Source organism: Micromys minutus, assembly GCF_963924665.1.
Source record: "Micromys minutus genome assembly, chromosome: 13".
Classification (NCBI taxonomy): Eukaryota; Metazoa; Chordata; class Mammalia; order Rodentia; family Muridae; genus Micromys; species Micromys minutus.
Genome location: NC_137982.1, coordinates 40,907,668 through 41,051,846, shown reverse-complemented (window position 1 = coordinate 41,051,846; position 144,179 = coordinate 40,907,668). Strand labels below are relative to the sequence as shown.

General features: G+C 38.4%; 1 protein-coding gene across 2 annotated transcripts; it reads right to left on the bottom strand.

Moving 5' to 3' along the window:
- Nucleotides 1–46,470: 46,470 nt before the first annotated feature.
- Nucleotides 46,471–128,265, bottom strand: XIRP2 (xin actin binding repeat containing 2). Of its 2 annotated transcripts, none has more exons than XM_080927732.1 (9): nucleotides 128,122–128,255; nucleotides 98,762–98,910; nucleotides 91,518–91,655; nucleotides 67,713–67,799; nucleotides 67,261–67,333; nucleotides 65,680–65,813; nucleotides 55,604–64,940; nucleotides 53,580–53,697; nucleotides 46,471–48,343 (listed from the first exon to the last, which is right to left on the bottom strand). In XM_080927732.1, exons 2-9 carry the CDS (start codon nucleotides 98,816–98,818, stop codon nucleotides 46,825–46,827), a joined length of 11,463 nt encoding a protein of 3,820 aa, XP_080783858.1. In that variant the 5' UTR covers nucleotides 98,819–98,910; nucleotides 128,122–128,255; the 3' UTR covers nucleotides 46,471–46,824. The 2 variants fall into 2 exon arrangements, with proteins under 2 accessions (XP_080783858.1, XP_080783857.1); XM_080927731.1 differs by having other exon boundaries at nucleotides 48,205–48,343; nucleotides 53,580–53,713; nucleotides 128,122–128,265.
- Between the last annotated feature and the right edge of the window lie 15,914 nt (nucleotides 128,266–144,179).

The window sequence follows — 144,179 nt, the reverse complement described above, 5'->3', positions numbered from 1 at the left end:
CATTAAAGTGTGTGTGGTGGGGGAGATGCTAAGAGAGTGATCCTTTCATATTTCTGGCTCTAGAGAATGAAATATTAATGGTGATATTAGAAGGTTTTCCATATCTTGTAAACCTAGGCTAGGTCACTACAATTCAGAATGCTTTCTTGGATGAAAAAAACATTGAGAAATAACTGTTAGCACTACACATCTCATACTAATTTCCCATCATGCTAGGGCTGTGGAGCAGTTTTATGCAGCACAGCTCCTTGAGAGCATTAGCTTCGCTGTGCTCTAATATGAATAGATTATTTACAAGCTAGTTTCCTCATATTCAGCAGGGTCCACTGCTCATATGAGGCAAGTGATAATGATCCTTTTAGATATAAGCTAAACATTCAAAAATAATGGGATAGAAGGAAGCACAGAAAGCAAAATTTGAATAATAATTACATAAGCACACACATGCACACATGTGCACACACATGCACACATAGAAAGTTAGGGCTTGTGATTGGTGTTTACAAAGGCTATGGATTTGACATGACCAACATAGAAGAATTTTTTTCATTAAAATTATGCCTTTGAATTAATCCTCAGCCACTCAATTCTCTTGGATGACGTTGTATATGTAAGTTTATTTTGGATAGTTATAAATGCCTTCTAAAAGCTACTGATCTAAATTAATTACACTAACAGTCAAATGTTTCACACAATGATTCCTCTGAAACATAATCTGGGATGATTCACAATTTTATTTATTTGTTTGTTTGTTTGTTTGTTTGTTTTTGAGCTAAGGATTCACAATTCCCCTGCCTCAGCTTCCCGAAGAAAGGCTAGGATTACAAGTGTGTGTCCTCAATGAATTAAACATTTCAAAAGAAAGATATCTTGTTTTTGCATTAATTAATAGTCTTGGTGGCTCCATTCTTTACACTTGTGTTTATTTCCTGTTCTTGTGGGCCTCATACTGAGCTGCAAGACCAGCAAGCCTGAGATTATGTTTATGACTGATTGACAACTCCAACACTAATCCAAGTCCTTGAGAAGGATACATGAGTCCGTGTGTATTTGTGTAACAGGTAGCTAAATGGAAAAACCTGAGTAAGGGTATAGAAAATACATTTTGGTAGGAGATCAATATACCAGTTATTTTTATTGTTTCTCATTATGATCTATTTATCTGAATAGCGTAGAATGGCAGTTGTCTCTGTCTTTATTCTGTGATAATGTGCTAATACCTGCAACAGCATTCATCCACCCAAAAGGAACAAAGTACAATTTGCCAAAATTTCCTTGACTAGCCAGCATCACAATCAATAACAGATTACTACAAGGGTTGGCAATATGGCCACATGAATAATATTTATCATGCAGAATGTACTTCTAAATTTGTTTCAAATGCATAGCAATCATATTTCTGCTAGCGCTCTCTCTCTCTCTTTCTCTCTCTCTCTCTCTCTCTCTCTCTCTCTCTCTCTCTCTCTCTCTGTGTGTGTGTGTGTGTGTGTAGCATACACAAGCATACACACATGGAGAAAAGGATAGACAGACAATGATACCATAAAAAATACTTTCTGATATACTACTGGGTGAAAGCAACTCTCCTAAATTCTTAGTTTTAGGAAAAAATTACTTCATTGAGAAAAAGGAATTCTCTACAAGATAAATCATTTTATCACATTTTATAAATATGTTCTTATTTTGATTATTTGACACACATGTTCTGTTTCATAAGGTACCTGGACCTATATCATTGTTTGTCTGTCATACAAAGCACAATCTTTTTTAGAAGGATTAATCAGTAAACACTAAAATTAAAATTTGGTAGAGGCTAAAGAGAATTTAGTGGCTTGGAGATTGGATAACTTGACCTTAAGTTGAGTTAATAAAATCTGCCTAGAATAAAAGACAGTCTAAGCTCATAGGGTACCTTGAAACAAGGCATGCCACCCCACAGCTGAAGTAAATGTGAAGGCTTGGAAGAACTTGAATTGCTTATAGGAACCAGAAGCACCTCCATCCATCGCTGCCAAGAAATCTTTCCCCTCCTCACTACCCTTATAGCCAGTGTCGCTGTGCTTACACATAAACATACTTCTACTTTTATTCCTAATTTATGGGCATGCACACAACCCTCTAAGCCTTAATATATCTCCCCACATTGTTCATAAAATTTAACTCTCCAAAAGGAACTATTTTTCAAAGTAGAAACTCCCCCATTTAAAAAAATCCACCGTAAAATGAGTACATTATTCTATCCTAAGACTTGTAACTTACCCTAATATATAATGCACTCTACTTAGAAGTTACATGAAAAGCACTTTATTAGTCAAATGCTAAATTTCTCCCCAAAAGTTCTGTTTTTAATATTGGATGCTATTAGTTAATTCCTTTGGATTTAAGTGTCTTTAGCATTATCTATAAATAATGTGCAACACATTTTAAATTTAGTACCTTCATACTAAGCCATAGTAAACACAGACATATTTCTCTCAGACCACAGATTTGAGCAAATACATCCCACACACTAAAATCAACCCTTTAGCACGTTAGTGACATCCATAAAGTCCTGAATGCTGAAATAACTTAAAGGGTGTTATATATTTTTTTAAATCACCTGGAGGCAGGTGAATCTCGATTACAATTCTAACAGCATATACCTTAAATATGTCAGAATCTGGAGCCACACGTCATAAATATTATAAACAAATATTTAGTAGCAATTTTTAATAAAGCAACCAACCTCAGACACAAAACTAACATCTCTGCTACTTTATTGTAGGTTGCTCATCTCCTTTTAAAATAACGTAGTTACAAAACTGAGGGGAAATAGAGTCTGGGCTTTGCAAACTACAGAGACACTGGGGTTTTAAACAGCTCCCTCCTTTCTGCCCACACTATCCCTATGGGTGTCCACTGAAGCAAACCAGCCCAAACAAAGCTGTCTCTGAGCCTGGCATTTTTTGTTGTGTTCTATGAAATTTGTCCAGTGGTTGGACAACAAATTCCTCCATTTTAAAGCATAGCCCAGGTTCAAACAGGGAAAGTGGTGTAGGCAGTTGAAGATCTAGCTCCCTGTGTTGAACCAGTTTTGGTTTTGCCAACTCTGCCAGCCAGGGGAGCTGCCCTCTCCACCTCTACAGCTTCCTGCAATCCCATCTCCTGTCACAGTCTGAGCCAGGGAGGGGAAGGTCCTTGGTGCTGAAATATTTCGCGAAATTTCAAAAGGAGAGATTCCCACGGAAACGATAGATTGCAGAGAAAAGTCTCAAACAGTAAGTTTGTACGTCCTAAACAGGGATGAGGAACCACTGCCCCCTGAGAGCACTACCCAGAAATAGCAGAGCATAAAATTCTCTTCTGCGGAAAGGGTTGCAGTGTACTTAGAACTCGCAATGGTTTTACAATATGAAACATGTAAGGGGAAAAAAAATCAGCACACGCCCTGGAAGAAGCTTGATATAAAAACCTGGTTACTTTTAAGTTAATGTGTTCCAAGTCTGGTGGCCTCAAACCTCCCCCCCCCCCCCCCAGCAGGCTTGAAGTTTCTGACTACGCAGCCTCTCTCCCAGTATCTGTCCCAGGACACATCAATCCCAAACATAATGACACACCTGTCAAGGCTGCGAGGGAGAACGTGCCTCCTCCGGGACATTCCTCCAATGTCCACACTAGCTTCACTCCATCTCTGCCCAGATGTCCCGTTACGACCACCTGAGCCCAAAGACTCCAATCCTTTAGAGCGAAATTCTCTTCGAAAAGTAAACTGAGCCTCCCACGCGGGGTTTCTGCCACCTAAAAGTGGTCAGTCCCCAAGCCTATCCTCTGGCTCTCTCCCCTTATCAACTTCTCTTTGCTTCAGCAAGGCAGATCAACCATTACTTTCTGCTGCAAAGTCCCTGGTGTAAAGTGAGACTTTGGGGAGCCTCGGTGAATGCGCTTCTCCCCTAGCGCGGTAGACCCAAGGGCTCCTTTCATTAAGGCAATAAAGTTCAATTTGCCCGTCTCCTTCTGTGCCAGAGGAGACTTTCCAATGCACCGAGTTCTCCCTCCAGGCGCGCTCAAAACATCCTGTTCATTCCATCCCAGCTGAGATCCTTGAAGGGCATCAGTCCACATAAAGGGGACCTACTCCTCTCCTTTCAAAGTGCCCCAAACCTCGTGCGTGTGCGCGCGCACACACACATACCCACACTCTCACACACAATGCCATCCAAGCGCTGTCAAAGTCTGTCACTGCCTAAGCGAAAGGCAGGGGCTGAAGCCGCACCAGCGCGAGCATCAGCCGGGCCAGGCAGCAGAACTCGCTGTCTAGGTCCCAAACATCCTTGTCCCGATGCTCCGGCCACTAGGCTGTTGTAAGCATCCCAAGATCACAAAGCGGTCTGGAGAGCCGCACCTTACCCGCGGGACGCGCCGTCTCTGGCCGTTCGGCTGGCCCGCGGGCCACGGGGACGCTGCAGCCGGGGTCCCGAAGATGCTTATTCTCCGCTGCCGCTGCCCGGATCCCCGGCGCCAGCATCACTTCTCCCCCGCCTCCGCGTGCTCCGCTGGCGCGCCCGCCCCTCCCGGCGGCCTCCTGCAAGCCCCGCGGTGCTGGCAGCGCGCGGTGGACGGCGGCGGAGGCGGCGGTGGCACCCGCGCGGGCTCGCTCAGCTGCACCAGTGGAGCAGCCGCGGCGGCAGCCGGAGCACCGGAGCCGGGTTGCGCTTCCCCGGCGACGGCTCTGGCCTCGGCGACTGACAACGCCCGGCAGCCAATCGCCGCCTCGCCCCGCGCGGCGGGGGGAGACCAATCAGAGCGGAAGGCCCAAGGTTTGCCTCCGCCTTTGCTCAGCAGGCTTGTTTCCGGGAGAGGATGCTGCTGGGGTGTGGGATGGAGTGGGAGGCAGGGCTGGGGCGAAGGGTGGGGGACTCGGGCCCCGGAGCCCAAGATGCAAGGAAGGAGCCCGGCCCACAAATCTGGGCCCGGGGTGCTTTCTGGCTACCCGCCGAGAGAATCTTGGCGTGACCCGGTACTCCCGGGTGACTGTCCCCAGAGCCTGGGCACGGAGGTTCAGTGTCCTGGCATCACTATGCAGAGGTCTTGGGACCCGAGTGGAAGCGGCGCTACTGGAGAGCGAATCCCTGGAGGTGGTACCCGCCTTGAAGGAAGCAAGCAAAGTCACCAGACAGCGCCCCCGTCCTTCTAGGTTGGGCAGCTGAAAAGTGGTACCTCTACTAGTGGTCAGTCAGCCTGGAGGTGCCCAAGCTAGGAAGGAGATACATTGAGAAACATTTTCAAAGTTCCTTGCAAAGTGTACCTTCCTTGTCTGTTATTAAACCCCGCAAAATAACCACTACGGAGGAGAAAAAAAAAAATAAGCAAACAAAAACAACGGAAACCATGCAGTGACAGTTTAATTACCTAGCCCTTGCATGTTGGCTTTATTTACTTGTTGGGGAAGCATCAAGTCTAACTGATTCAAAAGGTTTTAAAAGTGTGCTAATGTGACTAAACCTTAAGTGACACTGTTTGGCAGGAAATGAAAACAGAAACCTGCCCTCTTGTTTTCCTCAACTGCTAATAATCCTTCCTTGTAGAGAATTATAATTTTTCAGTGCAGATATGCCAAAGCGGCCATGAAAACAGCTCAGAGGACTACTTAAAAGCTTCCACACTTAATTTCCAGAAACAAACAATTTAAAACATTTACACAAAGGCTTGTAGAAGAAAGGGACCAAATGACCCTCGTTCATCAATAGAGTTAAAAAAAGCCACCTCACAAGGATTGGTTTTTGCGAGTGTTAAAAAAAAAAAAATCGTACCTACATCATTTTCTGATAAATGACTTGGAACTCAGTATAGTCCTTACTTTTTCTCTCTAAGCTGCTGTTTCTTTTGCTAATCATTAATTAATTATTAATCATTGTTTTTGAAATCAACACTCATTTCTTCATTTGCCTTTCTAGAATGAAGGGAGAGAGAGAGAGAGAGAGAGAGAGAGAGAGAGAGAGAGAGAGAGAGAGACAGAGAGAGAGACAGAGAGAGAGACAGAGAGAGAGACAGAGAGACAGAGACAGAGAGAGAGAGAGAGAGAGAGAGAGAGAGCATGCACAAACTTCTTGGAATCTATAAGAAGATGCTCACTGTACAACACCACAGCCAAGATCCAAGATGTACTGTGTCCACACCTCAGCCAAGGTCCATGACATGTTCACCACCTCTTTCCTATATAGAGTTTTTAGACCTTCTCTCTTTTCTGTGCCTTTCTACCCTTAAGCCAGTTGACCCATCTAGCTAAGCCATCCCTTTACAAACTGGCTGTGCTGGCAGTAAGCCCGTTTCTTTACAGTTAAGAACTGAGATGTGGACCCTATTCCTTTGATTTCTTTTAAACATGAAGGTCTTGACATTGCTTGTTATTTTTAAAAATTATACATATGTAGGGATAAATGAGTACAAATATGCATTGTCATTTCGTAATGAGAAAAAGCAGTAGCTTCATGGACTGTTCAAGGAAAATACATGTAAGAATGAAGTTCAAGAAAGAAAACCTTACCATTTATCAAAAAAAAAAAAAAAAAAAAAAATCGGGGGGGGGGGGAGTAGTTGGCATCTGTCAAATGTACAGACCTTGAAATTATAAAGTGCAAAAACAGTAAGAAGTCAGTGAAATGGATCAGAAGGGGGAAAACACTCACCTCTGAGCCTGACCATCCAACTTCAACCCAGAGATCTACAGGTTAGAAGGAGAACTGATCCTCGGAAAGATTATGAGTTTTCCATAGCATAGTCTTATTGAATAAGACAAGCAATTAGGAAATTATTAGGGCTTAAAGAAAATCAACTCGACACTGGCATCACACTGTGTTAGTATTTCCTGCATTTAGCTTGGGATAAAACAGATATTCAGAATTAAACACCTGAAGGGAAGAATTGTGAATATTTAAGATCGATGATAATTTTTTTCAAGGATAAAGAAAGAAAGGAAAGGAAAAGGAGAAAAGAGAGAAAACATTCACAAAGTAGCTAAAAATAGTGTACATTAGTGCTAGGTTCCTGTTCATTTCTATGAATATCAGCATAGGTGAAAAAGGAAGGTCCATGCTATTTGATGTTTAATGAACTGTTTATATTTAAATGAAAACTGCATTTGAGGAATTTTGTTTGTTTTTAATTCCTGATTACATGTGTCTGATATTTTCCCTCCCTGTCATTAAAGAAAGATGTTTCTTTTTATTTAAAGGGATAAGGATCCAACTAATCAAAAAGTATGTCAAGAAATTATATATTAATTAATGCAGACAATCTATTGGGCTCAGTTAGAATGAAGGCTAGAAAGTAAACAAGGAGAGAAATCTGTCTAGTTCTATCGCTGACTCGGTCAGTATGAATGATCTCTGGTCAGTCATTACACTCCCCCCCCCCCCCCCCAGTCTCCGTATCTTCAAAAGAGATTAGAAACAAAATCACACCTGTGGCTGCCTTCCTAAGACTTGAAGCTTAATTTGTAATTAGGGCTGCGAGGTCTGAGGGATTTCTGTTGCAAGGCCATTGTGAAAAGGTAGAGAACATGAATTTGATAATGACGTTACCCTCTCCCAAATGTGAAGTAATTTACTTCTCACTGTAGCTGCTCTTCATGGGTGGGAAATATCTATTTCTGCACATTATTGTGTTGAGTTCTGAAGAGGCTCTCTTGGCAAAGCTGTGATGGGTTGGTTATCAAGTACCCTATGCTGTCTGTGCTGATGTTACCTGCAAATCTTGTCCTGCACTTCCTTCCTGCGACATATTCAGTGCAATTAGAATATGAGACTTTATGGAGCATTATACAAGATAACTCTTGTTTTAATCTCTTTTGAAAATTACACTTTTTATGAACTTATTTTCCCCTAGTAATATAATTAATTATGTAATGCCAAGCATAAAGAGCCTCATATTTGAAACTAAATTATTTAGAGCAATTGACATTACCTCAGATTATGAAAAGATTACTGAACACGTGTTGTAAATACATGTGCTGAAACAGTGGGAAGTGGATCAAATTGAATTTGGTTAATAAATACTGACATAAAAACAGACCAGTGGGCTAGAGGAATATAGTAGGGTTGTTGGAATAAAAGCCATATTATCCTCAAAGAATGAAGAAAAACTAAGACAAGCAAGATGTGTCTTGTACTGAAGGGAACAGTTTCGTTATTTTAGATTCAATGCTCTGAAATACAGGTAGAGTTATGACTTGGGAAGAGGACTGTACCCTGTAAAATTGATTTAATTAATATAAGATCTCTTAAAGTCTTCAATTATTGATGGTCTTTAACGGCACTTCTATTAATCATATTAGACATTTAATGAGTATCTGTTGATAAATTTATGGAAATAAAACTAACACTAGAATTACAACCAAGATTTTCCTTTACATTATTAGATTATGCCTTTCAATATTTTTGTGATTTAAAAAGCAGCTATTTGAGACTGACCAAAAGGCTCAGCAGGTAAAGACACCTGCCACCATGTCTGACAACCTGGCACCAATCTTGTGTATCTCTATGGTAGAAGGGGAGACATGGCTTCTAAAAGTTGTCCTCTGACCTCAACTCCTGTGCCAAGTCACACACACACAAGCACACAGACACATGCACACAGACACACACAGGGGGGAGAGAGAGAGAGAGAGAGAGAGAGAGAGAGAGAGAGAGAGAGAGAGAGAGAGAGAGAGAGAGAGAGAGACCTGTTAAATAAAATGTAGTTAAAATGTTACTTGAATGGCTAAGGAATTCAATCTCTTCAAACACATTTTTATTTAATTAGTTCATTATTCTTAATTTGCTTTCATCACTGAGCAGAAGATGCACTATTGGTCCAAACTGAAATGCAAATATGGAAAGAAGATATGTGTGTGTGTGTGTGTGTGTGTGTGTGTGTGTGTGTGTGTGTGAAGAGGGAGATGTGGCTGGTAGGAAGTAAGAAAGGGACAAGTAATGACAAGTTTTCAAGGTATTTATGCACCTGTCCTTTGTGATCTCATTAATCAGCATTGTCGTTAGGGACTAGTTATAGCACAGGACACTGAAATGGTAATTTTTTAAAAGCTAATTACTTCTCCCTTATCATCATGGAAGGTTCTTTAAGTGCCTAGCACAGTGCTGGGAACCTGGTACTTGTTTTCTCAAGAGTAAGTGAATGTATAAACATTGCATGAGGTTGCAGGGAAGAGGGAGATCAATGTTCTTACAAACATAGCCCACTATAACGTTGAGTGTGCATTCTTACCATTTTGCCCATTGGGGGTTTATATGAAATAAATTTCCACGTGCGTTCTTGTTTCCTGGGGTTACCCAGGTGGCTGGCTGGAGATGCTCTCAGTTGTGTTCTCTCTCAGTTGTGTTCTCTCACAGTTGTGTTCTCTTCTTAGACTGAATCCTTACTTTTCTGCAGCCTTCAAGACCATCACCCTTTCTGTTCTTTAATGAACTCTCTGGGTATTTTAGAGTGATTAGAGAAAGTGTCTGGAGGGTAATCGTGCCTGCCTCGGGAGAAAAGTGCTAATAAAAGGTCAAAGCTGAGTCCCTAGGGACTTGGGCTCCTGAAGCTAATAGCATGAATCATCATTAGCTTTTCCTGGTGCCAAGTCATGCAAGTCTGTGAAGTTCATACAGAGAGAGAAATTTAGATCAATAGGACTTTATGCTACCATGCAGTTTGATAATTACTTTACAGAAATCAAGTTGAAAAAGCTTTTCTTCTTAAGAATTTTTTTTCTTTGCTCTGAAAGCCTCCTCCACTCAGAGAGACTTGGTACCTCTAAGGGAAGGAAAACTTATAGAGTTCTTCTTCAGCCATTTCCTTTCCTGTTGCTTGCCTTATTAAGGTGGAGCTTGCCCACATTCGAATTTTACCCTCCAGAAACAGTATATTTTTCAGAAGCCTTACATTTTATATTATGGTTGAGTTTTCAATTTGAAGTGTGTTTTAGATGATTTTTCTGGCACACATTAATTGTACAGAATGTTGGGATCCATTATCACATTTCCATTTGTCTACAGGATGTATTGCAATCATTTTAGTCTACAATTTTCATGTTTTGTCCCCTCCCACTAAGCCCCTTCCTCTTTCAACCCACTTTCCTGAATGACTATAATGCCAGGTTGGAAAGAATGCTTCATTGCCCTTGGTAAAGCTTTGTTAGCACAGTGGCTGTTGATCTTGTGATCAGTTGGAGGTAGGTGGGCTGTTTAGTTGCTAAGTCAAGCACGCAAGGCCATGGCTGCTTCTGTGTGATGTATGCTCTGTCCAATGGCGGGGAGCAGGGATTGGAGACTTGTTCATCAGCCCACTGAAATCCTAAAGTAAAAACACACACCAAAATCCTCTATGCCTTTGCTAGACCAAGAACTTTTGAGTCTTTAAAAAGAAACCAAGAAGCTGAAAGCATGTTTAGCAACTCAATGACATGTAAGGTACGAGTTACATTCTAGAGGGCACAGCCATGCCTTTTAGCTGGTAGCAGAGAAATAACTTTCAGTTGTGATCATAAAGGAAAATGAGGACACAATATTTTTCTAAGTGGTAGAAATACTGTTACCATTCTTATAACCACAAAGGGGAGAGTCTGTATTCACATTTCAAAATTTCCTTAGGTCTTGCATAGGAGAACTAAAATAATCTAATTTGATTTTCCAGATCTTCTTATTTTAGGCTTATAATGCTTCCTGAAATTACTTATATTATTTCTATACTGATAATTGCTTGTATCGAGAGATATGAGATCTGATAAATTTGATGCAGGATTTCAAAAACCAGAACTCATTACTTCACACAACGTTTAGAAATTATAACAGTACCGAATGTTATGAAATGCCTCAGTGGTCAAAAGCTCCTGTTGTCAAATCTGATGATTTGAATGGAATCTCCATGTTCCTCATTATGGAAGAAGAGAACTTATTCCAGGAGAATCTCCATGACCTCCATGAGGCATCATGGCATGCACACACACACACACACACACACACACACACACACACACACACACATGTATGTGCACATACCCAGAGTACCTTTTTAATTGTAATAATAATGGCTTCTACTTTTGTATTTTTCAGTGGTTTGGCTATTTTTTGTAATCTGTATGCATTGAGTTTTTTTTTCTTTCATAATTATATTCTCTAGTTAACCTACATACTACTTGACTTTACTCAAGTGCTCCATTCTTGGAAAGGCAATTCAGATTGTCTTCAAGTACTTTTCAACTCAGGCATTAATTACAAATATTTACAAGAAGGAAGTTGCAATCAATAGATGCATATGTGTAGATATGTCAGCTTCTCAACTTGATACATTTTAAGATTTCTATTAAGGTCCAAATACTTTGTAAACATATCATTTTAGAAATAATATTGTGTTATAAAAGGAAGATAGTTGTGAATATATGTTCATTGTGTTTGGCTATCTTGCCTGGTCTATGCACAGAGACTGCTTGCTTAGATCTCTAACATCCAGTCCTTTTGTTCTTTAAGTCCTCAGTGTAAATCTCTCTGAATAAATCTACTGTTAAGTCACATACCATGTTAGACCTCTTTAAGGACACCAGAGTTACACCCTCTGGCCAAGTACACCAGAAATGGTGTAGCAAGACTATCTATTAGATGATATAGAAGTTCTCATGTGCTTGTAGCAACTTGCAAGTCTCTTAATAGTACACTAAATCAGGTTATTCAAGGTAACTAATTAGTGTCTTTCAGCCATGTGGGGTAATGTTATTTCTGGGAATTGAAGAGGAACCCCGGAAATCTGACAGCAGCAGATAAAATTTGAGCTGGAAGATAATTTCTAACAGCTGGTATTGGCACAGGAGCACAGATACTCTTTGATAGGTTCCAGCTTCTGGAGACAAGAGCATCATAAATTTCTAGAGAGTAACAGAACAATTACATGAAGCACAAATTCAGATGGGTCAAAAGAGAAAATAGCCTACCCTGGGGTAAGACGACATTTGTGTTTGACTTCGTAAGAATCATCTATTTGGCTATATCCATATTTATGGTTGTGGAGGGGCCGTTGACCACAGGTAACCTGATGGGGTCTCTAGATATGAATGGACTAAAAATGACAGCCAACTGACTCCTTCCCATGACCAACTGAGAATAAAATAAATAAAACAAAGAGAAAAACTTGGGTTTACAATCTCAGCCTTGGAACGTCCACCAGTGTATGCATACCTTCATTTATATCGAATAGGTTAAATCAGAAGATTTTTGCAGTTTAATTTGTTCTTTGAAAGTTGCATGCATGTATGAGGGTGTGTAAATGCACACCCCCACTCCCTTCTGCTCAGCCCGGGATCTTGTCTGCATCTCCAACCCAAGGTCAGAGTTTCCTTCTCCATTCACCTATTTATTTATTGACTCATTTCACCAATATACTGAGTGTCAGAATATTTTCAATTTTTTTTCTTTCTAAAAATAATATTTAGTAGTACTACATAAGATCTAAAAATAATGTAGGTTCTGGGAAAAGGCCAATATCAATTTTAACAATATCAATTTCAACTCTAAGTCTACCTTACAGGGAATCTGAGACCTAGCAAGTTATTTACTTCCGTGTTCAAGTTTCTTTGCTACCGAAATGTGCCTAATAATAACTAAACATATCTATTACTGGTCAGCTCTCTAACACCCAGTCCTTTTGGTCTTTAAGTCTTCAGTGAAAAAATCTCTACTGTTAAGCCACATTCCGTTTTAGGCCTTCCTAAGGACACCAGAGTTTCATTCTGTGATGTATTTTGAATAGTTTCTGGAAAATAATTACTTAACATGTATTTTGGCTGCACAAGCCCAGTTTGCTTGAGAAAAGAGGAGCTACATTGAGAAAATGCCCTGCATGCTTGTCTGGTAGAGAAGCCTCTGAGATAATTTATTGCTGTGATTGATGTAGTAGGGTCCAGCCCACTCTTTCTCCTTATTTAAGGAAACTAACCAAGTTGCCAAGAGCAAGCCAATAGAAGTAGTGATCCTCCTTGATCTCTGCATCAGCTATTGCTTCTGGTTCCTGCCTTGATGGTTTACCCTTATTTTCCTACATGGTGGACTTCAAACTGTAAAGTGAAATAAACCCTTTCCTCTCCAAGTTGCTTTTGGTCATGATGTTTTATCAAAACAGTAGAAAAGTAGTTAACACACTAGGCAACAATTTTGCTGTCTGAACCACATCCCCAGCCCAGAAACTGAGTATACTAGAGACATTTGAACAGACTCCCAAATTGTGTAGTGCAAGAAAAATACCTGGGGAGGTGGTGAAACCTGCCGATGACTTCAAGGAACGCTCCATATTTCAAAACACCACTCCCTCAATTTGTCACAGCTGTGAATGACAGTTCCTAAGGGTCTCTATTGAATTGCAGCCAGGATGCTAGTCCTGCAGTTTGTCTGAGCCAGCACTTTCCTGCAGCTGCAGGGCTGGGGCAGAAGAGAGAAGCAGGTCTAGTTTCAGTGATGTCATGGTAGGGCAGAAATTCTCCAAGAGCTGCCTGGAGCTGCCATCATCATCATCAACACCACCACCAGCACCGTTGTCTACAGAAATGTGTGTTCACCTATAATTCCAGCACTCAGGAGGTAGAGGCAGCAACAACGAAAGTTGTAGGTCATCCTTAGCTAAATATAAATTTCTAGGCCACCCTAAGCTATTTGAAACCTTGTATCAATAGCACAAACAAAACTGGTGACTGGGAAGATAAAGTCCTTGTTATGCAAGCATCAGGATCCAAGTTCAAATCTCTAATCATGCAAAAATTCTGAAGTGTACTTGCCTATAATCCTGATTGGGAGCACCCTGCCTGTAACACAGACTGGGCTATATGAAACTGTAAAAAACCCTCTCCTCCCCAAGGAAATAGAGTGAGAATTCTGTATGAAGACAAGCAGACACTGAGAGCTCAGGAGCTGGCCAGCCAGTCTAAGTGAAATGGCAAGCCTCCAGTTCAGACAGATACCTTGTATCAAGGCAATAAAGTGAAGGGAGATAGAAGATGCCTTATGTCCTCTTCCAACCTCTCTGTGTCTATGTGTGTGCATGTATGTCCCACACATTTCCATACATATACCATAAATGCTTACACCACACTTACCCACAGTAAATTATACACCGTGATGATGTACATATATATGCACCATATTTAATTTCCAGTTATTAGATGGCATGACATTTATGCTTCCTTGTATCCAACTAATTTATTAAAAAGTAGGGGCATCACAAAATGTTTATCCTCATGCACACTAATAATTGTTTTTATCACAAAAACATCACATAAACTAATATGCTTTTCATTAAGTAAGTATATAAACAAACTACCTTAATGTAAACAAGGATATTATATAAAGCAGAAATATAAAAGAAACAAAGATATGGATAAAGTCCAACTATGCAGCCCTTGAAAAGGCTTCTCTGTCAAGGTTGAATGCCACGTTCTTCTGGATTTACAACATCCTAACCAAAGCAAAACTACAGAGATCGTGAGCAAACAGTGGTTGCCAAGGATTGACCTTGAGATTGCTAAATGGGGGGGTCACTGTGGATTTCTTCAGTAGTGAGCTCTTCCACATGAAGTAAGGGTGGCTACATGAAAAGTCACATTTCTCAGGATTCAGTGAAATTTATAACAGAAATAGTGAAGCTAAATATGTACCTAAGTAGAAGGAAATCTTTTATGAGTTTAGCAGAATGAATGTGTGTTTATAAAAATGTATGAAAGTTTTATAATTCTAGAAATAAAATTAAATATTATACTTCTCAATTAAAACATATGTTCTCTGTAATTTGTATAATGTATACAAGATATCAATATGCCCGTGTATTATATAGCCATGCGCTGGATAGTTTATGTCAACTTAAAAAGAATTAAAGTCATTTGAGAAGAAGAAACTTCAATTAAGAAAATGTCTCCATAAGATCAGGCTGTGAGACACTTTTTTAGTGATTGATAAGGGATGACTATTTGAGTAGGGACTTCCCTAGGCAGGTAGTCCAGGATTCTAAAGTAAGGAGCAAGCCATTGGAGAGCAACCTAATAAGCAGCATCCCTTCATGGCCTGTGTATCAGCTCCTGCCTCCAGATTCCTTCCCCTTTTCAGTTTTCGGCCTCTCTTCCATCAATGTTGAACAGAAATATGCACATATAAGCCAAATAAACCTGTTCTCCCCAGGTTGCTTCGATCATGAGCCTTTGTCACAGCAATAAAAACCCTAAGACAATCCACTATGTATTCTGTAGGGGGCAGTTATTAACCCTTCGTTTTCTGAGATTACATGATTCTCTTTATCAAAGTTAATATGATCACAAAATGAGTAGATGAAAGTATTCAGATCAAAATCCCAAATCTGGATTTAAACCTTTCTTGGATGGCACAATCCCTTCTTCTCAAAGTTTCCAGAGATTTCTAATACCATGGCATTCAAGGATACACTCTTCCCAGCCACTTGTTATGGAGACCAACACATTCACAGTGAGTTCCCATCCTTAGAGGAATGCTTGCCTTCATCTTTTCTGTCCATATCCTCAGATTTTACACCATGAGAAGGAAATGTTTGTACTATTGTACGTTACCAACTCCCTCTGCCTGACGTACTTACATTTCTATACTACAGATAGATTCCTATTAGAGACCCATTATCCCGTGACGGCACTAAGAGAGGCAGCTGTTGCCAAGGCCAACCAAGTTTGCTATGACAGCAGAGCTGCTGCTGCCACGTTACTATGATTTGCCTGCTCAGTAGCTTTTGGCACAGAAGAACCTCACTTAATCCTCAGTGTCCTCTTAGCTTGGCTTACAGTCACATGATTCTTAGTATTGCTTCTATCTAACTATTGGTGTTTTAAAATAATACCGCTTTGTTTGTGTTAGAATATTAGAACACGCCCACAGTGTACAGAAGAATTTCTGCTTTTGCTTCTATTTGTTGGTATGTTTTGGAATAACTGTTAATTGCTACCATGAATGATTTTTTTCAAATAAAATTAGAAGATGATATTAAAGTGGATGACATTGCTTTTTTAATATGAAAATGATAACAGTGTACATAATATTGTGTTCTATGCCTTTCCAAGGGTACCTCTCTAGAAATTCAATGTTCTTATGCTGGCAGTCACAAACAGGCTACTTCTGATCTTCACATCAGTTATTTCCAGCCATTGAAAGTCTTAGGTTTACATTCTAACTCTCTTTATTCAGGAGAGTGAGCTAAAATTGTAAATTTCTGGCTTATCCTTTTGTAAGTGTATGTTCTCTAAAAACACTGGCAGTATCAGTAAACTAGAAAGCAACCACAGTCTAGTAACAATATCCTCTCCTTCCAAGGATGGAAACCATAGGCTCTGCCACTCCCAACTTCCCACTCTTGTTGTGGTAGCTTGACATTAGCTACTTTTCATACACAAGGTTACACTCTTCTATCTACCAGCTTTGGGTGGGCTACCAAGTAACCACCAAATCCGGAGAAGTCTACAGCAGTTTCTAAGTCTTCTGCTTCTTTATTCATCTTAAATTTAAAACTAGAAATGCTTGTATCTCATTTTGCTTCAAAATGAAGAATACAATTAGTAAAGGTATCATATTAGATTAGCATTAGTAGGCCTCATTTCTGCTGTTGTAGAATGGAAGGATAATCAAGTTGCAAACATGAATAAATTAATGATTATCAATGAGAGTGAGTTGGGAGTCAGTGGTTGGGCAGGAAAAAAAAACACTTAATAAAAGAGAAAACTCTAAGTCTTTGTAACATAGAACTACCAAATCTCCAAAAAAAAAAAAAAAAAAAAAAAAAAAAGAGCTAATGCTAATTGGATAAATTCTTTCCCACATAGGGAAATGATTAATTACTTTTCTAGTGTTGTCCCATAAGCTTGTGTGTGTGTGTGCTGTGGCTTCATTTTCATTAAATTCTAAAACAATCCTTTTTTCTTTATTTCTTCCTTGACCAAGTCATCACTGAGTAGAGAATTGTACAGCTTCCATGTTTATATGGGATTTGTGTTGTTTTTTATCATAATTAAAGACCAGCCTTAGTCAACGGTACTCTGATAGGATGCATGGGGACATTTCATTCTTCTTGTTGCTGTTGAGCCCTGTTTTGTAACCAATTGTATGGTCAATTTCTGAGAAGGTACCATTAGTTGATGAGAAGAAGATATATTATTTTGTTTTAGGATGAAACGTTCTATAGATGTCTGTTAAATTCATCTGTTAGTTTCACTTTGTCTCTGTTTAGTTTCTGTTTCCACTATCTGTCCATTGATGAGATTGGAGTGTCGGAGACTTCCACTATTTTTGTGTGAAGTACAGTGTGGTTTGAGCTTTAATAAAGTTTCTTTTACAAATGTGGATGCCCTTGCATTTGGAGCATAGATGTTCAGAATTGAGAGTCCATCTTGGTAGATATTTTCTTTGATGGGTATGAAGTGTCTTTCCTTATCTTTTTTGATAACTTTTGGTTGAAAGTTAATTTCATTCAATATTAGAATGCTGACTCCAGCTTGTTTCTTTGGATCATTTTCTCAGAATTTTTTTCCCAGCATTTGACTCTGAGGTAGTGTCTGCATTTTTCACTGAGGTGCATTTCCTGTATGCAGCAAAATTTTGAGTCCTGTTTACATATCCAGTCAAATAGTCTATGTTTTTTTACTGGGGAATTAAGTCCATTGGTGTTAAGTGATATTAAGGAAAAGTGATTGTTGCTTCCTGTTATTTTTGTTGTTAGAGGTGGTGTTATGTTTGTGTGGCTATGTTCTTTTGGGCTTGTTAAAACAAGATTAATTTCATGCTTTTTCTATGGTGTAGTTTCCATCCTTGGGTCGGAGTTTTTCATCTATTATCCTTCCTACGGCTAGATTTGTGTAAATATATTTTGTAAATTTGATTTTGACATGGAATATCTCGATTTCTCCATCTATGGTAATTGCGAGTTTTGCCAGATATAGTTGTCTAGGCTGGCATTTGTGTTCTCATAGGGTCTGTATGACATCTGTCCAGGATCATCTAGCTTTCATAATCTCTCTTGAGAAATCTGGTGTAATTCTGATAAGTCTGTCTTTGTATGTTACTTGACATTTTTCTCTTACTGCTTTTAATATTCCTTTTGTTTTGTGTATTTAGCGTTTTGATAATTATTTGACAGGAGGAATTTCTTTTGTGGTCTAATCTATTTGGAATTCTGTAGACTTCTTGTATGTTCCCAGGCTTGATTTTTTTTTTTTTTTTAACGTGAGAGAAGTTTTCTTCTATAATTTTGTTAAGGTATTTATTGGCCCTTTAAATTAGAATCTTCACTCTCTTCGACATCTATTATCCTTAAGTTGGGTCTTTTCATTGTGACCTGGATTTTCTGGATGTTTTGGGTTAGGAGCTTAGTGCAGTTTGCATTTTCTTTGACTATTGTGTCAATATTTTATATGGTATATTCTGCCATATATGAATAATATATATGTATGATATATATATATATATATATATATATATATATATAAAACCTGACTTAAATAGGTTATATATACATATATATCATTCAAAATATAGTTATGCAAACTGAAACATGAAATATTCTCACATCAATAGGTATAAGCTTTAATGATTTTATGCATCAAATTATAAAGAAGAAAAATGTAATTTAAAAGCATAGCTTTGCTTTTTAAGTATGTTGCATACTATCCTTGACCCTACGAGTGATTCATGATCTCCCAGGAACATATGTGCATCTAACAGTATGGATGTCCTCTCTTACCTGTATGATTTAAAGATTGGATCAAAGTTTGGGTGTGGTTATGAGAGCACAAATGTCTTACAAAGCTTAAGGGTCCATATAAAACTGATTTATCTAATAGAAAGGAGACTCCAGTGTTAGTGAATTAACCTCAAAACTTACTTAATATTTACTATTCTCTTGATATTCTCTCTGACAGGGAGGTTAATCTCTCCAAAATATACATAGCTACTCTCAACTCTAGGTCCTATGATATATTACTTACTAGGTTAAAGTCATATGCATGCAATTGTGTGAAAATTATGAATTAGACTCATGTTCTTAAAGTACTGTTTTATTAGTGCATGTGTCAAGTGTTCTGGGGGGTTTCTAGAATCTGAAAGCAAGAGACTAATGCTTTTTTACAGTTACTGAGGAAGACAGTCTTTGCTTTGTTTTGTCTTCACTTAGGAGGTGATGATTTCCACAACTGTAACATTACACATTTGTGCTGATTTGGCCACTAAGTATTTCATAATTTGTATAGCAACAGAAGAGGAAAAATAAAAGATAAAACACCACCCCTATAACATCCCAAATATAAATATTAGACAAGAGAGGGAAGTAGTACCACAAACTATCTTCTTTCTTTTTTTAATCTGGAAATCAGATTCATGTTTTCTTAGTCTCAGCTTCAAGATACTTCTTGGTATCTATATTTAATAAATTTATGTTTATCTGATTATTCTACCCTAAATTTTTATAGTAGCTATTTTAAAAAATCTAAATTCCCACTTCTTATTTTTGGTGGAATGAATGCAAAGTATTGTTTTAAATCCTTGAGACCATCCTTATTCTTTATGAATTTGGGTACTTAATAAGCTTTTATTTTGATGATTTTTGTTTGTGGTTATTGTTTAGTTTCCTGTTGGAAGCTCTGGACAATAGTGTCCTTTCCCACTTTCTGTCCGTTCATGAGTTCTGCCCTAGAACTTCTACATTAGCACACAGTTCTTATGTTGAAGCCTCTATATAAGCCTTGGGCTTTCTGTTCTTGATAACCTTTATCCTTGTAAGGGAGGATACAAACATGCTAAAAACACAAGAAATGTTGGTAGCCATTTTTGCTGCACCGAAAGATGGTGCCAGCTTCCCGCTGGTGTTTCAGCAAACAGACCTGTTGTCCAGCCCGAGGGACATAGTGCGCATGTACCACGCATGTCACAGCCTGCTCTTGGGGCATGCTAATGAGGTACTGGAGGGTGCACCAATCAAGTAGCGACAGGAGTCTCCTGGGCATATTTAAGCAGTGCACTTTTCTTCCACGTGGTCCCCTGCTCAAGAGTACTGTACAATAAAGGTTGTTCGCAGAAGAATCCTTTTACCACTCCTCACTGGCGAGACGTAGGGCAAGCGACAAAGAAACAGAAGAGAGAGACAGAGAAGAGGAGAGAGAACAGGAAATATAGGTTGAATGTGACTTCAGGTTCAGTAACAAAGTTGCCATGTTCCTGGGTGACTACAGCTTACTGTTGGAGGAACAATGAATATAAAGGCAACAAAAATTTTTTCAACCAAGAAACAATGTTTCCAGGCAGCTTAACTTTGAAAGAGAGGAACTGTGCAGTAGGTGAAAATAAAATTCCTGGTCTAGAGAGCATCTTATTCCTTTCTTTTTCTTTGTGTTTAGTCTGGTCAAAATCTAAACGTTTTCGAAGGATCTTATTATTGATTTTAAAAAGATGAGACAGGAAAGGTGTAAGTGGATTGGAAAGCAAGCTGAAAGAAAGACATCCCTGAGGAGGCACCACAGATGAAGAGCACAGCTCAGTTTCTGGAGATTCTGAAGTAGTGAAACAGAAACTTCCATTTCCTCCATCTGTCCACAATAAAAATGCAACAGAGTAAAATCTAAATGAAGGCTATGAGAATGGTTTTTTTCAAACCACTTTGACAAGTCATGCAACATGCATATAGTTTTAAATACAGTGTAACAAAGCTCTCAAAATAGAAAGCCACTTTTATGGCAGGTCAAGGATGTTTTTAAAACATCAGCACTGTAGAAGTCAGTTCCATCACAGGATAAATGTATCAACTTAGTTCCTGCTTCGTCTCTTCTAAATTATTTCATAAGGAAAAATAAACTTCCACCTTCTCTTCCACAAGCTTTTCCTTTTTCCCTATAAACTCTTCCAGCTTACTTGTGTAACAGGTGCTACTAATTTTTTTATCTAATATGAGCTGGATTAACTTGTTAGTTAAATGTTGAAGTGTAATTTAACAATTAGAATTCTGAGAGGCTTTCAAAAACATCTGTGCCTTATTAGGCATTAAAGCCAGGCATCTCTATTAATACTACTACATTTTAATTCTTGGATGAGAAAACTAGACATGCATATAATAACAATATATTTCACTCTGTGTACACAGGATAAAAAGATTATTTTTCTGTTCTTAAATTTTTTTAGTTAATCTTTTTTTTACACTCCAAATTTTATCCCCTTCTTGGTCTACCCTCTGTTTCATGTCCCATATGCCCCCCTTTCTCCACGAGGATGTCCTCACCCCCAAACCCCACTCTACAGAGCTCCCCACCCCTTGGGGCCTCCAGACTCTTGAGAGTTAGGTGCATCTTCTCTGACTAAACCCAAACCCAGCAGTCCTCTGCTGTGTTTGGTGGGGACCTCATATGAGCTGGTGCATGCTACCTGGTTGGTGGTCCAGTGTCCTAGAGATCTCAGGGGTCCAGTTAAATGAGATGCTAGTCCTTCTATAGGGTTGCTCACCTCCTCAGCTTCTTCAAGCTTTTCCCCAATTCAACCACAGGGTTAGCAGCTTCTGTCAATTAGTTGGGTGCAAATAATCATCTGCATCTGACTCTTTCAGTTGCTTGATGGGTCTTTTGGAGGCCAGTCATGATAGGTCCTTTTTTGTGAGCATTTCTTAGCCTAAGTAGTAGTGTCAGGCCTTGGGTCCTCCCCTTGGGCTGAATCCCAATTTGGGCCTGTCACCTCCTTTTTCTCAGGTTCTTTTTCATCTTTGTTCCTGCAGTTTTTTTCAAACAGGAACAATTATGGATCAGAGTTTTGACTGCGGGATGGCAACCCCATCCCTTATTTGATGCCTGTTTTTCTGCTAGAGGAGGGCTCTACAAGTTCCATCTCCCCACTGTAGGACATTTCGTCTAAGATCCCTCTCTTTGAGTCCTGAGAGTCTCTCACCTCTCAGGTCTCTGGTACATTCAGGAGGGTCCCCTCACCTCCTTTCTCCTGAGATTGCCTGTTTCCATTCTTTCTGTTGGCCTTCAAGGGTTGGGTCTTTTTTCTCCACCTAATACCTGGTTATGTTCGTGGTGGTCTTATTTGTGATAGCCAGAAGCTTGAAACAACACAGATGCCCCTCAACCGAAGAATGGATACAGAAAATGTGGTTCATTTACACAATGGAACACTACTCCGCTATTAAGAACTAGGATATCCTGAGTTTTTCAGGCAAATGGTTGGAAATGGAAAATATCATCCTGAGTGAGGTAACTCAGACCCAAAAAGATGGTATGTTCTCACTAATTAGCCAAAAGAGCACAGAATTCCCAGGATACAGTCCACAGAACTCAAAAAGGTTAACAAGCTGAAGGGCCCATGTGAGGACTCCTCGATCAGACTTAGGAGGGGGAAGAAAGCAATCACAGGAGGGGGCGGGGAGGAAAGGTCCTGGGTAGGAAAGAGGACTGGGAAGGAAAGAGGGAGCATGATCACATTTTCTCTTCCTTTTAATAAGAATAAAGTATGTATCTTTTGCCACATGTGAAGCAGAAATTGAGGGTTGCAGGACACTACAGTGTTAGCCTGGCCTAGCTTGCCTTGAGAGGTGTGTGTCATAGGTTTTACAGGTTAGTGTCCGTGGCTCCTGAGTTTCAGAGTGCCTTCTGGTTCCTGAGAGATGGATGTGCCCCGACAGTGACGTTTCCGGCACCTGTGTGTTTCTCTGTACATTCCATTGTAAGTCAAGGAAGCAAAGAAGCTTGACAAGACGGTTGGTCTTAGACATTAATCTTGTGTACGCTGTATAACTTGCAAACGTTATTGTATCCTGGCAATGACAGCCCTATCGATCCTGGCGATTGCCATTATTGTCTGTTTTTAATAAAAGTATAAAATAACTGATTACTTTCCATAAAATTGTCACAGTCTCAGTTGTGCAATGGTCCCTTCCAACCTGGACTGATTTCATTCCTCAAAGTCATATTAGATGACCTTGGCCAGGATAAGTAAGCAAAGGCACTTACAGAAGATAAAGTTCACACTTCAAAAAGTACCCCCCCCCCAGATTTTTATATTTATGAAGCATCACTGGGGTCACACTTCAAATAACCGCAAGGCAAATTTCAAGGGAACGCTCAAAATATGGACAGGAATCGTAAGGCTAAATTGAAATGTGTTAGGCGACAGAACACCAGATGTGCTTCTGCAAAGGGCAGAAGGACGGAGCACCAGCAGGGCCCTGGCTGCGCAGCAGCACCAGCAGTATTAGGTGACACGTGGATTTGTCATGTGCTTCTTGCCTGGCTCCGAAAATGTGCAATCCCCTATCATCTGCTCCAGCAAAGGGAGCGAGGTCACGGATAATGCAAAGCAGGAGACAGTGCCGACGCTAAAGCAGTCCGTGTTTGGATTTAGAATGACTGCCCCACAGTATGTCATCTAGGTACCTGTGATCCCTTCAGAATATGAGACTGAAGCTGTAAGTGCTCACCCCTTCTTAAGGTCTGTCCGTACCATGTACCCAGCTTTCCAGACACCGGCAGGTTTAGTAAGAAGGCCCATGTCTGACAGGGGATTCTGAGAGACTCCTTGGTGTCAGTCTTGGGAGCATTAACAAGTTTGTTTATCCTGAGCACTCACACCAGGGGCCTTGGTTGCTTTGTGTACTTGCTGAGCCATTGAAGCTTGTTTCTTGCCTTTTCCTGCCAGCCAGCCTCCTAAGCCTTCTACAGCTACATTCAACTCCCAGTTCCCCTAGGGACTCGGTTTTGATTCCCTCCTCTCCCTCTGACCTGCTGTTCTGCTTGCCAGGCTCCTCTCTCTGCTGTAATCCCTGAAGTGTGCTCCTCTGGATCCTTGTTGCTCGACCTAGCGAGTGCATCTATCTGTAGAGCCTTGTTAAAGGGAGACTGTGAATCCTGAAGTCACTACCTTTAAACAACGCCTGTCTATCTGACACATTCTAGATGAAGGCACTCACAAGTAAAATCATTACCCAGGTAATTTAAGGGACCTGCTCAGACACCATTCCACTCATGGGCATATACTCATAGAACTCAATATCTAATACAAGCGTAATTTCAAATTCATGTTTATTACTGCTCTATTTACAAACAACAATAATATTAATTTAAAGGTAGTAAAAGAAGAGCTGGTGTGGGTGTACACATATTTAGTCCTATCATGTGATTTCCCTAGAGCATTCCAGGCCAGCCAGTGAAATCATGTCAATAAATAAAAATTTTCAAACTGTTCATTACTACTGTTGTTGAAGTGAAAACAAAAATATACATACATACATATATACATACATACATACACACATACATACACAAACATATATATACATAAAAATACAAATATGCATACACACATATATGCATACAGACAGATATAGATACACACATAGCACACACAAGAACATAAATACATACATGTGAACAACGTGCACATATGCACACACATACATAAATACATACACAAACATGGCACGCACATACTCATAGAAAAATATGCATAAATACAAATATTTACATACATATAAACATACACACATGAACACATACACACATATGTTTTACTAGATAGCTCTTTTGTTATCTGTGTATTTTACTTTTTGATACCCCAGATTAGTTGTAAGTACTCTAATTTTGGCAGTGTCCCCATCATAACCAATCTTCCTATTTCTGAAAGGATGACCTGGGTTTGGTGTATTTTCTCAGAATGTAAGCAAACCACAAGATATATTGCTAACATGTGCCCCAAGCATTGAATGTATATTATTAAAGTGTTACGCATAGTCTGAACTTGCACAAAATGTAAGTATGCATCAAATTTATTTTCCTTCACTTCAGGCGTTAGCCCCTGACCCTTTACTTGGGGACAGACAAGTGTTGCTGCTTGCTTCATTTAAGAACCTGACATATACTTCCCTCCCTTCCTCTTTGTACCCTCCAAGTTCTTTGTCTTTCCCTCCCCATCAAACATCCATTGAGCATTCACTGTATTTGAGAGTCAAAGTAGACATGGGGCAGAAGCTAGGGAGACTGGTGTGGGAGGTGAGCCCAGGTTAAGGAAAAACCTCAGCGAGACACAAGACAAGACTGCCTTTGCAAAAGGCAGCCGGCAACGGCAGCCACAGACATCCAGGTGAGCTAGCATGCTCACAACTCCCTCTGTGTTGGAATGAAAATATCAGTGGAAATTATTCTATAAATGTGGCCATTATGTTTTACTTCTGCTGATATTGAAGTTTGTGCCTATCCCCTGAGGACCGTAGCGCCAGCAGAAGGGATGCTCTTGTCTGGTCTGGATGGAAATGCTGGCCTGGAGTTTTAACATTTTCTGTAGGCGATCTCTGTGTGAGTAATTGAAAGTGGGCTCTTTAAAAAGCCATTGGTTTAATAATTTCCTTATGAATTAAAAAAATAGGCATACGCTCTTCCTTTCTTCGTTCTAAAGCAGCCATTTAAACATCATCCAGTCTGGGAATATTTCTGGCTTAAATATTTCATAACTCTTAAAATTAAAAGGCTTAGTATTTAGGGCAAATAGTTCCTGATCTATTTCACATAACTAGGGCTGAATGTTTAAAGTTCTGGCATTTCCTGGCACAGGGACAGACCAGTGCTGTGTTTTACAGCCACACAGACAGTGAGGTAATCGCTAGCAACAGAGGCACTGATGTCTTTCTCCCCATTATTCCTAGCCTTCAGGTCCCACATGTGCAGGTTCCTACCCGTCATCTCCTCTCTGCCAAATTCAATTGCTTTTGTTAATTTCATCGATTTGAAAAGAGCAGTTCTGCTTTGTGCTTGCCTTTAAGGGAGCCAGGGGAATTGATGTATTTCCTTCTCATTCTTTCCCAGTGGTTGATGACATTTTCAATAAAGAACTTTTTTTTCTTTCGGCTGTTCCTATGTTGCATTACACACGGGCTTTGCGATGCTCTGGCGCAGGCACTGGACAGTATCCATGGTGTAGTGTGTGAGAGTGAAGAAAAAGGCATACACGTGGAGACATTTTCATGTGGGCGAGCAATGTAAAATATCCAGTGTGTGCAGACTTGGGCTTCTCATATTTGTAATGACAACACTGGGGGATATTTATGTGTGTGTGTATGTGTGAATTTTGCATGTTTTGTGGATCTAATTAACCCTTAAGCCATTTTTTAATAAAGAAATCATATTTGGTGGACATTTTGTCCAAGAGAACTATTATTAATCTGTCAAGCAATGGAACTTCATCAGGTAAATTAACATCACACATACTCTCTACTAGTAATAGTAAATCCTTATTTCATATCCAAGAGATGTTCCTGAAGGAAAAAAAGTCAAGGATCATGATGGTTGTCCTTGCTATGAGTTTGGTACACAGCAAAGGAAAAACATATGTTAATGTGTATGTGTGTGTGTGTGTGTGTGTGTTTGTGTGTGTGTGTGTAGTTATATATGTATATATGCTAGGGATCAAATTCAGGGCATTGAATATTTTAGGTTAGCACTTTACTATAAGTTATACTTTCATCTCAATTTATATTATTTTATATAGATTTTATATATTTATATAAACTTATATGAATATTTTATATATTTATATAATTTATATTACATTTATATAATTTATATATGTAATTTATCTATAGTTGATTTCAAGTATGTCTGAAATTTATAGCTAAATAATGGTCAATCTCGAATAATTTTCATTCATTTTTAGAAATCTCCTCAAAAACTTTTGAGCTCAGAGGTGTAAAGCATTTTCTTAATCAATCATAAATATGTCATATGCTTCTATAACCAATGAAAATAATAGACTAAGTATTATCTAAATCATTATACCTTAAATATGTGAATGATAGATTCATTTAAAATTTTGTGTAGAACACCAGTTTGGTTAAAGGTATATTTTCAAAATTTTTGAGTCAAAAACTTAACATCATCCCAGGATTTGGTTTTATTTAAGTAATGTATAACAGTTAATGAACACAGAATATAACCTTCTGAGAACAGCAAGATGGCTCAGCAGAAAGACACTTGTCAAATAATCCTGACCATCTTAATTTGATCGCTGCGACCTGTGGGAAAGTGGAAGAGAAAACTGACTTCACACAGTGTCTTCTCACATACATAGATGCCCTACCACACCTGTACCTGCATGTACACACACCAAGCACGTCAGCAATAATAATAAATCTGAAATAAAACACAGAAACATCTAATATGTGGGGTCAAACAAATACTTTAAAATCTCTTGTAGTGAGCATCATTAGAGGTTGTGTGTTTATGTGTTTATATTTTTGATATTAAATAAATTTTTGCTATCTAACAGCGACACGTGTATGTCCTGCAAAGTTTGCCTAGCACAAATTGCAGTAACAACTAATCAACACTGCTCATTGATTAGTCCCGGGAAGCCTTTGCTTGTTTCTATTTGCCATCCTTGTCAAGAACTGCAGCTCCTTTGGAACTATTGATGAGCTGTTTTATCAGCACATCCGTGGTTAATATCTCACAAAATATTCCCGGCCTATTCTTCTAATGCCCTGGGTTGCTCTAAGAGTTTTAACAAAGACTCAAGTTGTAGAATTATATGGCATCAAAAGTCTGTGCTAAAAGTTTTTAGGAGCAGTTAGGAAAACCTGAATTTTAAACTCAGATCCCAGTCTTTATCAAAGTTTTTATCCTGTATGGAAGCAGGTGGCGTCTCCCACACATAAAGTCATTTACAAAACCACAAAAACCACACCAAGGAGATAGGCCCTGGACAAAAAGTTGAAAGCAAGAAATGTCTGTGAATAAAAATCACATGTGCACAGATGGATTTCAGTGAGAAGGACATGAAAGACCTAAGGACATAAAGGATGGCTCCTGGGTGTTTCTAGCAAATGGCAGATACTGATGACGTCTGAATGCACTGGAAGAGAAAACGATTCGAGGTTGGGTGTGGGAGGTGCTTTCATTCACACACAACGTATTTAAAGTTTCATGGAAATATTCAAGGGAGAATATCAAGCACTTACATTATTCCAGAGTTGAGAAGGAGGAAGGAAAGTAGTGGGTAGAGGACTCTTTGCTATACTTGACGTCTTGGGCAGACCTATTAGAGATTAGTTGGGCATGCTGAGCAAGTTCAGTATGCTTACATCACGTTGACCTGCATGCGTCTGTGTAGATAAGAACTGTTGCTATGGATTCAGAGGGATAAAGTATGGAGGCTGAATACTGCCATTGAAAAGATGAAACTGCATCTACTTGATGGACACACAGAGAATTAACGCCTTTGTATTCATTTATAAGACATGGTTATTCAGAGTTGGTGGCTTGAAGACATTTACAGCAAATATGTTGGTTCCCTGGAAACAGGAGGAGCAGCGTTACAAATTGCTGATATTGCTGTTTTCCTAATTTTGACGTGAACTATTAAATACATCCTCACACTCACATTCATATATCTAAACATACACACAACAGGGAACTCGGAAATTAAGCTTTCGAAAGTCAGTTAATGAGCTGGGGCAGGACATTTAATAATTTCACCATTATTTGTTCTTAGAGATCGCCAGTGTTAATTACGTTTTATGTATCATCTCAATTACAAAGCCATTGAAGCTTTTATTGAACAGTAAATATTCTTGGTTAGGTAGAGTTATAGAAACAATTATTTTAAAATTTACTTTTTAACTATTTTTTTGCTGGAGGAGGGGAGATAATACAACTGAACGTGCATGTAAGCAAACAAGGGCAAGGAGAAAGGTGTTTTCATTGGCTACAATGTTTGAGTAGCCTGCCTTGCTGTCAAGGAGAAACAACTTAATACAGACAACATGCAAGTTTATCATTTGTCATCACAAAACGTGCAGCGAATGGAAAGACAGAAGCAATAATGCTGATTACTATTTTAACCCCCTTAAGTCTTCATTAAGAAGTTAAGTAAAAACCGTAGTTTGAGGGAAGAGTCAGTATAGCTGCATGGTTCTTCTGTATTGTTAAGACAATCTGTGGTGGTTTCAGGGTATGCAGGCAGATCAGAGTACATTGCTTCAAAAGGGCAAGGTAAAACTTTCTTGGAACCACTTAGCTCTGTGATTGTGAGTATGTATGTGTATGGGGTGGTGGTGGTGTGTTTGTGTGTGTGTGTGTGTGTGTGTGTGTGTGTGTGTGTGTGTGTGTGTGGTGTGTGTGCGGTGTGCATTTGTGGGTGTGTGTGTGTATTTGTGTATGTGTGTGGTGTATGTTTGTGTGAGTATTAAGTGTATGTGTGTGGTGTGTGGTGGTGTGTATTTGCCAGTGTGTGCGTGTTTGTGTGTGGGGGGTGGTGGTGGTGGTAGTGAGTGTGTGGTGTGTGTATATGTTTGTGTGTGTGAGTGTGTGTGTGTGTGTGTGTATTTGTGGGTGTGTATGTATTTGTGTATGTGTGTGATGTATGTTTTTGTGAGAATTAAGTGTATGTGTGTGGTGTGTGGTGGTGTGTGTTTGTGTATGTGTGTGGTGTATGTGTGTGGTGTGTGTGTTTGTGTGTGTGTGTGATGTGTGTTTGTGTGTGTGGTGTGTGGTGTGTGTGTGTATGTGGTGTGTGGTGTGAGTATATAAGTATGCATGTCCTTCAGCCAGCGTCCCCTGTCTGCTCCCATCAGTGTTTTAAATTTCAGCTGCTGGTGTTCAAATGTTGGTATGAAATACTTCAGCAAGAAGTTAAGTAATTGGGAGGAGGCCTGTAGCTTCATCCGTTTTTCTGTGAGAAAGGATCCACAAAGCATCGTAGGCACATAAATTGCAAGTCTATGATCCTGTATTGCTTTAGTTACAACTTCCATTGCTTTGATGAAACACCATAACCAAAAGCAAGTTATGGAGGAAAGGTTTATTTGGCTTACACACTCAAGTCATAGTCATAATGGAAAGAAGTCAGGATAAACACTCAGATAGGGCAGGATTCTCCAGGCAGAGCTGATCCGCAGGCCAGGAAGGGGAGTTGCTTACTCGATTGCTCTCAAGGCCTTCTTCAGCCTGCTTTCTTATAGAACCCAGAACCACCATGTCAGATGACACCCCACACCATGAGCTGAGGCCTTCCCCCATCAGTCGCTAAATAAGATACCGCACTACAGCCGGATCTTATGCAGGCATTTTCTCAAATGAGATTCCCTTCTTTCAAATGACTCTAGCTTTCGTCAAGTTGAAATGAAACTAGCCAAGACATACATAATTTTTCTTCTTCAGTAAATGATGAGAGTTTCTTTTGGACTTGCATCCTCTGGTCATCTGCATTCCAGAAGAGCTTGGCCCAATACATATGTAAATGACAATGCTATATCACTCTGACAAAAAATGCTGCTAAAAGTTATTAACTGTTGTGCTCTTTTAACACTTAGCTAGTGATTTTGCTGTTTGGATGACCTGGAGTCATGTGATAACCTCTTCCTTATGCTCTGAGACCTTCCTTGGCCGTGATGCTGTTATATATTAGTTTGTGCTAAGGCCTGACAATGCAACCAAACAGAAGAAGAGTCACCTGTATATGAGGAAGAGGGCACCCTCTAGGGATTTTTTTCTGAAACAGCTTGAGCTTATAAGGTAAGACAAAGTAATATGAAGACCTGGTATCTCTTCATTTTCAGTCTGTACTAGAGGGAGAGAAAATGTATCCTACTTTAACTTCTTCCCCTGAGCCTTTGGAGGGAAATTTTGTTAATACAAGGACCATAAGGATTCTGATTTCAGTACTTTAGGGTAGTCAGCCATTTATACCTATTCATATTGTATATCGCTTTAAACCAATAAATAGCACTCCCTAGTGCTAGCAAAGGTATTTATTGGACACTGGGCTCCAATACTCTCACAGTCCAATTATAAGCTTTCAATGTTTAGTTCTTGGATGATCACAAGGTGTTTTTCCTTTATTTCTTCAGTAAGGTTCAACAATGGCCATTAACCCAGCCCTAATTTTTTTTTTTAATTTTCGATACTGATACATTCCTTTTTATTCTCTCTTGAATATTCTCTGCATTTATGTTTCAGATGTTATACCCTTCCTCCAATAGCATCCTTCCTCCCCATCCCATTGCCTCCATGAAGGTGCTCCCTCTCCCAACCACCCTCTCCAACCTCAGCACATTGGCATTTCCCTATATTAAGAAAAGTAGCCTCCACTGGACCAAGGCCTCTCCTCACATTGATGCCAGAGAATGCTATCATCTTCTACATATGCACCTGAGGCCATAGGTCTCTTCATGCGAACCTATTGCTTGGTATTTTAGTCCCTAGGAGCTGTGGTGGGTTTGATTAGTTTATAATTTTGTTCTTCCCACTGGGTTGCAGACCCTTTTGATTCCTTCAGTCCTTTCTCTAGCTCCTTCATTGGGGTGCTCATTTTGAGTCTGATGGTTGCCTGTAAGCATCCTCCTCTATATCAGTATAGTTCTGCCGGAGCCTCTGAGGAAGCATCCATATCATGTTCCTGCCAGTGAGAACTACTTGGCATCAGCAATAGTGTTTGGGTTTAGTGGCTGCATATGGGGTGGATCCCCAGGTGAGGCAGTCTGTGGATGATCTTTTCTCCAATCCCTATTCATCCCTTTGTTTCCTCCCTTGAGTACTTGTTTCTCCCTTCTAAGAAAGACTGAGGCATTCACCTTTTGGCATTCCTTCTCTTTGAGCTTCATAAGTTGTATGAATTCTTTCTTGGGTATTCTGAGGCTTTTGGGCTAATAAGTGAGTACATAGCATGAATGCTCTTTTGTTACTGGGTTACCTCACTCAGGATGAGAGCCTCAAGTTTCATCCATTTGCCTAGGAGTTTATGAAGTCATCATTTCTAATTGCTGAGTAGTACTCCATTGTGTAAATGTACCAAAATTTCTGTATCCATTTCTCTGTTGAAGGACATCTGGATTCTTTCCTGCTTCTGGCTATTACAAATAAGGCTACTATGAGCATGGTGGAGCATGTGTCCTTGTTAGATGTTGAAGCATCTTTTGGGTATATGCCTAAAAGTGATATAGCTGGGTCCTCAGGTAGTACTATGGACAATTTTCTGAAGAACTGCCAGACTGATTTCCAGCGTGATTGGACCAGTTTACAATCCTACCGACAGTGGAGGAGTGTTCCTCTTTCTCCATATCCTCACCAGCATCTGCTGTCACCTGAGTTTTTGAATGTAGCCATTCTGACTGGAGTGAGGTAGAATCTCAGGCTCCTGTTAATTTGCATTTTGCTGATGACTACAGATGTTGAACATTTCTTTAGGTGCTTCTCTGTCATTCAATATTTCTCTGTTGAGAAGTCTCTGTGTAGCTCTGTACCTCATTTTTTAATAGGATTCTTTGATTCTCTAAGGTATAGCTTCTTCAGTTCCTTGTATATATTGGATACTTGCCCTGTATCAGATATAGAATTGTTAAAAATCTTTTCCCAATCTCTTGGTTGCCCTTTTGTATTTTTGACAGTGTCCTTTGCCTTACAGAAGCTTTGCAATTTCACGAAGTTCCAGTTTTTGATTCTTGATATTAGAGCATGAGCCATTGGTGTCCTGTTCAGGAAATTTCCCCCAATGCCTATGTGTTCTAAGTTCTTCCCCACTTTCTGTTCTATTAGTTTCACTGCACCTGGTGGTCTTTATGTGGAGGTCTTAGATCCACTTACACTTGAGCTTTGTTCAAGGAGATAAGAAAGGATCATTTCCATTCTTCTGCATGCTGACTGCCAGTTGAACCACCACCATTTGTTGAAGAGGCTGTCCTTTTTCCATTGAATGTTTTTAGCTCCTTGAAAATGATAAAGTAACCATAGGTGTGTGGGTTCATTTCTGGGTCTTTGATTCTATTCCATTAATTTGCCTGCCTGTCTCTGTACCGTTACCTTACATTTTTTTTTTTTAAATCACAATTGATCTGTAATACAGCTTGAGGTCAAGAAAGGTAATCATCTGGATTTTTTTTTTAATTTTTGAGAATAGTTTTTGCTGTCTTGAGTTTCTTTATTATTCCAAATTTTCAAATTGCTCTTTCTAACTCTATGAAGAATTGAGTTGGAATTTTGATGGGTATTGCATTGAATCTGCAGATTGTTTTAGGCAAGATGGTCATTTTTACTATGTTGATCCTTCCAATTCATGAGCATAGAGATATTTCTACCTTCTGAGGTCTTCTTGAATTTTCTTTTCAGAGATTGAAGTTCTTGTCATAGAGATCTTTCACTTGCTTGGTTAGGGCCACCCCAATGTATTTTATATTTTTTGTGACTATTGTGATAAGTGTCAATTCTCTAATTTCTTTCTCAGCCTGATTATCTATTCTTTGAGTAGAGGAAGGCTACTAATTTGTTTGAGACAATTTTATATCCAGCCACTTTGCTGAAGTTGTTTATGAGCTGTAAAGGTTCTCTAGTGCAATTTTGGGGTCACTTACGTATACTATCCTATATCTGAAAATAGTGATCTTTTGACTTCTTCCTTTCCAATTTATATCTTTTTGACTTTTTCTTGCGGTCTGATTGCTCTGGCTAGTACTTCAAGTATTATATCGAATAGGTAAGGGGAGAATGTGCAGCCTTGTCTAGTCCCTGATTTTATTAGAATTGCTTCAAATTTTGAAAGAAATGAAAAATTCTCTACCCCCACTTGTGTAGAAACAATGGCCCAGTGGCCCACCTTGCCTTAGCCTAAGGGACTTTCTCAAGTAAACAATTCTCAGGAGAATAGTAAAATGTGATGACTGATAGATATCTGACCCACTAGAGGAGTCCCAGTTAGGGTCTTGACACATATGCTCACTAACCAAAAGGTTTAAAGATCAGTATGCTTAGCTAAAGAATTTAAATTATAACCTTGCTGATGTAACCTGTACCCCTAAAAATTATAAAGCCTCCTTGTACCTCTGACCTGGATGTAGGCCACCCTAGTGCATTGGACAAATAAAAGTTTGGTTTTGCATTGATCCCTGATTTCTCATCTCATTCATGGGAACCTCAAATAGATAAGACACAATTTGGGTCTTACAGTTTTTCATTGTTTAGTTTGATAATGGCTACTGATTTGCTATATATTGCTTTTACTATGTGTAAGTATGAGCTTTGAATACCTGATCCTCCTAGGACTTTTAGTAATGAAGGGGTGTTGAATTTTTTCAAATGCTTTCTCAGCATCTATTGAGATGATCATGCGGTTTTTCTCTTTGAGTTTGTTTATATAGTGGATGACATTGATGGATTTCTGTATATTGAAGCATCTTTTCACCCCTTGAGTTGAAGTCTACTTGATCATGGTGAATGATCATTTTGATATGTTCCTGGATTCAGTTTGCAAGAATTTTATTGAGCATTTTTGCATCAAAGTTTATGAGGAAAACTGATCTAAAGTTCTCTTTCTTTGTAGGGTCATTGTGTGACTTAGGAATGAGCATAATTGTGGCTTCCAAAAATAACTTGGGCAGTATTTCCTCTGTTTCTAGTTTGTGGAATCGATTGGAGAGTATTGGCATTAGGTTTTCTATGAAGGTCTGATAGAATTTTCCACTAAACCCATCAGGTCCTGGGCTTTTTTTAGTTGAGAGCTTTTTAATGACTGCTTCTATTTCTTTAGGGGTTATGGGGCTGTTTAGGTGGTTTGTCTGATCTAATTTTGGTACCTGGTATCTCTCTAGAAAAATTTCCATTTCCTCTAGATTTTCCAGTTTTGTTGAATATAGGCTTTTGGAGTAGGATCTGATGATTTCTTGAATTTTCTCAGTTTCTGTTGCTATGTCTCTCCTTTCATTTCTAATTTTGTTAATTTGAATACTGTTTCTTTGCCCTCTAGTTAGTTAGACTAGTCTCCTACTTTTATTGTGTGTGGTGCAGTATTCGCTTTGAGCTTTAGCAGAAGTTTGTTTATGAATGTGGGTGCCCTTGTATTTGAAGAATAGATGTTCAGGATTGAAACTTCCTCTTGATAGATTTTTCCTTTGATGGGTAAAAAGTGTCCTTCCTTATCTTTTTGATGATTTTTGGTCAAAAATCACCTCTTTTATTCAATATTAAGGTGACTACTCCAGCCTGTGTCATGGGTCCATTTGTTTGGAAAGTTTTTTTCCCAACCTTTTACTCTGAGGTAGTGCCTGTCTTTGTTGCTGAGATGAATTTCCTATATGAAGCAAAATGCTGGACACTGTTTATGTTTCCAGTCTAATAGTCTATGTCTTTTGGGGGGGAATTGGTGTTAAGAGATATTAAGGAATAGTGATTGTTGTTTTCTGCTAATTTCATTATTAGAGGTAGAATTGTGTTTTTGTTCTTTTCTTCTTTGAGGTTTGTCGCAAGAAGATTAGTTTCTTGCTTTAACTAGGGTGAAGTTTCCCTCTTTGTGGTGTAGTTTTTCATCTGTTCTCCTTTTTAGAGCTGGATTTGTGGACAGATAATTGTGCAAAATTGCTTTTGTCCTGGAATATCTTGGTCTCTCCATCTATGGTAAGTGAGAGTTTTGCTGGATATAGTAACCAGGGCTGGCATTTTTGTTCTCTTAGGGTATGTATGACATCAGTGCAGGATCTTCTAGCTTTCATAGTCTCTGTTGAAAAGTCTGGTGTAATTCTGATTGGTCTGTCTTTATATGTCACCTCTCCTTTTTCCCTTACTGCTTTTAGTATTCTTTGTTTTGAACATTTGCCATTTTGACTATTATGTGTCAGGAAGAATTTGAATTCTGGTCCAGGCTATGTGGGGCTCTGTAGGCTTCTTGTATGTTTGTGGTCATCTCTTTCCTTGTGTTAAGGAAGTCTTCTTCTATAATTTTGTTGAAGACCTTTACTGGGCCTTTCATTTGGGAGTCTTTGATGTCTTCTATACCTTCTATCCTTAGGTTTGATCTCCTCTTTGTGTCCTGGATTTCCTGGATGTCTTGGGTTAGAAGGTTTTTGATTTTTGTATTTTCTCTCACTGTTGTGTCAATGTTTCCTATGGTGCCTTCTGCCCTTGAGATTCTCTCTTTCATCTCTTGTGTTCTGTTGGTGATGCTTGTGTCTCTCACTCCCATTGTCTTTCCTAGGTTTTCCAACTCCAGGTTTCTCTCTTTTTGTGATTTCTTCATTGTTTCTATTTCTGGTTTAAATCCCTTCACCTGTTTGCTTTTTATTTTCTCTAGCTCTTTAAGTAATTTTTGTGGTTTGTGTGTGTGTGTGTGTGTGTGTGTGTGTGTGTGTGTTTTCTCTTTAAGAGCTTCAACTTATTTGAGTGTGTTCTCCTGGCTTTCTTGTACTTCTTTAAGTGTGTTATTTATGTGTTTCTCAAAGATCTCCATCACCATCATGAAGTATGATTTTAATCTAAATATTGTTTTTCTGGTGAGTTGGGATATCCTCTATTTGCTGTGATGGGATAACTGGGTACTGATGTTGCCAGGTTGTCTTGGTTCCCTTTTTTAGATACTTGTGTTTGCCTCTTGCCATCTTGTTATTGGTGCTGCTAGATGATCTTGTTGTCTCTGACTGAAGCTTGTCTCTCCTGTGGGTCTGTGAGCCCCCGTGGTCTCTGGAGGAAGATTTCTCCTGTGTGTTCAGGTCTCTGGGTAGGCTGTGAGTTCTGATGGTGGTGCTGGGTCCTGATGCACCTGGGCTTGCTCTATCTCTGGGTCAGAAGCATCTGTTCCCAGGCAGCACGGCCACCTAGGCCCTGAGAGTTCCAGGCAGCCTCTCTGGAATAGAGTGTGGACTAGCCCTTGGGCTCAGGAGTGAGAGCCCTCCTCAGGCTCTTCTGGGAACCCAGCAGCTTGTGGGATACTGGGCTGGGCCTGGCCTTGGGCAGGAAGTCTGATACTTTCTTAGTTATCTTAAATATTTGATACATGTCACCAAGTGACATGTATTTAACCATCCTAACCACAGAGTGTACTTAGCTAAGAGTTTTAACACTGCCCCCTAGTGTCCATTGCCAGTCAGGCCGAAAATGATTTCTTTCTAAAATAACCAACCACAGAAGAAAGTCCATACTTGGTTTTTCAAGGACTGGAATTTAAGCCAGAGATGAATGTAAAGGAAGCTTATTGGACTTTGTGGTCTTGCTATTATGAGAAAAGAAGAGATTGAAGTTTAGTAGAGTAGCATCTCAAAGGAAGCCTCAGCTGGCCTTACAGGGCATCTGAGTTGAATTCTGTTGAATTGTCTTTGCAATGATGATTGTCCTCGTGAAGGCCACACTGGATAGACTGCTCTTATCAGGAGAAGCAATCTTGCTAAGAGGCCTAAGAGGTCTAAGGTTTGAACCACAATCTTAGGCTTTTCGAAGAAAGCCTTTAGTTTTGAAGAGGAATCATCACTGGGCACCATAAATGGTACACTCAAAACTTATGATTAAGTAATGATACCCAACCTTCCAGGCATGAGGCCTTATGCTTTTGATTCCAGCACTTAGGAGGCAGAGGTCTGCAGACTAGCCTGGTCAACAGTGACTTCCTGGGCAGCCAGAGCTAGAGCAAGACCTGGCTCTCTTCCATTCTTAAGGCTTTAAAGAAAGTGTGTGCGGTGAAGCCTGGAGAGTCAGGAGGTGGAGAAGGATCGAGAAGGATTGGGGAGGAGAATGATCAAAGTAAGTTGTTTGGAACTCTCAAAGACTAAATAAAAATACTGTTTCAAGAAAGACAAAAGATTGAGGTTGTTTTACAAACCTCAAATAATTTGCACAACCATTTTCTTTTAAGAAATAAGTAAACAGCAAAACAAACAAACAAACACACAAAGTTTTCTGAGATTCTCAGATCTATATGCAACACTGTAATTTCTTTCATTATATGAATGCCTTTCTTGTGGGACAGATTATGATTTAACAATTTTCTTTTCTTATTCGCTCTCCCTACACATATCAATGGCTAGATAAATGTTGGTGGAATGGCTGGATGATGCCACAGTGAAAACTCTCATAGCTTTCTATCCATGTCCTATTGTTTTTACTGTCTGAGAAAGTGATATACTAAATGATAATATCAACCTATAGATATTTCAACAGTTTTCCCCCTACCATTTCATTTATATACAAATGTTTGTGAGTTTCAAATTTTCTCAAAATAATTTAGGCTTAAATTAGCCACAGGACTTAATTGGTTCTGATGAGGCAGGCAAGTGAAGTATGCAGGAGATTAGCCCATGAAAGAAACCAGTTGGCCAGGAAAGATGGGAGTCTAGCCCCTAAGACCTACTTGATTCAACCAGGGTCTGGAGAGGTGCAGCTCAGGGCAAACGATCAAGAAACTTCACACTATATGGTCCCTCCTGGATCATCAGGATGTCCATGAACTTCTAACCTTCATCCTAGCTAGGCTCCACTTCATCTTTTTGGACATCCATTATCTGAACTATACGTCCTGCTACCGTTCATAAGCCCCAGTCCAACACCTTTGGAAATCTCCACAATACTCAACAGACTGCAGTATCCACAATGAGGCTAATATCCAGAAATATCTTCTAACTTCCTGGAGACTGGGGCTCTGCATTCCTTAGCAATTCCCCATGTTTTCCTGGATTCACTAATTTGAATCTGAGTATCGGTAGGTAGTTTGTGGCTTTAACATCAATCAATATTTTGAGAACAGATGTTCTACTAATCTTATTAGTTAAAGATTTTTAAATGACTCTTAAGTTTAGAAATCATCCTTAGTTATGAGAGAAATGGGGAGGGGAGAGTGAGATCTTTCGGGTTAAAAAACTGTGATTACTTTTTGAAGGTTCTACTTTGGTGATAGAAAATCTTCCCTGTTCTACAACTGGCCAGAACCAGCCAGTCAGCAGGTAACAACCAACCAGCTGAGACATATTCTTTTTCTTCAAGTTTTCTGAAAAATTAATATGCCCTTACACATTACTCTAGAGGTGCATTAGGAAATTGTCTGGAGGAACGTTCCCAGATGCACACATTGGCTACACCTTTGACAATGGGTGGTACGTATGTGTTTTTGAGCATCACTGCATTGTGAAAAAGCCATTGTCCCATTATTTCAGTGCTAATCATTATAAGTTTCAAAACTAGCAGTGATGGGGAACAGTTGTGCCACTCTAAGATTCATATTTAAGATTATTTTTTGTAACTTACTTATTTTTTAAATTGATATGTTCATAAATTTGAGTTTCTTTTTTTTCAATTTTATTGGATATTTTCTGTATTTACATTTCAAATGTTATGTTCCCCCACTTCCTCCTTTCCTCCCCCTCAACTTCCTTCCATGAAGGTGCTCTTTCTCTCAATCACCCTCTTCACCTCAATGAAAGAGCTAGAGAAAGGACTGAAAGAGATTTGCAACTTCATGGGAAGAGCAACAACGTCAACCAGCCAAGGCACTGAAGTGCAACCTACTTTTTAAAAGAATCTCACACCTAAGTCTTGTATGTATATGATTTCCACATCTCTCTCTTCCCCTCCCACTTCTCCCTTGACCTTCCCCTATTTCACATCAACACTAGTTCAAATTATGAAGGAATTTAAATAAAAGCCCCTGTCTAAATGAAGAGTTTTAGAGGATCAGATCAAGGCTCCTAACAGAATGAGAACCAATTTTCTCCAGGCATGAACCCCTGATCCCTTCTTCTGTCTTGCAGTGAGCACTAGACATGTGGCTACAAGCAACAGAGATGGGCTTGCGAGTGTCCACTCCACCTTTCTCTCCAGACACAAGAATATATGGATATATAAATTTTACCATGTCAATATATAAATTTAAATATATAAATAATGATTAAGTTTTTACCCATAGGTTTAGGTGGTTAGACAGGTATTGACAGCCTTAAAAGCCCTTATAGTTGGTTTTTGACCCTACCTCCCATTTTCCTGAGAGCATTAGAAAGGCCAACATCATTTTAGCCACTCTTTAGGCTTTCTTCTGAAAAGAATGTCTCTGAGTTAGAGTCATGGCGTTCTGACCTCCAAAGAGTAGATCATTCCTTCCATACTCTTGCCTGCTTCCTTAAGAGTTAATCCAACTCTGCCTCCCATACACCATCAAGATACGAGCCCAGGCTACAGCTCAGGACCCTTGAGTATTCCCATTCATGTCATTCTCCACAGCTATCTCTCTTCCACCTGGATCTTTGCTCTGATTCAAATAAGATTGCCTCTCTACACTGGTAAGTAGCCATAAGCCCTGATTTTCAGTTCTCAGGATCAGAGGCAAGAGCCGGGAAATACTTGACTCAACCCTGACCATGACAATGAAGTTAGACATAGCACCATGCAAAGTAAGACCAAGATGAGAGGGATGTGACCTCAGAAGAGGCCACTCTTGAAGACAGATTGATCTCGCAAACCTCTAGCCTCCAGAATTTAACACATTTGTATTGTTTCCCTCACTCAGTCTGCGGTACTTTGTTTTGACAACCAAAGCAAAATAATGCTCTCCATGTAACAATAAGAAGTCACTGAATTTTTTTCTTGTTTAGTTACTAAGTTTGATATTTAGCTGAAAGAATTGTGTCATGATACAAACGATCTCATTAGTAACTTGTTAAAGCATATTTGAATTTTTGTAAATTCCGGCATATCAGCCAGAAAGGGCAACTTAGCAAACAGTAATGATAGAATGCCATTTGCAACTTAGGAGTATTTTTCAAAAAAAGAATTTGGTATTGTTAATCCCACTGGAAAACATTAATACAATTACTTTTTTTTTTTTAAGTCTAATTTAAAGCAGGGTTTATTAAGCACTGGGCAGGTCCATACCCAGGATTCCAAGGTGCCAAATTGCATTACCTAGGGACTTATAAAGGCAAAGACTACAAGGCTCTCTACTTCCTACCTCTTCCAATCAGAGGCAAGAATATATCCTGAATCTCATATCCATATACTAAGGGCTGGTTCATCTGCAACCCCCACTTCTAGGGCTAGCTCAGCTGCTCTGCCTCTTTTCTGCTGTGAAGCAACACCATTGAGGAATAGATCCTCTCCCCTTCCTTTTTACCATCATCATTGATGGTGGGTGGGAGATTTGACCTCAAATGGGTCCTGAGAGCAGTAGACCTATCCCTGCTCCTTACCTACTATAGCACTGGGGAGAGCCGGCCCTCCATCTGACCTGGGCAGCATGAATAGAGCTGTTCCTGAAGTTAGGTGTGTGGGTAAGATGGCCCCAAAAGGTGTGAGCATGGGAGAGCTGGCCCTGCAACTTGTCTGCCATTCCATAGCATGGTCGTCAATAGAGATTCCCTCACCAACCCTTGCTTTTTGCCACCTACGGCTGAAGGGCTGGGAGGCTGTGGGGCTGGAAGGCTGTGGGGCTGGAGGGCTGGAGGGAGAGCTGAATGTAGGATCATGAAAGCAAGAAAGATGACGCTGTCCCTTACCTGCTGTAGTACTGGGAAAGTACTCGCTACACCCTACCTGGGTAGCACAGTAAGGCTGGTGTGGATATGGGTGTAAGCACATGTTTATGGATATAAGCACAGGAGAACTGACCCTGTAAAGTGGAATGGATAGATAAGGCAGAGATTCCCTCCTCCCTAGTCCCTTTCCATCTATGACAAACAGGAGAGCTGTCGCTGGGGTCAGGAGAGTGGAAGAACTGGCCATGTCCTTTACTGGCTACAACACTTGGGGGAGTGGGCCCTGCCCCTTGCCTGGACAACAGAATAGAGCTGGCCCTGATGGTGGGGGTAGCTAGGGACCATGTTGAGTGTGAGAGCAGACTTTCCAACTTCTCAGGCCCATATCCAGGGCTCTAAATTGTACCACTCCAACATCTACCCATCAATGATCTTCTGGAACACATGAAGGGCTCAATCGTACAGATCCAAAACTACAGGATCTCCATGACACAGGGCAACAATAGGCTATCCAAGAGGAGTGTTGGTGAGATTTCAGTACTGACAGTGTAGCAGAAGCCAGAGGCTTCGAACCAGACCAACAAGTCATTGCAATGAGCATTCGCAGGCAAAGAAGTGTGGGCAAAAGGGTGTACTGTGAGATACACCTTGACACACTGTAGCTTCCACAGTGAGAATTTTTTTTCTTTGTTGGTGAGGGGATTACATGGGTGAGTATTAAGGGAGGAGAAGATGAGTAAGATTGGGGTACATGATGTGAAATTACAAAGTAAAAAAGTAAAAGAAAAAAGAATACATCCTGATATACCCCCTACCTACCCGAGTACTTCCCACCTCAGCGTGATCAAACACACAGCCTGTGAAATTGGTGCCGTCCTGATTGTGAAAACCTAAGCTTGTTTCGTTACATGAACAGGCCCCAGTGGTCAAGGAAATTATGTGTCTTTGAGCCAGTGGGGCTTACAAAGTTAGAGGCATTTTTCTTTTATTGATCCTCTAAGCACACTATTTTAAACTTCAAATGAAATGTGAGCCATCACCATACTTACATGAATTATGAACAGAGGCATTAATCCTTTCAGTGATGCAGATATTAGCCTATTCTAATGTTACACTTTATATGTAAGTGCACAAAAATCTCTCTGCTACAAAGATTAAGTGGGCAAAGTCCCACACAGGGACTTTAGTGAAATTTTGAGAATGATCACTTGTTTTAAGTAACTGTACATCAAGATATCATGTCATGAGTTTTCATGAATTAATTTTCCCTCTATAGAAACTTTTGGGTTGTCTTAGCATAAGTGATTATGGAAATAGTGCTGTGTCATCAAGAACTCATGATGAACAGTGAAGAGTGTAATAATTCAATTCAAAAGAAATTTGCTGTGATAGCCCCATAGTTTACCATTTTCTTGGCAGAATTTCACAGTATTTTATTAAATTAGGCAGAAATGTGTGTTATGAATTGAATTATGGCCTCATAAAATGTATTTGTTGATGCTCTAATACCTACAGTTACTTTATTTGGAAATAAGACTGTATAGACTTAAGAAAGGTTACAGGAAGTCAGATGGGTGGTCCATAACCCAAGGAGCCTTCCATGCTTCATAGAAGAACCAGTGTCCTCTGGTGTGTGAATACATTGGGTGGGAAGAAATCATGAGAGACACAGTGATCAGTCAGCTACAAGCCAAGGAGAAAGGCCTACAGGGCCTCCATCTCTGCTTGCTTCTACCTGGACCTGCAACTTGCACTTACGAAGTCATGAGAAATTGAAATTTTGTTATTTAAAATCCCAGGTCATGGAAACTTTTAAGAGGCCCACGCCCATGTCCTGGAGTCTGTCTTACTCCCTCTCTGAGAGGCTTTTTTAATATTCATTCCTAAGCTTAATATTTAAAATAAACTCTAACCCTGCTTTAAAATAATATGCCCCCCAGTCTATGGAACTGTGCTGAAGAAACATGACTGAGCTCATACTGTGGAGGCCTCGGGCATTATCTGAGAATTTCCTTGCAAGGGGGAATTTGCTACACTTTCAAAAAAGACATTATTTCCAAGACTGCCTTTTGGTTTTATATTTATAGAAAATCAACGGTCTGTGTTTATGTAGGAGAATATGGGGTAAGGTCTGTTTCATGCATGTACATTCCAAATGTATGTGAAACCACTCATCCATATTCATATGCTATTTTTTTTTCTCAGAATCATCAGATGTATTTAAGGAAAGACAAAATCAGCAGATAATTTAGAAGCCAAATTTTCAAAAGAATGTTTGTATAACAGGGGGAACATCTCATCAAATATGAATTTTAAAAGCCTGACAAACTGTAGTTATACAATCTTTATATTATACATTATATATTATCTGTAATATATTATACATTATATATTATAATATATAATTATATGTTATAATATAATATATTATCAATTAAATATGTAGTAATATAATATATTATTAATTATAATATGTAATTACATATAATAATTATATTATTATATATTATATATTATATGTTATAATGGATTCCTTAGAGTAAGAAAAAAATTAATGTGTAGAATTAAAGGGATTTCTTAAAATTTTTCAGTTGAATTGATTCTGCATATACAACCTACCCTATTTAGAAGGAGAACTGAAAATTTTCATTGAATGCTTAAAAGCATAATCTATGATAGTTTAATGAAGGTAACTACTAAAACATCCTCAATAACAATGCTTTTAAACTATAGATTATTAAAAAAACATTTCCTCTTAGTATAGGTTTGATTTATGTTTTAAACATCATTCTGTGATGTAGGAAAATAGAAGATAAGATGTCTGCCCCTCCATGGATGTGGAGAAAGAGGAACACTCCTCCACTGCTGGTAGGACTGAAAACTGGTACTGCCTCTGGAAATAAGTCTGGCAGTTCCTCAGAAAATTGGACGCAGTATATTACATGAGGACCCAGCTATACCACTCTTGGGCATATACATAAAGAAAGCTCCAACATCTAACAAGGACACATGCTTCACTGTGTTCATAGCAGCCTTATTTATAATAGCCATAAGCTGGAAAAAACCCAGATGTCCTTCAACAGAGAAATGGATACAGAAATTGTGATGCATATACACATTGGAGTACTACTCAGCTATTAAAAACAATGACTTCATGAACTTCCTAGGCAAATGGATGGAACTTGAAGTTCCATCCTGAGTGAAGTAACCCAGTCAGAAAAGAACACTCATGGTATGTACTCACTTATAAGTGGATACTAACCCTCAAAGTTTGGAATAGCCAAGAAACCATCCACACAACTTATGAAGCTCACAAAGAAGAAAGTCCAGAAAGTGGATGCCTCAGTCTTTCTTAGTAGGAAGAACAAAATGTTCATGGGATGAAATAAAGGGACAAATAGAGGAGCAGGAATTGGAGAAAAGATCATCCAGAGACTGCCTCACCTGGGGATACACCCCATATGCCCAATAAACTCAAGCACTATTACTGATGCCAAGTAGTACTTACTGGCAGGAACAGGATTCAGATGCCTCCTCAGAGGCTCTGCCAGAGCCATACTGATACAGTTGAGAATGTTTCTGCTACCATTGGACTGAAAACAAGGACCCTAGTGAAGGAGCTAGAGAAAGGACTGAAGGAGCTGAAAGTGTCTGCAACCCCTTAATTCCAGAGCTCCCAGGGACTAAAACACTAACCAATGAGTTTACATGGAGAGACCCATGGCCCCAGGTACGTATGTCGCAGAGGATAGCATTTTCTGACATCAATGGGAGGAGAGGCCTTTGGTCCAGTGAAGGCTCATTTTTCCCAGTGTGAAAATCAAGGTGCTGAGGTGGGAAAGGGTTGTTGGGAGAGAGAGCACATTCATGGAGGCAATGGGAGAGGGAGAGGGAATAACATCTGAAATGTAAATGCAGAGAACTTCCAATAAAAAGGTTTTTTTGGGGGAAAATATATCTGCCCCTCCAAAAATTGTGTGAGTGTATGTCTGATGTCTGAAAACTTGGGGTCCGTGCTGGTGTCTTCCTCAATCTCAATCCACTTTCTTTCAAAAGAAAAAAAAAAACCAAAATTGAAGAGTTTATTTTTCTTCTTCTTCTGTTTTCAAACTTTAAAGCCATACTTTATTTTATCTACCTTGTTTTTGAGACAGTGTCTGCCACTGATCTTGTTAGGCTGGCTCATAGACTTTGGCATTGACCAGGGTCTTACTCTGCAGTCCTGAAATTCTTAGATACGCATTGTTACACATGGCCTTTCTCTCTCCAACCCCTTTTTCATGTTTTTCTTTTCTTTTCTTTTCTTTTCTTTCTTTCTTTTTTATTTTGGTGAGGGCAGGGGGAAGAAAGGGGCTTACTTGACATAGACTTCCAGGTCACAGTTTGTCACTAAGGGAAGTCAGGCAGTAATTAAAGCAAAATCTTAAAGCAGAAGCCATGCGGAAATGCAGTTAGATGGCTTGCTTGGTGGTTAAGGCTCAACTAGCTTTCTTAGCCTTCTCCCTCTGTTTCTATCTTTGTCTTTGGCTCTTTTTTTATCTTCTTACTTTCTTAACAAATTGGAACAGATACTTTGTATCCTAAGGAATGAGACTAACTTTCCTTTCTTGTGTTCACCTTGATTTGTGTTTTTACGTTTTTATTTTTTGATTTTACTGTAATTACATCATTTCTCACTTTTATTTCTTCCCTCCAAACTTTCCCATTATACTCCTCCTTGCTCTCTTTAATATCCATGGCCTTGCTTTGTTGCTAATCACTGTTACATGCCTGCTTGTGTATGCACATGTGTACGGATTGATTCCTAAAAAGATTAATACAAACGTAGACTGCATAATAGTACAGTCTCCAGGGCCGACGGGTAATGCGGTTCCCGGGAGAAGACTATTTCTCCCAGTGTGGCATTCCTTAGCGCTCTGAAGCTCTATGTGTCAGACTGCCTCATTAGTTTTCCCATTTCCACGTAAAACCGTGTTTATTGGTGGTGTTTCTGATTAGCTTATGTTCTGGAACCATTTTTTGATGAGAGTCTATGGGTGTTGTTTCCAGCATTTCTTGGCTCTTGCCATGGGTCCCAGCCTGCCTGCCTCTGCTTCCTTGAGTGCTGGGTTTAAACGTGTGAGCAACTGCGTCTGCCCGCCTCTTAAGTAATTTTCAAATGTGGAAAAAAACGTGGTAGGACGATATATAGGACAGGGGATAAAAAATAAAATAAAATAAAATAAAAGATTCATAGGAGTTTGCATCTCAGTTGACAACATTTTATTCATCAGAAATTATAGAAAAGGTGTAAGAGTGGCGATGATCACCAACAGAGCCCTCCCACTCGAAACAGTAGCCCACCGGCCATTTGAGAAGAAAACATGGCCGCCCTGCTTCATCTCGGCGTGCCATCCAGATCCAAACTAGTCTCAAGTGAACCGTGGAAGAAAAAAGAGTTATGGAGTGCCATGCAAGAAACAATGGGCTGTGAAGGATGCGATTATGAAACGTGATCTTTACAAATTCATCAAAAGGTTAGCAAGGATCCGGGCGCTTTCTCTGAGAGCATTGTCCCCCAGTGACCGAGCGAGCATGAACTGCCAAGTGGCCAAAGGCTTTTCAGTCAGCCTCGCTGTCGCTGTAGCACCTGTCCCGTTTAATCTGCTCCTCCACAGTCAGATGCGGAGCCTGGCACTGCGCGCTGGGAAACTCAGGCTTAGCCGCACTCTCTTGGCTCTGAGCATCAAAACACATTTTCCCACCATGCCGAGCCGCTCCTGCGGCTCCACCATGCCAGCACTTGACATTTTTTCCGAGTGCTCTTAAATACAAACATGACATATTTTTAAGTTGATCAACAGAATCTATTAAATCACACCCAAGGATGTTATGGTTCTTGGAAAAAGTAGTGATTTTCACAGTGTTAGAGAAAAAAAGGTGTACGTTTGTGTTATTTTCACGGTTTCCTTTAATGCCAAAAAGCTTCACATTGTTAGAAGCTGCAAGGCTTTCCCCTTTAACTGATAAGCCCTGCTGGAAACCTGGCTCCAGTGCCTGATGCAGGGGACTGCCTGCAGTCCCTCTGTCAGCTGTTCGCTCCAGAGCCAAGGCTAGGACATTCTTGGAGGACGACTTTTGAGATTCAAATATACCAAGTAGCTCTGAGATTCTAGATGCGCTGTTAAGCTTTTTAATTTGGTATCCACGTGTGTGATAGTTTGCTTCACTGGCTGTCTGTAATAGGCGAGGACATTCTGAAATAGCTGACTTCTGTCGGCCATCATTCAAGGAGACAGCTACAGAATTGTTATTGTTATTGTTATTGAAGTTCTCCCTATGATTTTCTGGCCCTCCACCACCATCATCATCATCGTCGTCGTCATCATCAATGGTGTTTGTAGCTTGTAAAATGTCTGCACCGTCAGGTTCATTAGCACTAGCATTCTTTTCCTTACCATCACTCTGAGCATGCGCATTGTGGTCGCTAACCTCCCTCCCACTTCTTCTCTTATTCCTCAACCCCTCAGCATCTTTCAGTGGATCACGCACCTTCCCTTTTGCTTTCTCATCTTTTCTTTCCTCGTACCCTTTTATTTCTTTGATTCCTGTAACGTCCTCTTTCTGACAGACATGTTGGCAGGGCTGCAAGTCAGGAAGGCAATCTTGTTCTTGCCCTTGACTTTCCAACATCTTCACATGTTCAGTCAGCGACTCCCTTTTAAATTCTGAGGGAACAGGGATGGCCAACTCAGGTGGCCACTTTGCTTTATTCCCCTTATGTTCTTCCTCAGGGGGAGAGTTTTTCTTAGGCATCTCCTCCTGACAAGGAGGCCAAACAATTTTTAATTTCCCCCTCTCCCCCCATTTTCTCAAATCAGTGTCTTGCCGCTTGCTGTTAGAAGCATCTGCATGTATAGTAAGATCTCCAAGCAACGGGGTATCTACTGTCAGGTTTTCACGCGCATCAGGGTCTCTGCTGGGAATAAAATCAACTAAGCTGCTTTGGTTTTTGCAAGTCCATCGATCTTTATGTTGCTTGTGTCCAAAACCTTCATCGTAATTTCCTTTAGACTTAAAAAGTTGTTTAAAGTGAGGCTTGCAGTATATGTGTCCATGAAGTGAGGCATAATTTCCCAAACTGCCAAAAATAAAGGAGAGAGGTTATTTAGTGTATACTTACTGCACATTCACAGAGAATCACAGAATTATTGTAGTAAGTAGTCAGCAATTCAGGAAAACCCATGTGCGAACCAAAGGAATGGTCCAGCCAATTGAAATTCCGGTTAAGTGAGTTCTTCTCAGTACTTGCTGTGATGTATGACTTTCAGTACTTAGAATCTCAACCTGTATATCACCAGGGGTATAAAAGGTGTTCTCGGAGTCTGTGTTTGCCTTTAGACTCTTGGGCCCAAACTTGTGCAACCCTATGACCTCTGAGTTTATAGTCCAGACCCAGAATGACCTGTGCCAAGAAATGTTCTAATACTACCAAACATTTAATAAAATTAGAGAAAAGAACTCTTTGTGAGCCTTTAACACCAGTATTTGGGGGAAAAGAGGCAGGTGGAACTTTGTAAATTTGAGGGCAGCTTGGTCTACATAGTGTCCTCTAGGATAACCAGAGATACAGAGTGAGATTTTTAACTCCAACAAAACAAACCCACCGCCACCACCATCACCACAGTCATCATCAACAACAAAGAGCTTGTATCTTCAAAAGGAGAATGTGTCATATAAAGATGAGACAATTGGGTTAGCAGACTGCTGCAATACTTTATACCAGAAGGAAATGAAATAACGCATTTGAAACATTTATAGTCAGTGAAAGTAAATATTACTCAAAAGATTTGAAGATGCTGATGTGAGCCAAAAAGACCTTTTTACCACGTAGGGAAAGGCTGAACGTTACCAGCATAGTAGAATTTAAGGAAACTGCCTCCACCTAATCATTTTCTGGTGAGTGCAGTAGAAACTATGCTTGAATGTCTGGAATATCTAACAATATCTAACATAGCAACAGTGTTAGACTCTGCACTAGTAAATATCATGATGCTTGGAGCATTGAATGAAAGGTTAAGAGGGCAGAGAAGGAACTGTGTGTGGTCAGTGTCTAAATAACCTGGCACAGATCATCAGTAACTGTTTCTTTTCTAAAAAAAAAAGGAGAGTAGGTGAATGAAATCAGATCAGATGTGAATTTTATAAAATCAATAGATTGGCACTGTTAGTGCATTTTGTTGTTCAATGACTTTACACTTAAAAAAAAAAGTGTATTCCTTCTGTTGTATGTGTGTTCACTAGGTGAGTGTCCTGGTACAGGAGACCAGAAGAGAGATTCAGGTCTGCTGGAACTGATATCCAGGACAGTTGTGACTAGCCATGTGGTTGCTGTGTTCATGTACCTCAGGCTGGCTGTGAGCTCACAATTCAGCTGTTGCACAACTTGAATCTAGGGCTAAGACTACAGGCATGTGCTAATGATGTTCTGGATGATACAGAACTCTGTTACAAACCCGAGGCCTTGTGCATGTTACATAAACTACCTCATCTGCATTCCCAGCTCCATCCCATGGCTAAATGAATGGATATAGGACACTCTAATGATAAATCTATTGTGATGTGTTAATAGTTCTTGGCACTGAATTGAGGGCCATCCATGTGCTAGACATGTGCTCTGACACCAAGGCGTACCTCAGTCCCACTTTTCACATTTTATTTTCAGATAGGGTGTCATTAGGCTCCCCAAAGAGATCTTGAGTAGCTTAGAACACAGGTTTACTTGTTTGCAAATACCCATTTTAATCTTTAAATGTCCTCTGTATTTTCTCTTTCCTCAAGATCTACTCATTGAAAGACCAGAGCATTTGGCCTAGCTCCATCTTCTTTATGAAATGAAGTAAAGGTCTCTCTCTCTCTCTCTCTCTCTCTCTCTCTCTCTCTCTCTCTCTCTCTCTCTCTTGCTGTCACACACACACACATACACACACACACACACTTATTTTGTATTATATATGTGAGTATTAGTTCTTCCCAGTAAAAAGGCTTAGAAACAAACCTGAAGGAGTAGAATGGGCCCCAAGTGTGTTGACATAGTGTCACATGTGTCATTAGAGCAGTGACTCTCAACTGTCCTAATGTTGTGACCCTTCATGTTATGGTGACTCCAACTATAAATTATTCTCCTTGCTTCTTCACAACTGTAATTTGGCTACCGTTATGAATCATAATGTAAGCATCTGTGTTTTCTCACGGTCTTAGGTCATCTTTGTAAAAGGGTCCTTTGACCCCCCCCCCCTCAAAGGGGTCACAACCCACAGGTTGAGAACAGTTTCATTAAAGTTAAAGACACCTAACAGAAATTATGGAATCAGTACTTGCACAGAAAATGTAAAGCTACCTGCAACTGTCAGAAAAAGAGGAATTAATTCCCTGACATCTATTACGGTCACAGCAAAAGCTCTCTGTAGACTTTCTCTGAAAGAGAAGAGATTTCTCTGGACAGAAAGCAGAAGAGGTGAGTACTTGTCAATGTATTTGGCTGAAGGCAATCAACCATCATCAAACACACACACACACACACACACACACACACACACACAAACACACACACGTTTAGTGAGTTTGTGAAGACCATCCTTTCCCCCCTAGAAAGTAGTTACTTGGCCAAGTATAGTGTACACCTGTAGTTCTAACTCAACATCTAGTTCTGTCCATTTGGAAGCTTTCAGGACAATGAAAAGCCTGAACTGTTTGGTGTGTGTGTAATCAACAGCTTTAGAGTGGAACATTTCACAGGCCAAATGTTCTGTGTTCTAAAAAAACATGTTGTGAGGCAAGAAGAGAACACGGTGAGAGATAAAAATGATTACAATATATATGCAACAGAATAAAAAATACAGTAGTAGAAAATACGCAGGGCAGCAACAATTAAATAAAAATGCATCGTTACGTGAACCACTTTAGTCAAGGGAATGAGTGCGTGCCAGGTTTAAAACAGAATACACAAAAGGGTCTTCCAAATATGGCTAGCAAAGCTCTATTTTTTTTTAACCTTAATTGGGGGTTACAAAGTGGCCATGCTGTAATGATTCATGTAACTTTGCATTTGAATTGTTTGGATTTCTTTATATTTTTGATTCATCACATAAAAAAAATCAGTCTTTGAATATGTAATTTTGAGTCTTTATTGTATGTCAGCCTTGATTAGGTGTTGGAAAAGCAAAGTGTAGTACAATTAATGTCAACAAGACTTATATTACATCGTGTTGACAGAGGGGAAAGGGCAAGAAATGCATTGAGGAATGTTTTGGAAGGATACCTGACTTGTACATGAGAGTTGCATGAAGCTTCATGCATGGCATAGGCTTAGTTAAGGTGTGGAGAATGAATGAATATTAATCTGGGAGATGGATATGAAAAACCCTTAGGATTAGTAGGGATGGCACAGCTACTTGCTAGAAGCAGACAGAAATATAGCTATGAATTGCAACTGCAAGGGAATAATTCTGCACAGAACGGAACACACTGGGAAGGATTTGGAATGCTTGAATTGGTGAGAAACAGGGGCTTTATTTGAACTGCACACTAGATTTTCTCTTAGTGGACAGGAGGAGCTACTTTATGTTTTGAACAGAGAAGTGACTTCAAATTTGTGCTTTGGAAAGTTCTCCGTTTTACTACATTGTGGAACACACTCTTAGGACAGAGTTTTGATGGTGGTGTTGGTTATAGATATGAACACAGGGAGGCCAAATCTCTAGCTGTGATGATGTTGGCATTCACCCAAGTGAGAGACAATAGTGGCTTGGCTAGAATGGCAGTTGGGTTATGGGGATGGCCAAATGTGCACAACTTAAAAGGGAACTATGTGAATCCTAGAATAAAGAAGTGGGGCATGGTTTGGGCACAAGAAGTGAAGGAAAATGGTAAGTGAATGGTAGCTTCATGACAAGGTCACAGTTAATGTTCATGTCATTGACTTTTACAGAGGGACAGAAATTAAACTCTGAATGAATGACAACAGTGAGAGGAAAAGGGGTCCCGTCGATATCATTATGCTGGCAGAAACATTATTATTGGATATAAGCATTTAGTGAGCAAACATGCAATCTGGCCCAGCAGTTCACATTTCAGAGTCATCCCCATGAGGAAGGCTGCTCAGGTAACAAGACTATATGGGATTCACCAGAAGAAAGAAGAGACAAGGAGAAGTGTATGTCTGCATTGCTGGCTTCTGAAGAGCTCTAGTTTCTCATTGATGATCCGAAAGAGTCACCCAAACAGGTGCCTGCAAAGGAGCACCCCAAAAGTAGAGGAGCATCATTATGTTATATTGTCATAGAAACGAAGGGAGAGTAACTTTGCAATGAGGAATATTTGACACTGCCAATTAAAGTCAGGAAAGTGCTAGGCAGAGAGGTGCACATTAGATTCAGCAAAATAGATTTTCCTCCAGCATTTCAAACTACAGCCTTACCAAATGTCACGTTCATTTAGATGCCTCTACTTTGAGAAGTGTGTAAAAGGAAAGCTCTTGCCACTCTTGTTGATTAGCATGCTTCTTTTGCTTCACAAATAAACAGCTTTCCCAGGCCTGTCACTAATATTCTCCCCAGTTCTATTTATTAACTTATGGAATGTTGCTGAAACAGGCAAGATCGTTACATCCCCCACTTTGGGATACAAAGTTTCCCTGGAACACATTCTGGTCTACTCATTTACAGACACCTCCACCTGTTCTGGGTAAGCAGCCATTCTTGGAATGATGGGAATAGAAGAGCCAGCTAAATGACAATATTCACTATCTGCCCTATACAGAAAGAATTTACAGCTTCTAATATAACACTTATCCTTCCAGCCACATTAACTGGAACAACCTGACATGCTCACTAACTCGGGATGCCCTCTCACCCACATGGTTTCCACAACAAGAAAGGCACCTTGAGAAAGGGAAGGGTCGACAACCAATGTGACCTATGAACAATAGAACAGAAACACCTGAACCCCAGTCCTCTCGTGACTATAGTCACTGGATGCAGTTGCAAGATCTGGAAAATCCTACTCTCTAGACCAGTGGTTCTCAACCTGTGGGTTACAGCCCCTGTGGGGGAGTCAAATGAGCCTTTTACAGGGGTCTCCTAAGACCATCAGAAATATCGGATTTTCACACTACCAATGCACACCTAGCAAAAATGCAGTTATGAAGTAGCAATGGAAATAATGTTATGGGTAGGGGTCACCCGTCACAACACCAGGAACTATATTAATGGGTCGCAGCGCTAGGAAGGTTGAGAACCGCTGAAGTGGAGACTAGATGTTCTGCATATGCTACAAGTTTATTCAGTCTGTGTGGCACAGTCAACAAGATGTTTTACCTCAGTTTACTGCTGCAGTGGCGGCATCTGAAGCAAGATTTATGAAAATTCTGCTTGTCTGCTACGAGGCACTCCATTGGATAAACTGTCTTTTGACAAATGGTGCAAATTTCCTTGTCTTGGGCCAACAGTTTCTAAAAGTAAAAAGGTATAAAGGCTTATATAGTTCTATTTTCAGTCACAGCTGTAAAAGCATATGAAAGCAAATGATACACTAATTGGCCATGCAGATAAAGTGAATCAGCTCTAACAATAATCTTTTGTCTCCTTTCTCTGAGCAGGGTATGCTAGCATATAGTCTCGGGATCTGGTCCAAAGAGTTCATGCCTTTACCATATATTCCTTATGAACACCTTGTGTGTTATACTAACATTTGTTAATAGATTAGACATATCCAGTAAATACATATACAGTAAATGTATGAGGAGCCTTGAGAAAGTGCATCATTTCAAGCAGCTAAGGAGGGACATATGAATTTATACACAATAATTTAATTTTTGAAACCATATAGAAAAATTATTCCAAAGGATATGCAGTTTTATAAGCAAGACATTGTATAATATTTGATTAAGTCTTTTCTCAACAGTTCTAGGTCTACCTCATTGCACCAACCGTAAACTGCCTTGTAACAATACTCTCTCATATGTAAAATATTCAGGCAGGGTCCTCTAGGGTTACCTAACCGGATTTACACTCTTACAGCCTTCTGGATTCTTGCATCTGCTCTTTCTGTGTTCTCTGCTTCTCTGTCTCAGTACTTACAGTCATTTCCCATTGCTCCCCTGTGAAGGACAGTTCTTACAAATAACAGTGGTTACCTCACTAACTGGGGATTCTATGGGGGCTTGCAGTGGACAGAGATATATTGATTAAATATGGGTTTTTCTTTCTACCATACTCTTCTGAGAATAACACAGCCTTTGTATCAGTCACCTATGGAAGCAAGTATGTCAAAGGTCCTTCACACAGAAATGACTCTTATAATTATGCTCTGTGGTGGAGAGGACTCCTTGGCCCTTTTGATTCCCATGGGGACGTATTTCTATACTTAGCACCAGCTTTTCTGTCTTGTCTATGGTTTTGGGATCGTCTTAAGGAAAACAGAACATTTGAAATTAATTAGACAGCTTTGCTTAATTATGCCAGGAGCAAGAATATTAAGAAACCATATTAACTTGATAAACTAGACACATATGTTGTAAATATGAGAGGCAGGATTATTAATTTTGGTGGATTTTATTTTTAAGTTTGCTCTTTCTTTCAATCTGTCTAAAAGAGTGACCGTTTTGATGAAACCTATTAAGTACATCCAATCCGTATGATCATGAAGTCTCATTAACTGTAAAAAGTGTGGAAACTAACAAAAAGGAACAAGCTATCTTCTGATGTTACAAATATCCTGTCCTATGTTCAAAGGAGTTAAAGTTCTCATCTTACAAACATAATCAAGTTTTAATCCATATGGCTTATCCTCCTCCGTGAAAGAGACCGAGTTGTCATTTAGAGTTTGTGTTCATAAAGGTGAAAATATCAGTTATAGAAAACATTGGATTCAGTGAATAGGATCCCCTCAGCTCAATAAGAACATCTAAACTGTCTGTTCTTACACCTATGCATTTATCAGAAAGATGAAAATCCACTCGGCATGTATGCATACCGTGAGTTCTGCCTGAGGTCATTACTAGCATGTATGAATTTTAAGTATGCAGGTAAAACAGCAATACCAGGCTGAAGGTTTTGATCTGATACCACCATGAGCTATTTAGTGAAGTGAATTTTAGTAGGAAAATTTAATAATTGGTTTTTCTATAACAAACAACTGCAGCCCGTATTAGATGTTAGTATACAAAAGCAAGTCACGAAAGCAAGGGCAGTAGAGATTCAGAAGCCCTCATGATCAGCAGTTAGTTCTGGCTTGTGGCTTGGTTCTTTTCACACATTGTTTTAATGGCGAATCATCTGGCTTTGGCTATCCATGCTTTCAAATGGGTTAATCTTCCTTCACACTCTTGAATCTCATTTACCACTTAAAAAGGCAGATTCCTCCTGGAAGGCCCTGCTCACTTCTGTTGAGTGTGCGTCCGAGGTTTCATATGCCATGCGGTTAAAAACCCGTTCACTCTCCTGCCATGTCTTTTGAAACTTCCGTCTGAGGTTTGTAGGTGAATCTGCTATATCTAGGATGTGGCCAGCGATGACGTCTTCATAGGTCGGTGGGGCACGCTTGAAGTCAAAGCCAGATCTACCAGCTTCTGAGCCCCGTGATGATGAGGTTGCTACCGTTGACTCAACAATCTGACTGTCGAATGCGTCCACGCTCAAGAACTGCTCATTCAGAGACCTTGCGTCGGAGTGAGCCCTGGGCTGCATTGCAGCAGCGTTGGCTTGGTGCTCTCTAGGATGGCTGTAAGAAAAGCCTGTAAAACTAGCAGTTTCAGAAGATGCCGATCCAAATTCCTCCCTGCAAAATGTGTGACTCTCTTGCTTCATGTTGTGGTTTATTTCCCCATTTGCATAAGCTCTTCTCTCTGTCTTTGCTCCAAAAACTGGGTCACTCTCGAATTCCTTAAACCATCTGTTTATTTCATTCTCGTGGCCATTCAGAAAACCTTCAGCCATTCGAACTGTTTGATTGGTGGCTTCAAATCTCTCTGTGAGTTCTGATAGGTGGGGCCCTCCCACCGTGCGGATGATCTCAACTGCATCATAGCTTTCAGTCACCGGCACTGCTCTGCTTACAGAATTCACTTTGTCTTTATAAACATAAGTCTCTCTTTTTTCTGTTTTCTTCACTCCCTCTTGGGTGTCTACAGATTCTCCAAAGGAACCACTAACGTCCTGGTGGTTTACACTCACAGGTATTGTGATGGTGGGCGGTGAGTCTCCACCACGGCTTTCTATCTTGATTTGCCTGCGGAGTGTGGCTGGAGACATGACAACTTCAGATCTCTTCTCTACAATTGGAACCGGGGACCCTGGTGAACAGGGGATGGTGCCTTTGGCTAACCTCGCTGTGGTGTCTTTGAGTCGCACAAGTTGTTCTGAACGACTCCTTGGTGGGGAAGGTGATGTACTTGTTCTGGGAAGTCTAGATGTATGTTCCATGGGTCTTCTGGGCGGAGGTTCAATACAACTGTTATTTTTAGGGGACTGAGAAAGCTCACTCTTTGTGGAGGTTTCTGCTCTGCGGGCAGTAGATTCTATTGTAATGAAAGTTGGTGATGGTGGGCGGGTTTTCAAAGAGGGAGGAGCCATCTTCCTATCTTCCCCCTTAGCCTCCTGATACTTTTTAGCAGGATTATGAGTTGCTGCCACAGGATGGCTTGCTACTTGGCGGTGTGTTAATTTTTCTTCTACAGTTTTACTTTCTTTCTGCTCAGCGCATTTATTAGAGCTGAGATTAACATTAGACACTTTCAGTGGCGTGTCATTAAGATTGGGAGGTTTATCTCTCTGCTTTCCTGTTTGGGAGGTCATCATGGCTGCCTGAATTTCCTGCTCACAGTGAACAAGCATATCCTCGGCTTGAGTTTTAATACGTGTTATTTCTTCTTTGACTTTTTCCAAATTATTCTCCATGGCAACATGAACGCCATACTTTCTTTGCCCCTCACTTATCAGCCACACCGGAACAATATTTAACAGTGTCTGAAATGTTTTCAGGCCACTTTGATCTGATTCTGCTTCTAACTGTTTTACTCTAGACAAAATCTGCTGCAGTTCCTCACGTTTTCGCAAGAATTCCAATATGTTGATGGCACATCTTCCATCATCCTGCTGGGAGTCTTTCACAGAGGAAAATAGAGATTTGTTCTGTCTTATCTCTTGCTTTGAATCTTCGGTGTTAGAGGAGACCCGTCTCTGTTTGCCTTTGTCCCTAAGACAATTTTCCTCCTGCACAGCATTGGAAGGCTGAGTCAGTTCTTTATGCTCAGTTCTAGAAGTTTGTGTTGTTCGCTGAACATTCTGAATCTGCGAGTCCAGGTGTTCATCAGTAGTCTTTTGTTGGACTGCCTTTGGTACACTCTGGTTCTGCAGATGTCCTTGCTTACTTTCAACCATTAGTCTGTCTTCTTTGGAACTGCTAGTGGAAGAGTCCTGGTTTCCTTCCTTCCGCAGGACACTGCCTCTGTCAAACTCCCCACATCCTCCATGCTTCTTGGGAACTGTTTGGTGTTTACTTCTGTGATTTTTCTCTGCATATTCTTTGGGCATTTGAATGGTTACCCGTCTCTCTGTTTTAGGTAACTGAACATACTTTTCAGGCACAGATTGCTTATTATCACACCGCGTGCTTGCTTGGATTTTCTTGATTTCCTTATTCATTGGGTTAGTACTGGTTTGAACGTCAACTTCAGATTGCTTTAGGTGATGTTCAGAACTAAGGTCTGTTTCAGTCTGTGTGTGATCGAGAGATGGACGCCTGATAGTTTTCACTTTGAAACTTGGGGACATGGGTTTGGTTTGGGGAAAGGGCAACTTCTCCACATGTTGCTCAAATGTTTGGTGGGTCTTATATTCTTTGTGACTCTGGGTAATGTCACTAGCTGATTTCGATTGTAGGGTGTCAGTTGAGTTCTGTATGCCTTCCTGACTCAGGGTAAGCTTATCTTCTGAAGAGACTAGAACATGCTGGAGCCTCTCAGTAGCAGCTGTCAATGAAGAAACTGTGGAGAGCTGGCTTTCCAAGCATCCACCAGCAATCACAGTGCTGTATTTAGAGTCCAGGTTGGGTTGTGCCCTAGTGAAGTCTGAATCCTTTCTTGGTGTGGAGATTGCCTCGGTTGCTTTTTGTAACTCTATTTCTTTTTCCTTCTCTGATAAGCTTTGGTGCTGGGTTTCTGTTTTGATGACGCTGCGGCAAAAACTCTCCTGTCTCTGTTTCTCAAGCTCTTCTCTTTGCTGTCTGTATTTTTCTTCAGCAATCATTAAAGGTGTCTTAAATTTTCTCATGTAAGGCTTAGGACTCTGTTGTTCAGAACTTGATGGGAATGAGTGGGATTTAACAAGGGGTGCTGTTTGTTTTTCCTTGGGTGCTGGGATTTTTGGAACTGTCTGAGAGATTGAGTTTGTGGAATTAATGGGTAGCTGTTTTCCTCCAATAAAACTTTTTCTGAATACTTCTTGTTTTGTCTCTGTGTGTTCACTGCTCAGTGCCTCCACTGATCTTTTTTGATCCTTTGAGAGGGTAGTTTTAATTTCTATATCTGACAGAGATCTTTCCAATTCACCACTTGGGGAATACTGGCTCATCTTATCTTTAATTCTCTTGGGAAGTTTGGGTTTGGGGAGTGTAGGAGGTGGTGATTTTCCTGTTAGGATTTTAGCCTGTGACTGAAGTTGATGAGACTCCAAGGTTTCTTTTTGGGAATACTGTTGTAAAAATGTTTCACTGTGATGTCCTAGAACAGAGGAGGAAAGAAGATGTTCTGGTTGAGATGGAGTTGGAGGAGGGGGAGGAAGTAGGGATGTTGATAGATATTCTTGATCAGATTTCTCATCTACTGGAGGTGGAGGAAGAGGGAGGGTTGAGAGGCTTTCAAACTCAGTCCTTGTCTTCTCCGTGGGTGATGAGGGAGGAAATTCATTTTTTTCCGTCAACAGCATTAAAGGTGGTGGAGGAGGGAGAGGAAATTCAATTTCAGATGACGCATTGGAAGGTGGAGGAGGAGGAGGAGATGGAGGTGGAAGGGAGTCCTCATTTTCATTAGTACTACATTCAGGGTGAAGGTTGATTGGATTAAAGGACCTCTCCATTGCCATTTTTAACTCCTTGGAAGTATTTGTCTTCATTAGAAAGTCCTGGCTTTCTAGACAAACATCAGTTTTCTGTTTCTTGTCAGTTACCTGTATGTTTTTGCATTTTTGCCCAGAGACCGTCACTCCTGGTAGAGTGTGTACATCCTTACCTACAGGCAAAGGCTGAAGGCTCATGTCATTTTTCTTCCTTTCTTTATTAGAATACTGCTTTTCCTGACTTAGTATGGCTTGCCTCTGGAAGTCCCTTGTCATCCCAAGTATTTCTCCAGCTGGGTTGTTGACTGGATGTTGGGTAGTCTCTGGACTGTAACTTTGTATTTCTGTTGATACATTAACATTTTGGGTACTTTTTTGATTCTTCCCATAGGAATACTGGAACTGAGACTTACAGTGATCATTCACTAGCTCAGAGGTTGGAGTCTGTTGCATCCTAAGTGTTTTATCTGCAGACTGGATGGAGCTAATGACCTCATCCTTTGATTCTCTTATGTTTGCTGAGTTCTTGGTTTTTAGATTTTGATTCATTGACATGGTTAAGTGTTTGCTCATATGGTCACCACCAAACAGGTATTCTTTGCTCTCAGTCCAGACACCCATTCTGGTACCCATGTCTAAACCGTGTTTCATAGCTCTATGTTCTGAACTAGACATTTTCCTAAGGCTTTTCTCAAGAGCATCATTGTTTTGTTCACGATCAATGACAATCTTTACAGTGCCCTTAGGGGCTTTCAGAAGAGGAGCCTCAGTTCTTTCTTCTGTTACAGACTGAGAGCGGGATTTCTGTGTAGTTTCATCCAGAGTGCCTGATCCTGCTTGCTGCCTGCTTGTTGGCTCAAATGGTCCTGGCACTGGTTGAAGAAGACTTGTTTTGTCTCCCTGGACAGCTGCTGAATGAATCCCTATTTTTTGTCTTTCTGAGAATCCTAGTTTCCCAGATAGTACATCTTTGTCAATTTCCTGTGTATCAGCCTCTTTGAATCCACACTGTTCCTCTTTCAAAGACCTTAATGATGTCTTCAGATCATCCAGTATTATCTCCCTTTTCAATATTTCAGTCCTTGTATTTGTAGCCTTCTCAAGGCACTCAATAGCTTGCCTGATATCACTAGAGGTGCCACCAGATCGTTTAGGTTCTTTCTGTCTGCCACCCGACTCCTTAAGTGACTTGAGTATGACCAGCCTGTCCTCTTTTGTAATTTTGTCTGTTTTAGCCACTGTCTTCTGATTCATGGCCTGGTTGAGAGAATTCAAGGTTGATTTCGAATCGCCTTCTATACTCTTTTCTTTCACTGTCTTAGAAGATGCACTCTGAGGCTCGGTCATGAAGACTTTGACTGTGCTACGCACATCTCCTGGGATGATGTCAGTTTCACTAACAGTCCGTTCAAAGGAAGACTGCCTTTTCTTGAGTAAGAATTTTGTTCCCTCAACATCGCCGCCCATTATTTCTTCCGCTCCTTCTTGCTTCCTGGCTGGGAGTGTTTCGTTGGACCCTGCTTGTAGTTGCTTGAGGTAATCCAAAGCTCCAGTTTCTATGCAAGTTGTGAAGAACTGAACATTTCCCCTCTCTGAAGCATCGACTTTTGTCTTTTCAGATATTTTATCATTTGATGCAGGAGATAACAGGTTATGAATGGTACGCCTCACATCACCCCCCAGTATGTCTTCACGTTCAGTCTTCTCGCCAGCATTTTCATGAAGAAGACAATAGATAGTCATGTTGACATCTCCCTTTTCGTCTTCTTGAATTAATATGCCTTTCTTGGCACTTCTTTCTTCTGAGAACAGCTTTTGGATTGCTTGTTTTATATCCCCTCTCACTATCTCTTCCTTTTCAGTGTGAAATTCCATTGATCGGTTTAATAATTGAGTTTTAGTAAAATTGATATTTCCCTTCTCCTCTTCATTGATAAATATCTCCTTCTTTGTGCAGTCTCTTTGGGAAATCAAGTTCATCATTATGTTTCTGAGATCAGCTCTGATAACTTCTTCCTTCTGGATCTCAGGAGACGTTTGGTTCATGAGCTTGTATTTGGCCATTCTGACATCCCCAATTTCATCAGCTTCAATGATAATTCCAGGAGCTTCAACAACTTTTTGAGAATACAGGTCTTCCAAGGTTTCTTTAATGCTTTTACCAATAATTTTTTCTTTTTCTACTTTAGTTTCATTAAATTCATGAATAGGTGTCGTTTCAAAGAGCCACGTAGTTGTCTTGACATCTGATGGAGGGATTTCTTCTTTAGTCATTTTGACATCACTTTCATCAAGTTCCTTGAGAGAATCCAATGTCTGATTTTCAAAGAGCCACACAGCTTGCTTCACATCACCTTTCAGCACATCTTCCTGAGTGACTGTCTTGATATTTTCATAGCTGGACCCTTCTCCCAGCTCATCTATGCTGTGAGTTTCAAAGAGCCAAGTAGAAGTCTTAACATTTCCCTTTTGTATTTCATTGACACTTACTGTTCTTACATAATTCTTCTTGCCACCACCCTGAGACTCGAATAATTGTTTATTCATCTGCACATTGCCTCCTTGAATACAGTCAACAGTGGGCACAACATTATGTGATTTGTCTGAAATCATATCCAGTGGTTGAGTTTCGAATCTGTATCTGACAGAACTCACATCCCCCTTCTGAATGTCTTCCTGGGTAACAGATTTAATAACGTATACATCTTCTGATTCATGAATTGAATCTAATGGTTTTGTTTCAAAGAGCCACCTTGTTCCTCTTACATCTCCATGAATTGTTTCTTCTTTTTTAACTGTTGTCACTTCATGATAAAACCCTTCTTGGTCTCGAATTGCATAGAGTGGTTGTGTTTCAAAAAGCATTTTGTAGCTTTTTACATCACCTTTTATTACTTCCTCAGTGTTTGTTTCTCTGGTGCTGATGCCATCAGACTCATCTTTAATCTCATCTAATGAAAACGTCTCAAAAATGAAGCATCCCTTTCTCACATCTCCACCTTGTATGTCTGTCACAGTTTTAACCAAACCATCTCCTTCTTGACTTTCATTTATCATATCAAAAGGCTGGTTTTCAAATAGCCGAGTACAATTTAAAACATTGCCTTTCTGAATGTCTTCCACTTTTAAGGTTTTGATCTTATTCAAAACATCCTCTGAACTGCAACTTATAGAGTCTAAGGACTGATTTTCAAACTTATACTTCATTCCAGAGACATCCCCAGATTGTATATCCATCTCCATGGGCTTATTATCTTTCTCTTCACCCCCCTGTATGTTGTCCAGATTTTCTGTCTCAAAAAGAAAACATGCTGTCCGAACATCCCCACCTTGTATCTCCTCCTGGTTCACAGTTTGCAGTTTTACTGTTGCTTCAGAATCATCTTTTATGGCATCAAGTGGCTGAGTTTCAAAGAGCCACATACAGGTTCTAACATCACCTTTATGAAGCTCTTCAGAGTTTGTCATCAAGGAAGTTTTTTCATAAAGAGACTCCATTGGCTGGGTCTCAAACAACCATTTACAAGTCTTGACGTCCCCCTTAACAATATCAGTACTTTGTTCAGTTTTGTTCTCTGTTTCTTCCACATTGCTAAAATGCTTAATTGAATCAAGAGGTTGGGTCTCAAACAACCACCTAGCAGATTTCACATTCCCTGCCTGTATTTCTTGAGCAGATATTCCTCTAATTATCTGAAATTTGTGAAGGCTTTCATCAAATTGGTCAATGGGCCTTGTTTCAAAGAGCCATCTACAGCTTCTTACGTCACCTCTTACTATTTCTTCTTGCTGGAGAGTCTTTACTTGGTGGTATTTTCCAAGATGGTCTTGAATAGCATACAGTGGGATTGTCTCAAAGAGAGATTTATTCAACTCCACAGTGCCTCTTGTGACTCCTTCTACCTCAATTTCATGGGATGCATCAACCTTAATTAGATTATTGGATTCGAAGATATGCATATAGTTCTTTACATGTCCTCTGTCAACTGCTTCTAGCTTCACGGTCCGGGTACATTCTTTCTTATCTTCTCTAATATCTTCTAAGCGTTGAGTTTCAAAAACCCGTTTTTGGTGCTTAACATCCCCTTTTTCTTCTTCAGAGGCAGTGATTTTTTGAAGCTTTCCAGTATCTTGGCTGTCTTTTAAGGCCTCTATTGGGAGTGTTTCAAATAGATGTTTGGTGGTTTTTACGTCACCTCCTATCCTTTCTTCAGGTGATACACTCTCTTTATCAGGAGATTGATTGATAATGTCTAGTGGCTGTGTTTCAAACATCCAACACTTTTTAGAAACGTCTGTACCTATGACTGCTTCTGTTTTCAGGACAGCCTCCCCTGACTCTTCTTTGATTTTCTCCAGTGGTTGAGTTTCAAATAACCACTTTGCTCTACACACCCTACCTTTGACATTTTCCTCCATGGATATTCCTCGAACAACTTTAATTTCCATGATGTCTTTGTTTATTGTGTCCAAAGGCTGTGTTTCAAACATCCAACGTGCTGTTCTTACATCCCCCTTTTCAATGTCTTCTCTCTGCACAGTTTTAATTTCTAGCATTTGGCCTGAACCATCTCTAATGACATACAATGGTTGAGTTTCAAAACACTTAATGCTTCTCTTAACATTCCCTTTAATTTCTTTGAGTTCTGATCTGAGTTGTAATAAGTTCATTTCATCCACGGAGTGAAGCTGTCCAAGTTTATCTATTTGTTGAGTTTCAAACATGTATCTTACAGTCTTGACATCACCTCCAGGTATGTCTTTTATAAAAGTAGATGTGGTTTCTTCTTCACATTCATGCATTTTGTTCATGGAGTCTAAAGGTCTTGTTTCAAACATCCACCTTGCTGTGCAAACATCTCCTCTAGCTAGCTCAGGAATTTTCTCAGTGTTTCCTTCAGTGCAAGCAGAAGGAACTCCTAATGCATCTATTGGTTGAGTTTCAAACATCCACGTTGTATACTTCACATCACCTCCAGCAATGAGTTCTTGGTCAGCAGTGCCTTTGGCAGAGTACCCTTCATCTGTAGAGCCATGGTTGATAGCATCTAATGGCTGATTCTCAAAAATCCATCTAATTGACTGCACCTCTCCTTTCAGAATTTCATCCCACTCTAGGTTTTCTCTTTCTAAGTTCAAATCTTTCTGAGAACTGTCATTTGTATTTTCGAAAACATACCGAGCTTGTTGGACATCTGCTGATGTTGAGTTCCCTGAGTTTATGTGGCTAGACACAATTTCAGAAACCTCACTGATATAATCTTTTTCTAAGTTTTTTCTTAACTCGGGATGGATATGCTTATATAAACGGTTTAATTCATACAAATTTCTTTGCTTGCAGTATACATCTTTGGGCATTGGTAGACTTCTAGGAGGGCTGGGGAATTCAGGGGACTGGGAAAATGCTGTCACATCCATTGATGTTTGAAAAGCATCATGTGGGGGAGGAGGAAATTCTTCCATCTTCCCTGAAGAAGTGCCATTTTCTTGTACCAAGGTTGTTGAAGTCAGACTGTGATTACTACAACTTGAGGTTGAGGTTTCCTTCCTCTGTCTGGCTGAAGAATAAGCGGAGGTACCCACAGCCGATGATGGCTTTAAGGTTTCTTCACTGTCATTTTCAATCTTTAAGAGAGAAAATCAAGGCTTAAAACTATGAGTGTAGTATGGAGATTTCCTGAGCCCTACCTTATACCTGTCCACACAAGGATTCTTCTGTGATGCCTTCCTTCGAAAACAGGTATGCATTGTGTTTAAACCTACTTGGAAAAATAGTCAATGTGTGTTAATAAGTATCGTTCTATTTTTTGATAAAATGCTTTTCCATCAACCAGTGACTCAGTGTTTTATTATTAATACATAGTCTTTTTTTGAGTCAAAATTGTTCTTTGCTCTTTGTAGCCTTGACAACCCTGAAACTCAGAGGGCTCTTCCTGCATCTACCTCTTAAGTGCTGAGCTTAAAGGTATTTGTCTCTATGCTTGGCTTAACATTTATACATATTCTTAAAAGTTCCCTCTTTGCTAGATAAAAAGAATAAAATTCAGAAAAAAAAAATCTTGTAATACTTTTGTGGAGTTTTTGTTTCTGTGGTATTTAAAACAGAGTATGTAACCATCTGGCATTTGAAATCAACTTAATTACTTTATTTGATGTTAAAGACTTTCAAGCATACATGACTCTTTGCATTCATGTTCACCAGTGGTTGGAGAGATCTTACTCTGTCTCACAGATCAATACTCTCTTCATGAAACAGAATCAAAGCTAATTCAAAAATTTCTGTGAAGAAAATGCCATAAAATTCTAGTATACTTAAGTATGATACCAGCAGCTACTATTTTCCTGTATAGAGAAATCACCTTACCTTTATATACTTGGCTGTGGGTGTTGTTTCTTTATCAGAGTGTAGGAAGTTTTCCTGGGTAGACTTTTCAAATTGCTCTTTTAAAATCTTAGTAGAAACCTTAGGAATCTCTTCGTCCTCTGGTGTATCAATCACTACAAAGAGAAGTCGATAGCAGAGATACTTTTTAATGAATAAAAGGGTGTTTGAGAAGAAGATATTATGCTGCGTTAAACTTCTTAAAATGTAAATTAAGGAATAAGACTCAGAGGACAGATTTATGCACAAAGCATTACTCAAGCTAAAAATGTTGAAGTAAATCAAGACAAACTAAGGAAGAAACAGAAAACATTTGGTAGGAGTTGGGGGCAGGAAAGCTGGCAGAGCAGTTGAGATAACTTGCTGCTCTTGCAGGAGACCTAAGTTTATTTCACAGAACTCCTGCTGTCTGTCAGATCACATCAGCTTGGAAAATCGACTGTAATGGATCAGTTGCCTTCTTCTGGCATCCTAGGATTCTCTGTCTGTCAGTCTGTCTATGTCTCAATCTTTGTCACTCAGTCTCTTTCTCTCTGTGTGTCTCTCTGTCACTCTTCCTCTGTCTGTTTCTCTGTCTCTATCCGTGTCTTTGTTTCTTTGTATCATTCCTTCTGTCTCTGTCTGTGTCTCTCTTGCACACACACATATGCACTTACACACACAAGTGCTCACAGACGTGCACACAGACACACTATGCCAAAATAAAAATAAACCTTAAAAGAAATTTGGAGCAGTTATTTCTGGTGGATGGAGATATTTTCAAAATTTCTGCAACTGTGTTCTAATTCTCCACTCAGTAAAAAGAAAATATCTTAAGGAATAAAAAGAGACCTGGAGGTCTATTTTTCTTATTTGTTTGCTTCTTTTGGTATATGTTGAGAAGAATCCCTAATCTATAGGCTAGCCTACCTTTCACTTTATAGCACAGGTTGGACCCAGAGCAATCTTCTTGACTGAACCTCCTAGATATCAGGATTACTAGTGTGAGTCATCATACCTGGCTAGTAGAATAATGCCTTTCTCAACTAGCAAGACTCAAGTAATATTTAGGACACAACAGGGTTAAATCTTTCCTTTCAGCTCAACAGAGAAACAAGTCCTACAAGTAGACAGATGTATTTTATCTTCTGCAAACATCAAGAAATTTCCATGTAATCTCAACACTTATTTGTATTTTGAGAGTTAAGTATATTAGTTCCTAAATTCATTATTAATATTAACATAATGTAGGTAAGTTTATTGTCAGGGTTCTTTATAAGCGATACATTTTATTCTAGTCCCAAGGTAAAAATAAAAATTTCAGTAGCTCTTACCTTATCAACTGTTTGGAATTTAGGTGAATTTATCATAGGTCTGATGGGTAATGAGCTATTTAAAAAATATTACATGTACTACCAGAGTCAAAATCTAATTATATGCATAAATGCTATCTTACCCTCTTTGGAAACATGAGTCATAGTTACTAAAGTTACTTGTTGGGAGGACTGGTTTGTGAAAATCCTCCAAACCCAGACACATCCAAAGACCAAAGATAGAGCTGGACCAATGATTCCAGACTGTTACCTGTCTCTTGAACATAGTGATGAAACTGCGAAGCTTGGTTTGTTTCCTCGCTGTGCTTCTCAAGATGCGATCTCTGTGTTTAAAGACAATTTTAAAAGAATAATTGTTTTAAATAATTGTCTGTGATTTGAGCATTGAACATAATCTTCATTTTACAGTGTTTTTCTTCTGAGAATTTGGTATGTGTCTAGGGATGCTAGTTACTATTTCTATTGTTTATTTTAATGAGTGTGCAAGTTATAACCGAACATATGTGAACAGCACCTAACTGCAGGCATATTTTTAGGGTGCTTGTTTCATTTTAAAAATATTTCTAACTAGAAAGTGGGGTTAGACACACTGCTATATATTTATACTAAATAAATGTACAAAAACATATGTTTAGAGCAAAGTCAGAAATTCTGCACAGTTCTGAAGACCATTTGAAAATTACTGTGCACTTAGGCAATTACCATTTCTGCTTTGAAGACATCAGTTCCATTTCCTTTAGAAATTTCTTGTTTACTCCTTCTTATTTCTTGTGTACTCTGGATTGCCTCCTGAAAATGAACAATTAGACATATAAACAGACTGAGAATTCTTAAGGAACATCTTTAAAATGAACTATTTTATTAATATAGTTTTAGTAATAGATAATTCTGAAAAGAAGAAAAGAAGAAGAAGGAGGAGGAGGAGGATAAGAAAGAGGAGGAGGAGGAGAAGAAGAAGAATAATAAGAAGAAGAAGAAGAGGAGGAGGAGGAGGAGGAGGAAGAGGAAGAGGAAGAGGAAGAGGAAGAGGAAGAGGAGGAAGAGCAGGAAGAAAAAGAGGAAGAGGGAGAGGGAGAGGAAGAAGAGTAAGAAAAAGAAGAGGAAGAGATAAGGTGAAGGAGAAAGTGGAAGAAGAGGAGGAGAAGCAGGAAGAGGATTCATGGCACCAGCAGCTGCCAAAATGTAATGCTGTAAACTTAGATATTTAAAATGAATTCATCTAGTTCTTTTACACTTAAGAGTTTAGAAATTTTGATTATGTTTCATTGGGTGTTGACAAGTGTTGACAGGGGGAAAGGCATCAACTCTTTGCTATAGGCCCTATGGGAGAACTCCTTCCTTTGTCTTTGGAGGCTTCTAGAAGCTGCCAATCTCCATTGGTCAAGGACTTCTCTTTGTCTAGCTAAGGTTCTTTCTTCCTATCACCTTTCTGATGTCACCTTCAACGTCCAAGGACATTTGTGACTATGCTGGGCTGACCAGAATAGACCTGAATTTTCTTATCATACAATAAGTTGACTGATGGCTTTATTTAATCTGTGATCTTAATTCTAATTTGTAAAGTAATTTAACTCATTCAAACATTGTGGAGATGAAGATATAAATATCTTTAGAAGCCATGGTCCTCTCTGCTTCCTCTTGTAAGTAGCTTGTGCCTAGCATATTAATGAAGAGGAAAAATATGGAAAAATCATAAGGAAAATACATTTAGTTGTTTATTAGACATGTTATCATATGTTCATGATCTATCATAATCTTTACATTGATTATCCAGTACAATGAGATACTACTGGATGTGCCATAGCCTTGTTGGAGTAGTGTGGTCTTGTTGAAGAAAGTATGTCACTGTTGGAGTGGGCTTTGAGACCTTTCTTCTAGTCACATTGGAGAGAGTCATCTCCTAACTACCTTCTGATCAAGACGTAGAACTCTTGGCTCCTCCAGCACCAGGACTATCTATACACTACCATGCTTCCTACCTTGATGATACTGAACTGAATCTCTAAACTTGTAAGTTAGGCCCAATTAAATGTACTCTGTAAGAGTGACCTTGGTGATGGTGTCTCTTCACAAAAATGGAACCTAACTGAAGCAACCATGTTTATTGTTGCTCTATTTATAATAGCTAGAGATTGGAAACAACAACAGAAGTATGAATTAAAAATATGGTACAATTAAATTATAGAGTGTTACTTGGTTGTTAAAAATGACATCTTGAAATTTGCAGGCAATTGAACAGAACTAGAAATGGTTATTCTGGCTGAGATAGCTTTCTGAGAAAGATAAATATATTATGTATTTGTTCATAAATGGGTACTAACCATTAAGTAAATTACAAGAAAACTGCCATCTGTAGAAACAAAGAGGTTAGGTATTGAAGAAGAAACTAGGAGGCAACACATGGATATCCCTGCAGGAGAGAAATAAAATAGATTTTATGGGTGAATTGCATGCATGGGGAAATATGGAATTAGAAAGAGAAGTTGGAAAGGAGAAGGGAAGTTATAATTTAGGGAGGCAATGAGGAGAGAGAACTAGAATTGAGGAACATTTGAGGGTTAGTATGTAAACCTAGTTCAGTGGAAACTTCCTTAAATATATAAAGGCAAACTTAATGAAGAGTCCAAATATGAAGGAGACAGAGGCCCACATGGCCATCTATTGTCACCAAACAAAGACTTCAATATTGGGACTAGGATACATACAATTGAGCAGTTGGCCAAAGGGGTCTGATAGAAATTGCCAAACAACTCAGGCTGTTTTCAAGATAATACATTGCTCTCCATAAACGGACAGCAAGACTATATAGCTGAGGACAATTTCCTTACAAATCATTCAGAATGGTGAGCTCGTGTCTACAAAGAGCATTCACTCCTAAGTTTTAGTGTCTTTGATACAGTAAGGCGCTCTGCAGACTACCAAAATAGAAACAAAATCACCAGTCCCAGCCACAAACTCTTTGATCTACATTACTACCCCTCCTACAAAATATGCTAAGGCAACGGTGGCACAAAAGCTTGTGGGCGTGACCAGCCAACATCAGATCTCCTTGAGATGTTGCCCATATCCCACACTGTGTATATGATTAAGAACCAGGGACTAGATAGACTAGAGACCTGGGTTAAAACCAAGTAAAATGGGTTTTTGAAATCACAGTAATAAAATGACATGTAATGCCATTTCATTATACTCATAGATCAGTGTCGTAATCAGTCAACATCAGAGAAACTTTCTTCTGCAGCAGATAGAACAATACAGAGACCCACAACCAGATGTACACTTGGAGACAGAGACAGCTTGGAACACACAGTTCTAAATGGGATGTCTCCATCAAATTCCTCTCATCAGAGCTCAGGGAACTTCAGGAAGGAATATGGAGGTAGAAGACTGTAATAGCTTTGTGTGTGTGTGTGTGTGTGTGTGTGTGTGTGTGTGTGTGTGATGTGTGATGTGGTGGGGGTTAGGCATTAAGGATGGCAGGAGAGTTAAGTCCCTTTAAATCAAATAAGCAAATCTCATATGAAGTCACAGAGACTGAGGCACCAAGGGCCTAGACAGACACACGTCCTATACACTGGGCATATATTACATATATACCACTGCTTTCTGTTTAGAATTTTTATGACACTTGTGAATGTGTAAACAAGTGAGTCTCTGATTCTGGTGCCTTCTTTGGGTTCTATTACTTCTGTTTGCTTGCCTTATCCAATCTTTATGCTATTTTTAAAAATTTTCTCTCATTGTATTTTGTTAGACTTTGTAGTTATCTCTTGCAAGACTGTTCTTCTCTATAAGAGCCAGACTGGAGTAGGCCCAAATGGGATAGAGGTTAGGGAGGAACTCTGAGGCATAGGGGTGGAGTGGGGGACTGTAATTAGGAGATAGTGTGTGAGAAAGAAATTATTTTCAATAAGAGAGAAAATTACTGAAAAATAAAAGTTTGGAAAACTCTTATGTAAAGAATTAGGCATACCATTAATAGAATCATCTGAATTTAAGAAAAAAAAAATATGAAACTGGGGACCAGTACAACTGGCTTTTCAAGACTGTATCTGTTTGGAATTATGTAAAATTGGACACTCATATTTTTGTTTATGCCCAAGTGATTCATATTGCTTTTGAGATTTGAATTTTAAAAAAGTATTTTCTAATAGTATCTATAATCTAGTGAGCATAGGTATGTGGATTTTGTTAAGTAACAAAACAGCTGAGAATTTGAAGTTTATATTTATGGAGAGTTAAATAGATTTGAAGTATCAATTTATAACCTCACAAAAATAACATTAATTCATGGCAGTTTGTTTTTGACTGCATCTTTTGTAATTTACATTATACATACAGGGTATGACTTGTGTGGCTTCCCACAGGGGTGTTTGACATGAAGATTAGATACTTGACAAACTAAGCAACAGGCATTCATTGATTTAAAGATATGTAGGATAGTCTAATTCCAATAAAGTTTTCCAAGAAGGAAAATTTAAAAATGTTGGCCTCCAAAATCACCAAAATATAATGGAAAATCTGGGGCTTATATTTTAAAAGTTATGTTACATTTTATTAGGTAAAGCATTTCACTGAATATGTTATTTTTTCTTAAGAAATAGTTTTCAATCCCTAGTTAAGGACTTGTGTACTTTAAATGACATTAGGTAAATGCTTGTCATATACTTTACATTAAAGACAAGTTCATATGATGAATGAACCAGAGCAGAGAAAAAAAAAGAAAGAAAGAATAACTGTACTGGCTGGTTTTGTGTCAACTTGACACAAGCTGGAGTTATCACAGAGAAAGGAGCCTCAGTTGAGGAAATGCCTCCATGAGACCCAGCTGTAAGGCATTTTCTCAACTAGTGATCAAGGGGGAGGGCCCAGCCCATTGTGGGTGGGGCCATCCCTGGGCTGGTAGACTTCAGTTCTATAAGAAAGCAGGCTGAACAAGCCAGGGGGAGAAAGCCAGTAAGCAACATCCCTCCATGGTCTCTACATCAGTTCCTGCCTCCTGACCTGCTTGGGTTCCAGTCCTGACTTCCACTGGTGATAAACAGCGATATGGAAGTATGAGCTGAATAAACCCTTTCCTCCCCAATTTGCTTCTTGGTCATGATGTTTTTGCAGGAATAGAAACCCTGACTAAGACACTAACGTAGCACATTCCCATCAATACATTAATTCTCCTTAAACTCCTATTTGCCAGGTTGTACATACTGAGGAACAGAACAATGAGAAGGAATGAAAGAACCTATTTCTTCTAGGAAAAAATGTAGAAAAGAGATGATCCTCGTTGCTTTCTGTAATTTAAAGATTCGGAATGCCCTGGGACAAGGTGCCTAGCACAGTCAGACTTTAACCTAATGGTGTTGGAAGCATTGAACAGGGTGGAAAGAAAAGAGTCACCTAAGACAGCAGGTGAATAAATTAATGGGACAAAGGATGACTACTGACCAGTGACAGAGCTTTCCATTTCTAGAGGAATGACAAGAGCATCCTGTAAGTTCTAATATCGATTAGATAGTGCAAGAGCAAAGGGGACTAAGCATACCAGGAGGGCCAGTGCTGGGGACACTGGGGAGAACAAGTCCCTCTAAACCAAGAGAACAAAGCTCATATGAACTCAGGACGATCTTAGCTGAGGTGAATTGTGACCTCTTTCACCGAGGCAGGTCTCTGTCCTGATGCCCATGTACAACCACTGGCCTTTAAACGGACCACACTTGTCCCATGGAGTGGTTTTTTTTTTTTTTTTTTTTTTTTTTTTTTTTTTAACATTTTGGATCAGTTCACATTACAAAAATTAATGCCTCTTTCTGCTTTTGAAAGGTGAATATCTGACTATGTCTGGTTCAAATTTAACACTGCAGTATCTTGTTAACGTAAAGTAGTGGCCAGTCTTCTTGGATGAGACACATACCATCCAGCCAATATCCCTATTATTTCATAACATTTGTCAAAGTGATATTTAAAATACAGTTTTATTGTGGTGACCATAGAAATGCTAGTTTCTGATACTTGCCATCAATTGTTAATTCTGAAAGAGTAAAGTGACGAAATTCTCTTGTATGAAAGACAAAGTCAAAATACTTGATATAGCAAATCATGCTATTTGTCCTTGGGGGAAAAAGCCTAGAAATAAATGCATTTGAGATGTACTCAAAATTTATCACTATTCAGAGGGAAAATATAGTTAGCATGTACATATTCAGGAAAAAGTAGCCAGTGCATACTGCCTTTAAATTCATTTTCTTGTAGGAGATGGGACAACAGAGGCAATATAAGTGCACATCAATTGTATTTATAGTCTCAGGTTTTAACTTCAGCATTTATGTGCCATTGCTAAGTAGAACTGTAATTGCTACAGTAGTTTGATATGCGAGCATCAGTGCATGGATTTTACTGTCCCCAGGTTGCCATAACTTACACAAAGTCTTTCTTAAAATATTCCAAGACGATGCTTCTGTCTTTTCTTCTGGTTTCCATTTTGCAAGAATTTAATTTGAATTTTAAATTTGACTCTTTTTTTCTAATTTTTGTTGTCTAGAGTTTAGGATTAGGTGTGAGGATACATCATTATAATGCACAGGCAGAACTCAAATTACACAAATAAAATATAATAAAGAATTCCAGTCAGAACACTACACACAAATTCACATGAAACGATACATGAAATTGGTTGCTGAAATTAAATTCAACCAGAGACCAGGCTGAATGAGAAAAACATGCTGTTTTGTTCTCGGGTAAATTAGCCCATAGCTAAGAATGAAAGGTCACTATTAACTTCCTCCTGGACCAGATACATTGTAATCTTTGGCAAGCCACTAAGTCACACTTCAATTCAGGTTTTCCATTTCATGTTACCATTAAAAGGAAAAAGAGGTTACGTGTGTGTGTGTGTGTGTGTGTGTGTGTGTGTGTGTGTGTGTGTGTGTGTGTGTCTGTGTGTGTGTGTGTGTGTATGGTGAAATTTTAAAGACAGATTTAAGCACAGTTGCCAAACATTATTAAAGTGTATGATGGCTTACATGTATTTGATGTCAGCTCATATATTAACCAGATGTACTACATACAGTCTTTTAGGAAGTTTTGCTAGCATAGAAAATGTTCATAGTCTAACTATCTAACTATTTAATTTGTTTTGGTCATTACAGGAAAAGGCAATGATAATTTTTACTTACAAAAATGCATATTCATTTTAAGGCTATTGGGGAAGAAAAAAATTTTCTCAAGTGAAAAAATAGTTCTTGCTCAGTATCAGTTGAGATAATTTACATACAATGAGTCTCATTTGTAATGAAATTAGGAAGGGCTATGCTGTGTTCACTTAGCTGCATTTCTGTCAAAAGACATAAATGAAACAAAAACATGCCAGTCTCTCCTAGGAAAGAAAAATGTCAGTGTTCAAGATTGATAGAGCAGACAGCTCTTTCTCTTCAGGGATGAGTTTCAAAACCTATGGTTGAGTCAGATACTGGTTGGATTGCATATATTCAAGTAAAAATATTTCTCTTTATAAAAAAAATTTAAAAGGTCTGCTAAAATCACTCTACACCACTTGTTGACATATATCTATTGGGCTAATGATTTGATTTTTTTACATTCATTATATTCTATGAATCTCAACTCAAGTTTTATATATTTATTTTTTAGTGCATTTGTAATGTTTCCTCATATTGTTAGATATTCTGTTTTTCTTATACTTTATGGCTATTGTTCATGCACATCATTGGTAGGAGAAGCTACTGACGCTAATGCCTATGATATCAACATGAAAATAAGTTCACAGAGTTTACTCAGAGTTGATTCAGATGAGCAGATTATCGAATTGTGGATGGGGTGGTAGTAACATCATCAGAGGAAAGAGCAGCTGTACCAAGAACCAACAAATACAAAACCAAGAAACAAATGAAAGTAAAGAATCTTCAAACCAAGAAAACATATTTTTAACTATCCATTTAAAATATATTAATGGTACTAAGAAAACAACTTCTTTGTCATTTTTTTCTTACTAAACTACTATTACTCAGAGTTCATGAGTCTGATACGCCACCAAATACTATGTATAAACAGCGACAGGATTTTCTGGCAGAATTATTGTAATATAAAAAGCAGATTGTGATAGTTGTGACAGTGGAAAAGGCTTTGTTTGATTTTAAATTTGTGTAAATTATTAAAAAAAACAAGCATTAAGCCAACTGTAAATCCTGACTCTTTTATGGCCCAATATACTCAGAAGCAAAATTTTACTTGCTTCACTGACAATTATGTCTAAAATTATGAGTCTTTGCCATGAAGATTATCATGTTTTAAGGGGCTGTGAATTTAAAATATTTACAAAGTTGAGATTCCTTTTGAAAAATATTGCCTTCACAAATGACAGCATTCACATTTATGTGCTCGGATGTATTGCAAGAATATCTCCATGTATTTGTGCTAAGCATTGGTGACATTATTATAATCAGCCCCTGAAATCATATTTTATTATATGTCTATCATCTATCATGTATGTATCTGTCTATCCTCTATTCCTCCATGTATGACCATCTATAATCTATAAATTTTGATTTTCTTATTTTTCTGTGGCAATTTGACTTATATATGCACATGTAAATATGTGCATTCATATTTATTGGTATAAAAATTCTGGTGTTGAGACAAATGCTAAATATATACAACTGTGTGTGTGTGTGTGTGTGTGTGTGTGTGTGTGTAATTACAAAAATTTATTGTGATATTCTTGAAAAGTACTATTATGCAATTAATTTAACTTTCATTCAATTAGATTTTGGTTACATTTACATATCACATCAGCAGTAATTTAAAATAAAAGATGTTTAGTTTAAAATTGAAAATATGTGTTTGTTCTTGTCAGGGTGGATTCTGACTATTCAGTGCTAAGTTAAGTGCTGAAACCCTCATTCTCCTCTTCTGTAAGCATATTACTTAAAGAACCATCAAGTCTGAGTCTAAAAGACTGGAGACTTCTAAAAACAGCATAAAAATATGTCCTCTCAACTGGGTCATCCAACATACTATTTACGAAAATAACTATTTATTTGGCAAATGGATAAAGCAGCTTACTATAAACATTTGACTTACAATAAATAAAATTCTCTTAAGTGACTTTTTGAAGAAATATGTTAACACATATGATTTCAGGTCTGCATAAACTTAAACATCTTACAAGCAAAAAGGAACTAGAATCATAAATAATAACATAATAATGGGAAATGAGGAAATCTATAAACACGGTAAAATTATCCAGTACTATTTTAAACAGATTAAAATTGTCTAAGAAAAGATAGTGATCAAGAAGATTCTTCTCTATATTAATTAATGTAAGGCACAATGGGAGAATTCTCCTGCTTACTGTACAATAGCCCCTAGCTTACGTTGTTACAAGGCAGCTAGCACTCCACCAATTCCCCTTCAGCCAGAGCTCTCTTTCTGAGCCATTTAATTCTGCAGATTTTGAACTGTTTCAATATTAGTACTTAGACTATTCCATCTAACCTTATATCAAACCTCACAGTCATAAGAATCTTTCTGAAAAGCATATCTGTTTATCTTAGGTTTATGTTACAATTTCAGTGGTCTTTAGTTGTCTAAGAACAAGGTGACAATTCTTCCAAGTGACATACTACTTTTTCTAATATCTTCTCTTTGTAGATTATGCATCCAATACCATGTATAAGGTATTTCCTGTCTTACAAAATACACATTCATGTTTCATATTGCAAGAGTTGTTTCTCGGCTCAACTTTTTCCAAGTTTCAACTGAGTCTCTTAGGCCTTCAGGCATCTTGGATCTTCTATTGTTTGAGCTTTTGTTCTTTTTAACAAGTCCGGAAGCAAAAAGAAAATTAAGTCAAGCTTCAACATGCACTTATTTCCCACAGGGAAGAGTAGTGGGTTGGGACACGTTCTTTAAGAGAGAGACAAATTGTTCATATTTGATTCTTCCAAACGGTCATGATCCCTTAGACATGCAAACAGTGTCTAAAGGCATCTGCAGTAGGTTGCTTTGTGACCATGTAGCAATGGATCTATTTTTTCAGTTTTACATTCATTACTATATAGTGAACAGCCAGGTCACATCATATTCTCTAGAGACTGATTTCCACACTTTACCTTTTCAATAAAAGCTACTGCTGTATGATTTTTATCTTGGCTACAAACCCTATTAAATTTTTAAATATTTCATTTTTATCATTTATACACCTTGCTTTCAAGAACAAGGGTCTATCTGATGGTATAAACAGAAAAGAATTTATCAAAGAGTTGATAGGTGTGTGCTATGCACTTCAGGAGTCTCTAGGAGAGCAAGAACGAGTCTGTATCCAGTAACAATGTAGAATATAGTTTCCATACATTATGGTGATCTATGTATCCTGCAGCTCATACCATTAACTTCTTACACCAGTTCTCAGCTGGAGGTGCAATCAGTGCAGTATATACTTTAGAGATACAGATCCAGGGTTCTAGGAAAGGTAGTAAATGTGTCTCCTAGTAGTGACAAGTTCTGCTTTGTTGAGAAGTGAAATCAAAAGAAGTTTGTCCAAACATGTAATCATTCATTTCTCCTTCAAAACTCATTAATCATAATTTCTGGAGCATTCTGAGCCAAAGGGAAACAGGGGAAAGAAACAGGATTCCACAGCACTGCCTTCTGACATTAGACAACACAGTACACAGCATACTCACATTTTCCAGAGGGTGGATGTGTCTTATATATTTGCAATTGATTTGGTATAATTTTATAAGTACTACCTGTAGACTTTGATAGCACAACTTGCTTGTTAAGGATATTAAGAGTCCCTCTTACAGAAACCGGCTCGACTATACTCTCTATATGGCCGCTAGCCTTTTTATTAACGAAATGATATTTTTTAATCCTTACTTAAAAATCTCAACAAGAAAGATGATTGAGAAAATAGATTTCACATAAGTACCCTCCAGTTGTCTGTGCAAACAAAGCATTTCCTGGTAAATGCTATTTATAATTAAAGACCAGTTAGGTTAATCACTCTGGGTTTCCTTAAAATGAAGAAGATAACAAATGTGATGATTATTGCATGGGTGACAGTACCCACTGGTGACTCCCAAGAAGAAAAGACAAAGTTTAGAGCCACAGTCAGGACTGCTGGGTTATACCTGGAGCACACCATTAGTCAAACTGAGGAATGAGGTAAGAGAGTCATCAGTAATTTCTCATTCACTTAGAATCCTTGTTGCTAAGTTTTTGGGGCATAGGTTGTGGAAGGGCTGATGGAGACAGAATTGTTCTGAACACGTACTGGCCCATGTCATTGAATGGAGAAGGCCCATTATGGTACATAATATACAAATTTATCAACATTCTAATTTTAAACAAATTGATTACACATCAACTTAACAAGAGAAGGGAGTCAAAGAAGAAATGAAATACATAGTTTTAAAACACCAAAGGATCTGGGTGATTATAAATACCTGAAGGTTAAGGTAAGATGACCATGTGTTTGAGGTCAGTCCTGGCTGTACAAGGTAACACTATATTAAAAGAATGTACTAAGCAATCAAAGGGAAAAATCTGTAGATATACTATGATTATAGTGCATCAAGCAGCAGCATAGTAAACTTTTTAACACTTAACACAAGAAGTAACATAGACAATATGTATTTGCAACCCTTTTAAAATACAGAGTTGCTGTTAAAATGTCTCATAATGACAATCCCTATAGAGAGCCAAAAAAAAAAAAAAAAAAAAAAAAAAGATTAAAAGAATAAAAGAAAAAAAAAAAGAAAAAAAAAGACAAAGGGGGAAATGAAAATCTTAGTTGACAATTAAAAAAAGATTAAGATTTAGGTGGTTTATGAGGCTTTTAAAATAATAATGGATGATCTAGTCTTATGATTAAAAGACTCCTAACAGAATGTCCCATGCCACTGAAGCCTGCAACATTGCCTTCAAATGCTTTGAAATATTACAGTATGTTTTGCAATTTGTATGCAGAGGTTGGGGATGTATTTCAGACACTACTCAAATCTCTACAGGGCATTGGTATTTACTCAAGGACAAGACAAATCCAGTGGACTTTCCTTTCCTTGTTGGTATTGATGGAGTGGCTGGCATATTTTATGCCCTAGTCTGTCAATGGGGAGGAAGCACAAGAAGCTTCCATTCATCCCTTGTTACTAATGCGATGAGAATCTTTTCCTTTACTATAGGTAGGTTACTCAGGAGAAACAGACAAAGAAAAAAATCCAATGAAAGTCCTTTGGAAGACAGTCTTATTCTCTGCTCCATAATGAAGACAGTAGAGAAATAAGAGGTTTCCCTAACATATTTGTACGACAGCATTGTTTTAAGGATAGAACCACTGAGTGCCTCTTCTTTTTCTCAGGCCATATGTTCTCCCAGTTTGTTTTTTAGCATGATAACTTATTTGTAATTATGCAAATTAATAACTAAATGATTATCCAGACAATAGACAAGCTTGACTTAGTCCAATCGTTTTCAAAGACCCACAAGGATAAGCTTATTTTGAGAGCTACAGGACTGAGAGGTACACCTGAATCAGCTAATAACAGCCTTTGATTTCAATTGCTTACAACAAACACCTATTTCTATAAAAGTAACCATGAGGAGCAAAAAAGCACATTTTGAAGATTTCACTAAGTTCTACAAGGACAATGATTTTGCCATGTGAATTTTTTTTTGTTGTTGTTGTTATGTTTTCTTTATTTTCTACAGCAAACCCAAATGCAAAGCCAAAAATTGTACTGATTCCTATTCATTAGAATGGAACAACTGAAAACACAGCAGATTACAATAGTATATTAGGAAACATCATCCATATATGTGTGAACTATGTTTACTGTAGTTAAACAAAAGGATAACCCACATTTCTAAGCTAGTCTGAGTTTTCTGGTAGAAGAAATAGTATAATACTATTTTACCTTTTTAAAAATGTCCACTATCTCTTATTAGAGCCATAAAATTTCATCAAGTTTTTTTTTAACATTATTATCAACATCAACAACTTTTGAAAGAATCCAGTGAAGTGTGGAGAAGCCATTGGGTTAAGATCTTCTGTCTTTAGGGAGAGGACTCAAGTGTTGTTTCCTTGGTTCAGACACTGTGAGAATGTTTCTATAGTACCTTGATAAAGCCTTTCTGACTCATTTAACTTTAAAGGAGGGAAAGATATAAATGCAAGTGTGTTTGCCTTCTGTAAATGAAACTGAAACTATGTTCTCTAGCTACAAATAGGTCTATCAAAACAGAAACCCACAATACCGTTAGGAACTAGAGCTGTCATATGAAGGAGACAGCAAAAATTAGGGTGGGCATACTCACTCCTATAAATTCTATTTGGAAGAATGAGTAAGTTTCAGAATAAGTTTCAGAAAGAAAAGCAACCAAGTCAAGACATTGTGTTTTTGTATCAGTTTTTTTAAAGCCTATTTGTCCCTCTCTTCACATCCTCCATATATTAACATTTTAAACTCCTTGAAACCACCGAGATCAGTTCATTTATTTCCCTTCCTTTCCCCGCCCCATTTAACAGTAGAGTGCCTGACTCTGAACGGATGTTCATACAGATGGCGTTATTTTACCAGGAAGACGTAGTCTATAAAAGACTCAGGCCAGTGTTCTGCACAGTGCAGGTGGAGATGAGAGCCCTTGTATAATGAGATGGCAGAATGTGCTGCTGTGTGCCCAAGAGGAGGGAGGAGACAACCCTTCTGTGCTCCAGCAGGATAACTCATATACCAACGGGTTCCACCTCACAAAGCTGAAAGGCAAATTGCAAAGGAACCATGACTGAAGCATTACATTCATGCCTCTGCAGGCAGTCAGCAATTACCACTAACTGCATTTGGGGACAGCAGAGGTGGCAGATTATTATGTGTGACTGTGGAGCAATGTGATAGGTGTTACTACAGCCCAGATGTCCATCTTACCCTATTTTGTGAGGACCCTTTGTATCCTAGGAAAGATTACATAGATCGAGTGTGGGTTTAGTCATGTGAGATCTAAACATCTATAGACAACTTTTTTTTCCTACAATTACTCAATAACATTTTACACTTATATTTAAGTAAAGTTCTGTGTCATTCATAAAATATCATTACTGCTAATAGAAATATCAAAGGTTCCTTTTCAAGGGATATTTACTTCACAGGTAATATAATGTGGTGAGTATTTTTTTCACTACAGATAGCAATATTGAATTTGATAAATTTAAGTTTTAATCAGTTCATAGAACACTAATTTAATAAACTATTGAGTGTTTTTTCCTTTGGATTACTGTTCTTTTAGTTTTGCTTAATATTTTAGCACATGTCTTCAATTTATATCATGCTAGTCTGCATGTTTTAAAATTCTAATGCAACATGGAGATGCACAAGCATGTTATTTTTAATCTATTTTATCACTAAGAAAAATATTAAGGTGGTTTGGGGTCCTCATGATTGTTTGGCTGTCTAATCACTGTTTCTACATGTCACCATAATTCCTTGACTGAAGGACCATAAACCTCATGGCAAGAACAACATGTCAACCAACCAAACCCTCCACAACTTCCAGGGACTAAACACCAATCACTGAGTACACATGGAGAGACCTATGGCTCCAGGTGGATATGTAGCTGAAGATAGCAGTGTCTGGCATTATATGAGAAGAGGCCTTTGGTCCAGGGAGGGCATGTTTTTCCAATGTAGGGGAAAGCCAAGGCAATGGGGTGGAGAGGGTGATTAGGAGGGAGTGCACCTTTGTGAAGGCAAATGAAGGGGGAGGGGGGATAGGAGCAGGGTGGGGAGGGAGAATAACATTTTAAATGTAAATAAAGTGAGTATCTAATAAAAGAAAAAACAAAACAAAAGAAAACAAAAAAACCCCAAAAAACAAAAACAAAATAAAGTCTCCTTTTCTTCACCTTTTTGTAGTCGCATGTTCTGTTCTTTAGTAAGCATCTTGTGAGAAAGGACCAAAGGAACAAGAAGATACTACTTTCAGGAGAGGACAGAGTAGTATGCAGGAAGTGGGCCTCCTCTGGTGACAGAGAAAAAGAAAGAGAATGGGAAAAAGAGAGGCAGGGAGGGAGGGAGGGAAAGGCCAGTCTGGACTCCATGAGACTTTGTTGTTCCCAGATAAACAAACAATCAGTACACAGACAGATGAAAGAGGCACATCCTTCCCATCTTTGATCTCTCCACTGAATTCATTAGAACCAACACAGAAGGTCCAGGAATTTCCACTGGATAGGCCCAAGAGGAAATGGGATTCAATGCCCAAAGTCCCACTGAGACTCCTAGATCCAGACCAATGGGGAGGATGCTTCTTTTCAAATTCTTATATAATAGTGTTAGGTGCAGGATTAGGAAATGCTTCCTAGGGATGTCTGAATGGCTGGATAGGTAGCCTGCTTCAGGCTTAGAGGTTTATGGTAACAGAATACATCAGACTCCTACACACCCCACACTGTATCCTGTAACTAAGTCCAGGAAGTAGTCAGGCAGATTTATAGAAAAGGTGACCCTATCTTCCACCTCCAGAAATACAGGTGGGTCCTATTATACTTTGGTTAGTGTTTTGCTCCTTATAGCTGGTATAGGAAGCAGAAAATGTGGTTAATGTACGTCTCAACTTGAACACAGGATCTTTTCTTAGGCTATATGTTTATAAAATTCAATTTCTATTAAAAATAGACTTTGGCCCTGTCATGACCTATAGAGACAGAAAGTTGGGTATGAGGGGAGGGAAGATTAGAGAACCTGAGGACTGGCGACAACCAACTGTAATGTGATTCCGCAAGAGAACCATGTAGAGACCGGACAAGGAGAGGTGCTAAGGAAATGAACACTTGTGAGGCTGGAAAAAAGTTCTGAATACAAGGGCAGAGAAAAAGCAGCCAATTCATGAAATTTCTACTTATAATCCCACAACAGGGTTGGAGCTGGCACCTTTACTCTTCTCTAAACTGAGGGAAATACAGAACGGTGTAGAGTTGTAGTGGTTGAGGAAGGCACAGTCAGCAACCTGATTTCCTTATAATAATCAGTCAACTGAAGTCTGCCCAGTGCAGCTCCTGTAGATCAGCCACGTGAGTGTCACAGATGTGAACTGACGAGACCGGGAGCACCCTTTAGCAAACGTGTGGGCTTCTCATTCTGAGTCAGCACTAGGTAATACTTTGTCACTTCAGCCAGAGACATTGAGGAAGAGCTATAGAGGACAAACAGGTTAAAGGGCTGGTATTGGAGATTTCCCCTCAGCAACAATGAAAGCTTCATTCTGTTTTAATTTTTAACCAAGCAAGGTCATTACTGTATATGGACCCTCTTCTGTGGCAATTCCTCTGCGTCACAGGTTCCTTTCCTTCCCTTCCACCCCACAGCTGAAATGTGCTGCAAATCACACCATGCAGTGGAGTGGGTTAGGTATAAGTAGAAACAGGCAAACCAACCTCCTCTATGTGTCTCTTTTCTTCATTTCTGCAGGTAACATACAATTTCGTCTTCTGCCCGGTTCCATTCACACACTGACTAAATCATCTTTTTTTCTCACATGCCTTGTCACAATACTATGAACAAAGTGGTCCCCAAAAGTCAATGCAAGCCTATTCAGTTACATCCACTTAAAAACCAAACTCCATTCACGGTGCCATCCTGGATCCTGCACAAAGGATGCTTTATCAGCTCTTCTCGCCTTTGTCTTCTTAGCAGTTTGACTTCCCATCCTTTTCCTTTCTTAGATGAGGCTGAGCACTTTTGCTGAGAGAAAGACCTGCTTACTACTTTAATGTTTAAAATGTGCACTCTGCAGTGTTTCTGAAGATTCCAGAACAACATATGCCCAAAGCACAGGCAGGTATGCTCACTTGAAGTTGAATTCCCCATTATTTCTAGAGTTCCCAAGAAACGGTGGTTACATAGAGCTAAACAAAGAGTTGACAAGAGTGTGAAGGTGTCCTTATACTCACTTAAAGACTAAAAAATAAAAAAATCGTATTCTAAGTAAAGAATGATTATAGAATGTAAAATGCTTAACATATATGAACTGCGCAGTTAACAATCTCTCCCGCCACAAATATTCTTTCCTTTCTCTTCTCTCCCTCAGCTCTTGTTGTATTCCTATTAAGATGCAAGAAGAAAGACCTTACTGGGCTTCAGGATCTTGATGTTAGATATTGGCAACCAGATCTGTGAGTCGCTACATTTTGGATCCATATAAATAAAGGAATTTGTAGTATTATGTTTAGCTGTGTAATGTGGCATTGAATAAGTGGCTGACCCTGAGAAATTATAATCCAAGCTGTCTGACACTGGCGCCAGAGGACAAATATGGTCCAGATTGCTTTATTGTGAGTGTTGCTATTTTTAGATATAATATCCATTTAAAATGGTGCATAGGAATGAACTATAATACAAGAGACTCTCGGTTTCATATGTGATCCTGGTCAGGGCAAAGCTGGGAATATCAGTTCATGACCATGACCCTGGAAAGTGATATTTGTGGCATAAACTAAAGGTAATGTTAAGTCAGAGTCACTTAGCAATGTCCACAAGCAATTGATAAAAATACATTCAGTTTGCTTGAGGATCGTCCCAGGCCACCTTTGTAGAATCCGAAACACACAGATGTCAGACTGTATCCATCACAAGCTGACAGAAACATATTTTTGTCGTTGTTTTAAGACCTAAAATTGTTTGGGGATTCTTCCAAAAATCCTTCCAGTGGCCTGATGTTTACATTTGCGTTTCTGCAACAGCAGATGCATGTGATAATCATGTGTGATCATCCAGCAGACCTGAAATGGCATCCGGGAGAGGGACCCAGATTCAGCTCATGCTGAGGCTCAGGGCATCAGATTCACAGGGAAACCATTTCTGGGTGCTCTGCCACACTGAGCACTTCCCAAACATTTGGGGTCCCATCTGTTCTATCTCCCTTAAGCCACAGAATGGGACAGGAAAGTGAAAGAAACCAGGCAATTTCCAAGTTCTGGGGCTCAACAATTAGAGGGCTCCTCAGCTCTCCACAAAGTTGGGGAAGGAGAATGAAGAGGATATTTAGGTAAAAATATGGAAGGTAAATGCTGAGCTTCATCCTGTGGGGTCTGACAATTTTTTTTTTTTTTTTGGAGGGGATGGGCATATTTTAGAACTAGGCTGCAGTGACATTAAATAACTCCTCAAGTATCTAAAATGGCCACTGAGCTGGGCCCATAAAGTGGGTGGATATCATGGTATGCAAATGATATGTTAATGAGTCCTCTAAACAAGGAAGAAAAGAACGGGATAAGAGCCCTAAGAACACCAGACAGAAGCGGTGGACTGGCACACGGGCCTGAACACAGGGAGACAGTGACAGTTATTCCCATTATACGTCCATTCCACCATCTGCTCCACACACATTATGAGGTCCTCATCAGAGGCTGAGAGAGCTGAATTTTGAAGATGTTCCTTCCAAACAGTTTACCGTAGGGAATGGATAAAACTTGTTCTTTAGGATTGGAAGGATGGCTCAGCTAAGAGCACTGGCTGCTCCTACAGATGACCTGAGTATGTATTCATATTCATGTATTCATGTATGCAGGATTCTATACCTCCAGTTATAAGGGGATCTGGTGTCTTTTTCTGATCTCTGCGGGAACTAGGCACGTGTGAAGCACATGAACATACATGTAGGCAAAACACTCAGAGAAATAAATAAATCCAAAGCTTTAAAAATTAAAAAGTGTTCCTTTGAAGAACAACAATATCAACCAACCAGACCTTGCCTCCCTCAGAGTTCCCAGGGACTAAACCACCATCCAAAGAGCACACATGGAGGGACCCATGGCTCCCACTGCATATGTAACAGAGGATGGCCTTGTTGGACATCAGTCAGAGGAGAGGCCCTTGGTCCTGTGAAGACTTGATGCCCCAGTGTAGGAGAGGGGAGGGAGGTGGGAGGGAGTGCGTGGGTGGTTAGAGTACTCTCATAGAAGCAGGGGAAGGGGGATGTGATAGGGGGTTTCCAGAGGGGAAACTGGGAAAGGGGATAACATTTAAAATGTAAATTTAAAAACTCCAATTAAAGAAAAAATATAAATAAATAAAATAACCAATAAAAAATTAAATAAAAAAAGTGTTCCTGTGTATGGTATTTGGCTCTTAGCATGAAAGATCTACTACTGTCTTGTCTAGTATAGAATGCTGAAAACTCATTCTTTAAAAAAATGGAAAAAAATTAAAGAGTTGATAGAATAAATCTGACGTAAATAAACTGGAGGTATTCTGAGTGGCTCATTATCCCTGGAGCGAGATACATGTCAATCATTCCTGCTAGAAGCAAAAATAAAAAAATGTTTAATTTGCAAAGTCTCCATGAGTGCTGTTAAAAACCAGTAATAACCTATGGGGCAGCCCTATGAAGATATACATGTGTATTTGTATATGTATGTGCATGTGTATATGTATGTGTATGTATATACGTATATAAACAGTCTCCTTATGCAGTCTGTACTGGCAACTTGCCAATAGACTAAGCCAGCCTCAAACTTGTGATATTTCTGCTCCAGTCTCCCAAGTGCTGGAATTAGAGGTATATTCCACCTCCCAGCCACCAACTCTATTCTTCCAAAATGCCAACTTTGTCCTACTTCTAATGTCTTCCCACAGGGACTGAGGTCTCTTCCTTTATTTAATAATTTTCCTGGGCACAACTACATATGTCAGTGAGGCATCATCTTGTTCAACACGTCTGGTATCAATGAATGTTCCTGTGTCTTGGTTCACTGAGTAACATGCAGGCTCATAGGCTCAAACACTTCCTTCCTAGACAGTTTTGGTGCTGTTCTAGGAGGTTATAGAATCTTTGGTTTATTGCGTCACTAGCAGAAGAAGGCTTCTGATGCTGGGAGTGGGAGACATACTGCTCATCTCTATAACTCTGGCTCCAGTCCTGAACTGTCTGCTTCCCAGTCTTCTACAATGTGAGAAGCAACAGTCTTCTGGCTCAGAACAAGCCGCTCTATTTGCCTTATTCACCTTAAAAGACTAAATCCCCTGAAACCAGTAGTCAAAATAAATGGTACCTTCTTTACCATCAGGCACTTTGTCAAATGAAAAATCACCAACAGTTTTCTTTCCAGCAGGTGTAAAGCTAATATAAAGAACTTAACATTTCTCAGATAGCTCAAACCTGATCTCTAAGACAAACGATTACCAAATAGCCAATTACCTAGACTCCTCTAACTTCAATACATCAAAAAGGACAGGGGCAGGTTGGACTTAATTATTACAACTAATGAAGACATCACTAACAGTGACATTAAATATTGTCAGAAATCCAACACAAATGTTCTTTATTTTCCATCCTAATTAAATCAGTTTCTCAATTAATATTAGTTACTGCATGTCACTAAATTAAACATATTTGACCAAAGAAAGACTGATTGGGGAGCTAGGTATCAAGTACTTTCAATAACCTGAAGTACTGCAAATGCTAACCGAGTGGACAATGTCTTATGTAAGGGCAGAATTAACAATCTGTTTATTGTCTTTCCTCCCTAGGGATAAAACTATACATGTTTAGGATGCCCTTAAACCATTTGAAAAGCTAAAGTGGATTTCTAAGACAGTTTTCACTTACTCTTCTAAAACCACTTTTGACATTTATCTCTTATTTCTAATCAAGATTTAAATTAATGCATTCTTTTTTAAAGGTAGAGGTGATTTATTTCATTGTCTCATACGATTCTATATGCAGTGGGCAATCAATGTTGCTTACCTCTTTAATCCTATTTGTGATTGCCATATATTATAAAGTACATTGTAGTGGCCTAGATGTGTTTATCCCTGGGGAATTGTCAGACATTTTTACTATAGATCAATGCAGATAATGAAACTGAAGCTTTCCAGACTTTTATTTAGACAGTTCACTAGATCTAAGTATTCTCTGTGTGATTTTTACTTTGGAATTTCACAGCACAAAGCATATCTGAATCTTATAGTAATTCACAAAAAGCACATAGAAGTCCCTTGCTTTGTTTCATTTGATTTCCACAGTATGTAATCCCCATTGATAAGGATAAGCTGAGGATGTCTACATAGGCAAATAGAGTGTAGGTACCTAAGCCAGTGCCAGTCAGTATGCTCTGGCCACAGAAATTTGTTCAATGATGAAAGGTTGTCCTCTGTTCAGAGACAGGATGTTGAAGTCTGCCTCCTCCAACTCCACCTCCTCTCTCCCTCTCTCTCTCTTTCTCTCTCTCTCCCTCTCTCTCTCTCTTTCTTTCTCTCTCTCTCTGTCTCTCTCTCTCTCTGTCTCTCTCTCTCTCTCTCTCTCTCTCTCTCTCTGTGTGTGTGTGTGTGTGTGTGAGCCCTGGCAAAAGGATTATTAGCTAATCTGGGTGTACTGCTGGTTTTATGTGTCAACTTGACACAAGCTGAAGTTATCACAGAGAATGGAGCCTCAGTTGAGAAAATGCCTCTATGAGATCCAGTTGTAAGGCATTTTCTCAACTATTGATCAAGGAGGGAGGGCCCAGCCCGTTGTGGGTGGTGCCATTTTTGGGCTGGTAGACCTTGGTTCTATCAGAAAACCAGCTGAGCAAGCCAGAGGAAGCAAGCCAGTAAGTGACATTCCTCCATGGCCTCTGCATCAGCTCCTGCTCTTCCTGACCTGCTTGAGTTCCAGTTCTGTTTTTTTTTTTTTTTTTTTGGTGATGAACAGCATGTGGTATAAAACCCTTTCCTCCTCAGCTTGCTTCTTAGTCATAATGTTTTGTTCAGGAATAGAAACCCTGACTAAGATACTGGTTAATAATAAAGTTAACTAAGTTGGAACAAGATTGAGTAATGAAAAAACATAATTTAAGTAAAATTTAAAATAATCATGTAGTTCATATGATGTTCTAGACATTGGCCTGTCATGTACATTTTTTAAATTTTAATTTTGTGTGTCTGTGTGTGTGTGTGTGTGTGTGTATGCCTGTGTGTGTGTAGGTTTCTTCATGTGTGTGCAGTGCCTATGAAAGGAGAAAGAAAATTACCCAAGGAGCTAGAAAACACATGATTGTGTCGTGATGTGTAAAAACAGTATGTACTTTTTCACACTGATCTACCCACTTCAAGCCTTAGGCCTTTAAAAAATCTTTATTAATACAAGTTTACTTTTGTAAATATACTTAGGAGCTGTAAGCAACAATAATCTTGATTTTATAAATGAGAAAACCAAGTCACCAGGAAGTTAAAGACTCTGCTGTCACATAGATAACTAAAGGAATAGGAGCTTGCACCCTGATTTGACTCTAACATCTGTGCTGTGACTATTACAAAGAGGCCATGCTTTTTGCCAACTTTCCAACTTTCCCCAAAACTTAATGATTAGGAAATGGTCCGACTCAGTGTTCACACACCACAGAGCCAAACCCAACTACTCATCTGTGAGTGAGACTTGGGTGATCTATAGATTTATTTTATGCTTCCAGATGTCAGGGATAACTCCACAATGATGTAGATATTCAGATAAATTGAAACCTTTGGGTTATTTGTTTAAAAGCTATTGTGAATTTCAGAATAGAGAATACAGTATTAAACTAAGCACAGGGCTATGGGCCTGCATTCCAGAAGGTTCACAGGGAGATCTCTGGCCCAGCCTGGCAAGGTTCCTTGGTTCAAGCAAAGGGGAGGGGTCTTGATCAGGGAGGGAGAACCGGTTCTCCACTGCTGTTGCTATCTTCCATCCTTTCCAACACTGGCAACAGGATGTCTGGCCAGGCTGAGTCAGAGGGAGACTGGCTAGTCACTGAGGGGTGCAGGGGAGCTTCTGGTGGTTATTTCGGGAGGGAGAACAGATCTATTTCCAAGTGGTGGTGTTACAGCTCTTATGACAGAAAGTCTCAGACATTGGAGTAATTTCTGCACAACTCTAATTTTTCTAGATAGGCGTCTTGTACAGAGTTTTGGGATGGTTCGGGGTCTGACAACAAGTACTTCCTATTGGCTTAGCCTGAGAGCTTGGGAATACCTCATCTACATATTTGGGGGTATGGTCATCCATCTATGTTTCTTGTGGTCAGGAGGGACTTGGAGTGTGACCTATGAAACTCAAACCTCTCTACAGGGGACTGTAGCTTAGTGAGAGGGGCCTGATCTCCCAGGAGACAAGGAAGCTTCCTGTTCTCCCTTAGGATCCCATGGGCTTCAACTTATCTCAACTGGGAATCAGGGTCCCATTTACCACACACATTGCCACACAGGGTCCTCTTATCTAGGGTGTAAAAGCCTTATGCAACTGTAGAGTGCATGCACCCGTGAAGGTGGCTTTAAACCTATGCCATTCAAGAGGTGAGTGGTAAAGGCTGGACTGAAGTCTGACGTATGAATCGCAAAGCCAATGATCTGGACATATAATGTGATTTACCCCATTTTAAAGTAACTACAGACATATTATTGCTTCTGTGAGAAGTTAGTTATTTAAGTTATTAACAGTTAAATTGTATGTTTTGATATCTTTTCAGTTAAACACACTGTCTACAGTTGATCCACTCTGTCTCCTGTGTTCCAGTGGTTATACATGAGGTCAGGGATACATTATGTTTTATTATCTTGCTTACATTATGTGCCCTTAGGCATCGTTAGAAAGAATGACTTATATAAACATATTTAATTAAGTATATTGCACAGTTCCACCCTCCAGATAAAGCTAGAACTGGAGAACTACTGTTAAGGTACTGGACTTTCAATCATTTCACTACTTGCCACACATAGCTCTCAACCGATCTGTACTTATACAATTTATTTAGCTCTGCATCTTCATCAGGGTTTAGGAAACAAAATACACCCTCTTTGCTTCACAATGCAAAATTTCATATACCAGCTACTTCCTTCCTCATGGGAAACAAAGGTCTGCAGTGCAGCTGTTTACACTGAAGTTGTGAATTTTTCTGAGTGCCAAGGTCTGTCTGATGCATTTTATGACCTGGGTCTTCACATTTAAAAACCATTACATCTCATGAAAATATTTGATGATATATGACACCGAAATAATGAAATGGGACCGTTTTATAAAACAGAAGTCAAATTATGTGCTTTTATGTAACAGCTGGGTTCTACCGCTTGAAGGTTGATGATTAAAGAAAACAAGATAAAACTTTCCACAGCAAACTCTAAATATTGCTACGTAATTCCAGTGATGCAAACAGCTAGAAAATCATTTATTATGAATGAATCACAACCATGAAGTAGAGGCTCCATGCAAACATTACTCTCAGCACTTCTATTTACTTGTTGAGTAAGTTATGCTATTTAACTCTCATTTATGTCTGAAATGTGAGACTCTGGGAGAACATTCTAGAACAGCTCACATGGCAGAATATTCTAAGGAAACCAATACATCAATATTCTTAAATGATTTTCTAAATGATTATTTTTTAAAAAAAGAGCAGTGAAAATAATTCTGTCACCACAGAGGGAGTGTTTCTACATTGGTGAAAGCAAATTCATCTGTAAATGATTTGTGTGTCACCCACGTTGGCATTACCTGCTGAGATCTGCTCTCCTGTCGGTACTGATGCTCAGAGAAGGCATTGAAGGCTGAAGTCATTTCATCCTTTTCAAACTGTCTTTTCATCTTGGCTAAACCACCAGGCACGGTGCACACGTCTGACTCTTCCATGACCTGTGATGATTTAAGAAGGTAATTCAGGGTTTTGTCTGCATATCTGGTATGCTCGGGCTATTCGTTCACTATACTTGGCAATTGTTGATGGATAGAACATAAAAAGAGAAAGATCGACACAAAATGATTGTCACAGCCTTCCACTAAAACTAAACGTTGTTTTGCGGTTTACCAGAATTTTATATATTGTCCCTTCGAAACGCTGCCTGAGTTTCAACACTGTTTTATTTTTTCCCTCGATGCTGTTTCAGATACATTTTGGTATAGAGAATTAGAATGGATACTGTATTCCTCCAATCATATAGGGGATGATTGGTGGGTATGAAAATAACAAAATCAATTATAGCTCAAAGTAAAGCTGTCACTGACGTTTCCAACATCTGTAACAGGCAGCAGACACGTTATCATGGATAATTACAAGAATCATTTTTAGTAACACTGAATTTTATTCCCACTATTTTGGATACACCAAATAAAGGGCCTTATGTGAAACTGCTTGAAACTGTCAGTAAAAGCAGCCACTTATGGAGGTACAGTGACAGGGGAATTCGGCATATATTCATATATACTCCATCAGGTCATGCTTGGTGGTATCCTGTGAGCCAGAGACATCCAGGCTCTACATTTTAATCTAAGGAATCTGAGATTTAGAGATGCGAAAAGTTTGATGTTCTTATATGCAGGACATTAAGTGATGGTATTAAATCTGTCTGTCTGAATCTTAATCTGAATGGCACCTGTCTGTCTCAATTACTAGTTCGGTGGAAAGACAGATAAACAGCTACTGTTCACCAGAACTGGCATGTCTCAATTCTGCTTTGAGCACTGGCATGTCAGGACCAAGTGGCAGCAATACGAGATTTGAATAGAAGGACATATTTTTAGATGAGAAAACTGATCTCAGCACATAGTTTGGGATAGAACTTGCAGGGCACCAAGGAACCTTGTCAGATCACAGGACTCATGGGGAAGTGCAAAAGAGCCTAAGGCTTTGGTTTTGATGACACCATAACTTCCTTAGCCCAGCAAGCACTCCAGCCCTGATGGGGTGCCAAGGGGCAAGCAACCTGACCCCATGCCAGCCCTTTGCCTGGGAAGCCTCTGGTTCTACATGCAAGTGGATGGAGATTCAGTGACATTTCATAACAGCAGAGCTCTTGAGGTCTGCACCAGTGCTGATATAAATAGCCCAGAGAGTACAGCCCCTTATAAATCACAGGTGTCCTGATGGATGGAGTCACATCTGACAGAATCTGGGTACCCAGGAGCCTGAAATCTTCAACCAAAATATGGAAGTTCTTGAAATATAGTGAGAAATAACTTAAGAACTGGTATGAAAGTACTAGTCTGGGCTCTAGCAGAGTTGTATGAGTTCCTGTCAAACAGTGAAGTGCTTGCATTACCATAGCAACTTCCTCCCTGGCTTCATTCGTTCTTGGTCATTTCACAATGTGAATATTTGTGCAATGGAATGAGATATAGTTGTCTACTTTCTATGTATTACATATGTGCTCTGCAAATTCTTAAAACTTAAAATGTAATTTCTAATCAATTACTAATATTTGCTATCTGTTAGGGGCATGAGAATGCTAGATAAGTTTTGAAATTTAAGAATGTAAAGAAACAGAAGGGTGAATTAAGATCACAAAACTTCTTTTAGCCATACCTACCATCTATTTGGAATAAATGTTCTTCTTGGATAGATCATGTGCAAATAAAATATGATTTTTAATGACAGAAATTAATGCAATTATTGTCAATAGCTAAAAACCTATTCGATATGCAAAATCATATGCTGGATACTCTTCCCATAATCACTTATTCAAAGGACTATACAGCTTGCTTCTTACCACTGTATGGATTGAAATACAGCCATATTTCAATCCATACCCTTTCCTTTGACATTGACTTTGGTAGTAGACACATACATATGCAAGAGCATACAGCTGTTGGTTTTTCATAAGCTTATAAACATTGCAACCTCTGCTAATGTTGGTTCCACTGTGACGCACTGTAGCTCTTTGCCAAACCAAGTCAGAGGGATCTCCCCAAAGGATGATAAAAATGTTTCTCAGATGGCCTTGAAGTGGTCTCATAGAGAAGGTCTACCCAAATGATATGGTAGGACATGCAGTTTGTGGCCATTGCTGGAGCGACACCTGCTCACAGGATCACTCCAGTGTTTTCTCTCCATTTAGCACCATGTTCTGAATGCTGCGACTAATCTGTGTTATTTTTAATGACCTCATAACTAGACTGGTTTGCAGTAAACATTTTTTAATATTTACTTGTATTCATTTTCTCGGGTTTTGGCTGGGAAATAAGATCTGGAATTTAATGGGTATGTCGATAATAATGAGTTAATTTAAATGCTCAACGGTTAAACCTAGGTAAATACATTACACAGTCATCAGTTGGAGATGTAAATTCCAATCAATGACAATGTTTTCAGGAATGTCAGTACTAACAAGGAACAACGTAGTCTGGGAAGTTGTACAAATGGTGATTTTAATCCTGCCTCTAATAAAAGCTTAGCTAAAGTCTCCAAAGCTTCTATTCTATAAACTGGACAGGGCAATATTTCTTGTTACACATGTATGGTCTGTGTTAAAAAAGATAAAGAGAAGAAAGTTACACTGTGGAACCTGGTACTTAATGTCTTGTTCTGTACACATTACTCCCTCCTTTTCTTTTAGGGCTGCCCACAGGCTGCTCCTGTTCTAGGAGCATGGGGAACAGGTAGAGCAGCCATTACCAGCAGGCAGTTAATGAAAGGGCACACTGTTGGTCACCTTCAGGTGTCAAGAAGTTTGTGACATATTGGAGTCCCTTTGAGTTACATCTGTGACTTCCATGTTCTCCAATTGCAATGTTCAGTAGCAGCTGTGCAGTGAGTCACAAGTGGCCTTACTGGGCTCAGTGATGAAGCATTTGGCATTTTTTGTTGTTTGTGTGTTTGTTTTATTGCTTATTTTATGTATTTACATTTCAAATGTTATCCCTTTCCTGTTTTCACCTTTGCAATCCCTCAATGTCATCCTCCCCCTGCTTCTGTGAGAGTGTCCCCCACTCACCCACCCACTCACTTCTCACTGCCCTGGCATTCCCTTACACTGGGGCATAGAGCCTTCACAGAACCAAGGTCCTCTTATCCTATTGATGCCAGACAAGGCCATCCTCTGCTATACATGCAGCTGGAGCCATGGGACCCTCCATGTGTACTCTTTGGTGGTTTAGTTACTGGGAGCTCTGGGGATTCTGGTTGATTGATATTGTTGTTCTTCCTATGGTGTTGCAAAGCTCTTCAGCTCCTGCAGTCCTTTCTCTAACTCCTCTATTGGGGTCCCTGTGCACAGTCCAATGGTTGGCTGTGAGAATCCCCCTCTGTATTTGTCAGGCTCTGGCAGAGTTTCTCAGGAGACCGCTAACTCAGGTTCCTGTCAGCATGCACTTGGCATCAAATAGTGTATGGGTTTGGTGTCTGTATATGGGGTGGACTCCCAGATTGGGCAGTTTCTGAGTGGCCTTTCCTTCAGTCTTTTCTCCACACTTTGTTCTTGTGTATGTATTTCCTTTAGAAGAAAGCAGTTCTGTGTTAAATATCCGAAGATAAGTGGGTGGCCTCAACTAGGAGTCCTGCCTAACCTCTGAATATGGTTTCTATGAATTCTTCCTCTCCTTTGTGGGCATTTCAGCTAATCTCATTCCTATTGGGTCCTGGGAGCCTCTTGCTTTCCTGGCATCTGGGACTTGATGATGGCTAAGCCCAGTTCCCCATCCCCCATTGTTACATACCTCTGTTCAGATTCCTGACCCTCTGAATATCATTCCTGTCTACTCCCATACCTGATCCTACCCCTTTTTTACCACCTCCCCCTCCTAGATCCTCCCAAGTCCTGCTTACCCTCTACCTCCCTTAAATATTTTGTTCCCCTTTCTAAGAAGAACAGAAGCATTTTGGACTTCTTTCTTCTTGAGCTTCATATGGTCTGTAAATTGTATCACAGAAATTCTGAGCTTTTGGGCTAATATTCACTTATCAGTGAGTTCATACCATGTGTGTTCTTTTGTGACTGGTTTACCTCAGTAAGGATGATATTTTCTCATTCCATTCATTTGCCTAAGAATTTTAGGAAGTCATTGTTTATAATAGCTGTGTAAATGTACCACATTTCCTGTATTTATTTCTCTGTTGAAAGACATCTGGGTTCTTACCAGCTTCTGTCCATTATAAATAAGGCTGCTATGAACATAGTGGAGCATGTGTTCTTGTTATATGTTGGAGCATCTTTTGGGTATAAGCCCAAGAGTGGTATATCTGGGTCCTCAAATAGTACTAGGTTCAATTTTCTGAGGAACCACCAGACTGACTTTCAGAGTGGCTACACCAGCAGGCAATCCTACCTACAGTGGAGGAGTGTTCCTCTTTCTTGGCATCCTTGTCAGCATGTACTGTTACCTGAGGTTTTGATCTTAGCCATTCTGACTGGTGTGAGGTTGAATCTCAGGGTGGTTTTGATTTCCATTTTCCCTGATGACTAAGGATGTTGGACGTTTCTCTAGGTGCTTCTTGACCATTCAGTATTCCTCAGTTGAGAATTTTTTTGTTTAGCTCTGTACCCCATATTAAGCATTTGATACCACAGATAAACAATACTGTTATTTTACCTTTTTCCTATATTTATTGAAATTTTTGTGAGCTCATCAATGCTTTTCTACATTGCTGTATTTCCATGATCATAATATCTAAGACAAAATGAGTAGTTTGAGGGCCAAAATACTATTTTGAAGTATTTTGAAGTATGAAGAAGGAACTTTAAATATATTTAAAAGAGCATTGAAATCGCAAATCTGGGAATTTAATTTCATAATTTTGCAATATTTTAAAAATAATTTTTACTAAAGTTTCCACCTATATTTTGGGCATTTTCACACCAGTCTTAATTTCTGTTGTTTATTGAATAGAATTGCTTAATTTATCCATATCCATTTTGTTTATATATTTTATACCAAAGAATAAAGATTTAGTTAGACATTCACTAGCCTCTAGATACAACACACCATAGTCCATGTGGAGTTAATCAAACCCCAAAGCTCATTTTTTTACAATTTATAAATTAGGGCACAACTGCAACTACTTTCATTTTCCATGAGATCTTGAAGGCAGGCTTTGCTGTTACACCTTGTCTGTGATCACTATGGTAAAGACAACTGGATTCATATGAAATGTAAGAAACAATTCTCGTTCAGAGCATATTGTTTAAAAACCATATCAAAACATCAAAATGATAGAAATATACTTCATTTGACTAACTTCTTGATACGGTTGTCTCCCAGAATAGAAACAGTTTGTTTACCACTACAAAAAAAAAAAAGTTTCTTCTTGTTAGTTTTTAAAGGTCAATGCACTTTTTTTTCCTCTGTATTATTTCATATTTTGCTGATTTGGAGATGCAAAGCCCACAGCGAGCAGAGAGTAACCACACACTGAAGACACCATGGTAATGTTGGTATTTTAACAGCTAGATAGTGGGGAAGTGGGTAGAATATATATGTAGCAGAGTTTGATAATGACAAAAAGTTAATATCTTTTATAGGACTATTGTTGATTGCTAGAAACATTTTGTCTTACAAATGGGCTGTGTGCCTATTTTAAACATTTACTTATTTTTTTAGTATCTTAGAAATAAATACAAATTATATCATGATACTAATCTGTTTTATGGCATATTATCCACTTATGGGAAATGATCTAAGTCTTTCTAAGTAAAACCATTGTTTACCAAGTAGCAAGTATTGAATGAGGCATCTTCTCGTCTTATAAACAGTCTCTTAGCTTGCACATCAATCTTTTTGTTGTTTCTATTTTGTACATCATGTTTTCTTAATAATGTAGAACTACCTTGTAGTCACGTTTTAAAATCCCCAGCAGGGGGCGCTCAGTAAGAACACTAGCAGAAAGCAGTGTTGAGCTGATGAGTTTGGGACGTGGTCTAGTTAATCACCTCACTTCTCCACACTCATTCCAAATCTATGCAGTATCTAAAATGTATTTTAATGACTATGTAAAAACTTAAATGTCATCTGCAATTGCAGGGCTGTTAATGAGTTTGGCACAGTCAACCTTGCTTCTAAATAATTTGTAAATGTTGAGGAACTATTTTTAGATCTAACTTTGGGATCTTCTCTGTCCTTGTCTCTGTCTGTCTCTCTTTCATTCTCTCTCTCTCTCTCTCTCTCTCTCTCTCTCTCTCTCTCTCTCTCTCTCTCTCTCTCTCTCTCTCTCTCTCTCTCTCCCTTTCTTTCTGTCTGTCTCTCTCATATGGCCGATTTGGGTTTATAATTATAAAAGAATGTCCTTATATTTCATTAAATTGAAGGACTCAGATTACAGAACCCTACAAATTCTTTTGAACATCACTAATTATGGACTGTCTCTCAAATTGGTGATCTTTCTGAATCTCAGAGTTTCTCATAATCATAATTGGTTTAGTAAAGTGCCGGCATTGATAATCTCTTTCATTTTCTATGTTGATTAAGCTTCTCCTAATGGATTCTGTGCAAACCGAGAAAAGCAAAAGAAATTATACTACAAGAGAATTTAAATGAATGATACACAAGACCAAGAAGGGCAGCACATAAGCCCACATTATTAAGATTTGAATTGAATTCTCAACCTCCCTGAGGAGAATAGCTATAGGTTAATTGGTAATGATGACAATATCAACACATTTGCAGAGTGCCTCTTGCCTTCCACATAAATTATCTCCTTGGTTCTTCCCCAGGAACCCTATATGGTAGATAATTGTTCCCATTCCTCAGAGCAGAAACCTGAAGCTCTGGGAGGGTCAGGAGAACGGCTCCGGTTCATGCCACCATTGAACAGCAAACCCGAGGCTTCAAGTCAGAAGTTCTGAATTAGATTTCCGTTTTGTTGTTTGTTTGTCTGCTGTAAAATTATTCCAGTGCCTAGTACTTGGTTTTGTTTTTCAACTATTCAACTATTTGGTTTTTCAACTAGTACATTCTTGTTTATCAAAAGTACCGAAGATGTATGGACCAACAACATGTGTATCAATCACGCAAAATTCTGCAGAGGTGCTTACGTTAGCTGAGAAGCTGCGGGCTTCACCCCGTGAAACGGCTGCCTGGTACCTTGCCATCCTCTCCTTCAGGGACAGCGCCTCTAGGAGTTCCAACTGGCACTCGCTCCCAGCAGCACTGGTGTCTCCGGGCTTAGTAAGGTTGATGGTCGCTGAAAACAAATGTAGGATTTTCAGATAGGTGTCAGTGTGAGAAGAAAATACCATTAGCTTATGAACAGTGACACCTAGAATTTTCAGTCTTCTAATCCGGACTGCAAACTATCAGAATGCTTTCAAGTTGCTCTGACAATTTCTTTAATCCCTTGTTCCAGGGAAAAGCTAATAATGTGCATATAAGAGGATATGATATCGTCATAAACCAGTATTACCCATCTTTTCTACTTCTGAAGTTAGTATGATGAGAAATGATGATTCAATAACACATACATAATCTAATAATTAGCATTCTTCAATCATTATATATTGCAATTACACTAAATACTGCATCAACATCTAAATGCTTTCTCTAACAACCTTGTAGATAGATGATATTTCTTAAAATTTACGTGGGTAAAAAGAGAAATACATAGTAATTGAAACAACAACCGCATTAACAACAAATCAAATACCAACACAAAACTTCCCCAGGATCACAAAATTCCTAAGCTGCAAAGTTTGAATGCAGTTGGAATATTAGCAAGTAAAAAATTGTTCTTTGTACCAACCCTGAAGGAGGTATGTGTGGCTAAAACGAAAGACTGCAGAATTATAGATGCTTTTCTTTTATTCAGAGGCAGACATTACATAAGAAACAACAGCACTACTAGAAACAGCCTCACCAAAATTTGGCTTTTTTCCCTATTAAATCATTTGCCAAACAGCAGAGTAGGACACTGGATACCAGAGTTAAGGGCTGATTGCAAGTTTACAGAATGATGGTAGCCGGAAGCTGGAGCATCCTTGTGATTAATGCAATCTAGACAAAGGTCTCTGATGCCAGGCACAGCTATTCTCCACTACATATGCATCTGGAACCAAAGGACCTCTCAATGCATTGGGGATCTATTCCATGGGAGCTGTGGAGGATTTGGTAGATCAACAATGTTGTTCTTCCCATGAGGCCAAAACACCCTTCGGCTCCTTCATTGTCCCCCACAACCCCGGAGCCCTCACCAGCATCCCCTTACTCAGTCTGATGGTTAGCTGCAATCTTGCTCAGCTGCATGGTTCTGGCAGACCCCCTGAAGACATGTGTCTTAATATTACCATTCAGTGAAAGGAACATAAGGACTCTAATAATTATGTGACTGGACACTGTTAGCTCAAATATGCTGGAACTGGTTTCATAGCCAGGCTTTCTTTAGTCTAGTGCCTGCCTGCTAGCACTTTGCCAGACTGTATACTATTCTTTTGAAAATGTGTGTCTGGAGGGCTGGAGAGATAGCTCTGTGGGTAAGAGCACTGGCTGCTCTTCTAGAGGTCATGAGTTAAATTTCAGCAACCACTTGGTGGCTCACAACCATTTGTTATTGGATTGGATTCCCTCTTCTGGTGTGTCAGCAATACCATGCTCATATACATCAAATAAACAAATAAATATTTTTTGAAAAATGTGTGCTTATGTGCACACAAAAATGTGCATGTGCACAGATGTGTGTGTGTGTGTGTGTGTGTGTGTGTGTGTGTGTATGAATGTGTATGAATTCACCACTTAAGCATGCTTCCCAAGCTTGTCCCTCTTAGAGCTTATAGCTTCTGAGACAAAGAATTTATATTTCTTTGGTGTATTTTATTGTGCAGGTTGGTTTAATATAACCACTTTGGACCAAGGTCTAAATCACTCCAGCAATAACATGCTACCCCATATTCCTCTTTCTATATCATCAGCCCTCAGCCTCCACACTAAAACATGTTATCGGGTTGTTCACTTTTAATTTTGGGGTGTCTTCAAGATTTATTTACACAATGGCTGATCAGAACAGTGTCTGTGGCTCAAAAGTAGTGAAAACCACTTACATTTCAACTCCTCGTCTAGGTGTTTGTGACTTTTTATTCAAGTAAGTATTTTATATATTTAATAAAGGTATTGTATTTACCATGTTATAAGATAGAAGCTATAAAGTATCAAGAAGTTGTATTCTATAAATACTGTGATTGACTGTAGCACACTGATGTATTCTTGAAGATCAGATCTTTGAAATTTAACTGCCATCCAGACATTTGAATTATACAAGTGTGCAGTGTTTCTGAGAAAAATGATTCCCACAAATCACCATGCTAAAGTATACATATCCTGACTTTTCTGCATGTACAATATATTTGCACAGACAGATTCAGTTATGTTCAATAGCATTGGGTCACTTCATTGTGATATATATATATATATATATATATATATATATATATATATATATGTATGTATATCTATCTATCTATCTATATCTTCTAAATGTTCTTGCTAAATGTTCTGCATAATAAATATAAATAATATTTTGTATAATTGTTACAAATTTCACCCCTTTGTGGTTAATCTTAGCCTAACCTAACTTGTGTATTTTTGCTAACATTTTATGAATAGTGTTTACATATGAAGTATTCAATTCTTATCATATTTCAACTCCTAGGAAAATGTTTAAAGTTGTTATTAAAGCAAGCAGTGGCCTGAGTGCTCTGAGACTTGGATCTCATTGCCCAGGGTGGCCTTGTTGGCAGTAAGAGCTGCATTTCTGATGTGTTCTCCAATCTTCCTATCGTTCATAAGCAAATGCATATCCAGCTTTGTTATGGAGTATAATAGCCAGAGAGAGTTTACAGGAAGCCACATTGCTTGTCAATCTCCTAACTCAACACCTCCAGTTTCCTCATGGGGCACCAGAATGGCGCTCTTTCCTCATTCTCTTGCAAGGCACTGGGGACTCTTAACATGGGGCTGATGACATCTAACACAGTCCTTCAGCCTGGACAAGATGGCTGTTTCCTTGGGGATGCATAGGGAGGAAGAGAGGAACGTTAGTGACAAGGACCCCGAGTGGGTCTGGGTCTGGAGAAGAGCACAAACAAATTTAGAATATTTATCAGAGTAGAAGGTAATGAAAGAACAGATAAATAAGTTTAACATCACATAGTGCCTGTGAAAAACTCAAAAAAAAAAAATCACAAGTGCTGTAAACATGACACGTAAACAAGCTGAAAAGATTAAGTGTCCTGTGAAGGAGAGGGAACCCCAAATATTTAAACAAGTTCAGTTAGGAATTCTCATAAGTACTAACATCTCTCTCTCTCTCTCTCTCTCTCTCTCTCTCTCTCTCTCTCTCTCTCACACACACACACACACACACACACACAATTGTTGAATGTTTTTGTCCATTGGCCTTACAGGTAACTCATTGTACAGAATAGTAAAGCTTCATGCAAAGGAATACAACGGGTCCCCTGTTGTTCCCAGAGCTAATGTCATCGTCCATTATACTCTAAACACACCTTTTCCTTTATTGCTTATATCAATGCCATTGCAAATTCATTAAAACATTAATTCTTTATGGGACATAATAAACCACATAAGAAAGAAATAACACACAGAAAAACTTCGAAGGAAAATGAAATATTAAAAAATGATATCTGTCATGAAGACAAGCATCAGACACTGACAAGAAGGCCTTTCATTAAGTGCTGTTTTTCTTAGGAAAAGATATAAATGGTCACTTCTGTAATACAATGCATTTCATAATACATAAAATTAAAGTCATCACATCAGTTCTTGCTTTATTACCCTACAACATATCATGGGACTTGAGGTTACACATACACTTTGCTTCTGCAAGTTTTAGAAATAGACAACAAACTCAATTGACATTTTGTTCCCTAGGCCACAGAAATTCATTATACCTGTCTCTATGAAGAATTCATGTTTACGGCAGTTTTTAATGTACACTGGTACAATATTAATGCTCAGAGAATTCTTGACCAGTTATTCACATCTGAACAATTGGTTAGAGAAGACTGTGTATTTACCAGTCTTGGGTTCTTCGGAGGTCATACAGTAATGAGTGTCAGTTGCCAGACATTAAATGTAAGGAACAGTCAATGAAATTATTTCAATCTTGGTGTTCTACTTTCATGAGTCTGTGGTCAAAGGCAGAGTACATGGCAGTAGGAAGCCACTCTCTCTAATAAACATCCCAAAAGAGCCATTTCAATACGTAGTATAAACTGTTGTCACTTAGCTGTTCAGAACATTTCCAGTTTGGGATTAAACACTTTATGTTCATTACATAAAAACAAAAAGCGACAAGCATGTCTCATCAACAATTATTTTTACAATGATAAAAGTTGCAAATTCAGTCCTAAGATCTTTATACGGTAGCAATGTGAATTAAAGGCCAGCAGCCTGATAAATAAATTCAGGGTCAATGTGCTACTCCAGAATGCTGCCAGAACCGTAAAATGTCCAAACATAAAATGCCCAGTGTGGCAGGGTTCACAGGGACAAGTGCTTTGTCAGTGTCTCTTTTATAAAGCCAGGCTTCTTGTCAGCATGTTTTCTAAATGCAATACTTCTTATTGCTTCTGAAATATGGCAGGGAAATTCGCAAAGCATAGCTCTGGATAAAGTATTACAGAAAGGATGAGAGCAATAATAAAACAATAGAGTCTATGGATTGAAATAAAATCACTAGATATTAGACACTTTAAAACAGGCTTATTAACATATAACTGAAATTCATGTGACTCACATCATCTCCCTATTTTCTTATCCAACATGGATTGTGAGAAGAGGCTCCAGGGAAGGCACGTTGTCCCAATGCAAGGGAATGACAAGGCAATGGGGTAAAAAGGCAAGCCAGAAGAAAGTGCACCTTTGTGAATGCACCTGGAGGGGGAGTGTAAAGGGATAACATCTCAAATATAAATTCAGAGAATCTAATAAAAAGATAAAAAAGATCAATAAAACTAGAAATATTACAATAAAAAAGAAAACGTGTAGACTATATTTAAATGTTACAATAAAAACTGATACCAATATTCACCAATACAAAAGCATGTCTTGAAAGAACAAAAACCCTATAGAGTGAAATGAAAAATGTTTGAACTTTTGATTTCAAGGACCTGCTGGCTAGTGTTTAGGCTGGGAGGCTGGTATGAGTCAAGCCATATCTCTCAGGTATGAGAGATCAAGGTGACATCAAGAGACAGGAGGACTTCTCGGGGACTTTAGCAGTGTGAAGACATTGAGGCAGGTTATAGACTGAAAATTACTGACATGTTAGCAATGGCCTGAAAGCAAATGCCAGGCGCAGGTAACAGAGGGAGTCGGGGCTACACACGTCACACTCTAAGATACAGCAGGGGAAATACATGCTTGGCAGTTTCAATGTAAATGGAAATAATTAGCACAGCACAAAAGTTAACTTACTTAAATACCACACCAACTTATTGGTAACAAATGCGAAAATTTCAAGTTTACGATGCAATCAGAAATTTATAATTGTCCAGGAACAGAAAGAGTTTCTGTGGCTAAGGAACAACATTTGGACACCCCAGTGTCTCTCAGTAATTTATATATATATATATATATATATGTTATATATATATATAATATATATTATACACTAAACATCATGATAACTAGAGAACCAACTATTAATTACTGAAAATTGTGTGTCCCCCCTGAAATCAATGTGAATCTAAACTGAAAATCATGAGGGAAAGAATAAAATCACCTACATTAACCACTTTTTAAAAACAGACAAAACCAAGGTAAAGCTCTTTAAATGATACTTCCATGTGAAAGTACATGTAAAAGCCAGTGTGGTAGTTATTGAATTAATAACAAACTTAATATTAAAAAAGATAAAAGTAAAATCATAAAAATAGCAATAAATCTAAAACTGTTTAGAAAGAAAGGATGCCCAAAATATATTAAATACCAGAAAGAAAAGCTTTCTAAGCTATATTCTCTGTAGGCAAAGTCTTCATGGAAAGACTTTATACAGAATAAAATGGAAAACCATTCTATTGATGAAATGCTGTACCTATCTAATTACTGTGGAGCTTTATGTTCTTTACCATTGTGCAGAAACACAAGACATCCTCAGCAATGAGGAAAACAGAGAGACATTCAGGAAAGGGGGTCTAAAGTGTTCACGTATCATTTTTGTAAGAGTAAATTAAGAATACATAATTTTAATAATGTAACTAACAGGGCTTACTTCAGGTTACCTACAAAAACCACAGGGAGTCTTCATTATGGTCCAGAGCTATCATCTCCTGGGAAGAAGACAGTTATAGTCCCAAATGGCAGTGTGTATCTACTAGGTACATTGGAATGTGCAGGCAACCACATAAGCCAGCTGTGATGTCAACAGGGCCTTGTTAGGCACAACATCTGAGATACCTGCTGTGTCATGTGTGAAAGGAGCTGCAGAAAGGTTGTGACAGCAGCAAGGCCAAGCAATTGGGTGGGAGAAGTTGGGTGGTGACTTGAGGACACCATTAGGACACCGTCACCCCTCATCTCACTGTAAATGAAGTGCAGGTTGGGTTGAAGGGTTAAATATTTTAAGGCGGTGAAAATCTTTACAAGACTATAGGTTTATTATAAAATGGTTGCAATACAATGTCCTGATATTAAACAAACAAAAGAACAAAAACCACCTCAAACAACAACAACACAATTGTACAAAGTTTATAGCCCAAAGAAAACTGGAATTGGGTGTGGAAAACACAAAAAAATTCAAGACCCAGTATTTTAGACAGTTTTTAGGAGGAAGGAAAATTTGTGATGAAGAATAATCGATGTGTTTGAGCATTTGATTTCAATAAAGATTACCCATGAGCTTGTAACGTGTTAACATCATTGAAGTATGAGAGAAAAAAAAGCTGGGAATGCACAAGTGAAAAAAAAAATAACAGGTCAGTGTAAAGTCGGACATTTTATTTAATATTCTTGACCATGTTGTGAGAGGTGGATTAATTTTACTTTTGTTTTTTTCAGGGCAAGGAAATAGAGATACAGAAAGATGTTAAACCCCTCCTTGTCACATGGCTGGGAAGCTGCTCAACTGGAGGAGTGACTGGGTGCTCTGTGTCTAGTTTCCTGGCTGAGTCACACTTGTCAGTCATCTGTCAGGAAGCACGTGTGCCGAGACCAGGCAAGGAGTAATTTCCTTTGTTAGCACTTGAAGGAAATGTTGAGGACATGTCTTTGATAGCTAATATCAACCATCAGTTTCATCATATCTGGCATCAACTAAAACCCAAGCAGCTTGGGAAATGTTGAGGATTTTTTTTCTTGATTGGATCATTTGAGGTAGGAAGACCCACTCAAGTCTGGGTTACACCTTCTGATGGCAGCCCAGATAAAAGGACACAGAAGGGAGATTTTGTTGTTTTGCTCGAATGTTTTCAGTCTCAATGGCATGTTTATCTGTTCTCTGGAATTAGAATTCATTGGGATTCCTACAAATACTGAAGATCAACTGAGACCTCCAGCCTCATGGACTGAACAATGTTAGATTCTTGACTTTTCCTGAAGGGGACAGACAGTGTTGAACTTGCCAGATCATAGCCTGTAAATCAGTTTGATAAATTCCCTTTTAATACATTAAAGATTCATTATGTCAGTTTGGTTCTTCCACAGAACAGGGACTGATACGCTGAACTTCTACTGTGATCTGGTTCATTGTCAGATATAATAAACATTTAACACATTCTTAGATGGTGATTATGACTCAAAAGAGTCCCCAAGCTTCAGTAGCAAGTTAAACTTTATGGAAGGCAAACTTGAACAATTTTTTTCTGAAATGTCTACAACGTCAACACTAAACACTTCAATTTAGTTCAAAAATGTAATGGTGTGTCCTGTTAATCTCTGTGAGGACAAAGTAATCTTAAATTTCACTTTCTTTTTTAAAATTTATTAATCTTTTTTTACATTTCAAATGTTTCCCCCTTCCAAGTCTCTCCTCCATGGACCCCACAGGCCATCCCCTTCTCCTTGGCTCACCACTTTCAAGAAGGCAAGATTTTTTTTTTTTTTTTAACCCTGACACAGCAGCCGCCTTGCTATTTATTCTGGATGTGTTATAAAAAATCAACTGTTTAGTACTTGAAAAATTGATTTAGAATTGAGTTGGGAAAGCAATGAGATAAATTCTATTAAATCTAAATTTATGACCTATAACCAAGTTTGGATTTGTATGCAAAAAAAGATACCATTAGACATAGCATAGGCTCAGATCCATTAGCAGGAATACATTTTATATAATCTTAATATTTGCATATATTTCAGCTAATAAGAAAATTCATCTCTCCAAGCATTTAAAGTGCACCTGTTATGCCAAATATGTAACCAATTTGAGTCTTTTATATTCTTACGTGCGTATTATCAAGAAATAGATAATAAAATGAAGGAGCAAGTGTCCAACCCAATCTTGGCATAAATCAAAATTCTTCTCTCAACGAGGGAGGGCAAGGGAATGAAATGAGAGCCAGTGGAAGCCACAACAGCATAAAAATGATCCCCTGGCATCTATCCATCCCACATAGGAGCAGACTGCCTCTTAAATCCCTCACCCATTATTTTACTGACATCAAAGACATCCCGGTGTTGAATGGGTACTTGTAACTTTCCCCGATTCCACCCCTGCATCCATCTGGACTGAAATTTATTTGTCCACGAGGCTGTGTCTCTTCGGTGTAGAGGACCAGCTCTGCTCTCTTTCTTACGTCTTCTCTAATTAGACTTAATATTATTTTTTTTACCAGATATCAGACAACAACTTACAAATGAAATAGCCCAGGAGACGAAGAAAATAAGATGCAAACTAAATTGCACAAATTAGTAGCTCACCTAAGTTGTTTATATCCCAGCCTTTAGAACCTGTAATTTATTAACTTACAGGAAAACAGAAGAGTTTTTGCTGATGCGATGGAGAAAATGATCTTGATATGGGGTGATTTCCTAGATTTTTTCCTATGGTTAAATTGCAGTCCCTAAGAACTTCATATGTGAAAGAGAGATACAAGATATTAACAGAGTAAGGACAGAAGGGAAGCAAGAAAAGAGAGTGGAGAGAGATAAATAGACAGACAGATAATAGAAAGGAGGGCAGAGGAAGAGAGCAGGGTAGGAAGAAAAAGAAGGAGAGGGATTTTGGAGGGAGGGAGAAGAGTGGGAAGCAAAAGGAGGAGGAGAAGTGATTCTATTTATCTATCTATATCTATCTATCTATCTATCTATCTATCTATCTATCTATCTATCTATCTATCTATCTATCTATCTATCTATCTATCGAGAGTTTGGTTTTGCACTGTTGGAGGCAAAAGTAAAACAGGCCAGATCTGGCTTCCAGAAGTCAGAAAAAGCAGGGTAAAAAAGCTCCTGTAAAGCTTCTCGTAGGAGCTTCACCTAGAAGGCACCTTGACTTCTGCAGTGAGTCTCTGTGGGATGCAGGACTCCTAAGACTACAAGATAAAATTTTCCTAGTGTTTGTGACAAAACAACAGGAAATGGTGTGGTTTCTTTTAAAATTCTTCTCCGAAACATTTCATTGCCACCTGTGTTTCTCCTCCCTTCACTCCTCACAGTTAAACACCCACTACTTCCAACATTTCCATATTCACTGTTCTCATTCCCTTTCAGGAAACTATGTAGACATGACATAGCCTAGCATTATTTAGGAATAGGGACCTTCTATAGAGAATACCCCCCCCCCCATGAGCTTGGCTTGTGGGCAATCCCTTGCTGCATTTTCTTAATATATAAGGCCCGAGCCCACTGCGGGTGGTGTTAGGCACAGACAGGTGATACTGGAGTATAGAGAAAGCAGGTTTTGGCAGCAACCTTGTAAGCAGTATTTCTCTATGGGCTCTGCATTCTTTCTTGCCTACAGGTTCTTGTCCTGATTTCTCTGGATGATGGACTACACACTGTAAGATAAAACAAGCCCTTTCCTCTTCAAGTTGACTTTCTTGTTAAGGTGATTATCTAGCAATATAAATATTAATTATGACAGAAAGTAACATAATTGTTCATTGTACACATATAGATATCTGTCTAGTAAGAGCACACACACACACACAGAGAAAGAGAGAGAGACAGAGAGACACTGAGACACAGAGAGAGACAGAGAGAAAGTAAAAGGGAGAGAGAGACAGAGAGAAAGAGGGGGGGAGGGAGAGAGAACTGGGTTAAATGTCAATTCAATGTGTCCTGTATGCCTGTAGCAATAAATTGCTGTATAGATTTTTTCATGACTTCCAGTTGGAAAGCAATTGTGAATGAACAGAATTTAAGAAGAAATGTGATAATAATTAGAATGAAAATACTGCAAATTTGGGCATATTTGAGAATTTAATTACACTCCTATTAAACATTTTAAATTAATTGCTTAGCTTAGAGAATTGGCCTGTTTAAAAAAATCAATAAATGGACACAATGATTTAAATTTCAATTCAAAGGTCAAATAAGTTGAGCCATTACATGCTTGTGGATGGTTTATAATTCTTAGCATAAGTTTCGATGTTATATTTTTCTTGACTTAAACAATGAAACTTCTCATACCACGATAAGCTGTCCGTTAATGAGTGACTGCTATATGCTTATAATTTTCTTTGCATTATACACTGATTCCCATATTTCATAAGGATTTTATTTCTGTCTTTCTGATGTCACAATGCACAAAAGATTAAAATCAAGTGCTGGGGGAAACATTTCAATGATAAAGTACCTTTTGGTGTAAGAATGAAGACCCACATTTTTTTTCTTACTCAAACACATGCATGTATGAGCCAAGCATTTGGAGGAATGCTTGGAAAAAACGATTTCCACAATTTCCAAGGCCTTTGCTCACAAGAAGTCACAGTGACCATGACTATATGCACAAGACCTGTGCAAAACCCAATCAGTCAAAATTCTGGCATGAATGAAGGAAGGCCTCAGGAAGCCCTGCCCACAGCTGAGGAGGTATGTGTAGTTCCTGGCTGCTTAGAGGAGTGCTGGTTTCTTTCAGGATGTGGCCACTTGTAGGTTGCCCATGTTCCAGGGGGTGGTCCTGTATAGACACACAGTATTGCTAATGGACTGAGTGTGTTTGTGTTTCCATAACACTGCTGGAATTCTGGGAGGAAGAATAGGGCTGTGCTGGTGTGAGTTTGACCAAAAGTGTGTGTGTGTGTGTGTGTGTGTGTGTGTGTGTGTGTGTGTGTTATGTAGGTGGCTTTGTTCAAAGCACATTGCACACAGGTGAAAGCTAAATTATTCTTAAAATCCTGTGTATTCCCAACTATAATCCAAACAATGAAAGGGCAGACAGGTGAACCCCTCCTGATGACTAACCAGATAAGCATTTTAATGAACTCTGGGTTCCTAGAGAGATATTTCTCAAACCAAGCAACAAACTGTCAGCTGATGATGACATCTGGAAAGCTCATACATGGCGACCATCAAACATACATGCGCCCACATACAAGCTTGCAGTAATACACTCTACACACACATACACATGTGTATACAATAGAAACAAATACAAAGTGACTGAAACCTCCTTACACTTCTGCATATGATTCTCTGTAATGGTATTTGCTCTGAAATGTTATATTTACCTTTCCAAGTAGATTTTTATTCAAGGATATGAATTCTCCCTGCTTCACGTATATCTGCATATTTATCCTTTGTAGATATTGATTTTAGTTTAATCTGAGGTAGACCAGAGGGAAAGCAGTGCACTGAGTCTCTGAAGTAATGAGTGGCTTCCTTTTTCTTTCTCACAAGCTCGAGTCTAGAAGTGTAGAGCTCAGGAGGTTGTTCAGTTGCATTGCTTTGGTTATTAGAAAGATTACACTAATGAAAGGTTATGTTTGGAACCAGGCAAGCAGGAAACAGATGGGTTTTATTGTAAGGTGGAGAAAATGAAGAGCAGGAGTCATGGCTTTCATTTCCTAGTGATTTCTTCTGCTCCATGGATGAAGGGTAGAATGATGCTTTTCTTTGCCTTTGACTTGAATCTGCCTACTCCTACCACTGAGAGAATTTGATACTCTGGCCTTACAGGGCCATCAATTATTGGCCAGTCAGCACTATGGGGACAAAGTAGTAATCATTGTATTTAGTCATGCTTTTCTTGGAAAGAGAAGGAAAGACAGATACTGAAAACATCCTCTAGAAATATAGTATTGTAAGAAGTGTTAATCTGACCTTATTTCTAAAACTAGAAATAAAACAATTTGTGCCATTTTATTGCTGGCTCCCGAGTTAAGAGGGAAAAAAAGCTCAGATGGCCATCCTGCTAAAGAAGCCAGCTTCTCTGAAGATATTCCACATACAGTAACCATTATATAAGTTATTTTGAGGAAATTGGTGGCATATACTGTAAACCTTTGACAACACCTCAAACTACACTGACATGCATATAAAAATAAATTTAAATGAATACAGTCCAATATGATGAAGGAATTAAAATGTCACAGATAGTCTAGTAGCAACGCAATTTTTTCCCCACTTAACTCAGATAACGGGTCTTAAACTACACTTCTAAGTCAGGCATGATGGAACATGTTATATCTCAGTGTTTGGGAGGTTAAGTCAGTGATTGATTCTGATACCTAGGATATTATTATGGAATTTTTTTACCTTCCATTATATACAGAGAGCACATTTATTCCCAGTGTTACCATCTTGCATCAGCATGTAGTTCACTCTAGACAAAATTTAGAAGTCTGTATCCATCAGTCTTGGATGGACCTACTTTGGAAAGATTGATTACTAGGCTGTAGCCTTCTTCTTTCCACCCATAATTTGTGATTTCTAGTTTGACCTTAAATCAATTGTTTAATGTTTTTTTTAAACTTTTGTTCCTTACCTGTATAATGAGACCTAACAATTTCCCGTGGAGACTATATGCAATCTTATAAAATGAAAATCGTCAATGTAGTGTCTTTCATACAGTAAACTAAATGCTTTTTTTTGTCTTCTGACCATCCAAGTGTTATTATACATATAAGTGTATACCCTACATAAAGATATATAAATTCATAAATTTATAAAAGGTGTGGTGTCAAAGATACATAGGTCTATGGTGGTAAATAAGAAAACACCAACATTGGTATGTAGCAAACACAGGACTTGGTTCTTTCTTATTTATAGTTGCTGTTTTCATTTCATTTCTTAAGGAACGTATCCAATGTTTCAATCTATCATGATTCTCAAACCAAAGAGGATGCAGGTATAAAATATTGGGTAGCATAAAGTTAGGATTACAGCAAGGAAAAATTCTACACATATGACTATACTGTAGAAAATATGAGTAAATTATTTGGTAAATGAATATGACATTAAAAAATTGTTTGACTGTCACTAGGTAAGAAACCAAGTTGGTACAAACAAAAACTGCAAAAGTCATATGAAAAAAGATTCAAAGAGAAGACAAGGATGTCACATTTGAAGGATGGGTCATGCTTCCTCCAAATGATTTTTCTTGTTCTCTCCTGCTCTATACATTTTAAGAATCATAAAAATCACTATAATAGTACAAAAGTATTGCTCACGTGCTTCAATTTCCACAGTCCCATAAGCAGGTGAATTTCACCTTTGTCCTAAATTAGACAAGATGTCACTATGTACACTCCACTTTAATTCTATTTGACCTGTAGCTACCCACTTAAGAGAAGTGCATGCCATTGTTTATAGATGATTCACCATATATTGTTTGCTTTGATATCTGCTAAGTAATCATGTGCTTAAAATGTTACATTATAAAGAAAGTATCTCCTAAGTAAAGAGATGTTGCTGTATGTAATTAGTTTGGCTATAAACATTATTTCTATGAAAAAATACTATGATTTAAATTAATTTCTATATTGTTTTCCTATGGTCTATGTTCTAGACAAATCTCAGAATTCATATCACTCAACATTTTCATTTATTACTGAGTTTCTTCCTTGTAGATGAAACTTCTTCCCTACTTTGTTTCTTACATAGTATACAAACTGCTACTTCATTGAAATTCTCCTAAAATTTTCAGAGTCTTATCTCTTCAAATTATGCTCCTTTGTGTAACTTCTGAGAAGGTGTTTGTCTTTTTAATATTTCTTATGGCTAGCAATTGAATCTTTAGAAAGAGGAAGACATATGTTCACCTCAACCATAAAGGGATTGTGGGAAAATCTGATTATGATGAAAAGAAAATATTACGCCTTTTGAATAGATTAAAGTATTTCCCTGTACTAGTGTGTTTAGGATCTCTAGAATACAGAGAAAATAACATTTTTCGCAAACATATGTCATTGGTAGGTGGAATGACCTCTCCATATTAACATAAAATGTGCTTTTCCTAGAACAAATGAGCATCTCTTACAGGCTTGGAAAAACTTATACACCGTTTGTACTGAGCTGTTTTGTTTTGGTGTCCAGACCACTATCGGCATTTGTCATGATTAAGTTTGATCTTGTGGCCAAATTAAAGAAGAGCTTATAAAAAGGCACTGTTTATTCTGCATGTAGTTTCAAAGCCTCTGTCCACCCTAATGAGGAAATCTGGGTGAAACTGAGAAGTTTCATATCAGCATCAGGAAATGGAAAAATGACATAAAAGAAGGGCTCATGGAAAGACAGGTCTCACTCACATTTCCATGGACCTATTTCTGCTACTAGACTCTACTTCCAAGTTTTCATTCCTTCTGATAATTCGAAGACTCTGTCAAGGGATTGATACATCCACCAGCTCAGAACCTCTGTGATCTAACCTAAGTCTCAGAAAGCTTTGTGACAGAACTCAGCTATATATTTCAAATCTGCTCTCAGCTAAATCAAGTTGATCTAATGAATCAAAAAAAGAAGCATTCAGAGATGAGAAGTTGTTATGTAATAAAGATGAGACTGAGCTAATGTGGAGTTTGCATAAACATCTTCCTGTAAAGCCCATGCTTAAAGCTGTCAGAATATAGGCAGAAATTAGCAGTCTAGTTATTTACTTTCTAGTACCTTGAGCAATGTCTGTGATAAGAGCATATAAGACCAGTAGGAATCTCATCCCTTTTCAGATATTTCCCAATTCTTTATTTTTACTTAACTTTCACCTCTCAGTTAAGAAGAGAATATGAAATTTATTCTGGTGAAGCATATGAAGGAGGTTCTAAGTCCCAAAACTATGTGTCTCATTAGCTTATTGTGATATTTGTATGGTAACATTTTCCTCAAGGAATAACACATTTCCTTTGAAAAGTAAAATGTACTCCAATCAATTTTTGTCTTAGAGAAATCCAGTCTCTTAATTTGAAAAATAAACTTTTAAATGATTAGAGGTTTTAATCTAAAAATTTTTCTCTCTCAAGTTCACAAACTTCACTGTACTTTGATATTTTTTCCCTTTGAACTTAATGACTGATAGACTTAGTTAAAGCAGGAAAGGAGTGCTGATTCCTGTGATTTCTTTGTTGTACACAATTTGGAAAAGCTGGGCAATCAGGAGAAAATTAGCACAAACACACACACACACAAACACACACACTTAAACATGCAGTATTGCTTTTAAAGCCTCTGTTATTCTGGAAGCCATCTCAGTCTTTGAAAGCACTAATGTGCTCAGGAGAACTCTACACAAAGCATTGAGCATATCCAACCCAGTATGGCTATTGTATTAGCTCCTCTTGGATAGAATGACAGAACTACGAATGGAATGCAGAACTATACAGAATCCCCTGTGGGATATTACTTTTCTTAAAAGCTGTAGATTGTTATAGAAAAATAAGAGGTAATTGGCATCCTGTACCAGTGTGTGCATTGTCAAGATTGCACTGTGATTATTCTTGGATGTGGGGAAAGTGGTAATATGTGTAAAATAAATCTTAGATATTTTAACTTAAAACAAACCTGTTTATAAATTAACAAAATAATTTATATTATTTTTAAATAAAATTTTTATGCAATATATTTTGATAGCATTTACCCCTTTGCCAACTCTTCCTAGATCTTACTCAGTTTCCTATCCACCCAATTTTATAATTTTCTCTCTATTTCTCTTAAAAACGAAAAAAGAATTAAAAGCAAAGCCAAAGAAGAACAAAATAAAAACTATAAATCCCCAAAAAACTACAAATTACAAAAATGACAAACCAAATAAAAATAAAAGTTCTAAAAGACACACACACACACACACACACACACACACACAGAGAGAGAGAGAGAGAGAGAGAGAGAGAGAGACAGAGAGAGAGAGAGAGAGAGAGACAATAACACCACAGCAAATGAAGCAAAACCAAACAAATACCAAAACTGAAACCAAAACAAACAAAAGCAAAATACACAACCTCCTAAATGTTCATAACCACACCACTGAGTTCACTGTGTATTTGTCAACTACCTCTGGCATCAGGTTTGCTCTAGAGTGCAAGTGATATACACTGGGACAATTAAAAAAATTACTATTTCCTTGTCAGCATGTATCAAATTGCTGATAACGTTACATCACTCCAATGAATCAACTTCTAATTAATCAGGTGATGAAGAAATCTACCCTGATACGCTTAACATGACCTACATTCCCTTTGCATTCAGCTGCAGGTTGTAATTTCAACAGAAATCTATGATGTCAGAGTCTTAATGCTACAGTGGTATTAACCACAGCCTAATGAGTGGAAATGGGTCGATAGTCTCCCCTGCTTAGGGTAAACGTGGAAGACAAAGTTACTAAATCACACTTGCCCTTAATTTAGTATTAAAACTATGGCATTTGGGTTGTCTTCCTTCTCTGCTTCCATGCCTAATCCTCAAAGTAGGCAATAACATGGGAGACTCCTGGTTTTACAGGAAAAATATATCAATGTTACTGTTTAGATGGATTTTAATCCTACTTTCTGCCATGCCTATTCAGACAGGTCCACTTATGAACACCTTATTTAATTAACACACTCAGTAAAGGGTTTCTGGATTCATGGTATTTAAACTCATGTATAGTATAAGACAAAAGAATAAAGGCTGAGAAGTGGAGAATGAAGTACAAAAAGCAGTAAAAATTATCATATATTGGATTTCATACATCTCCATGTAAAGTCTTCATATGAACACTAGTTTGTATATTTTAACTAGTACGTATTGATTTTTTTTTTTCCTTCAAAATCCTTGAGGGGATCTCTTCAACTTGGTTTGCTTCCCACCGTATTAGGGCATTGCCCCAAATGGGGAACTTATTCTGTAAAGCTAAGCCTCTGCTTTGTTATCTTTTCCAAAGCTATTTTTAATATTTAAGATACTTACTAATAATTGTGTCTTTTAACTGTTTGCTAACACAATACCACCTATCTCATAAATTACTGATCTGTAGGTTAATCATCTCTAGCATGGTTTCATATCAATAATCTCAATTTCATCTGTTTTTAAACTGACAACACACATTCTAATTACAATGGGTGGCCAGTGACCAGAAATACGCCTTATAAGTCTTTCTTTGAGCATGTAGCAAGTAAAAACTATTTGTAGAAGGCAGAAGCAGGTGTTTTTCTAACAGTTAGTGGCAAATTTATCCAAACAGTTTTGTAAAGTGGGTTATAAAATTTTTATTATTACTTGGAACTAAAATTTTTTCAAAAAGCAAACTGTTGTTTCAGATTAAAATAGCCAGCTTAGAACAAACAGAGATACTCTGAATTACCTTAAAGTAACATTACAAAATTCAGTGCCAACCTTTCAGTTACTTTCATTGTTTCTTTTTTGTTTTGGTTGTTGTTTTTGTTCTTTACAGAAAGTAAGTCTTAAACTCTGTAATAGCAGTTATTAAAAAAAAAAAAAAAAACCAGGAAAGCTGTGTGGAAGTTAAAACTAAAGATTGTAGAGAAACTAGAAACAAATATCAAGCTTGTGAAAATGCGATTCTCCCACAATAAAATCCAATTTATAATCAGATTTTGGCATGTCCAATTATGGGGGGAAATGCATATAGTACATGTGCAGGGGAAAATCAAAGCTGAAAAAAAATCTTTGCTTGGAAACTAAACCCAGGAAATGGTGGGCTTCCTACCAAAGATAAATTTGCCAGTTTTTTGTTTTTTTTCATGTTCTTATATAGTCACAGAGTGCTGTTAGAAACATCTTGCTAATTAAACGTTTCATACGCAGTCTTGTCCTTATCACCCTTCTCAGCTCGGTAGTTCTGGGAGTTAAGTACTGAGAGAAGATGCAAACCTAATATGTGTGCCTGTGCACGCTATGGTGGCCCACACCTATCTTTACTTAGAGGACCATGGACTCAGAAGCAGCACTCTCCTTGGTTTGTGACAATAGTGTTTGATGGCTATCCCAGAATACAGTTGGATTGCATGCTTGCTAAGTTGTGGAACTGTGAAAGGTAGCCTGGTTCCTGGATGAGCTAAGGCTAGAAACCCCGGGTACAAGACTCCTGTAGCTAGCCACAGCCCCCCATAGGGTTGTGGCCATCAGTCACTTAGGGCAATGCCCCAAGCCCCACCACAGTTAGAAGAAGTGACCATGTAGGCTCAAGATTGATCTCCATGATAATGAGTTACCTGAAAGCTTGGAGGGCTTAGTCAATAAGCTTCCTTCCCAGACACTCCACCCTGAAAAAGATATTTATTTCATTTCAGCCCCACCTGGAGAAGTAGGGTATGGTTTTACTCCTCCACTTTCTGCCACGACAATAAATGCCTTAAAACCATGGATTGTCTCGTTTTATCGGGAGCCATGAAGAAGGTCTTCGCCTATAGAGTTGCCATCTAATCTCCGGTAGAAGACCTCTCTGCGCTCCAAGCCACAAAAGCCCATCGGACAAGCCCAAGATCAAGCCAGCCACCACCTTCAAGCCCAAGACTCTCCCCAGAACTCCTCCCTTTCCCCCACACCCCTGGCCTGGGCCAGATCCAGCCCACAACCCCCCATTCTGTTCTCAGCTCTTCCACTGCATCCACTGGTGCCCGAGTGTCCCAGAGGCTGAGAACCAGATGACCCCGACCATGTCTCAGATCCGGGGACCCCCGCACCTCACCTTTATCCCCACCTCCAGAGCAGTGTTCTGCGGTTTTCCTAAGGCCCTACACTCATCTGGCGAATAAGCAGCTGAGCTCTGTGGCAGCACACTATGACAGAGTAGAGGCAGGACCCCACAACCCTACACTAAGTAAAGAAAATCAGGCACATACCCTTAAATCACACTCATTATCAGTGCAAGGTATGGATACTATCTGATAACCTCCATGAACTTGGCTGCCTACGAGAAAGAGTCACAGGAGAAATTAAAACCTCAGAATATGTGTGTGTGTCTCTCTCTCTCTCTGTGTGTGTGTGTGTGTGTGTGTGTGTGAGAGAGAGAGAGAGAGAGAGAGAGAGAGAGAGAGAGAGATGGCACCCAACTATGGATAATCTATGAAGCTTCATTCTTTTTTGAGATACCTTTTTCGATTTCACCCATGTTACTTCTAAAATACACCATTCGCATTCATATATTGTGGTGGCTTGGATAAGATATCTTTTTGTAAGTATGAGCATCTGAATACTTATTCTGTAAGTATTATTCTCTGGGTGGCTATTTGAGGGAGATTAGAATGTATGGCTTTGTTGGAAGAGGTACATTGATGGAGGCAGTTTGAGGTTTCGATTTGTGCTAGATCTCTCTGCTTCCTGTTACTGTTCAGGATGGAAGTTCCCAGGGCTCCAGATAGAGACTCCAATTCACTGCAACCATAAGCCTCAAATCAACTTTGTTTTCTATAAGTTGCCTTGGTCATTTTTTATTCCATTATTAAAAACATTATCAACCAAACAAACACTTCACAGCTCCCACGGACTAAAACACCAACCATTGAGCACACACGAAGAGACCCATGGCTCCAGCTGCATATGTAGCTGAAGATAGCAGTGTCTGGCATCAATGGGAGGAGAAGGCTTTGGTCTAGGGAGGGTGAGTTTTCCCAGTGTAGGGGAAAGCCAAGGCACTGAGGTGGAGAGGGTGATTATGAGTAAGGGTACCTTTGTGAAGATAAGTGGAGGGGGAGGGAGGATGGGAGAGAAGTAGGGGAAGGGGATATTTCAAATGTAAATTTACAGAGAGTATCTAATAAAACAATAAAATAAAAAATAGGATTAACCAATACCTTAATTCTTCTGTTACCAAAACTTAAAAAAGCCAGCAATGCTTGCATTTCCCCCCCCCCCCATTTTCTTATTTCTCACCAATTTGTGTCTAGTCTCAAAGTTTTCCAGTTATGAAATTGTCAGAAATGACACTAAATATAGTAAGAATTCAACAAACCCTGAGTTACATTCTTGTTGTTTAATCAGCACACATAAAGTCATGTGATGTTTTATTTAATGCTAAGGGCCCTCACATGAACACATAAGCGTGAACTTGGGAATGGGGATGTACTTAGGACATGTACACACATAGGATGTAGTGAAACTTGGGTTCAGTGGGGTAGACAGTAGGATGCGGTGGGGCCAGGTAAGACATGTGAACTGGACTAAGAGAGCCGACAGCAGGCCCGGGTTGGGTGGGTGGAGACTAGTTCTAGCATGGCTAGATCAGAGAAGATAGAGAGACCAGAAACATTGTACAGATAGCTCTACCAGCCCTTCTCACAGTCTTTTGAGTCCCATTTATACCCCCTCCTAACATCATGTGTCCTCCACAGGGCCTTGTCTCAGCACATGTTTTTTTCTCAGCACATGAGCCTGATTTAGCAAAATTCCATGGAGTCTGTATCAGCTAATATCACTCTGACAATCTGCCTGAGTCTGTGGAAGTACCAAGAAGCCGTCAGCAACAGTACCAGAGGGTTTTGGTCATGATAAATGGAGTTTAAGTATGCATGTAAGGCAGATCAATACATGCATGTCGTTAGTGAAGAATTCTTCGTCAAGCCTCCTTTCACATATTGGCTGTAGCAAAGCATCCTCTCACCTGTGTCTGCTTCAGTGAAATGTTTCTTCATGTGTCTGCTTCAACAAAACACCCTTGACTCATGTCTGCTTCAGGAAAACACTCCTTCACATGTTTGCCCAGTAGAACACCATCTGACGTAACTGGCTTTCCAAAGAACCCTTAATGTTCCACCTCATCTCAGCCTTCTAAGTGTTAGCATTACAGAGGTGGGCAACCATACCAGGCACCCCTTTTGTTTCTTTCCTCTTAATCTGTTTTCCTCTTCATGATTTTCTTGCCTCACTTCTGATGCCTTGCATCATTTCATGAGCACACTGTCTTTTGCTTCCTCTTAACTACTTGACTGAGTTCTGCCTTGCTTAGTTTAAAAGCAAATGATCTGGTCTCCAGCTAAATACATTACTTCCTCAATTCTGAGTCAGAAGTCCTTCTACCTTTCACTTCATGTGAGTGGATCAAAGACAGGGAAACAGAGGCCAACAAAATGACAGGAGGTATACTGGGACTTCAGGCTGGGGGTATGTAGAACATCCTGAGACTTGCTATCAGTTACCATTGGTGACAAAAGAGTAGAAGCTGTCATAAGATTGAAAATATGTTCTCAGAACGTTTGCAGCCCAACTATGTCAACATGTTGACAAGGTCCAGAGTGGCCGTGGGTGCTTTGTGGCGGTTTAAATGAGACTGGATGCCATAGGCTCAAAGATGTGACCATTTTGTCACTGGGAAGTGGAAGTATTTGCAAGGACTAGAAGGTCTTGTCATCTTAGAAGTACTCACTGAAGGTGAACATCTAAATTTTCCAAAGCTCAAGCCTACACCAGAGTCTCTTTCTTCATGCTGCCCATAGGTCCAGATGTAGAACTCTTAGGAACGTCTACAGCAACATGTCTGCCTGCATGCTGCTATGCTTGCTGCCATGATGACAATGGACCAAACCTCTGGAACTGTAATCAAGCCTTTACAGGAATTAAGTGCTTCCCTTTGCAGGAGTTGCTGTGGTCAGGGTGTGTCTTCACAGCAATAGAACACCAAGGCCAAGGTTCCTCCAGAGGAAAGATTGGAGTCACTGTGGCTAAAGTTGGTGCAGAGTTTAGTCTGTGGTAGTAATGTGATGCTGACACCAAGAATAACAGAAGATTTTTTCACTTAAAGTGCTAGAATAATTATAATGGAAAGGGGGCACTTAATAGCTTTCTGCAACTACAGAGAGCATAGAAATTTAATTTGAACTGAAGAGTATGCCTGTGAAAAGTGAGGATGGTGTTAACAACAGAAAAACATATCTAATCAGGTAGATAATTCTCTCTGGTAAAGAGGCTCCTGGAACATTGCTATTTTGAAATTTAAACATACAGGGAAACTTACAACTGTGATATTCTTACCTTGCTCTCTGGGAGCATAATGACAGTAATTACTACGCTATAATATTATCACTATTAAACACTAGTGTTTATATGAAAGATCAATTATTATGCAGGACTTAATATGTGGCAGTTACAAATGTGGTCACCTTACATTTATGGGTATCTCTATCCTCAGAGCAATGCTGTGAAAAAAACTTGACTACCATCTTACTTTTATTAGGCAATGGCTAGAGTTGTGCATTGGCTCAATATCAACACTTCCTAAAGGCAAGAAGCAGAATTGTAACCCACAGTGCTGGTGTTAAAGTTTATGTTTGACCAGTGAAGGTAAGCCCATTTATCATTTCTCATCTCCAGAGCAATGTGATGTAGACTTCACAATGCTTATGTGACTCTGGTCAACTGAAGAAACTTCACACACATCAAGAATGGTCAGAGTCCTAGAAAAAAGGAAGCTATTTCAGAGGTATTTCATAAATTAGAAAGCAATGGTGAGAGATTAGGTTGGAAGGAAGAGGGATTAAAGGAGAAAGGGAGGGAGGGAGAGAGAGAGAGAAGAGAGAGAGATTAGAAAATCATTTACAAATAGTTTCTAACTCCTATAAAAATTTGTAACTTCAAGTAACAAGAATGTTAAGATTGTATTCATAAATGCAAATTCATATAGTCACCCTGGAATTCCTTTTCATATATACCCTAGAAGAATAATCCTGTCAGAATTGTCTTGCTGACATTAAATCTTAACACAAATATTTGCATGAATGTTTGTCAGACTATCTTATTATTACAACAGAACAATGAGCTATATCATTGTGATGTCATAAATACCAGTTGTTATGAGCATGACCCATAGCTCTTTGAACAGCTAAATTAGTTTTGATCAAGAATATGAAAAAATACTGAAAAATGTGGACACACAGGAACTATTTCTGTTTTACAGAAGGGAAGGTGAACAAACTACAAAACACATATGCTGTGCACACGGGTTAGGGTTAGTCAGGTTCACTGAGAGAAAAGGAAATAGTTAACAACAAAGACAGGATCAAGAAGCTGTGGTTAGTTAGACTGGAGTGACAAAGTAAATGAAAGGCAAAATGAGGAATGCTTAAGAGATGATTTATTGCTTGTATTTAGAAGGCTGGACTCTGGGAGCTACAGATACTTGTTTTGAATAAAAAATGGCCAGTGATGATTAGATTTCTTTTTGGAAAAAAGTAGAAATTTCTGAGATACAGGCACATGCCTTCCAAATTCCATTTCTCTGAAATTTTGGAGCCAAAGATTAACAGTTGTCCAGTTCTGTATGATGGAATGATGATGAATCTTGGGATGATTTCAACTCCAGAATGAGTCAGTGGCTGAAAGTGGACATGCTCACACAACTTCATCCCTAAAAATAAATGTCTTGTATTCCTGCAGGACACCGTGGATGCTATCAATCAGAGAAGTCTTGGCTCTCATGGGGTATTACATTTTTAATGAACACCTTGGGACAAAGCAGCACTGAGAAAGTTCTACCCACTGTCTTGCTGGTGGATTTCTATTATCATCTGCTGCATTGTTTGTGTTCCAACGGTGACTCTTTCTGGATTTTTTCCTAGCAGAGAAAGAGCTACCTTTTACCCTTTGCCCTCTGAAGTATTCAGAGGCATGCCTCTGTGTGCAGGAGAAGCATAAGCAAAGCTAGAAAAGAGAGCTAAGAAAAGTTTGCAAATGCAACTGAGAACCTTTACTAATATGAAAGGACTCCCTATGATATTTCTATTTCCAGGAATAGACCCATTTCACTAGAGCAGTTGCATAGACACGCAAAACTTCAAAAATACCAAACAGAAACATCGTTAGGGGAGCTTTAACTTTACAAAACTTTTTTTCATTGATTTTCTGACATATTTAATTTCATAGCTGGCTATTCACAGGCTTTTCATTATCTGTGTATATGGCTTGGAAGTTAGTTAATATAAATCTGAATTCTTATGTCAGTATTGACTTAAAGGAAGCAAATCCCACGTACTGCCGCTGTTGAAGTTGTAACACATTAAGTCCTTTAATCATGACTCTGTTAATCTAAACCTTAGGTACTTTGAAATATAAAGTTGACCCGCAACTAAGTTCAACACAGTTATGCTTTAATTTATAGATTAAAAAGAAAAATAATAATTGGTGTCTGAAATTTTTTATATCCAACCTAACCTTATTAAATTTCTGACAAACACCAAACATGTGACTGGAAGGTATATTATTATTCCATGTCTTAAAACACACTAAACTTGTGACATCATTAGTAAATCTAGTAATTACCATGTAATACCATCTACAACAATTTATCCCAACATGGGGGAAGATGCCATTGGATCTTGCCAAGAGAGTAAATGGTTCCCAAAATGAATTCTCATACTGTGCTTATTTTATATTATGTGCACACCCAAAGCACTCTGGGAATTAAATACATTTCAGCAATCAGACACATTCAGGCAATGCAGAAATATTTTGTATCCAATTAGAAAAACATGACAGAAAAGGTTGGACTTGAGAATTTTTCAAAAAAGAGCAGCGAGAAATGATAAGTTCATAAAGACATACCAGCCATGGTGAGGGAGCTAGACTCATAGAGGAGACGCATTAACACTGGGTAAAAGCCAAACATAAGATAACTGCTTCTTTTTGGGTGTTTACAGCATATGTGATTATGTTCCCTTTTAGACAACTTATTTTAATTTTAGGAAAAACATGAAACACACTGTGAAAAGCTATGTCTATCTGTCTGTCATCTATCTATCTATCTATCTATCTATCTATCTATCTATCTATCTATCTATCTATCTATCATCTATCTATCATCTATCTATCTATCTATCTATCTATCTATCTATCTATCTATCTATCTATCTATCTATCTACATACTTACCTACCTATCTTCACAAAACAACCAAGCATTTACCAAGATGTGCTTCCAAATGCACATGCTACTTTTAGTTTGCCATATTAGGGCTGTCCAAGAAAGAGAAGTTAACACTGGGAATAAGCTGAGCTCAAGGGAGGGGGCTTCTAGGGTTTTGTTTGAGACTTTTATGGGTAACTCACTACAGGGTCTCTGTTTCTGTACTTTAAGATGTTGAACTAAGCAGCAATAAAGTTATATTTTAACATAATAACTTTTCATTATTTTGGCAATGGTTTAAGTGGTACAACTGCAGTAGTGGGAAATTGCCTTATGTAATTCTCTTTTCTAGAGTAGTGGTTCTCAACCTGTGGACTCTCACCCTTTTGACAAACCCTATCTTCAAGAATATTCACATTATGATGAATAACATTAGCAGAATTACAGCTATGAAATAAAAACATAAACAAATTTAGGTTGATAATAACCACAGCATGAGAAAGAGGTGTATTAGGGGCTTGTAGAGTCATGTAGGTTGGGACCACTGCCCTAAACTATTTTCACGTCATCACTGAAGGTCCCAAAATGTTATATGCCATTAAACACGAACTCATTGCCTCTTCATGTATCAAAACTAACACAAAGAATTTTATTTGATGACTTTAAGAAAACGAAATGCTTGCCACTTTCATCTCCTAATTATTATTGCTCATTGTGTTTTTGCTGATACAAATGGAAAAAGCCTCTGGGGGGTAAAATTTGCAAGAGATGGACTCCAATGGAGACAGGTAATGTTTTTAAATCTGCAATTTGCAGTAGAAAAACTCACTATAGACATTTATCATATTCTTTGGAACAAATATCTGTTCTTTTGTCTTGGCTTTTGGCCTTGAAATCTTCTGCAGTACACTGATGAACACTGTTTACGGTATTGCCGAAGAACCTGGGGTGGAGAGTGGTACTGGGAATCATGGTGGTAGAGGCTTGCTCAGAAATGAAATGAAAAAATAAAAAGATGGATCCATTCTGGCCCCTTAGTCCTTCTGCATAGGGGAGAGCGGCTGCAACCTGAATTCTACCAGAGAAACCCTAGTGAAATGCACAACTAGTTTCAGGCATAGATAATAAAAGGAAAGCTGTGAAAGTCCTAAGTTTAATTGTACACGTGGAAGATGTAAAATAGTAAAAATAAGGACAGTTAATCGGTTAACAACTTTGAGATTTACCAATGAAAAATATTATGTATCCTCCATATATATTTAGTATATGACTATATTGAATGCACAATATATTTAAGATTTATGTTAATTTTTAATAGTTATGCTAATATATAGTTATATATTTTAATATAACAACAATAATAACAACAATAATAAGCCTGATTATTACAAATCCCAAGTGGTTACCCTTAAGGAGCCCATTCAAGCTACTTAATACTCCACCCTTCTGAGAATAAATAGATTCTTCTTGTTGTGGCATGTTCTGTCTCAAAACTTTCTCCAGTAGCTAACAACAACATGGGCTGAGCAGAAAAACACAAAATTCCCTTTCCCCAAGATTTTTCTCTAAAGTTTTCCTCTGCTCTAGCTTGCACAGACATTCTACCAAGCCTTACTGCTGGAGGCTGTGGAACTTGTCCCAGAGCTTGGACCTGCTTTGCCTAACACTGTTACCATTTTTATAAACCTGTTTGTTCCAGAGATCCCAAAGTTTCAGGGGTAGCCTGTGTAAGGAACTATGACATCACCTTTCCCTCAATGGCCAGGGACACCTCTGCCATGTTATACAGCATCACTATTCTGGTAGGCAGAGTTCTATAACCCATTTTCATTGGTTATAAGACATGAGGAGGGACTGTTTCCATAGGAGGAAGGATGGGGATCTCTGTTCCAGCTGGTATCTGAGGCAGGTTACTCCAATCCAGCCTGTAGCTTCTGGGGAACATACTGAAGTGAAGCAGTAGTGTCAGAATTGGGTGGAGTCTGGGGGATGCCCAGTGGAGTTAGGGTAATAGAAGGGCTGTCTGTAATCGGGAAGAATGCAGTGGTATCAGAAAATGGAAAAGAAAACACCTAACATAATTGTATATAGACCACGTAACCACATGGAATAAATCCGTGATCTAGACAAGGCTTTCTTGGATCTGAAAAGGGTGAAGTTTGCGAACACCCTGCGCAGGATGAGCATGTCAACCGAATGAACCGATTTCTTTTAAAGAAATGAGAAAAAGCAAATTACAACTTAATTAAACTTCATAGGGTGACTTGAATAATTTCAAAAGACTGGATAGGATACAAATAAAGAAGGACATAGTAATTATATTAAGTCCTATCTCACAGATTGTTAATCAAAAATCTTAGAGCTATATTGTCATGTGCTTATTGTCAACCCTGCCTTGTAAATTATAGACTCCTTGCTATCAAATAGACCTCACCAGTGGACTCCTTTAATAACACACTGATGAGTCTCTTTGTATGTGTGCATGTGTGTGTGTGTGTGTGTGTGTACGTGTGCGTGCGTGCGTGTGTGTGTGTGTGTGTGTGTGTGTGTGTGTGTGGTGTCTATGAGAGGGGAGAGACAGAGAGCGCCCAGGAGAGAGAACATCAAATTGAACTTCTTCCATTAAGCTTAATAGTTTTCAAGTAGAAAAAACAAAACTGTTATGTTGGAGTTTTTAATTTTTTTTCAAGTTTAAGATCCAGAATTCTGGGCTGGACTGACCAGCAGGGACAGAACGTTTGTAAATAACAGCAGATTACCTATGAAGGTGGTCTTTCTCTGAAAAAGCAGAACGGCATAAAGGCTGCAATCCTGCTCTTGGTAATCACAGGAGACAGTAGGCACCTGTGCTGACATTTTCCAGGAACTGATTCTGAAGCAGTGGCTCCCGTGATCATTAGAGAATGTGGACTTTCATTTTTCAGAAACTCAAGGGAAGCTGCACCTAAAACATGCCCAATCCTGGATGAAAGAAACCCCATTCCATCCAAAAGCCAGACTGTGTCTTCACTGCAAGCATGGGCAGTTTGCCACATTGCAGCCATGTGAAAATCTGACTGATATTTAAAAAAGGATCTAGTTCTTAGCTGATGTATTGATACAAAGAAGACAAAACATTCCAGTATCAATTGAAGAAGCATATTTAAAGTGAAGAGATATTTAAACATACAATGCAGAGTTCCTGATTTCTGCCCCCAATATTTTCCACTCATGTTTATATTGTCTAAAACTATCAACAGGTGTCATTTCATTTTTTAAAAAAATCAGTAACTCGGAAAAATGTTGAAGCAAATATTTTACTTGTCCTTTGACACTTTAACACAAAATTTTAGAATGTTTCGAACAACCAACAACTCGTCAGTGACCAAACTGAGCTCTGGCAAAAATAAACTGTCTTTCAGTTCGGCATCAGCTGGCTAAATTTAAACCCCCATCATGCAATGATAAAGTGTCCTTGCCTTTCCACCGTGTCTGGGGAGAGTCCCTTACACTGTCACTCCCAAGACTCTTCAGTCTCTTAACATCCAAACACAACACAACACGACCAAATTAAGGTGTTTATGGGCAATGGAAGACAAAGAAAAAAAATTGAAAGTGTATCTAGGGCATGATATCTTCCAAGTGCTGTCTAGGCATCCTCTGTTTGAGTTTGCAGCTGCCATAATTAGGGCTGGCAGATTTAACCAACAGCGCTCTCCTTAATTCTTAAAAGCATGTAAGAACCTGATTCTTTAATCCTCAACTCCAGTAAGACTCCCAGAGGACATAAGCCCACAGTGAGAGCAAGAACCACAAAATCAAACTATGGCTGAGAAGCAAGAACTTTCCACCTTTTCTCTGAGTATGTTGAAACCCTTGAAAATATGTCAGCCTCTTAGTGTTCTTTATCCAGTTTCATGAAATATCATTCATATTTCTTATTCTGTAATATTTTAACTTGGTGCACATAAGAGACAAAGTGTTTTCAGTTTCCCCTCTGGCTGTAAATTTTAGGATAACTTTTTACTCGTGCCTGGTTAGTAAGGTCATTATTCTTTAATATTAAACATAAAAATAATTGATTGGAAAGAGATTAAGATATGAGGTCCTAAATTTCATATTCAACAATGCTAAGCACAATTCTAAGAACAAATCCAACCTGATCATATTCCTCTATATGATGACAATTGTCTTTCAGTCTTCACTGCTCCTCAGTAAGAGCAGAACATTTTAGAACCTTGGCATGCACATGACTATATTACACATACCTTTGTACCAGAATTGACCCAGTCTCCGTAGAAATGCTGGATGGGTTTGTAACTCTTCACTTGGAAGGCTCCTCCCTGTTTGATATACAGCACTTTTCCCAGTCCCCTGAAAGCAACTAACAGAGTGGAGACCAGCTCCACCGACGAGTCTATGAAGCAAGTAGACAGGGCTGCTGAATTTATTTTAGCCCTGTGTCCAAAGGATGCAACCTAGCACCTATTTTTAGGAACTGAGCTCTGTATAGGTGGGGCTTGAGTCAACCACTCTTTTCAGAAGTGAGTCTCTGAGGTCATACTGCTTAGTACTGTCCTGGGCAATGTCTCCATGGCTCTTACACATGGGCTGTCACTCAGACTCCTTTCCACAGCCACTAAAAACTTCCCAACACAGTCTGAGAAATAAATTATGAGAGAAGTGTGGTTTTTAAAGCCTTCAGTTGCTTTCATTTAGAAGATACTTTTACTCATTTAAGTGTAAAGGATTTGAAAACAACAGATAAAAATAGTAAATCTTATTTATTCTGTTGGGATAGTGATAATTAACTTTGGATAATTTTTTTTGGAAGGAAAATTATATATGAAGTATGCATTCCCTGTGTGCAATGGGCTGGCAAGGAAATTGGGATCCTCCTACCTTAGCTTCTATAGGTTGGGATATAGGAGGATAACCTGGGATCAACACAGTTTTTTTTAAGCAATGTTCATAATCTTGATATTTAAAACAATGATTGTTTTTTAAGTTTTCACTCATAAAGCAAAGCCATGCTGTAGGGTTTAGAGGGGAAATGAGTATTATTCATTTGTTTATTGGTGGTAGACGGGAATGAAGACAGGGGTAAGAGGCTCTATAGAGAGAATAAGAACCATACACATAAATATTGGCCCTAAATTATTTGACACAAATTTGAGCAGGCAGTATGTGCACCATATGCGCACCTAAGAGAATTCTCTTACATACCTTTGCCACCATACCACTTTCTCAGAACATCCTGCTAGGCCAAATGGACACAGAAATTGGTTAATGTTATCCTGCCACCATCTAACACATTCTAAGCACAAAGAATCCTGTTCACCAACCTCACACCTCTTCTATAACTTCCCCAGAGTTCTTTCCTGTGTCTATTTAGCTGGATTCACAACAAAACCAAAGGAAATTTCCCTGCCACTTGAAAGCATCTTACTTTTACACTGTCAATGGCATTCAAAATGCAAGTACATTTACAATTGTATTATGCCCAAGGAAAATAAGCATATATGATTTTTATATTATACTGTTAGTTTTTATTTATAAGTAGTATGATTAGTAACATTGAAACTTATTAACTGTACAAAAGTTTATCCAAAGGTCTTTAATATTCCACAAGATTTTCTAGCACAATCTACTTCAAGCTTTACAGACCAATATGAATGGTCCCTGCTAGGCATGAGGTCATCTGAAATTTCAATTATTAATATTTAATGATATTTTCATATTAGGTTCCTTACTTGTACTAACTACTGCTCAAGTACCCAGTCATCACCTGTGCCATGTGTCTCTGCATTGAGGATGTATTTTATCACTTGGGTCTCAGCACAGCTTTATACAAACTGAGTTCTGTTACCTGGACAAGTTGGACATTCAAGCATATTCTGATATGTTCATCTTTGGATTAAATTAGAGTAAGTTCAAGAATCTTTATATGGTTGTTACCAAGATTAACTGAGACAGAACGTTAATTATTGCATTTACAATATGACTACTCCAACATAATATTTCACATAAAATCATGTTAATGTCCCATTTTATAAGAAATAGACAGTATATCTAAAATTATATGTTATGAGACTGATTCTAATATATAAATGAGATAAACTTCATTAAGTTTTTATTCTTAATTTATTATTAATGATACTGTTTTACAATAAGGTAAATTGCTCAAATATCTGATCTCAGGCTTTGACATCTCTTAGTCAAATGAACTCTTTTTTATTTTAATGACTAGTTTCTTGATTTGATTCTTGAGATTTCATTCACAATGTTTCTGGTTTAAATACTTATACAGCCCATGAAAAAGCAGCGATTAAAAGAAATACAGTGAGCCTAATTTGAATACTTTACAATGTATATCTGTATTGAGGTATTGCATAGTATCCATTCATATGTAGAGCTTTCATAATTATATGCACTGGTTAAAATAGTTAAAATCATCGAATTCAACTTTTTAAAATGAGCCATTACATATACCACCCGAAGTGGTTATAGATGGTAGATAAGGATGTGAATTGGACTTCACATGATTTACCATCAGGAAAATGCAAGTAACAGCAGTGATGTCTGACTAACTAACTGTTAGAAAGATTGATATATCCAGTACGTGAAAACAGCAAATATCGACACAGGCCCAGTGCGCTGGGATGTTCACTTACTCCCCGTATCAATGCAAAATGAAGAGCACTGTGGAAGATCCATGGTGTTTGCTTATAGGACTGACATTTTCTCACCTATAACCCTGCTTCAAGTTAAAATGACACTTCTACCCATAAGCCTGCAAACAGATAAAGATAACATTTTAAGAGATATTTACCCAAATTTGGAATAAACTTATCAGTTCTTGACTGATCAATACAATCTTGTACAGTGAGAAAATAGAATGCTATTCAGTGCTACAGAAAGACATTGAGGAAAATCAAATATTAAAGCTAATGTGAAAATCTGTGTACTATATGGATTCAATGTAGAGCATTCTGGAGAAGGGGAAAAAACTGTGGAAAAATAAAAGGTTTTAAGTGCTTAGGGAGCATGGCTAGGCTGAGACTGACGATCTTTCTGAATGACGCTGTACTAGGATGTGTATTATGGTACACCTGTCTGTTCCAGTGAATGTACAACATCAATATTAATGTGTAGACTAGTGTGATCAAAGTGCATAGTGTGGATTCATCAAAATCATCAGAAATGGTCTACTCTGCTTATGGACGTTATTTTGTATATTCTCTTCAGTTTTGTTATGAATCTAAAATCCTGAAAAGAGTACCTTACACGAAATTTAATATGTATTCTTACTTCTGTAATTTTCCCCTTAAAAACATCTGGACTATATAAAAAGATTATGATATAGATTTAATTTGTGTTATTTACATTTATTCCACCTTGCTCTCAAAAGAAAACAAGAAGTTAACACTTTATTTCTAATAAAACTGAAGATTAGAAAAATTAAATAACTTTTTTCAAAGATAAAAGTTAACAATAAGCAAAAGGCAATGGGCATTCGTCTTAATTCTGCTGACACATTAGGTACAGGTTTGCGTGAACATTATTTATTACTGACTATAATTTGAAAGTTACAAACATTATTATATGTCATGGTAATAAGCTTTGTGAGGAACAGAATCTTTGTCATATAAATAAAAGGTGAGGTGAAGGCTTAGTGTGTACCTGTGATAACATTGCTCTCTGTGCAGGACAGCAGGGAAGATCCTGTGGCCTTATACTGACAGCAGGAGCCCATTTTATATCTGGGACAACTATATTTCAGTTATTATTATAACTAAAATATCTAATTCATTACTCAGCACATATAACGTACTCGCATACCAGTTATAACAAAGCAATATGCTTTGAACACCATATGTGCCATGCTGATCCATTCAGGCATATTTCTTTTTTTTTTTTTTTTTTTTGAGCAGAAACAAAGATCTAGTAAAAATGAATTGTGGCTGAAGTTGAAAAATTAGAATCTTTACCTATTCAATTTCAATCACATTAAAAGCACGTTATGATTCTAGGGAAGCAAGATAAGGTTGTCATGTATGTGTGACTCATTTAAATCATATCTCATAATCTATGTAGAGTGGTGATGTACTCGGAAATACCAACTAGAGAACTTCAGAGAATGAAATCAGCACTATATATAACTGTGCCAACACACAGGGTAAACTGGAGCATGTGGGACAAAGCCATCCGTAAACACTTGACTAATAAACCAAATGTAGACCCTCTTGACTCGTGCTGTTAGTACACATTCAGAGATTTGCAAATGATCTAGCACCCAAAAAGAAAAAAAAAAAACAGTTTTCTTACTGAGCACTTCTTGGTAGAACTTCTCTATACTTTGGTGAGGTGGGAGTGGGTGGTTGGGTGGGTGGGGGAGCACCCTTGTAGAAGCAGGAGGAGTGGGGATGGGATAGGGGAATTCTGGAGGGGAAACCGGAAAGGGACATAACATTCAAAATGTAAATAAAGAAAATATCCAATAAAAAATAAAGAACGAATGGATGAAAGAACCCTAGAGAATATTTTAATTTGATCCATGAAAAAGATATACTATAATGAGAAAGGTTCTTAGTTAAACATGGGAAGGAACACACATGCTAGATGTGTTTTTATCAACAGTCAATGAAAATAAAAAAGGACACACACACACACACACACACACACACACACACACACACAAAATGAATTGCTTAACACAGAGGCAGAGACAGGAATGGTGGGCACATAAAGAGGTGTGGCAATAAAATTATATGAAAATTTCTCTTACATTCCAAGAGAATTGAACATTTTCTGTGTCTCACAGTCTAGTTCACACTATATCTTAACAACACCTAAGTCTTAACCTGATATCTGCTGTGGAGTTAGCATATTCATTTAACCTACCTTTAACAGGCACCAGACTCTGACACTATTACTGATGCTTTGTTGTGCTTACAGATGGAAGCCTAGCAAATCTGTCCCCTGAGACTCTACCAGCAGCTGACTGAGACAGATGCAGATTCTTACAGCCAACCATTGGACTGAGGTTGCAGACCTCTATGGAATAATTAGAGAAAGGCCTGTAGGAGCTGAAGGAGATAACAACCCCATAGGAAGACCAGCAGTGTTACCTGATCTGGACCCCTGGGAGCTCCTAGAGACTAAGCTGCCAACCAAAGAGCATACACAACCTGATCTGAGGGCCCTGGCAGACATGTAGCAGAGGACTTCCTCATCTGGCCTCAGTGGGAGAGTATATACCTAATCCTGTAGAGACTAGATGCTGCAGGGAAACAAGATGAAGGGGAGGAAGTGCTGAGATAACATCCTTTCAGAGGCCAAGGGGAGGGAGATGTGGATGAAAACTCTGGGAGAAGGCAACATTTGGAATGTAAATAAAAACAATAATTAATTAATAAAGAGAACAATATAACAACCAAACTTACTTTTTTACTTGCCTTGGATTTTCCATAATAACCCTTTATAACCTCAACTAAAATATAGCTATAGTTTTTAGGTATTTTTTCATACCCTGATTCAGATAGCAATGTGTGAGTGTGGTGTGTATGTTTGTGTGTGTATGTTTGTGTGTGTGTGTGTGTGTCTCATAATCACTTGCAAGAAATGGGTTGAAAACAATCTTTTATAACACGTATCTGTCACAAATATTTAGAACAGAATTTAAATATAACTTGAAAGACTAAGTTTCCATTATTGAGTACTTTGGAATCAGTTGGAGTAAATAATTTAATCCTTTGTAAAAATTCTGTGAAATATTTTATAAACTACCCCTCATTCCTCCCCTATGAGCCGGTTTCTGTATTTCTAAATAAATATAGAGCAAAGTTCTTTGAAAAGTGAGCATTAACAATAGCCATAGCGGTAGTTAGATACGAGGCCACCACAGGTGCCCAGGGAATGGGAGCATATCATATTCACACAACAGAAAGACTCAGGACAAGCCAGAATCCACAATCTACAGACAAACGGAAGTCGTTGAGAGAGAAGTGGAGGATTAAAACTCCTGCTTACTTTTGGTTATATTAATCTAAAGGAAAGCAATGGATTTTCATTTTGTTTAATGTTACGTCAACACATTTTGCTGTCTTCAAGGCTGTCCTTAACATATTAACCAATGCAAAGATGGGCATGATAAACGAGATATGCTGAAGTTTGTGTAGAATTTCAACTAGTGGTTATCAGTAAGAGCAATAAGTACCAGTAATACTATGTAGAGAATAACATATAGAGGACCTTCAGAATCAGAGGGTGACAAAGTTTTCCCAAAAGGGAGAAAAAGCTTTTGGAATTCCTATGCTGCTAGACACAAACTAAGTGATTTTTTTTCCACCAAACATGTGCAATATAACTTCTGGACCACTATAATCTATGTGGTTAATACATCCATATCACAACTCTCTTGTTAACATTTATTATCTTTCGGGACAGAAATTTAGTACATGGTTGTTAGTTTCCCAAGAAGTGACTTCAGAGTATGCACAATAGAACTCTACAATAGTTCTCTTTACATATTGTGCAAATGAAAGAATACTCACTCATCAAGTTTTTTAGCCAAAAGTAATGTTGTAAGATATAGAGTAGATAGATATAACTGGAAAATATAAGGAACTTGAACTCATAGATGTTGGGAGTACAATGGCTGGAGAATATAGGCAGTTCATGGATATGAACTTATCATGACAAGAGTGGGTGTCAAATTTCGCTAACTATAGCAAGATGTATGAGACTGCACAGGTTATAAATGACAGTTGCTCTATTTGCTTATTATTTCATTGAGTTCTTAAACCTGTGCCTCCTTTTTGACACTTATTCCACCCTATTTCTTCCAACTGCCCAACTCTGTGTAGGAGAAAAAGAAGGTTAGAGGGAAAGGAGGTATAGACCTCTCTATACGCTGCTTCCTGCTGATTAGGATTGTTGGGTTCCTTAGGCCAGTCCAATTTTTGTAGTCAAATATTCAGCAGTCCAATAAAACAGCAAATCAACAATCTATAAGTCCATCAATAGCAAACACAACAGCAAAGGCAGCAACAGAGGCAGCAACAGGGTAGAGCAGCAGCTGCTATAGGCCCTCTTGGGGCTCTTGAGTTTTAGACTAAAAATAAAGTATACAGGCGATTAAAATCCAATTGTAGTTACTTTTGGCTTGAGTTTGGTTGATTAGAGGTGGCCACCAGAAAACATTCTGGACGAAGAACCTGGTTGAAATGAGCCAATGCCCAATGCTCATGGAATTGGGTGTATGCTAAAGGCTTGGTTAGTAGCTAGTGGCTTATAGAGTTTCTAATAATAGCTAAATGATGAATTCAGAGCGGAATGGACTTTTAGGGAACTCAGTGTGCCTGAAGTAGGTCACTAGAGGGATGAGGTAATAGGATGTGTTTTGTCCCTAGCCCTTCCAGTCTTGTCTTTCTCCACCTCCTGTCTTCTATGGAGAGGCATCTTGGCTCAAGTACATTCTTCATGGTCTACCTTATTTTACAGTTACTAAGATATAATTGATTCAAATGCAAATTTATTATAACCTGTAGAACTGTCAGTTAAAATGCATTTCTCCCTTTCGCTTGCTTTTCTCATGTACTGTTGCAGTGGTGAAAAAAGCTAACATAGGTGCTTATGGTTAAGGTGTTTTATGTATCATTCTATTTAACTTGCATCTTAATAAAAAGTGGATAGAATTATCAATGTAGTAAAATAATGATATAAAAAGGCTGTATAACATATGAACAATTATTTGCCTCTGTGTGTGCATGTATGTGTAGTGTAGTATGTAAGTGTAACTGTATGTGTATGTATGTGTGCATTAGTGTGTAGAGGTCAGTGGTCAACCTTGTATATAATGTGCCCTTGAGTTTTGAGACTTTGTTGCACAGTGGGACATAACAATTATAGATTAGAATGTTTAATTAGTGACCTCTAGAAATGTCTCTCTACTTTTCCTGCTCTGGTATTATAAGTTCAGCCTTTATGGATTTTTCCCCCTAACTTTCCATGGGCTTTGGGGAAATTGGCCTTGAGTCCTCATGTTTTCTGTGTAGACACTAACCATTATTGCATCAGCTTCCACAACAGTTTTTAGCAATGTAGATTACTATAGCGTTAGTAACATACACATAAACACAGCATAAAACTCTGGGAAGAATGAATTTTTGTTTTTCTTTGGAAGATACATCAGTGATGATGATAATGTTTAAAATGTTCTCTATTCTTTTCATTAGAAAGTGATAGGGCAATTTGCGAATTGCCCTGCATCCAAGGACTGGATCTACACATCAGACAACTGCAGATCAGACATATTTTGTTTTTATTGAGTTTAAAATAAACATGGAGACACAAGGAGCAGAATAAACTTTTTTCCAAGTAGGAAATATGTGATTATTTGTCACTAGATATGACAGTGCATGTACACTGTAGATGAACTTACTCTGGACTCTTAATTTTTATGTCTCATTTCTCTGTTGTATTCTCGACCTGTGAAAGGAGAGCCTAGCTTGTTTACAGAATGATTTATTAATCATCTCCCCTCCAGGTTCTCATCTGTCATCCTTGCTCTGAACTGCGCATGCTGAAGACATTCAGAGGGCTGTTGGACCTTTGATAATTTATGAGTAGTTGGTTTTTATTTCCAAACTTCTTACACATTTTTAATTCTCTACTCGAGCTATTTAAGATATCCTAGTGAGGAAAGCATCTCATAACCTATGGCAATAAAAGATAATCTAGAAGTGAGTGTTATGCATATGCTCATAATATTCTAAGCTTATTGAAATCATATAATCTAACCTGCATGAGAAACATATGTGGTAGTACATGGTTTGGCTTTTCTTCTTATCCTTGTTTAATGAATTGGCAGAGACACAAGAACGTTGAGCATATTTACCAGTATATTTACACCAAGTTTAATGGTCAAAAATATGATCCAAATAGACTTACACTAAATTCAATTCTTTCAATTATCAGAACACCAACACAGTTCTTTGTATTAATGGAGAAAGCATTAAGCTTTGAGTTATCTTTCTGGAATAAGACATAATATTATTTTTAAATGCATTTGTCCTAGATATGGTAAAATTGCATGAATTTTTCCCTATATAATTGGATACATTTTGTTTGTATTTCAAAAGTTATCCCTTTTCCTGGTTTTCCTTCCATAAACCCCCTATCCTATCCTCTTCCCCCTGTTTCTATTAGGGTGTACTCCACATCCTTTTGCTTCCCTTCCCTGACATTCTCCTACACTGGGGCTTCATTATTGGGAAGACCATGGGCTTCTCTTTTTATTGATGCCCAACAAGGCATATCTGCTACATATGCAGCTGAAGCATGGGTCCATTCATGTGTACTCTTTGGATAGTGATTTAGTCCCTGAGAGTTCTGGTTGGTTGGCATTGATGTTCTTATGGGGTTGCAGACCTCTTCAGCTCCTTTAATTTGTTCTCTAACATCTCCATTGGAGACCCCATTTTCAGTTAAATGGTTGGCTGGGAGCATCTGCATCTGTATTTGTCATGATCTGGCAGAGCCTCTCAGGAGACAGTTATATTAGGCTCCTGTTAGCATGTACTTATTGGCATCAGTGATATTGTCTGTATTTGGTGGCTGTATATGGGCTGTGTCTCCAGGTGGGGCAGTCTCTGGATGGCCATTGCTTCAGTCTCTGTTTCAAACTTGGTCTCCATATTTTCTCCTTTGAATATTTTTGTTCTCCTTCTAAGAAGGATTGAAGCTTCTGCACTTTGGTCTTCCTTCTTCTTGAGCTTCATATGGTCTGTGAATTGTATCTTGGATAATCTGAACTTTTGGGCTAATATTTACTTATCCGTAAATGCAAACCATGTGTTTTTTTTTTTTTTGTTTTGTTGTTTTTTTTTTTTTTTTGTGATTGGGTTACCTCACATAGGATGATATTTTCTAGCATCATCCATTTGTCTAAGAATTTTATAGTCATTGTTTTTAATAGCTGAGTAGTACTCCATTGTGTAAATGCACCACATTTTCTGTATCTATTTATTTTTTGAAGTACATCTGGACCTTTCCAACTTCTGGCTATTATAAATAAGGTTGCTATGAACACAGTGGAGCAAGTGTCCTTGTTATATGCTGGAGCGTCTTATAGGTATATGCCTAGGAGTGGAATAGCTAGGTCCTCAGGTAGTACTATGTCAAATTTTCTGAGAAAAAACCAGACTGGTTTCCAGAGTCATTGTACCAGCTTGCAATTCCACCAAAAATAAAGGAATATTTTTCTTTCTCCACATTCTTGCCAGCATCTGCTGTCCCCGGAGGTTTTTTTTTTTTTTTTTTTTTTTTTTTTTTTTTTTTTATCTTAACCATTCTGACTGGTGTGAGGTGGAATCTTTTTTTTTTTTTTTTTTTTGATTTGCCTTTCCCTGATGACTAAGGATGTTGAACATTTCTCTTGGTGCTTCTCAGCCACTAAATAGTTCTCAGGTGAGAATCTTTGTTTAGCTCTGTTCCCCCATTTTTTATAGGGTTATTTGATTCTCTGGAGTCTAACATTTTGAGTTCTTTGTGGATATTGAATATTATCTCTCTATTGGATGTAGGATTGGGAAAGATCTTTTTCCATTCTGTTTGTTGCTGTTTTCTCCTAATGACAGTGTCCTTTGTCTTACAGAAGCTTTGCAATTTTATGAGGTTCCGTTCGGCAATCTTGATCTAAGAACATAAGCCATTGGTTTTCAGTTGAGAAAAAAAATTTCTCCTGTGCCCACGTGTTCAAGGCTCTTCCCCACTTTCTCTCTAATTAGTTTGCGTGTATCTGGTTTTATGTGAAAGTCCTTGATCCACTTGGCCTTGAGTTTTGTACAGGGCTGTAAGAATCTGTATTTTTGCATTTTTTCTACATGCTGACCTACAGTTGGACTAGCACCATTTGTTGAAAGTACATACTACAGCTTGGCAACCAGATGGCACAGAGCCATTGAGTGTTCTTAATGTACTAATGCACTGGTTGTCATCGCACTACTCTCTTCTCCCAAGCCACCCTCTGTAGCTCAGCCTGTGATGTCAGAACATTCCTCCTTTGAGAGGAGGCAAAAAAAAAAAAAAAATGCTCTCAGCCCTTTGGAAATAGGAGAAGGGCCTGGAGGGACACTAGAGAGAAATAGCTTTTGGTTTCTGTAACATTTCTCCTGAGGGTCCCTGCAGAGTGAGTGGTGCACTAGCATCTGGCGGCTCTCCGTGCTGTCTCCTCAGCACCCTCACGGATGACTTCTCAGATTGATTCCCAGTGGAGAATCCAGGCCAAGGACGTCCTCACACAGTGTGTCTCACTGAGTCCTTTTGCAGTGAATCAATCCGAGTCCACTGACCCTGGACAAGAGAATCCTATTTGGATTCTCTTCCTGTGTGTGATACTGTGCACATGACGGTCATGATTAAATTGTCAACCCGACGGAGACCAGGATCTTCTGCAGGGAAAAGAAACTTGGTTATGTTGATAAATATAAGAAGACCCATCGTAGCTGTGGAAGACACCATTCCCTGAACACGTGATTATGGAATGTATAAAAAAGAGAATGTGAGTCTAACACTAGTTCAACCCACTTGGCTGTGGGCACATTGTAAACAATTTCCTCGAATCTTGTAGTTGTCACTATCTAGTGGGATAAATTATAACTGGGAAATGTAAATCAATGTACACTCTTAAGTTGCTTTTGTGTGTTCCTTTTTATCACAGCAACAGGGTATCCACATTACCCTTAGAACTGTTGGCTGCTTCCTCTGTCTGTTATTTCTAGATCTCTTATTCCTTAATAGCCAACCTTCAGTTCTTCCAAATACTATTATAGTTGACTTAAATAAAACTTTTGATTTTTCAAGTAACTATGTGCTTCTCGCCTCTTAGTTTGAAATTTAGTGTCAAAAGCTAAGTGCAATAATATATAAATGAATGTATTTGTGATCAAATATTATGTACCTGGAGTTATCTCTATTTGTCCTGGTTTTACACATTGCAAGTTTCAATTATTTTCATTTATAATCTGAAATAATAATACCAAACTCAAAGAATAATATACAAATAAAGAGTTTTGAAAATGCTTCATATTGTAAAAGTTATAAGTGGGAAATAATAGAAAATATGGAGAAAACTATGTTTTTTCTGACAATAGGACTCCAAGGCATAGTTCACTTAGGTGTTTCAGCTGTATTTTATAAAGATTGTAACAGAGGAAGTTACATAAATATCATTTGTACTTTTGTTATACTCTAACACAATCTGTTGATTGTGGAGGCAAACACTGTTTATAATACAGCTTTAGTGGATCAACATACAGAAGCAGTTCATTTTAGTGAATAACTTCATATTTATGCACTTTATTTTCAGTAAGAAGAACTAGCTATCATGGTTTCTGTCCACTTTTAATAATTTCTTCTAGACTCTCTTTACCATGTTTTAAAACAGATACCAAGCTAAACTGTATTATTATGACTAAGATGAAACTACACAGTTTTTCTCTTTCCATTGCTGCATGGGGTTACATGTTCATATCTATGTATATATTGGTGTGTATGATTAATGTATATTACCTATTACAATACTGTTAATAATGATTCTCAATTAGTCTGTCAAACTTTATGGTTTTCTTTCAAAGTACGTTAAAAGAATACACTAACTTAATAAATCCTAACTTTTTTTTTTATGCCAGATGGAAATTGTCACTCTTTTAGTAACATAGAATATTTTGTGATGATAGATGAGCTAGTTTATCTAGCTACTCCCTGATATGATAGACATGCATGTTTCATTAATCTTTCTTCACAGAAATCAATAGTGTAACATACAAAGCACATCATTAATACTCGGGTACAACTCTTTTTTAGCTAAACATATAATAGTTGTATATGCAATTGAATGCCATTTTGAATGCTAATTAATCTAATATCTGCTTAGAGATTATTCTATTTTTATACTTGTACAGATGTTTCTGTATACATCCCACAACACACATTGTTAAACACTCCTTTGTCATTGCTCTTGATATGAGAAAGTCTGTGTCTGAGGATTATGGTAATATTTAATGCTTTAATTATTAATAGTGCTGTTCACATTTTCTTATAATTTTTTTAACTGTTTCTAATTTTGGTTTTGTTCTTAATCATTACCTAATTTTAAAAATGATTCTTTTCTTGATAATAACATATTGATATGTTGATGTTTATAACTATTGGGAAACTAATTCTCTCCATTTCTCTAGTCTTTCAGTAGTAAATATATTGTTAGTGGAGCAGAAGCTTAAATGTATTTATGGTAATTTATTCTTCTATTATTACTTTGGAGTTTCTTTTTTTGAATTTTTTATAAATGCTCTGTGAAGCACATAATTTTCATCAGCTTTTTTATTCCATTATTTATTACAGTGTTGAGGTTTGCGTTTTTATGTTAAAACCATGTGAACTTTAAAACCATATGAAAGGAGTTTTATATATACTCAAAGAAAAGTTATGTTGTTCACTTTACCTTCTAATTATTAATCTCAGCAATATTATGACACCTCAGTTTTATTCTGATGGAGAAACTTGCTAGTTTGCTGTTTTCATCCATTTAATGAATTTATTACAAATACAGGAATGGACAGGTGGTGTGGTATCTCTCTGAGACCTCAGTTCTGAGTGGGATTTGGTTGTAAGCCACTAGTCCTTGCTTTAAAAATTACTTAGATATACAATTATTTCTCATTATTTCAACCAAATGGTTGACATAACCATATGCTTAGTCTATCTCTGGTTCACTTAGAGCTTATTGGCCTTTTCAGCTTTGTAACTTGTTACCGATCCAGCTTGTCATTCTACATAAGCTCAGATCCTGGAATCCTAACTCAATTTCATGCATTTATCTTTGGAATCTTAACTCTATCCATTAAGAGAAAAAGAGAAGTAGACAATATCTATACTTCCAGGCTTGCTAGATTTGTACTTTCATTATACATTCAAATCTTATTCCATAAATATTTTCTCCCTTCAAAAGAATTAGTCATATAAACATTAATCAAACTTTTTGATGCTTAATGGCTGGATAATTTCGAAAATTATGGCCCATGTTATTTCCAAGGAAGAAACATTTTTACACATTTGCAAATATATTTCATAGCAAGGATCTTCTATGTTATCTAATCACTATGTGCTCTACATGAGATAATGTAATCAAAATATGTGAGAATTTCCACAGTGTCTAATAGCAGTTCAGAATGAGGCCTAGGCTACCTAACTATCATCTCAGATGTGAAAAAATAAAACCTTTGTATTTTATTTCATGCCTACCACAATATGTCTTCAGAAGTAGACAGGAACGCAACAGGCTTTCAGAGGATTATGCTTAGTTCGGAGTCAATATCCTGAAATGTAGTCAGTTTACATCAGAGTAGCATGTTTCTTCAGGATTATATATAACTGCTTCCACCCACTGCTGGGATAAATATTTATTAAACATGGATCTAAAATCTTTCAATTATTTTGTTACACATTTTTAAATATTTGTTTCAAATATTTTCTATTGGTTTTGTGTACTTTAAGATTGAAAGCAAGTTTACAGCTCTAGTTTCTTGATTACTTTTAAAGTTTTATCTATTTGTTTCTTGAGACTACATGGTGATTTACGTTTTTTATTTTTAAAATAAGTTTCTTTATTTTTCAAGATTGTGATATAATTACAATATTTCCTTCTTGCCTTTCTTTTCTTCAAACAATCCAATGCATACGATCTTCTCTGTTCGCTTTCAAATTCATAGCCAGTATATTATATATTTTTAATTTTTTAATTTTACATTCGTGTTTCTAAATACACAAATAAAAACTTCTTAGTCTATATATATATATATATATATATATATATATATATATATACATACATACATATAATAATATGGATATTTTTCCCAATTCATAATAACATTGATATTGATGTTTTTGATATTATTCTAGGTTTGTATTGATATGTAGTAATATTGATATTATTTTAGGTTTGGTCATATTTATGCAACCATGTAGGTGTGACTTTATGGGTGCAGCTTCTCACATTTCTGGGGTCGCAATTTCACTACAAACTCCTTGATCTGACATTTTTTCTGCTCTTTCTTACACTGGTCCCTGAGTCTTAAGTATTGGAATTGTGTTGTAGATGTATCCATTGGTACTAGGCTCCACAACTCTGCATTTTGATTGGTTGTCATTTTCTGCAATGGTCCTTATGCATTGCAAAAAGAAGTGCTCTTGGTGAGAAGTAAGAACTACACTAATTTCTAGAAATAAGGACAAATATTTGTATGGAGTTAGAGATTGTGCTGGCTTCTAACACTAACTGTATTATGTTCTCCTCCAAGACACATGACTTCACATGCTCTGGGTAGTTGGCTAGGTTTATAGTACCAGGAAAGTTTTTCGTCTTGCAGAACAGGTCTTAAGCCTGATTAGAAAACATTTTGCTGTTGATAGATATTTGCTTGTTAAGTCTTTCTACCTTTGTATACTATATTCCAATTTTAGAGAGTCTACTATAGGCTTATTTTTTAAGAACAGTTTGACAATCATACTGGTAAATAATTGGCACAAATCTTTATAAGGAATATGATCAATTTAAAAATTTTCAACTATATTTTTCTAGATTCCTCAACTACTATGTTGATTTGTTTTCTCTAGTTTGGCTTTCCTTAAAATTATTCAAAGTCTCTTGTTCCCTTCTAACAGTTTAAAAGTGATTTTATTTAAATATATTATTGGTTAGTTTAGAAACATTAATATTAGCTAAGGAAAAAGATTTAATCATTTCCTTTTTTCAAAGAACAGTATAACCACCTAAGAACAAGGGCTGATCACATGCCTTCTGCATTTCTTGTTGTCATTGGAAATTTTGGTTCTTACTTGAACCTGCGACTTCGAGGTCCTCCAGATTTCCTTGAGAACATTCACTTACAGAACCCAAGAAAACTTTACACTTAGGTACTTTTTATACTGCAGATGCATACAGATTAAGCATCAAAACATAAAAAGAAATAAAGGAAAGAAAAGCATGCATAAAGTAGAATGCAAGAGAAACCAGGAGTTGCTAGCTGTGTGGACACTGTTTAATCTCTCCAACCATTTGTGAAAATGTGTCTGGAGTATGACCCACTAGAGAGGAAAACTGCAACCACAAAATTTTAAATCATTTTTTTTTCTATTTGGGATCCTGTGTGTGTGTGTGTGTGTGTGTGTGTGTTTGTGTTTGTGTGTGTGTGTGTGTGTGTGTGTGTGTGTTTCTGCCAATGTAAAATTTCATTAAATTCTGCACATATCAGATTTCTAG

What these genes read in the sequence shown, in the direction of transcription:
- XIRP2 (XM_080927732.1), bottom strand. Translation starts at nt 98,818, where the DNA reads ATGGCAAGGTACCAGGCAGCCGTTTCACGGGGTGAAGCCCGCAGCTTC. An exon ending in TCACTATGTTCAAGAGACAG is followed by an intron (nt 65,814 to 67,260) that starts GTAACAGTCTGG and finishes TTCTCTTTGTAG; the next exon opens with TGATTGATACACCAGAGGAC. An exon ending in GGAATCTGCCTTTTTAAGTG is followed by an intron (nt 53,698 to 55,603) that starts GTAAATGAGATT and finishes TGTTGGCCCAAG; the next exon opens with ACAAGGAAATTTGCACCATT.